The sequence below is a fragment of the Salmo salar genome, chromosome 23 (assembly GCF_965601325.2).
Source record: "Salmo salar chromosome 23, fSalSal1, whole genome shotgun sequence".
NCBI classification, from domain to species: domain Eukaryota; kingdom Metazoa; phylum Chordata; class Actinopteri; order Salmoniformes; family Salmonidae; genus Salmo; species Salmo salar.
In genome coordinates this window covers 45,747,552-45,891,730 of record NC_138313.1, presented here as the reverse complement: position 1 = coordinate 45,891,730, position 144,179 = coordinate 45,747,552, and the positions used below count along the sequence as shown (strand labels likewise).

The window sequence follows — 144,179 nt, the reverse complement described above, 5'->3', positions numbered from 1 at the left end:
AGAAAATACCTGAGCACTGAAGCAAGCTTCCAAAAAATTGGAATGGAAATGGCACTCCACCAAAATGGAAGTCTTCTGACTAGCTTGGAAAGACAGTACCGTGCAATGTCGAAGAGGCCTCACTGCTGCTCGATCAGCCTACTTTTCCAGCCTGATGGAGGAGGATAAAAACAATCCAACATTTATTTTTGATACTGTCGCAAAGCTAACTAAAAAGCAGCATTCCCCGAGAGAGAATAGCTTTCAATTCAACAGTGATGAATTCATGAACTTCTTCAACGGAAAGATCATGATCATTAGAAAGCAAATTATGGACTCCTCTTTGAATCTATATATTTCTCAAAAACTCAGTTGTCCTGAGTCTGCAGACACTCAAGTTTTTTAATCCTGAATCTCTCGACACATTCACGAAAATAGTCATGGCCTCTAAACCTTCCAGCTGCCTACTGAACCCTATTCCAACTAAAGTACTGAAAGAGCTACTTCTTTTGCTTGGCCCTCATATGTTGAACATAATAAATGGCTCCCTATCCTCTGGATGTGTACCAAACAGTAATAAAGCCTCTCCTGAAAAAGCCAAACCTTGACCCAGATCTTTCTTCAAACTATTGGCCTATATCGAATCTCCCATTCCTCACAAAATGTTTTGAAAAAGCTGTTGCACAGCAACTCACTGCCTTCCTGAAGAACTAATTAATACGAAATGCTCCAGTCTGGTTTTAGACCTCCTCATAGTACTGAGACCACACTCGTGAAGGTGGTAAATTACCTTTTAATGTCGTCAGACCAAGGATCTGGATCTGTCCTCGTGCTCCTAGACCTTAGTGCTGCTTTTGATACCATCGATCACCACATTCTTTTGGAGAGATTGGAAACCTTAATTGGTCTACACAGACAAGTTCTTGCCTGGTTTAGATCTTATCTGTCAGAAAGTTATCAGTTTGTCTCTGTGGATGGTTTGTCCTCTGACAAAGTTCCGTTTTAGGAACACTGTTGTCTTCACTATATATTCTACCTCTTGGTGATGTCATTCGGAAACACAATGTCAACTTTCACAGCTATTCGGACAACACACAGCTGTCCATTTTGATGAAACATGGTGATGCACCAAAATTGCCTCTCCTGGAAGCCTGTGTTTCAGACATAAGGAAGTGGATGGCGGCAAATGTTTTACTTTTAAACTCGGACAAAACAGAGATGCTAGTTCTAGGTCCCAAGAAACAAAGAGATCTGCTGTTTGATCTGACAATCTTGATGGTTATACAGTCGTTTCAAATAAAACTTTGAAGGACCTCAGCGTTACTCTGGAGCCTGATCTCTCTTTTGACAAACATATCAATAATATTTCAAGGGCAGTTTTTTTCCATTTTCGTAACATTGCAAAAACCTGAAACGTTTTGATGCAGAAAAGCTAATCAATGCTATTATCACTTCTAGATTAGACTACTGCAATGCTATACTCTCCGGGCTACCTGGATAAAGCACTAAATAAACTTCAGTTAGTGGTAAATACGGCTGCTAGAATCTTGACAAGAACCAAAAGTTGCGCCTCACTACACTGGCTACCAACATGTTTCAAGCAGACCACCATAGTCCCTGTGCCCAAGAACACTAAGGTAACCTGCCTAAATGACTACCAACCCGTATCACTCACATCTGTAGCCATGAAGTGCTTAGAAAGGCTGGTCATAGCTAACATCAACACCATTATCCCAGAAACCCTAGACCCACTCCAATTTGCATACCGCCCCAACAGATCTACAGATGATGCAATCTATATTGCACTCCACACTGCCCTTTCACACCTGGACAAAAGGAACACCTATGTGAGAATGCTATTCATTGACTACAGCTCAGCGTTCAACACCATAGTGCCCTCAAAGCTCATAACTAAGCTAAGGACCCTGGGACTAAACACCTCCCTCTGCAACTGAATCCAGGACTTCTTGAAGGGCCGCCCCCAGGTGGTAAGGGTAGGTAACACATCCGCCACGCTGATCCTCAACATGGGGGCCCCTCTGGGGGAGTGCCCCTCCTGTAGTCCCTGTTCACTCATGACTGCACGGCCAGGCAAGGCCAGACTCCAACACCATCATTAAGTTTGCCGATGACACAACAGTGGTAGGCCTGATCACCAACAACGATGAGACAGCATTAAATGAGGAGGTCAGAGACCTGGCCATGTGGTGCCAGGACAATCTCTCCCTCAACGTGATCAAGACTAAGGAGATGATTGTGGACTACAGGAAAAGGAGGACCGAGCACATCCCCATTCTCATCGACGGGGCTGTAGTGGAGCAGGTTGAGAGCTTCAAGTTCCTTGGTGTCCACATCACCAACAAACTAACATGGTCCAAGCACACAAAGACAGTCATGAAGAGGGCACAACAAAACCTATTCCTCCTCAGGAGACTGAAAAGATTTGGCCTCAGATCCTCAAAAGGTTCTACAGCTGCACCAAGGCACTACAGAGGGTAGTGCGAACGGCCCAGTACATCACTGGGGCCAAGCTTCCTGCCATCCCGGACCTCTATACCAGGCGGTGTCAGAGGAAGGCCCTAAAAATTGTCAAAGACTCCAGCTCCCTAGTCATAGACTGTTCTCTCTGCTACCGCACGGCAAGCTGTACCAGAGCGCCAAGTCTAGGTCCAAGAGGCTTCTAAACAGCTTCTACCCACAAGCCATAAGACTACTAAAAATCTAATCAAATGGCTACCCAGACTATTTGCACTGCCCCCCCCCCCTCCACGCTGCTGCTACTCTCTGTTATTATCTATGCAAAAGTGACTTTAATATCTCTACCTACATGTATATATTACCGCAATTACCTCGACTAACCGGTGCCCCCACACATTGACTCTGTACTGGTACCCCCTGTATATAGCCACGGCAAGGCGCTGGAGTGAGGAACCACCCTTGTTGTATCTGCCTGGCCAGCTCCTCTCTCTCCACTGGGATTCTCTGCCTGTGACCCTATTACGGGGGTTGAGTCACTGGCTTACTAGTGCTCTTCCATGCCGTCCCTAGGAGGGGTGCGTCACATCCTGCCAGGCTTTTTTCACTATACTCCACTTGAGTGGGTCGAGTTACTGACGTGATCTTCCTGTCTGGTTCTGCGCCCCCTCAGGTTCGTGCGGTGGAGGAGATCTTCGTGGGCTATACTCAGCCTTGTCTCAGGGTAGTAAGTTGATGGTTTGTTGATATCCCTCTAGTGGTGTGAGGGATGTGCTTGTCAAAGTGGGTGGGGTTATATCTTGCCTGGTTGGCCCTGTCCGGGGGGTAACGTCGGACAGGGCCACAGTTTCCCCCAACCCCCGTCTCAGGCTCCAGTATCTATGCTGCAATAATCTATGTGCTGAGGGGCTAGGGTCAGTCTGTCATATCTGGTGAAATGATCCTGTCTTCTCTGGTGTCCTGTGTGACTCCTGGCTGTCCCCAATCTACCTGGTCGTGCTGCTGATCCAGTTTCTGCTATTTTGCCTGTGGCTATCCTGACTGAACCCTGACCTGTTCCCTCCCTCTCTCTCTCTACCGCACCTGCTGTCTCGACCTCTGAATGCTTGGCTATGAAAAGCCAACTGACATTTACTCCTGAGGTGCTGACCTGTTGCATCCTCTACAACCACTGTGATTATTATTTGACCCTGCTGGTCATCTATGAAGTTTTGAGCATCTTGAAGAACGATCTGGCCTTAATGGCCATGTACTCTTATAATCTCCACCCGGCACAGCGAGAACAGGACTGGCCACTCCTCAGAGACTTGTTCCTCTCTAGGTTTCTTCCTAGGTTCCTGCCTTTCTAGAGAATTTTTCCAAGCCACCATGCTTCTACATCTGTATTGCTTTCTGTTTGGGGTTTTAGGCTGGGTTTCTGTATAATCACTTTGTGACATCTGCTGATGTAAAAAGGGCTTTATAAATTCACAAGATTTTTTGTGGATGTTTGCTAAAGTGGATCTGATTGTCTAGGTCCAGAAGGCTTCTTAACACCTTGAAGTTCCTTGGTGTCCACATCACCAACAAACTATCATGGTCCAAGCACATTATGACAGTCGTGAACAGGGCACGACAAAGCCTATTCCCCCTCAGGAGACTGAAAAGATTTGTCATAGGTCCTCAGATCCTCAAAAAAATTATACAGCTGCACCATCGAGAGCATCCTGACTGGTTGTATCACTGCCTGGTATGGCAACTGCTCGGCCTCCGACCGCAAGGCACTACAGAGAGTAGTGTGTACGGTCCAGTACATCACTGGGGCCAAGCTTCCTGCCATCCAGGACCTCTATACCAGGTGGTGTCAGAGGAAGGAGTCATAGAGTCATAGACTGTTCTCTCTGCTTCAGCACGGCAAATGGTACCAGAGCGCCAAGTCTAGGTCCAAAAGGCTTCTACCCCCAAGCCATAAGTCTGCTGAATAGCTAATTAAAGGGCTACCCAGACCCATATTTTACGCTGCTGCTACTCTCTGTTTATTATCTATGCATAGTCACTGTAACTCTACCTACATGTACATATTACCTCTGTACCATATTCATTCCACATCGCGGAAGTTCAGCTCTACGGCGTGATGGAAATGTAAAGGCAGTGTTCCCGCATTAGCGGAGACTGCATTCAAGGTAAACACTGCTTATGTCGGCGCGCAATCGGAAAATTATCTTTACCTTTCTATCATGGAATCTGTAATGCTTCAGCTTGAATAGGTGGCGGAAAGTAGCCTATTGGGGCGGCAAGTAGCCTAGTGGTTAGAGCGTTGGACTAGTAACCGAAAGGCTGCAAGATCGAATCCCCCGAGCTGACAAGGTAAAAATCTGTCATTCTGCCCCTGAACAAGGCAGTTAACCCACTGTTTCTAGGCAAATAAGAATGTGTTCTTTATTTAACTAGGCAAGTCATTTAAGGTAAAATAAATGTTAAAAATATATAGAGCCCTTCATCTGTGTCCGGGAAACCTGACCCAATACTTTCACAGCAAGAAATTGCAGTTGCTTTGATATTATGGAGTGATATTAGCAGAAACAGAAATGGAATTCATATTCAATAATTTAGAAGATGTAGAATCCTTTAGAATATGTATTGAGAAGCTCACCTTGCTCTACGTATTGAGAAGCTCACCTTGCTCTACGTATTGAGAAGCTCACCTTGCTCTACGTATTGAGAAGCTCACCTTGCTCTACGTATTGAGAAGCTCACCTTGCTCTCACAGTTCTGGAACATCTCCATGGCCTCCTCCACCTGAGCCTCTTCGTAGCCCAGCGCACACAGACGGTCACTGGCAACCAGGTAACTCAGGATCTGTGGGAAAAACAGGACCATAGAGGTGAATATGACAAAAGGGGTGAACAAGTACAATATAAAAACATGGTCTCCATAAATCTATTTAGATCTCTGGGTTAAGTGCCTTGCTGAAGGGCAATAGGTAGGTGGCACCGCCAAGATTTTTCCTGTCAGCCCTGGAATTCAACCATCTGATTACTTTCTGACCTCAAAACTGCCACTGGGGTTGTCATGTCACAGGATGGGTAAGTAAAACCTGCCTGTTGTGGGCTGCGGCGGCCAGTCTTCTGCAGCGCCAGGATGGCAGTGTGTAGAGGGTAGCCCTGCTCAGTGATGGCCTCCAGTAGCTCTCGCTCTTCCTGACTTAGGGCCGTCAGCAACTCTGCAGATGAGTCACAGCCAATGCCGTGTGAGCTACGTGGACGCAGAGCCTAAAAGGAAGAATAGTGACAGGCTAGAGTAAGGTTAAGTAGCCTGGGTTGGGTTTTAGTTTACTTCCTGAATTGACCAAAAAACACTCACACTTGTCTTTCCATAATAGCACTGACTTTGATGTTAACTACTATATTGAAGGAAAAAAGTACTTACTATAACTTGTGATATGTTACACGTATGTTGATAACCAACTAAGTTGATCTGGATAAGAACGTCTGCTAAAATGTCAAATGTAGCCCAAAGTGTAATTGAAATGGAATTGATCCACTAATACAACCGTATAAGGTGTCTGTGTCTGTCCAGTCTATCACAGAGCAGAGGAGTGTCATGTTTTGACATAACAACAACACTAGCCACACAGACCTGGGAACAGGCTATACTTACAGTCTGCCTGTTGTTCTTGATTTCAGGGCCAGCTGAAGAGGGTCGTTGTGGCTGCTGTGGGGTCACAGAGTTTTTCCTTCCCATTGACCACAAAGAGAGCTGCCTCTTTCTGCTATAGTGCCTCTGGCCACCATGGCACTGGGGACTCCTGGCCTGACCATGGCACTGGGGACTGCTGGCCTGACCATGGCACTGGGGACTGCTGGCCTGACCATGGCACTGGGGACTGCTGGCCTGACCATGACACTGAGGGCTACCGGCCCGCACAAAAGACTCTTCCAGGCCAGAGGACGATGACGCCTGCTGCTGGCTTCTGAAATCCTTCCTGCAGGGCCTCTGATCGCCATGGCACTGGGGACTGCTGGCCTGACCATGGCACTGGGGACTGCTGGCCTGACCATGGCAAAGTGGGCTGATGGTACGCCCCTGCTCCTGCTTGAGCCCAGTGAATGACCCTTGCCTCCTGCAGTCCAGGACTGAGGAAGAGTTGGCCCTCCTGTTGCGACCCTGGTAGCCTCGGCCTCCAGTGGAAGGCTGGTTAGAGTGGTGATGAACCGAGTTGGAGCCTGAAGATCCAAGATGGTGGTCTTTGACTCTGGATAGTGGGTGTTTTGGTGCAGAGCTTTGCGACCGTGGCCGTTCACCACCAGTGGAAGGCTGGTTAGAGTGGGGATGAGCCGAGGAAGAGCCTGAAGATCCAAGATGGTGGTCTTTGACTCTGGATAGTGGGTGTTTTGGTGCAGAGCTTTGCGACCGAGGCCGTTCACCTCCGTGATAGGCTCCACGGTGTGTCTTTGAGTCTGAGGCGTTATCTTCAGTGGAGGAGCCCTCGTCATCTTCTGAGTAGCCAGCTTCGTCTTCCGAGTCGGAGACCAGTAACTTGATTTTTCGGTGGCTGTGCTGGCAGCGGTGATGGGGGTGGGGTTGAGGGTGGTGGTTAAGGTGACGTGTGTCCACAGAGCTTAGGCTGTGGCTCCTTGGTCGGAGTGCTGAGCCCCGCTGATCACTGTTCCACCTTAAATCAAATCAAACTTGATTTAAAGTGCATTTAAAACTAGAACACACTTTACAGTAAAACGATACAGTAAAACGATTCAATTAAGACAGCACAAACAAATCTGGGACCCAGGCTAAATTCATGTGATTAACATACATTTCATTATTTTAGACAATAGAAGAGAGATAAAAAGAACATAAAAACACCTGCTAGCCGAGCGACTCTCCTGGGGACTGGAGAACATGAGCCAGTACGGAGGACAAGATGGGGACGGGGCATCCCTGGGTCGGTAGCGTCCTCCATGGAGCGCAGACATCACCCAGTTCTCTAAGGTGAACTCATACTGAAGAAGAACACTTTTTTTGCCCATTGTCAGTTTAAGTGTCTTGCTCAAAGGTACAACGGCAGGAGATTTTAAAATAGGCTACCTAGAATCCCATCAAATATTTTTTTGTTGGACTCGGCAATCGAACCTTGCGCTTCAGTTGCTGGCCCAACTATAATATTTTGTATTTATTTAACTAGGCAACTCAGGTAAGAACAAATTCTTATTTACAATGGACGGCCTACCCCGGCTAAACCCTAACCCGGACGACACTGGGCCAATTGTGAGGCGCCTTATGGGACTCCCAATTACGGCCGGTTGTGATACAGCCTGGAATCGAACCAGGGTCTGTAATGACGCCTCTAGCACTGAGATGCAACGCCACTCGGGAGCCCCGAGCCCCAATATCTAGGGTACCTGCCAGCATTATCACAAAACAATATCACATACAGTGAGGGAAAAAAAATATTTGATCCCATGCTGATTTTGTACGTTTGCCCACTGACAAAGAAATGATCAGTCTATAATTTCAATGGTAGGTTTATTTGAACAGTGGGAGACAGAATAACAACAAAAAAATCCAGAAAAATGCATGTCAAAAATGTTATAAATTGATTTGCATTTTAATGAGGGAAATAAGTATTTGACCCCTCTGCAAAACATGACTTAGTACTTGGTGGCAAAACCCTTGTTGGCAATCACAGAGGTCAGACGTTTCTTGTAGTTGGCCACCAGGTTTGCATACATCTCAGGAGGGATTTTGTCCCACTCCTCTTTGCAGATCTTCTCCAAGTCGTTAAGGTTTCGAGGCTGACGTTGGCAACTCGAACCTTCAGCTCCCTCCACAGATTTTCTATGGGATTAAGGTCTGGAGACTGGCTAGGCCACTCCAGGACCTTAACCTGTTAGGGCTAGGGGGCAGTATTTGCACGGCTGGATAAAAAAATGTACCCGATTTAATCTGGTTACTAATCCTACCCAGTAACTAGAATATGCATATACTTATTATATATGGATAGAAAACACCCTAAAGTTTCTAAAACTGTTTGAATGGTGTCTGTGAGTATAACAGAACTCATTTGGCAGGCAAAACCCTGAGACAGATTCTGACAGGAAGTGGATACCTGATGTGTTGTATTACCTTTAAACCTATGCCATTGAAAAACACAGGGGCTGAGGAATATTTTGGCACTTCCTATTGCTTCCACTAGATGTCACCAGCCTTTACAAAGTGTTTTGAGTCTTCTGGAGGGAGATCTGACCGAACAAGAGCCATGGAACGATGATGGCCCATTAGACACCTGGCACGCGAGTTCATGTTGGGTACCCTCGTTCCAATACGTTATAAAAGAGAATGCATTCGTCCACCTTGAATATTATTCATGTTCTGGTTAAAAAAGGCCCTAATGATTTATGCTATACAACGTTTGACATGTTTGAACGAACGTAAATATATTTTTTCCCCTCGTTCATGAAGTGAAGTCCGGCGGGCTTAGATCATGTGCTAACAAGACGGAGATTTTTGGACATAAATGATGAGCTTTTTTGAACAAAACTACATTCGTTATGGACCTGTGATACCTGGAAGTGACATCTGATGAAGAGAATCAAAGGTAATGGATTATTTACATAGTATTTTCGATTTTAGATCTCCCCAACATGGCGGCTAGTCTGTATCGCAACGCGTATTTTTCTGGGCGCAGTGCTCAGATTATTGCAAAGTGTGATTTCCCAGTAAGGTTATTTTTAAATCTGGCAAGTTGATTGCGTTCAAGAGATGTAAATCTATAATTCTTTAAATGACAATATAATATTTTACCAATGTTTTCTAATTTTAATTATTTTATTTGTGGTGCTGACTTGAATGCCGGTTATTGGAGGGAAACGATTTCCTGAACATCAACGCCACAGTAAAACGCTGTTTTTGGATATAAATATGAACTTGATAGAACTAAAAATGCATGCATTGTCTAACACATTGTCCTAGGAGTGTCATCTGTTGGAGATTGTAAAAGGTTAGTGCATAATTTTAGCTGATTTTATGGTTTTGGTGACGCCTGTCTTTGAATTGGCACAACATTACACACAACTCTTGTAAATGTACTGTCCTAACATACTCTAAATTTATGCTTTCGCCGTAAAACCTTTTTGAAATCGTAAAACGTGGTTAGATTAAGGAGATGTTTATCTTTCAAAGGGTGTAAAATAGTTGTATGTTTGAAAAATTTGAATTTTGACATTTATTTGGATTCAAATTTGCCGCTCTTGAAATGCACCTGCTGTTGATGGAGTGCACCACGGGTGGGACGCTTGCGTCCCACCTAGCCCATAGAGGTTAACCTGTTAGGGCTAGGGGGCAGTATTGACACGGCTGGATAAAAAACATACCCGATTTAATCTGGTTACCACTCCTACTCAGTAACTAGAATATGCATATACTTATTACATATGGATAGAAAACACCCTAAAGTTTCTAAAACTGTTTGAATGGTGTCTGTGAGTATAACAGAACTCAAATGGCAGGTCAAAACCTGAGAGATTCCTTTACAGGAAGTGGCCTGTCTGACCATTTCTTGAACTTCTTTTCCATCTCTATCTTTTACTAAGGATCTCTGCTCTAACGTGACACTTCCCACGTCGTCCATAGGCGCTCAGAGCCCGGGAAAAAACAGAATGTCGTCCTTCCAGCCCCAGGCTGAAACACATTATCGCCTTTCTCAAGTGGCCGATCAAGGGACTCTGGGCTTATGCGCGTGACCCGACCGCCCCCGCCTTTGTGATTTTTTCCTCTGTTTGCCGAAAAGGAGATTCCCTGTCGGAATATTATCGCTTTTCTGCGTAAAAATTGATTTTAAACAGCGGTTGACATGCTTCGAAGTACGGTAATGGAATATTTAGAATTTTATTGTCACGAATTGCGCCATGCGCGCGACACTTCTTTACCATTTCGGATAGTGTCTGGAACGCACGAACAAAACGCCGCTATTCGGATATAACGATGGATTATTTTGGACCAAACCAACATTTGTTATTGAAGTAGCAGTCCTGGGTGTGCATTCTGACGAAGACAACAAAAAGGTAATCAAACTTTTATAATAGTAAATATGATTATGGTGAGTGCTAAACTTGCCGGGTGTCTAAATAGCGAGCCCGTGATGCCTGGGCTATGTACTTAGAATATTGCAAAATGTCCTTTCACCAAAAAGCTATTTTAAAATCGGACATATCGAGTGCATAGAGGAGGTCTGTATCTATAATTCTTTAAATAATTGTTATGCTTTTTGTGAACGTTTATCGTGAGTAATTTAGTAAAATGTTAGCGAATTCCCCGGAAGTTTGCGGGGGGTATGCTAGTTCTGAACGTCACATGCTAATGTAAAAAGCTGTTTTTTGATATAAATATGAACTTGATTGAACAAAACATGCATGTATTGTATAACATAATGTCCTAGGGTTGTCATCTGATGAAGATCATCAAAGCTTAGTGCTGCATTTAGCTGTGGTTTGGGTTTATGTGACATTATATGCTAGCTTGAAAAATGGGTGTCTGATTATTTCTGGCTTGGTACTCTGCTGACATAATCTAATGTTTTGCTTTCGTTGTAAAGCCTTTTTGAAATCGGACAGTGTGGTTAGATTAACGAGAGTCTTGTCTTTAAAATGGTGTAAAATAGTCATATGTTTGAAAAATTGAAGTATTTGCATTTTTGAGGTTTTTGAATAACGCGCCACGGGATTACACTGGCTGTTACGTAGGTGGGACGATTTGGTGCCACCTACCCTAGAGAGGTTAATGTGCTTCTTCTTGAGCCACTCCTTTGTTGCCTTGGCCGTGTGTTTTGGGTCATTGTCATGCTGGAATACCCATCCACGACCCATTTACAATGCCCTGGCTGAGGGAAGGAGGTTCTCACCCAAGATTTGACGGTACATGGCCCCGTCCATCGTCCCTTTGATGCGGTGAAGTTGTCCTGTCCCCTTAGCAGAAAAACACCCCCAAAGCATAATGTTTCCACCTCCATGTTTGACAGTGGGAATGGTGTTCTTGGGGTCATAGGCAGTATTCCTCCTCCTCCAAACACGGCGAGTTGAGTTAATGCCAAAAAGCTCAATTTTGGTCTCATCTGACCACAACACTTTCACCCAGTTGTCCTCTGAATCATTCAGATGTTCATTGGCAAACTTCAGACGGGCATGTATATGTGCTTTCTTGAGCAGGGGGACCTTGCGGGCGCTGCAGGATTTCAGTCCTTCACGGCGTAGTGTGTTACCAATTGTTTTCTTGATGACTATGGTCCCAGCTGCCTTGAGATCATTGACAAGATCCTCCCGTGTAGTTCTGGGCTGATTCCTCACCGTTCTCATGATCATTGCAACTCCACGAGGTGAGATCTTGCATGGAGCCCCAGGCTAAGGGAGATTGACAGTTCTTTGTGTTTCTTCCATCACCAAACTGCTTGGCGATGGTCTTGTAGCCCATTCCAGCCTTGTGTAGGTCTACAATCTTGTCCCTGACATCCTTGGAGAGCTCTTTGGTCTTGGCAATGGTGGAGAGTTTGGAATCTGATTGATTGATTGCTTCTGTGGACAGGTGTCTTTTATACAGGTAACAAGCTGAGATTAGGAGCCCTCCCTTTAAGAGTGTGCTCCTAATCTCAGCTCGTTACCTGTATAAAAGACACCTGGGAGCCAGAAATCTTTCTGATTGAGAGGGGGTCAAATACTTATTTCCCTCATTAAAATGCAAATCAATTTCTAACATTTTTGACATGTGTTTTTCTGGATTTTTTTTGTTATTCTGTCTCTCACTGTTCAAATAAACCTACCATTAAAATTGTAGACTGATCATTTCTTTGTCAGTGGGCAAACGTACATAATCAGCAGGGGATCAAATACTTTTTTCCCACACTGTAGCCTGCCATAGCCATGTAACTAACCTCAGTGTCTTGTAGTATCTGGATGTGGTCTGGTATGGTGAACTCTGGGGCCGTAACCAGCTCTATCTCTCCTGCCAGGGGCCCCAGCTCCTGTAATGGCCCCAGTGGTAGTGGCCCCAGAGGGCTCTTAAAGGGAACCTCCTCTAGACTGGTCATCCTGTCTGTATACCCAGAACAAGAAAACCCACACCCACACACACACTTACACAGAAAACTCAGGGAACAACATGAAGGCACGCACGCACGTACATTTAAATAAACACACACACACACATTTAAATAAACAACACACACACAGTCACAGGCACGCACACACACATACACACACACAGCATAGGGCAAAGCTAGAGTAGTACTCTATTCCTTGGTGAAATTAATTGTCAGGTGAATGTTATAGCAAATAGCAAATTCTGTCAGGTGAATGTTATGACAGTGAAGGCAGCTGTGTCATATCTACAAACATGAACAGATCACAATCAATATTAATAGATGGCAGTTATCTTAATTTATTGATCACACAAACATTCTTTGCATTTTTCACAGGCAGTACTCACTCACCTCCCTTTTGAAAAATATCCTCTCGCCAGTCCACCGTGTGTGTGAAGTGTTGACAGGACAGGTGTACTCTGAATGACTTATATCTGGATAAATAGCCTAAGTATCAACACACAAGCTAATTCTCTTGATCACTTATAAGCCCCTGCCCTGTCTGACATCATCAGATGTGCTCTTGTTGACCGCACATTACTAATAACTACCCATGGATGGAGTGGAACCCATGAAGGGAAAGGGAAATGAGGATACCTAGTCAGTTGTACACCTGAATGTATTCAACTGAAATGTGTCTTCCGGGGGGGGGGGGGGGGGGGGGGTGAATGCCTTTAATGATGTACAGTGCATTCAGAAAGTATTAAGACTCCTTCCCTTTTTACACATTTTGTTACGTTACAGCCTTATACTGAATATTTTAATTTATAAAAAAATAAATATATCACATTTACATAAGTATTCAAACCCTTTTGGAGTGGAACCCAGGATGTATATCTATGGTGGTTTATTTTCCAGGGAGGGGTTATACAAGATCTCTTAGGTAACTATTCTTATTTAACCAGTCTGGTAACAGTATGTGTGCATTATGTGACATTTGATAGATTTTTCAACATTTACTGGAATTCAACAGTTTTCTAATTCCTTCTCAGGAGAAGACCATTTTCACACTATAGGCCGGTTTCCTGTAATCTCCATTTAACATGCTGTTTAGTAGAACTAAAAGGCAAGTCTGGGAAACCAACCCCATCGACTTACGCAACCTCCAGTTCTTGGCAATGTCTTCCTGGAAAGTAACAGGGAGTCCGAGGGAAGGAGAGGATTAGAGAAATGCTGATGTGTTGATAAACAGGAACGCGTTGTACAACACACTTTCAACACAGAGATTACACATGAGCTGCTTATGAGCTACATGGCCAGTTCTGCTCTCTAACATGGAGGTAAACAATGGTAGTCATGGTGCCATAGCGATGGTAGTCATGGTGCCCCTCAGCGGTGCCATAGCGATGGTAGTCATGGTACTACATGGCCAGTTCTGCTCTCTAACGTGGAGGTAAACGATGGTAGTCATGGTGCCATAGCGATGGTAGTCATGGTACTACATGGCCAGTTCTGCTCTCTAACGTGGAGGTAAACGATGGTAGTCATGTTGCCCCTCAGTGGTGCCATAGTGATGGTAGTCAAGGTGCTACATGGCCAGTTCTGCTCTCTAACGTGGAGGTAAACGATGGTAGTCATGGTGCCATAGCGATGGTAGTCATGGTGCCCCTCAGTGGTGCCACATGGCATTGCAAATGGAGTTTGAACAAAACAAAGAAGCTTTGACACAATCTACATTGAGAGTGTTAAAAACATGTAAGACAACAAATCATTCTGTACAGAGATATACATTTTATTTATAATATTTAAACAATCACATCAATAAATTGAGATTTTACATGTTATTATGATTGACCGTTGAGAAGAGAAGCATAAAGGAACTGAAAAGGAACACAAACAATTGTATTATTATGATGATGATTGTATTATAATAGCACATACCAGCATTACACGACATCGAACAGCCATGGTTCAGTGTGGATAGAAATAGTTAAAAGGCTTAATTGCAGAAGTGCCTAGTGATGGATTGAGGGACCATTTTAGTAACACGACGTACTGGAGCATTACTACATTGTGAGGTGGGTTTGTGAAGCTTGACCCAGCCAGAGCAAAGTAAAACATTCAGAAAGAATATCAGAGTAAGAATGCTGAATCTATGATCAGTTTATCCTTTTTAGAACATAATGAATACTAATATGAATAATAATGAATACGGATATGGACCGGGAGCACCTGATCCCAGGACAGCAACTCTGAAACCTTTTTGAATATCAAGCCCTTGCCTTGCTTGATATCGATCTAACAGTAGGTAACCCTGTGAGGTTAGAGAGAGCTGACAGATACATTCCCTAGAGAGCGGGTTTCTAGAGGGGGGGGTACAACACTACAGAAATTAACATTCTCAACATAAAAAAAAATAAAAATCATTACTACGATCAAACGGTCAGCATCTGAAAAAGCAGCATATTCCTTATATAGTACACTATTTTTAACCAGAGGTCCTGGTCAAATAGGGTGCCATTTTGGACGCATCTCCGCTCTGTTGAGTGTGCTGGAGTAGGGTGTAGTACGCTGTTATGATGTTTTCCCTAATGACAGGTGTGTTGCTGTGATACAAACGGATTCTAAACTCAGCACTGAAGCTTTAATACCAACATTTACAGCCCAGTTATGTTCATTATGAATACCGTTAAAATAGTAGACAGGAGGAAATATGGAGTTAAATTACTGCCAGTAAAGTTTTGGCACCAATTTAGCTCCATAGAAAAACAGCACAATAATGATGTGCTCATTATGGAATATCATACACCTAGAGACCTGGGTTCAAATACTACTTGAAATCATCTCAAATACTTTAGCTGGGCTCAATTGAACTTCACTGTTGCAATGGAACTAACAGCATATTACCAAAAGTACAAATCCCGCCCACCTGGCACTCTAAGCAGGCCAGAGAAAACACTCCAAAGTATGTATGTATGTATATATATATATATATATATATATATATATATATATATATACAATTTCAAATAGTATTTGAACCCCAAGGCATTAGTTGTATATTGTTATGTAACATTGAAGATTTTATACCTATTGTTCACTGAATACCTTTTTTGCACTATTGGTTAGAGCCTGTAAGTAAGCATTTCACTGTAAGGTCTATATACCTATTATATTCAGCGCACGTGACAAATAAACTTTGATTTGATAGTAAAACGGAACATTCCTAGCCCTGGTTAAGTCTTCAAGTGTACAATACGACCCCAGTAATGTTCTATTTGTTTCCATTGTCGTTTCAATCTGTCATCACCACAACACAAGAGGAGAGAAAACACAAAAATCACCTATTTAAATCCTTTTTTAAAGAATAGAAATGACACTACCTACCCCACAATTTTTAAATATATACACTATAGCAGGTCCATCTTCATTTTCTAACTTAAAGAATTAGCCTACTGTCCAATTCACAGGACCAAAATAAGGTACTTCTCGAGCTCAAATCCGTGTTGTTCATTATGAAAAGGGTTTTATGGTGTGGTTTTAGTAGTGGTCTACAGAGCCTGACGGAGGTCCGTTTAGATGGCTCAAGGGGCTGGAATTCCAGGAACCTACAGTTGGCTTCCAAATGTTCTAGAAGGTGTTCTAATGATTGTAGATGTAACAGTTGTTGAAATGAGTGACTGGACTGATCCGATCAGTTGTTAGCTGCTGCGTCCACCTGTCTGGGCCAGTTCTCCTCTTCAATACCAGAGTCATAGTCCTCCTCTGCTGCCTCCTTTGCTGGAGCCCTGGAAATATATTTACATCACATTTTAGTCATTTAGGAGACGCTCTTAGTTTTAGTTATGCAGAGAGAGAGACAGAGAGAACGAGGTAGGGTTAGTTATGCAGAGAGAGAGAGAGAGAGGGTCAGTATTAGTGGCATGGTCAGTTATTTGGTCCTGTGTGGCTCAGTTGGTAGAGCGTGGTGCTTGAAACGCCAGGGTTGTGGGTTTGATTCCCACGGGGGGACCAGTATGAAAATGTATGAACTCACTACTCTGGATAAGTGTTAGTTAGTGGTAGGGGAGCCGAGGTAGGGTTTGATGAGATGTGTTTTCACTTGGGCACATTACACGGGAACATCACGTCAGGGTTCTGTTTAGTATACCTCTGACATGATGAAACCAACAGGTAGGAACATAACACAGGAACATCACACGGGAACATCACACGGGAACTTCAGGTCAGGGTTCTGTTCTTAGTATACCTCTGACATGATGAAAACAACAGGTAGGACCTGCATGACTGATGGGGTTGATGTTTACCTCCTCTTTCACCAGGCGAGTCATTGAACAAGTCATTGTTATTTCCAATGACGGCCTGTTTTTTTCCCCTACGTTCTTTAGTGTAAAGTGTGTTTCTCTTCTTTTTCAGCCTAACTCAAAAAAAAACACTTGCCATTGTATAATATGATTTGAGAAGTGAGAATTAGAACCAAACAGGTGCTGACTGACCTGACGTATTGTGGTTCTGATTTGCCCAGGACGACGTCCTTGGTTAACTCCACAGCCATGATGTCTGAACATGGCACCTCAAACATGGGCTCCAGAAGAAGCTTTTCCTGTATTAAAAAAAAAGAGACATTTCACATAGCAAACTGAAACAGGACATGGACATGAAAGAATTAATTTAACCTTCATTACATCGTCACAGAAATCACTCACCATAATAGATATATCACTTATATTTCTCATCATCAATTGAAGCCATTGAGTGTATATTGTGACTGCTGATAAAAGACTCAAATACCCAACTTATAGGAATTGAGCACATTGTTATTGTGCATCATTTTCTGTACTGACTGACCATGATGGACCTCAGGCCACGGGCTCCAGTCTTCCTCTCCAGAGCCAGCCTGGCGATGGCCCTCAGAGCCTCTGTCGTTACATTCAGTTCACACTGAAACACAATGACAGCGACAGGAACACACTGGAGGTTAAAACAGGAACCGAGACACAAGCAGAATGTGATATGCACATCCAATGACCAAAAAAATATATATATATGTTTTATTGTCACATACACTGGATAGGTTCAGTGAAATGTGTTGTTTTACAGGGTCAGCCATAGTAGTACGGCGCCCCTGGAGCAAATTAGGGTTAAGTGCCTTGCTCAACGGTGCATTGGCTAATTTTTCACCTTGTCACCTTGGGTATTCGAACCAGCGACCTTTCAGTTACTGGTTCAATGCTCTAACCATTAGGATACCTGCCACACTAGACAAAACATGACATATAATTCTTAAAATAATTGTTATGTTTTTTGTGAACGTTTATCGTGAGTAATTTAGTAAATTCACCGGAGGTTTGCGCGGGGTATGCTAGTTCTGAACGTCACATGCTAATGGAAAAAGCTGTTTTTTGATATAAATATGAACTTGATTGAACAAAACATGCATGTATTGTATAACATAATGTCCTAGGTGTGTCATCTGATGAAGATCATCAAAGGTTAGTGCTGCATTTAGCCGTGGTTTTGTTTTTTGTGACATTATATGCTAGCTTGAAAAATGGGTGTCTGATTATTTCTGGCTGGGTACTCTGCTGACATAATCTAATGTTTTGCTTTCGTTGTAAAGCCTTTTTGAAATCGGACAGTGTGGTTAGATAAAGGAGAGTCTTGTCTTTAAAATGCTGTAAAATAGTCATATGTTTGAAAAATTGAAGTTTTTGTATTTTTGAGGAATTTGTAATTCGCGCCACGCCCATCATTGGATATTGGAGCAGGTGTTCTGCTAGCGGAACGTCTAGATGTAAGAGGTTAAGGAAATATGGCGCTGTACAACGTGACCGTTTCCACACTCCAATTGTAGGCTAACTAATACCCAAACGGAGATTCAGTGAAAATAACAATCTCATTGATTTAACACATATGATTAGTACATAATAAATTCAGTGACAATAAGATAATAATTGATCCGATTACGCTCATAAAATCACTGTCTCTATTCAATTATTATTTGTGTTTATTTCTCTGTGCATTAATTGGTGGGGAAAAACAGGTCTACGTAGCCTACTGTAGTCCACTACTTTTTTAAATGACAACATTCGTTCAGAACAATTAGCTTGATAGCAAGAGAACATGTAGCTCTCAAAAAGTATCAAGAAGAAAGGCGGATAATGAAAATCCAAGTTTCAGAGATGGACAGAGAGATATGCGTTCATCTCTCCATCTTTTCCCAATGCCAAGCCAGTGTGTCTTATTTGCAATGAAAATGTCGCTGTTTGCCAACAATTCCAATCTCAGACTAATTATGAATCTAAGCATAGAACTTTCAGTGGCCTTCCTGCCCCATATATAGGCCCGATGCAGAAACATTGAATTGGTAACTGCAAGCTGCACACACCGCTTTTTTTGCGGACATATTTCGTAACTTAAAACAGGTTAAATCTGCAGTTACAAGGAAGAGGGAAAACAGTCATGGACATGGTGGAAAGGCCTTTACTAGGAAGTTTGAGTTGTTGGATTTGGACTTGTTCTCTGGAAGGCGACTACACTTCAACACACTGAAGAAACGACAGGCTGCAGCACTGTCACAGAGGTGATGGAACATTTCATCAAGCAGCTGAGGGACAACTTCTCCAACAGATTTGAAGACTACAGCATGCCCAAGAATATCTTTGCATTTGTACGTGACCCTTTCACAGTCCGCCCAGGTGGAGAATTCTCCTCCCTTGCTAAGAAAAGGATACCCTCGCTGGATGAGTTTTTTAAACATGTAAATATACCCTTTATTTAACAAAATGCCTCCAGCTGTCCATCACTAATGTAAATAAAAACAGAATATCTAAGGGGCTTTTATATAACTATAATGCAGGGTTAACAATAATAATACTTTTTTCCCCCTTCCAAAAGAACACGGACACGGACAAATACTGATGCTCCAGATACTCAACTAGTCTAAAGAAGGCTAGTTTTAATGCTTCTTTAAAATCAGTACAACAGTTTTCAGCTGTGCTAACATAATTGCAACAAAAAAAAAGGGTTTTCTAATGATCAATTAGCCTTTTAAAAATGATAAACTTGGATTAGCTAACACAACGTGCCATTGAAACACAGGAGTGATGGTTGCTGATAATGGGCCTCTGTACGCCTATGTAGATATTAATTAGTTTTTTTTAAATCAGCTGTTTCCAGCTACAATAGTCATTTACAACATTAACAATGTCTACACTGTATTTCTGATCAATTTGATGTTATTTTATTGGACAAAGAAATGTGCTTTTCTTTCTAACAAGGACATTTCTAAGTGACCCCAAACTTTTGAACGGTAGTGTAGTTGTTCCCCTTGCTCTGCAAGGGCCGTGGCTTTTGTGGAGCGATAGGTAACGATGCTTCGGGGGTGACTGTTGTTGATGTGTGCAGAGGGTCCCTGGTTCGAGCCCAGGTAGGGGCGAGGAGAGGGATGGAAGCAAAGCTGTTACACAAGCCCAAACTATGAAAAACAGCCCCAGACCTCCACCAAACTTTACATTTTGCACTATGCATTCGGGCAGGTAGCGTTCTCTTGGCATCCGCCAAACCCAGATTTGGCCGTCGGACTGCCAGATGGTGAAACGTGATTCATCACTGCAGAGAACACATTTTCACTGCTCCAGAGTCCAATAGCGGTAAGCTTTACACCACTTTAGCCGACACTTGGCATTGCGCATGGTGATCTTAGGCCTGTGTGCGACTGCTCGGGCATTGAAAACCATTTCATGAAGCTCCCGACGAACAGTTCCTGTGCTGACGTTGCTTCCAGAGACAGTGTGGAACTAGGTACTGAGTGTTGCAACCGAGGACAGATGATTTTGGCGCGCTACGCGCTTCAGCACTCAGCAGTCCCTTTCTGTGAGCTTGTGTGGCATATCAATTCGCCGTTGAGCCGTTGTTGCTCCTAGACGTTTCCACTTCACAATGACAGCACTTACAGCTGACCAGGGCAGCTCTAGCAGGGCAGAAATTTGACAAACTGACTTGTTGGTGACGGTGCCACGTTGTGATAAAGGAATTTATATGTTAAATGTAATGACTAAAGAATTCCACCCTGAAACTGTATAACTGTGTGAAATGTATTAGAATTATAAGACTATAATCCAATAATGTGTGTATAAGACAAAAAACATTGTGTTACTATGTAGCAATGTGAGAAATGTATAGTTGAGACAACAAAGGACAACTGAACTACAGATGACCTAATTATAACGCTGTAACAGGAAAGAGGCCCCTTCAAAGGCCCCTCTAATCTAGGGAGGAGAGTAATGGCTAGAAACTGCCAGGCTGGTAGAAAAGTGATAAACTAGGAATGTGAACTGTGGGAAAAATACAGCCCGCCTAAAAGAAAGGTGGAGTTTCTATTGATAAGAATTCAGTTGTGTGTGTGTGTGTGTGTGTGTGTGTGTGTGTGTGTGTGTTAGTGTTATAAAAAGACTGCGTTCTCATTTTTTTACTTCAGAGCTCTCTGAATAAATAACTAACCTTTTGTAGAATCTGAGACTTTGCCTAATTCTTATTAACCTGAGCCTTACAACCTCGGAGAATTGATCAAAGCTTAAGTGATTGTTGAGTTATCATCATTGGGATTGAAAATTCTCGTGACACGTTGAAAGTCACTGAGCTCTTCAGTAAGGCCATTTTACTGCCAATGTCTATGGAGATTGCATGGCTGTGTGTGCTCGATTCTATAGACCTGAAATAGCCGAATCCACAAATTTGAAGGGGTGTCCAGATACATTTGTGTATATTATTTTAACGGTTATGACTACTTTTAGTTTCATGACGGTTATTTTAGTTTCATGACGGTCTTCATCCATAACCATGGGTTACACAGTTATACGGTAATTGTGCCAGCCCTAACTACTACTAATTACCTTGTCCATGTTGAACCGGGCCTAGTACAAGGGTATGACAGTGTTGGGTGGTTCTACTACTAATTACCTTGTCCATGTTGAACAGGGCCTGGTACTGGGGTATGACGGCGTTGCGTGGTTCTGTCAGGATACGGACCAGCGTCTCTTCATCCAGACTGTGTAGAGGCACCACGACAGGCAGACGCCCTACAAACTCCGGGATCATCCCAAACTCAATGAGGTCCCGGGCCTCCACGAGCTTCAGCAGACGGTCCTTCTCCTCCATCTCTGCCACCATGTCTGTCTGTTCACTACTGTTAGCCAGGTCGGCTGCTGCCGCCGCACGACGACCCTTACCCATGTTGGAGGGCGTGCCAAAGCCCAAGTACTAGAAGGAGAAGAAGATTAGTGGGTGTGTTGAAGTCCAGCTACTAGACAAAAGAACAGGGGGGGGTTAAGTAAGCTTGTAAAATACTGAAGAAATTAGACATCTGAGGAAGACCGCCAGGTCTAGACATTCATGTTACATTCCTGAAAATACATTAAAATGGACAAATAACTAAACTGCTCAGATAAGAGACACTCTCTGTTGACCAAGTATTTTAGAACAGTGATAAGAGAGGAACTAATCAGAGGACTACAGCCTTTTTATAGATCTGGGTAGATACACGGAGGACTACAGCCTTTTTATAGATCTGGGTAGATACACGGAGGACTACAGCCTTTTTATAGATCTGGGTAGATACACGGAGGACTACAGCCTTTTTACAGGTCTGGGTGGATACATAGAGGACTACAGCCTTTTTACAGGTCTGGGTGGATACATAGAGGACTACAGCCTTTTTACAGATCTGGGTGGATACATAGAGGGAAAATAATAACTATATTTCTTACTCACCTTCTCATTCTTCCGTCTGCTGACGATTCTGTCGAGTCCGTTGAAGGCCCCTGACGCTACGAACAGGATGTTAGTGGTGTCCACCTGCACCGTCTCTCCCCTCAACTTCCGGGAGTTCTTCTCTGGAACGTTCACTATCGTGCCCTCCAAGAGTTTGAGCAGACCCTACAAACAAAACAGTTGTCAAACACTAATGCCTCCCATACCATATAAAATGCCTTCAGAAAGTATTTCACACCTCTTGACTTTTTACACATTTTGTTATGTTACAAAGTGGGATTCAAATGGATTTGTAAAATTTGTCAACTATCAACACAAAATTATATAATAATTTTTTTGAATGAAAATAAAATAGATAAGTATTCACACCCTCGAGTCAATACATGTTAGTCACCTTTGACAGCGATTACAGCGGTGAGTCTTTCTGGGTAAGTCTTTTAGAGCTTTGCACATCTGGATTGTACAATATTTGCACATTATTATTTTTAAAATTCTTCAAGCTCTGTCAAGTTGGTTGTTGATCATTGCTAGACAGACATTTTCAAGTTTTGCCATAGATTTTCAAGACAAAGTCAAAACTGTAACTAGGCTATTCAGGAACATTCAATGTCGTCTTAGTAAGCAACTCCAGTGTATATTTGGCCTTGTGTTTTAGGTTATTGTCCTGCTGAAAAGTGAATTTGTCTCCCAGTGTCTATTAGAAAGCAGACCGAAGGTTTTCGTCCTCTAGGATTTTGCCTATGCTTAGCTCTATTCCGTGTCTTTTTATCCTAAAAATACTCCCTAGTTTTTGCCGATGACAAGCATACCCATAACATGATACAGCCACCTCCCTGCTTCAAAATATGAAGTGTGGTACTCAGTGATATGTTTGGGACAAATCCAACACATCACTTTGTATTCAGGACACAAAGTTAATTTCTTTACACATATTTTGCAGTATTCATTTAGTGCCATACTGCAAACAGGATGCATGTTTTGGAATATTTGTATTCTGTCATTTATGTTAGTATTGTGGAGTAACTACAATATTGTTGATCTATCCTCAGTTCTCCTATCCCAGCCATTAACCTCTAACTGTTTTAATGTCACCATTGGACTCATGGCGAAATCCCTGAACGGTTTCCTTCCTCTCAGGCAACTGAGTTAGGAAGGATGCCTGTATCTTTGTAGTGACTGTGCGCATTGATGCACCATTCAAAGTGTAATTAACAACTTCACCATGCTCAAAGGAATATTGAATGTCTGCTTTATTACCCATCTACCAATAGGTGCACTTCTTTGCAAGGCATCGGAAAACCTTCCTGGTCTGTGTGGTTGAATCTGTGTTTGAAATTCACTGCTCGACTGAGGGATCTTACAGATAACTGTATGTGTGGGGTACAGAGATGTAATTATTTAAAAATCATGTTGAACACTATTACTGCACACAGAGTGATTCCATGCAACTTATTGTGTGACTTGTTAAGCACACTTTTACTCCTGAACTTATTTAGGCTACATTGAATATTTATTGATTCAAAACATTTCAACTTTTTATTTTTAATTAATTTGTAAACATTTCTAAAAACGTAATTCCACTTTGACATTATGGGGTATTGAGAGACAGAGACACAACATCTCAATTTAATCCGCTTTTAAATTCAGGCTGTAACACAACAAAATGAGGAAAAGGTCAAGGAGTGTGAATACTTTCTGCAGGCACTGTAAATCACATAGGAGACTGAGAGCAGCAGGTATCACCTTATGATGTACAATCTATTCCCAGAGGATAGCACTTAAAAGTATTAATGAAAACAGAGAGAGCAAGAAAGAGATGCAGAGAGGGGGGGAGGCGGGAGAGAGAGAGAGGGAGAGAGGGGGTGGGGAGAGAAGGGAGGAAGACAGAGAGAGAGAGAGAGAGAGAGACAGGGAGAGAGGGGGCGGGGAGAGGAGGGAGGGAGGGAGGGAGAGGGAGGTAGGGAGAGGGGCGGGGAGAGAAGGGAGGGAGGGAGACAGAGAGAGGGAGGGAGAGAGACAGGGAGAGAGAGACAGGGAGCGACAGGGAGAGAGAGACAGGGAGCGACAGGGAGAGAGAGACAGGGAGCGACAGACAGGGAGCGACAGGGAGAGAGAGACAGGGAGAGGGAGGGAGAGAGAGACAGGGAGAGGGAGGGAGAGAGACAGGGAGAGGGAGGGAGGGAGAGAGAGAGACAGGGAGAGGGAGGTGGGGAGAAGAGGAAGGAGACAGAGAGAGAGCCCCATCCACCAAACTACCAGTTGTGAAACAGGGAAGGGACTCAGGGGGTATGCTAATTTCGTAAAGAGCAGACCTAACTCACTCCATTAAATTAATCAAAACAGGAACATTTTACATTTGGCTAGAAATTCAAAAGGAAATGATCTTACAGAGAAAAATGTCCTCCTGTGTGCTACCTACAGTGAGGGAAAAAAGTATTTGATCCCCTGCTGATTTTGTACGTTTGCCCACTGACAAAGAAATTATCAGTCTATTATTTTAATGGTAGGTTTATTTGAACAGTGAGAGACAAAATAACAACAACAAAAAATCCATAAAAACGCATGTCAAAAATGTTAGAAATTGATTTGCATTTTAATTATCGTACAACAGACCACGTATTCACCCTGCACACGCAAATTGACAAACAAACAAATCAAAACAAAGGCAAAGTCTTCTCATGCTTTGTTGATTTAAAAAAAGCCTTCGACTCAATTTGGCATGAGGGTCTGCTATACAAATTGATGGAAAGTGGTGTTGGGGGAAAAACATACAACATTATAAAATCCATGTATACAAACAAAAGTGTGCGGTTAAAATAGGCAAAACACACATCTCTTCCCATAGGGCCGTGGGGTGAGACAGGGATGCAGCTTAAGCCCCACCCTCTTCAACATATATATCAATGAATTGGCGAGGGCACTAGAAGTCTGCAGCACCCGGCCTCAGCCTACTAGAATCTGAAGTCAAATGTCTACTGTTTGCTGATGATCTGGTGCTTCTGTCACCAACCAAGGAGGGCCTACAACAGCACCTAGATCTTCTGCAGATTCTGCCAGACCTGGGCCCTGGCAGTAAATCTCAGTAAGACCAAAATAATAGTGTTCCAAAAAAGGTCCAGTCGCCAGGACCACAAATACAAATTCCATCTAGACACCGTTGCCCTAGAGCTCACAAAAAAACTATACATACCTTGGCCTAAACATCAGCGCCACAGGTAACTTCCACAGAGCCGTGAACCATCTGAGAGTCAAGGCAAGAAGGGCATTCAAAAGGAATATAAAATTCGACATACCAATTACAATCTGGCTAAAAATAGTTGACTCAGTTATAGAACCCATTGCCCTTTATGGTTGTGAGGTCTGGGGTCCGCTCACCAACCAAGATATCCCAAAATGGGACAAACACCAAATTGAGACTCTGCATGCAGAATTCTGCAAAAATATCCTCCGTGTACAACGTAAAACACCAAATAATGCATGCAGAGCAGAATTAGGCCAAAACCCGCTAATTATCAAAATACAGAAAAGAGCCGTTACATTCTACAACCACCTAAAAGGAAGTGATTACCAAACCTTCCATAACAAAGCCATCACCTACAGAGAAATGAACCTGGAGAAGAGTCCCCTAAGCAAGCTGGTCCTGGGGCTCTGTTCACAAACACACACAGACATCACAGACACCCAGGACAGCAACACAATTAGACCCAACCAAATCATGAGAAAACAAAAAGATTACTTGACACATTAGAAAGAATTAACAAAAAAACAGAGCCAACTAGAATGCTATTTGGCCCTAAACAGAGAGTACACAGTGGCAGAATACCTGACCACTGTGACTGACCCAAACTTAAGGAAAGCTTTGACTATGTACAGACTCAGTGAGCATAGCCTTGCTATTGAGAAAGGCCGCCGTAGGCAGACCTGGCTCTCAAGAGAAGACAGGCTATGTGCACATTGCCCACAAAATGAGGAGGAAACAGAGCTGCACTTCCTAACCTCCGGCCAATTGTATGACCATATTAGAGACACATATTTCCCTCAGATTACACAGATCCACAAAGCATTCGAAAACAAACCCGATTTTGATAAACTCCCAAATCTACTGGGTGAAATACCAGTGTGCCATCACAGCAGCAAGATTTGTGACCTGTTGCCACAAGGGCAGAAGAACAAACACCATTGTAAATACAACCCATTTTTATGTTTATTTATTTTCCCTTTTGTACTTTAACCATTTGCACAACACTGTATATATACATAATATGACATTCGTAATAGAGGTCGACCGATTAATCGGCATGGCCGATTAATTAGGGTCGATATCAAGTTTTCATTACAATCGGTAATGAGCATTTTTGGACGCCGATTATGGCTAATTACATTGCATTCCACGAGGAAACTGCGTTGAAGGCTGACTATCTGTTATGTGAGTGCAGCAAGGAGCCAAGGTAAGTTGCTAGGTACCATTAAACTTATCTTATAAAAAACAATCAATCTTCACATAATCACTAGTTAAACTAGTAATATCATCAACCATGTGTAGTTATCTAGCTTGTCCTGCGTTGCATATAATCAATGTGGTGCCTGTTAATTTATCATCGAATCACAGCCTCCATCGCCAAACGGGTGATGATTTAACAAAAGTACAATCGTTGCACAAATATACCTAACCATAAACATCAATGCCTTTCTTAAAATCAACACACAGAAGTATATATTTTTAAACCTGCATATTTAGTTGGCCTCCAACTGCTCTTAAATGCAAGTAAAACTAAATGCATGCTATTCAACCGATCGCTGCCCGCACCTGCCTGCCCGCCCGTCCAGCATCACTACTCTGGACAGTTCGGACTTAGAATATTTGGACAACTACAAATACCTAGGTGTCTGGTTAGACTGTAAACTCTCCTTCCAGACTCACATTAAGCATCTCCAATCCAAAATCAAATCTAGAATCGGCTTCCTATTTCACAACAAAGCATCCTTCACTCATGCTGCTAAACATACCCGCGTAAAACTGACCAATCTACCAATCCTCAACTTTGGTGATGTCATTTACAAAATAGCCTCCAACACGCTACTCAACAAATTGGATGCAGTCTATCACAGTGCCATCCGTTTTGTCACCAAAGCCCCATATACTTCCCACCACTGCGACCTGTATGCTCTCGTTGGCTTGCCCTCGCTTCATTGTCGTCGCCAAACCCACTGGCTCCAGGTCATCTACAAGTCTCTGCTAGGTAAAGCCCCACCTTATCTCAGCTCACTGGCCACCATAGCAGCACCCACCCGTAGCACGCGCTCCAGCAGGTATATCTCACTGGTCATCCCCAAAGCCAATTCTTCCTTTGGCCGCCTTTTCTTCCAGTTCTCTGCTGCCAATGACTGGAACGAACTGCAAAAATCACTGAAGCTTGAGACTCATATCTCCCTCACTAGCTTGAAGCACCAGCTGTCAGAGCAGCTCACAGATCACTGCACCTGTACATAGCCCATCTGTAAATAGCCCATCCCCATACTGTATTTAGTTATCTTGCTCCTTTGCACCCCAGTATCTCTACTTGAACATTCATCTTCTGCACATCTACCATTCCAGTGTTTAATTGCTATATTGTAATTACTTTGCCACCATGGCCTATTTATTGCCCTACCTCCCTTATCCTACCTCATTTGCACACACTGTATATAAACTTTTTCTACTGTATGTTTGTTTATTCCATGTGTAACTCTGTGTTGTTGTATGTGTCGAACTGCTTTGCTTTATCCTGGCCAGGTCGCAGTTGTAAATGAGAACTTGTTCTCAACTAGCCTACCTCGTTAAATAAAGGTGAAATAAAACAAATAGGTAAAAGAAATTCATGTTAGCAGGCAGCACAGAAGAAAAAAAAAATGTATGAAATGTATGCATTCACTACTGTAAGTCGCTCTGGATAAGAGCGTCTGCTAAATGACTAAAATGTTAAAAAAAGTAAAATGTAATATTAACTAGGGAAATTGTGTCACTTCTCTTGCGTTCATTGCACGCAGAGTCAGGGTATATGCAACAGTCTGGCCCGCCTGGCTCGTTGCGAACTAATTTGCCAGAATTTTACATAATTATGACATAATATTGAAGCTTGTGCAATGTAACAGCCATATTTAGATAAAATACGGAACGGTTCCGTATTTCACTGAAAGAATAAACGTTTTGTTTTTGAAATGATAGTTTCCGTATTTGACCATATTAATGACCTAAGGCTCGTATTTCTGTGTTTATTATATTATAATTAAGTTTATGATTTGATAGAGCAGTGGTAGGCAGCAGCAGGCTCGTAAGCATTCATTCAAACAGCACTTTCCTGCGTTTGCCAGCTGCTCTTCGCAATGCTTGAAGCACAGAGCTGTTTATGACTTCAAGCCTATCAACTCCCGAGATTAGGCTGGCAATACTATAGTGCCTATAAGAACATCCAATAGTCAAAGGTATACGAAATACAAATGGTATAGAGAGAAATAGTCGACGCGTCATAATTCCTATAATAACTTGCGGCTGAACTTGAAAGGGGTTCCTTCATTATTTTACTGTTCATGTCTTCCATAGAGAATGTCTTGATCTACTTCAAATAAGGTCTGTATTTCGTGCAGGCTTAAACCGCCACAGCGTTTTGATACACGTGTAAATCTCACTAGGATAAGGTAACGTTTGTCAACATATTTTCATAAATCCACTCAACAATTTAAAAAAAATTCTTTGCTTATATTTAGCCAATATTGATCAGAGTTACCTTGTCCTATTGATATCTACACAGTTATTAAATTGGCAAGGTGGTGTACGCCTACATGAAACACAGACCTTATTGGAAGTGAATCTAAAAACATCCTATGGAATAAATGAATGAAGGAACCGCTTTCAGATTTTGCTGGAAGCTGTCATGGGAATTATGACTCACACTTTGGTAGTCAATTCTTACCATGCCCATTATTAAAATAGGATTTCCTGCATATAGAAATTACAGTTTTTGTTTTCAACATTCATCACAGGTAACTTAAACTCTATTTTTATTATTCAAACAGTTGAGAGTATTTGTGTCTCCTAAGCACTCTTCAGTATCCTTGTCACTTCAGAGAGCTGTGTGTGTGGACGATTATATACATTTTACAGATGGCAGAGAAAAGCAGAGCACCAGTGTGGGACTATTACATTGAATTGGCACCAGGGAAAGCAAGGTGTCTTATTTGTGATAAAGATGTAAGCATGGGTTCAGCAATGGCTAAATCAAAAAATACCCCAAACCTGTGGAATCACCTTAAGAACATCCATCCAAAAGCCCATAAGGAAGCAATGATGAAAAAAAGCAAACGCAAATTCTTCACAAGGAAAAAGTGATAGACAGTTCACAGACATCGCAGGCTACAATCTTACAACTTTTTAATAAACAAGCAAAATGGCAGGACAAAGACCCGAGAAGATGGATGAAGCAATTATTGAGATGATTGCCACTGACAACCAACCATTCACAGTGGTGTCTGACGTTGGTTTTCAGCGGCTGATTACTCTTGCTGAACCCCGGTACAGGATCAAAGATTACTAATTATTTCGCACAGAAATGCTAGATAAAAACACATGAAAGAGTTGTGATGAAAGTGAAGAATCTGGTGGCACCAGTGAACGCTCCACACATGGCATTCACAACTGACTGCTGGTCAGGCACTACAGAGTCCCTGATGAGCCTTACTGGACATTTCATTGACAATGTCTGGACAAGAAAGCAGGTTGTGCTGAATGTCAAGACTATGACTGGATCACACACAGGAAACAACATCAGAGAGATGTTTTTGGCCGTGTTGGAATACTGGGAAATCCACACAGAACGTGTAGTGTTGGTCCTCAGGGATAGTGAGACAAACATGGTGAAAGGTATGAGACTGGCAGAGCTTCCAGACTTCAGCTGCAGTGCACACACCCTACAGCTTGTAATCAATGATGGCCTATCCAGTCAGAAAGCTGTGCTATTATTGTGACATTATTGCCATGTTGAAGAGCTGTGCAACTTACTTTGACCACTCTGTACTGGCCAAACAGAGGCTGAGGGCCATTCAGGAAGAGCTTGGCCTTCCCAAACACAGCATCATCCAAGCAGTTCAAACTCACTGGAACTCAACACTACACATGTTGCAGAAGATGTTTGAACAGAGGCGCGCACTGAATGTGTATGCAGGTGAATACGGACACATCAGCAGTTTGTCTGCTGCACAGTGGGACATTGTCTCTAACCTAATTGAGACTCTGGCACCTATGGAGGAGGTGACAGTGGAGATGAGCCACTCCAACTCTACAGCAGCATGCATCATCCCCAGTGTGTCGGTGCTGAAGCTGAAGCTGATGCTGCAGCAGGAGGGTTCTTCTACTCAAGGCATCAAAACTTTACGGAAGACCACGTTGGACAGTCTGACAAGGAGGTTCTCCAAGGCCGAGGAGACAAACTGCCTGGTGCTGGCAACTGTCCTGGATCCACGTTACAAGAGCTAAGCCTTCACCTCAGGGACAGCACTAGAGAAAGCAAAAGAGTGGCTGAAGGAGGAGTCTGACCTACTAAGGAAACCAAATACCAGAGCCACAGCAGATGGGACGAGTGAAGAGGAGGACACAGATCCAGGTGCAAAAAAAAGCAGAGTCTCCAGGTAGATCAGCCACCCAGTCTGGTGGACAGCCTCTACGCTAGAATCCTTGGAAGCCAAGAGGGCAGGGCTGAAGTCCAGTGCAGTTTTGAAACTGAGTTGAAGCATTACCTCACAGAGTCATTGACAGAAAAAGCGGCTTGCCTTTGGAGTGGTGGAAGCAGAATGAGGACAAATTTCAATCACTCGCTCCACTGGCAAAGAAGTTACCTCTGTCCTCACCTTCTTCGGTCCCAAGCAAGAGAGTGTTCAGTGAGGTGGGAATCATTTATGATAAGCTGAGGAGCAGACTGACAGGGGACCATGCAGACTAGCTCTGCTTTCTGCACTACAACCTTAAACTTCTTAACTGGGAATATTGAAGACCCACAAAAGCTGGTGGTTCCTTTTAACATATGTTCTCATGTTCTGAGCAAGGAACTTAAACGGTAGCTTATTTTACATGGCACATATTGCACTTTTACTTTCTTGTCCAACACTTTTTCCATTATTTAAACCAAATTGAACATGTTTCATTATTTATTTGAGACTAAATTGATTTTATTGATGTATTATATTAAGTGACAATAAAAGTGTTCATTCAGTATTGTTGTAATTGTCACTATTACAAATGTTGTTTTTTTTGATCCTCCAATAATCGGTATTAAAATCATTATCGGTCGACCTCTAATTTGTAATATCTTTATTATTTTGGAACATCTGTGAGTGTAATGTTTACTGTTCATTTTGAATAGTTTATTTAACTTTTGTATATTATCTACTTCACTTGCTTTGGCAATGTTAACATATGTTTCCCGTGCCAATAAAGCCCCTTGAATTGAATTTTGAGAGGGAGAGGGGGAGATAGAGACAGAGAGGGAGACAGGGAGGGAAAGAGACACGGAGAGGGGGGTGGGGAGTGAATCCTTTCTGAAGTCACTGTATAACATTAGGTCTATAACAAGGTAACAGGACCTACAAACATACATTGACATCAAGGACCCTGGCTGTGAGGTTAAAAGTCAACAACACCCAGCCAGAACATTGAACTGCAGTAGCTGTTAATATAGGCCATTTAGCAGACATTTTTATCAAACGGCATTATTACAATAGGACTATCGTTACAATAGGACTAATATGACTATCACTACAATAGGACTAATATGACTATCATTAAAATAGGACTACCGTTACAATAGGACTAATATGACTATTGTTACAACAGGACTATCGTTTCAATAGGACTATCGTTTCAATAGGACTAATATGAGTATCATTAAAATAGGACTACCGTTACAATAGGACTAATATGACTATTGTTACAACAGGACTATTGTTACTAATACAGTTGAAGTCGGAAGTTTACATACACTTATGTTGGAGTCATTAAAACTCGTTTCCCAACCACTCCACAAATTTCTTGTTAACAAACTATAGTTTTGGCAAGTCGGTTAGGACATCTACTTTGTGCATCACACTTGTAATTTTTCCAACAATTGTTTACAGACAGATTATTTCACTCATAATTCACTGTATCACAATTCCAGTGGGTCAGAAGTTTACATACACTAAGTTGACTGTGCCTTTAAACAGCTTGGAAAATTCCAGAAAATGATGTCATGGCTTTAAGAAGCTTCTGATAGGCTAATTGACATCATTTGAGTCAATTGGAGGTGTACTTGTGGATGAATTTCAAGGCCTACCTTCAAACTCAGTGCCTCTTTGCTTGACATCATGGGAAAATCAAAAGAAATCAGCCAAGACCTCAGAAAAAAAATCGCAGGCCTCCACAAGTCTGGTTCATCCTTAGGAGCAATTTCCAAACGCCTGAAGGTACCACGTTCATCTTTACAAACAATAGTATGTAAGTATAAACACCATGGGACCACGCAGCCATCATACCGCTCAGGAAGGAGATGCGTTGTCTCCTAGAGATGAATGTACTTTGGTGCAAAAAGTGCAAATCAATTCCAGAACAACAGCAAAGTACCTTGTGAAGATGCTGGAGGAAACAGATACAAAAGTATCTATACCCACAGCAAAACGAGTCCTATATCAACATAACCTGAAAGGCCGCTCAGCAAGGAAGAAGCCACTGCTCCAAAACCACCATTAAAAAGCCAGACTATGGTTTGCAACTGCACATGGGGACAAAGATCGTATTTTTTTGAGAAATGTCCTGTAGTCTGATGAAACAAAAATATAACTGTTTGGCCATAATGACCATCGTTATGTTTGGAGGAAAAAGGGGGAGTCTTGCAAGCCAAAGAACACCATCCCAACCGTAAAGCACGGGGGTGGCAGCATCATGTTGTGGAGGTGCTTTGCTGCAGGAGGGACTGGTGCACTTCACAAAATAGATGGCATCATGAGGAAGGAAAATTATGTGGATATATTGAAGCAACATCTTAAGACATCAGTCAGGAAGTTAAAGCTTGGTCGCAAATGGGTCTTCCAAATGGACAATGACCCCAAGCATACTTCCAAAGTTGTGGCAAAATGGCTTAAGCACAACAATGTCAAGGTATTGGAGTGGCCATCACAAAGTCCTAACCTCAATCCTATAGATCATTTGTGGGCAGAACTGAAAAAGTGTGTGCGAGCGAGGCGGCCTACAAACCTGACTCAGTTACACCAGCTGTCTGGAGGAATGGGCCAAAATTCACCCAACTTATTGTGGGAAGCTTGTGGAAGGCTACCCGAAACGTTTGACCCAAGTTAAACAATTTAAAGGCAATGCTACCAAATACTAATTGAGTGTATGTAAACTTCTGACCCACTGGGAATATGATGAAAGAAATAAAAGCTGAAACAAATCATTCTCTCTACTATTATTCTGACATTTCACCTTCTTAAAATAAAGTGGTAATCCTAACTGACCTAAAACAGGGAATTTTTACTAGGATTAAATGTCAGGAATTGTGAAAAACTGAGTTTAAATGTATTTGGCTAAGGTGTATGTAAACTTCCAACTTCAACTGTAGGACTATTACAATATGACTATAATTACAATAGGACTAGCATTACAGCAGGACTAATAGGACTATTATTACAATAGGACTACCATGACAATAGGACTATTATTACAAAGGACTATTATTACAATAGGACTAATAGGACTAGTACCACAATAGGACTAACAGGACTATCATTACATCAGGACAAATAGGACTACCATTACAATAGGACTAATAGGACTATTGCTACAATAGGACTATTGCTACAATAGGACTATCATTACAATAGGACTAATATGACTATCATTACAATAGGACTATCACAGTAGGACTATCATCACAATATGACTAATAGGACTATTATTATAATAGGACTATATATGACTATTACAGTAGGACTATATATGTAATGCTGTACAAGGCGCTGTACGTCAGATATGTAAATATCTGTATGCTGGCACGTTGCATGACACAGAAAGACTTTCCTAATGGATACAAGTAAAGTAGCATTATTAGAGGTATGTAGAGGACGGCAGGTGTTTTAACATTAACTAAAGTATCATTTTTAATTTGACCTTTATTTAACTAGGCAAGTCAGTTAAGAACAAATTCTTATTTTCAATGACGGCCTAGGAACAGTGGATTAACTGCCTTGTTCAGGGGCAGAATTACAGATTTTTACCTTGTCAGCTCGGGGATTCGATCTTGCAACTTTTCGGTTCCAAGTCCAACGCTCTAACCACTAGACTACCTGCCGCCCCAAAATCATTCGACGGTGTATAAGACGGCAGGTGTTTGAGCATTAAATAAAGTATCATTCAGGGATGCAAAATGGTGAGGGCCTAAAATCTTTTTTGTTGCATCGAAACATGCAAAAAAAATCCCTGTTGGGGAAATGCAGGTTTTAACTAATTAAAGAACAAAGAATATGATCTACATGATCAGTCTCTGTGTGTAAAATGAAGTGGTTCATGTGAAACTGACTCACAGCAACAACAAAAAATGAAAGAAAGCAATCCAATGTTATTTGTTGCCTAGACTTTATTTACTTTACTCAAACTTTACTTTACTCAAACAATACACTAATATTGTAGTTAGCCATGACAGCCTTTTTAATAGAAGGCTTGCGGCCACACACATCTAAATATTGCACTTGGGGGGGGGCAAACATCTTAACCTGTTGGGGATAGGGGGCAGTATTTGCACGGCCGGATAAAAAAACGTACCCGATTTAATCTGGTTACTACTCCTGCCCAGTAACTACAATATGCATATAATTAGTAGATTTGGATAGAAAACACTCTAAAGTTTCTAAAACTGTTTGAATGGTGTCTGTGAGTGTAACAGAACTCATATGGCAGTCAAAACCCTGAGACAAATCCTAACAGGAAGTGGAAATCTGATGTGTGGAATCACTTTCAAGCTTTGCCATTGAAACACACAGGGACTTATTAATCATTTAGCACTTCATAAGGCTTCCACTAGATGTCAACAGTCTTTACAAAGTGGTTTGAGTCTTCTATGGTAGAAACTGACCCAAAGAGAGCCTTGGGAAGTTGGTCACAGGGGGAGGGCCATTACTACTATGACGCGGGCGCCCATGGGAACCCTTTTGTTCCGAAACGTTTAGTAAGACAATGCAATCGTCCGCCTTGAATATTATTGAAGCTCTGGTTGAAAAAGGCCCTAAAGATTTATGTTATACAACGTTTGAACGAACGTAAATATATATTTTTTGGCACATTCGTGACGACAAGTCCCGCGCGCTTCAGTACATTATGAGTAGCCTTCGGAACGCGCTAACAAGAAGGAACTATTGGGACATAAATTATAAATTCTTTCGAACAAAACTACATTTGTTGTGGACCTGGGATTCCTGGAAGTGCCTTCTGATGAAGATAATCAAAGGTAAGGGAATATTTACAATAGTATATTTGATTTTAGATGGTTCCAAGATGGCGCTAACATGTATCGCCTAGCCTATTTTTCTGAGCATACAACGTCGTTTATTGCAAAGTGTGATTTCCCAGTAAAGTTATTTTGAAATCTGGCAATGCGGTTGCATTCACGAGATGTTAATCTATAATTCTTTGAATGACATTATTACATATTAACAATGTCTTCGAATAGTAATTTTGTAAATTGTAGCACTGATTCACCGGAAGCATTTGAGGGAAAATATTTTCTGAACGTCACGCTGTAAAATGCTGTTTTTATATATAAATATGAACTTTATCGAACAAAAAATGCATGTATTGTGTAACATGATGTCCTAGGAGTGTCATCTGATGAAGATTGTCAAAGGTTAGTGCTGCATTTAGCTGTTTTGGGTATTTGTGATGCATGCTAGTTGCTTGGAAAATGGCTGTGTGATTTTTTTTGGCAGGGTACTCTCCTAACATAATCTAATGTTTTGCTTTTGCTGTAAAGCCTTTTTTGAAATCGGACAACGTGGTTCGATTCAGGAGAGGTGTATCTATAAAATGGTGTAAAATAGTCATATGTTTGAGAAATTGAAGTTATAGCATATAGAGGTATTTGTATTTCGCGCAACGCGATCCCACTGGCTGTTGACTAGGCAAGCGTCCCACGTTCCCAGACAGGTTAAAGTAGTAAAAATGTAATAACCCCCCCTCACTCACACACAAGTGTTACTGTCAAGTTCAACACAACAAAAGCAATATCTTTGGGCTACACTTCAGGTTATTACATTGTACACTTTCTGCCTGTGGACATCTGTTCTACAATGTGCCAGCAGAGCATGATACCCTTTGTTGGCATAATTTATCTATTTCAGGCAGAGAGTACACCTGGCATACCCCTTTTTATCCACTGTATTGAAGAAGTGAGAAAGAGGGAAAGTGTGTTGTGTTCCTTTCACCTCTATAGTGGCATCCAGCTTAAGCCAGGCCCAGCTCCAGCTACACTTGATCCATGAATCCTCTTGTTTAACAAGCAACGCCTCATTTTCACCTAATTCTCTCATTCTAAAAATTAACCACATGCTGTAGAGGGAAAACATTAGTTCACAGATAGTTAGTTAGTTCGTTAGCTATTTAACTAGTCAACATTTCACAGATTGCCAGGGTCCAGTAAGCAACTAACGCGTTATAACTTGAGGAACGGCAAGGAGTCGTATACCAGTTAATAATATAGCGAATTGGTTAGGTTACTAATGTTAGCTTATCTGATGTTGTAACGTTAGCTAGCCAGTTAATTTTCACACCATAAACTAAATTATTTGATCAGGTAAGTTGGCTAATGTTGCTCAACATTTCTCTGGCTAGCTAACGGAGAATTCGATCCAGCTAGCAATATAACGTTACTTAAAAATGCTAACAATACTTGTTCCACCACACTTTCTCCCTCACCTCAAACTTTCCAAATGCCAGTTGTTTTTCGGTTACAGCTCATGAAGTACGCTTCATCACCTTCTCACCCCCATCTCCGTGGTCAGGCTTCTCACCTACCTCTTCGTTATCGTCCAGGGGAAGCACTGCTGTAACTGTCAAACTGCCTTTCTACTCTCTGCTGTCTTCCCAGAGTGCACGCTGATGCTGTAACTAGCAAATTGGTTCTCTTCTCTCTTCAGTAGGGTGCTGCATTCTGTTGTTATGTAAACGATTGGCTGAAACTTGGATACAGACAGTATAGCGGCAAACGCGCATCACTTGTTCGCTTACAGCCAGTAGTGATCCAAAGCACCCCCGCCCAAACCTTTTCCCCCCCATCGGATCTACACGAATCAGGTAGGTCACCTATTTTGGAATAAAAACGGCAATTTTCTCCTAAAGGTTTGCATCCCTGATCATTATTAGAGGTACGTAGATGACGGCAGGGCGAGTGTTTGAACATTAACTAAAGTATCATTATTAGAGGTATGTAGTGTTAAGGATAGTGTTGAATACCTCCCTCTACACACCAGATGTATCTACTAGACTTGTGGACAGTGTAAAACAGTACTGACCTGTTGCACACCCTCTCCTCCTACGTCTCTGAGCTGGTGGATCCCAGGAACACTGCCGATCTTGTCCACCTCATCAAGAAACACTATGCCTATTGTACAGGAAAACCACGGAATAAAATATAACTTTATCGTCCAATGGGAATCAGAAATGGGTATTTTTGCTGTCCTAGGTTATTCCCAACCCCTCTCTATACATCACACACAAACACACAGAGACAGACACACAGTACAAGAGGCAGGAAACAGCACAGGGTCAGCTGTGGAACAACACAGCAGGTTAGCTCAGTTAAAAAAAGTAGTTGTGGTGTTCGGTTGAAAGAGCTCTTTGCATACTGTTCAAAAGAGCAAAATGAGCGGCACGTAACCTAGCGGTTAGAAAGACGAGCCAGCAACGGGCGGGTTGCCAGTCCGAATCCCGGGTCTGACAGGCAAAAATCTGTCGGGAAGTGAGCTGGCAACTGGTATCAACTCATAGATGCCATTGCCTGCCATTGTGCCCATTGAGCAAGGCACTTAACCCACCACAATAACTGCTCCACGGGCACCCAGTAACTCTCCAACCTGTATGTGTGTCTTTCGGAGGGGTAAGGACAAAACCATATATTGTTCAAAGGGGCTTATGTAACTAGGAAGTTGCATAATAACATTGCAGAACACAGTCCAAATGTGGTTCCTGTTTCATCATACTAGGGCTTGTAAAACAGAGGGCTATTAAAGAGATGATCCGGTACTTTTGTATACTTTTTCACCAGTAGATCTGGAAGTAGCACTCACGAGCCAAAATTGCATACTACGTCACATATATGCACCACGTCATTGCTCTCTCTCTCTCTCTCTGCTGTGTCCAGTGAGCCGTTGGGCCCGCCGTGCAACCTCATTGGATAACGTTGGGCAGGCCTCTTGCTAGCTGTCACTCAAATGGGAGGGGCCGAAGCTCATTGGCTAGAACTCAAATTGCTAGGGGGCTGGCCCACGTGGGGGGGAAATGTAGGGAAAATGGCACGGCACATCTTCAAGAATACAGTTACTTTTAAACTAGGGATTTGGTGGCTAATTGAGGTAAAACAGTAATTCTCCTCATAGATTATCCATGAACTACACATTGACACATCCAGCCCCAAAAGGGAGATATTTTCTTAGTCGCCATAGTACCGGAGCATGTCTTTAAACAGTCCTAAAGAACCCAGAAAACAGATTTTGTGATTCACCCACCTTGCTGTGCTTTATCCACAGAGTAGTTGGCATCCTGCAGCAACTTGGCAATAACAGACTCAATATCCTCCCCCACATAGCCAGCCTGCGTCAGGGTGGTACAGTCACAGATGGCAAAGGGTACATCTAGACACTTGGCCAGGGTCTGGGCCAACAATGTCTTGCCTGGGAAAGTATAGTAAAGAATGTGTAAGGACAGTAAGGATGTTTTTCACTGCAGTTTACATGTTTGTTTGTAAATCACGGGTCTGACACAATGCATGTATTCTGCTTCTTATTTTCCTTAATCCATGTCAATAAAGGTTTTAATATTCTAACATGTTATAATTAATAACATCGAATGGAACACTCATTACTGAAACATTTCCAGCCAAACATAATTACTTTTCCCCTACAGAAGGGCTTTATTACAGCCAGAAATACTCTGGATTATGTTGGCAAAGGAGAAATGCTCACTAACAGGGATGTAAACAAATTTGAGATTTTTTTGTTGTTGAGAAATACGTTTTTGTGCGTATGGAACATTTCTGGGATCTTTTATTTCAGCTCATGAAACCAACACTTTACATGTTGCACTTATATTTTTGTGATAGATAGATAGATAGATAGATAGATAGATAGATAGATAGATAGATAGATAGATAGATAGATAGATAGATAGATAGATAGATAGATAGATAGATAGATAACCACAAGGGTGTACTAATGAGCTATGGGAGAGAAAGAAAAAAAAGAATCATAATAGAGGACTAGTGAAATAATATTATTTCAGTGTAGATAAGGGAAGGGCAGGTTCAAACAAGAACATGACAGCCAGACAAGCCAGTATGAATCAAATGGATTTGCATATGAATGGAGTGGAAATTAGCTGCCTTTGTATCTGTAAGGTAAGTAACTGTAATGTTTCAAGCAGATTACACATCTTCTCGCAAACGTCCTGCCTGGTTGGCCCGGTCCGGGGGTATCTTCGGACGCGGCCACTGTGGCCCCTGACTCCCCCTGTCTCAGCCTCCAGTATCTATGCTGCAATAGCCTATGTGCCGGGGGGGGGGGCTAGGGTCAGACCGATACATCTGGTGAAATTCTCCTGTCTTATCTGGTGTCCTATGTGAATTTAAGTATGCTCCCTCTAATTCTCTCTCTCCCTAGGACCATGTCTCAGGACTACCTGGCCTGACGACGCATGGCTGTCCCCAGTCCACCTGGTCGTGCTGCTGATCCAGTTTCAACTGTCCTGCCTTTGGCTGTGACAGACCCCCCCCTACCAAATCTCGCTTAAGGCCCTCAAAATGCTGAACACTACCCAAATCAAATCAAATTTTATTGGTCACATACACATGGTTAGCAGATGTTAATGCGAGTGTAGCGAAATGCTTGTGCTTCTAGTTCCGACCATGAAGTAATATCTAACAATTAATCTATCAATTTCACAACAACTACCTTATACACACAAGTGTAAAGGAATGAATAAGAATATGTACATATAAATGTATGGATGAGCGATGGCCGAACGGCATAGGCAAGATGCAGTAGATGGTATAGAGTATAGTATATACATAAGAGATTCGTAATATAATAATGTACCCTGTCGGTAACTAAAATAAATGGTATCAAAAATGAATTAGAAGTGCCTTGGCTTTTTGTCCCAGGATATTGAAGGTACGAGCCACAACGGATTTAGTTCTTCTCACACTGATGCCAGAACTGGTTTGATGACGTCACGAGTGATGCCAGAACTGGTTTGATGACATCACTAGTAGTCTACTAACCTGATCCGGTGGGGCCTAGCAGCACGATGTTGCTCTTCTCCAGTTTGATGTCGGTGTGTGTGGAGTCTAACACGTCCCCGCCTCTCCTCTCCTGAGGAGCCTGCTGAGTGGCCTGTTGCTGCATGGAGGCTCCTAGAGCGTTGCCATGGGGACTGATCCCTGCTATTTGAAGGAGTTCTATAATGACAAATGTAAAGAAACAGTCGTATTGTATAATTGGGTTCAGATTTAGCAGCAGGACAGTGGTGAATTCTAACCTGGTCCCAGTTCTGTTTGTTCTCTTGCCAAATGTCAACTCCACTGCCATCCTTGTCAAGCTTCTTCGGCATGACTGATTCCATAAGGAGTTGGCGAGAGGACAGAAAAAGACTGGCACCCAGGCTAGGGGAATCCATTTTGGGTCAATGTTTCCCCATCTCTCATGGCAATGACCAGGCGCTAAAATGTAACTTTTCCAAACAGGCTATGCAATGTTGGCCTACTCTCTGAGATCTGGCAACTTGAGTTGTATTAAAAGTTTGTAATGTATTAATGAATTGTGATATACATTTATAACAAGTTTGTGTCTTGTTCTTTTCTCCAGGCATGATATTGCATAATCTAGGCTCTCTAGTTGTAATGTGAAGTAGCAGTATCTGTGGTGCTGCCTGCTGCATCACAGCAATAGGTCCAAGTTCAATCTAAAAATACATGCACCCTGCACTGCTCAACTGAACTGGGAGCCAGTGTGGAGTTACCGAAATGAAGAAAAGCAAACCTGGGTTCAAATAGTATTCAAAATCATTTCAAATACTTTATATGTGCTTGATTGAGCTTGCCTGGTGCAATGGAACCAATAGAATAGTCGTAAAACTGCAAACCCCTCCCATCTGGCACTCCAGGTAGGCTAAAGCAAACGCTCAAAGTATTTGAAAGATTTTGAATAATATTTGAACCCTGGTGTGAATGAGGAGAGCAGGGCCGAAGGCTGGTATAGATAGCAAGACTACAAATGTATTGTCTGGGTCATTGGGACACCTTATCTGTCCAGCACGGCGACTAGCTACACCGAGTTCACAACGTGCACACAGATTATTTATTACTAGGGCTGGGAATAGCCAGGGACCTCACAACACTATACTATCACCATAGTGAGGGACCTCACAACACTATACTATCACCATAGTGAGGGACCTCACCATACCATATTACCACCATAGTGAGGGACCTCACAACACTATATTATCACCATAGTGAGGGACCTCACCATACCATATTACCACCATAGTGAGGGACCTCACAACACTATATTATCACCACACTGAGGGACCTCACAACACTATATTATCACCACACGGAGGGACCTCACCATACCATATTACCACCATAGTGAGGGACCTCACAACACTATACTATCACCATAGTGAGGGACCTCACCATACCATATTACCACCATAGTGAAGGACCTCACAACACTATACTATCACCACACTGAGGGACCTCACAACACTATACTATCACCATAGTGAGGGACCTCACCATACCATATTATCACCATAGTGAGGGACCTCACAACACTATATTATCACCATAGTGAGGGACATCGCCATAGCATATTATCACCACACTGAGGGACCTCACCATATTATCACCATACTGAGAGACCTCACCATAGCATATTATCACCATACTGAGGGACCTCACCATACCATATTATCACCACAATGAGGGACCTCCCCATACCATATTATCACCACACTGAGGGACATCACCATACCATATTATCACCATACTGAGAGACCTCACCATACCATATTATCACCACACTGAGGGACCTCACCATACCATATTATCACCACACTGAGGGACCTCACCATATTATCACCATACTGAGAGACCTCACCATATTATCACCATACTGAGGGACCTCACCATACCATATTATCACCATACTGAGGGACCTCACCATATTATCACCATACTGAGGGACCTCCCCATACCATATTATCACCATACTGAGGGACCTCCCCATACCATATTATCACCATACTGAGGGACCTCACCATACCATATCACCACACTGAGGGACCTCACCATATTATCACCATACTGAGAGACCTCACCATATTATCACCATACTGAGGGACCTCACCATACCATATTATCACCATACTGAGAGACCTCACCATACCATATTATCACCATACTGAGGGACCTCACCATATTATCACCATACTGAGAGACCTCCCCATATTATCACCATACTGAGGGACCTCCCCATACCATATTATCACCATACTGAGGGACCTCACCATACCATATTATCACCATACTGAGAGACCTCACCATACCATATTATCACCACACTGAGGGACCTCACCATATTATCACCATACTGAGAGACCTCACCATATTATCACCATACTGAGGGACCTCACCATATTATCACCATACTGAGGGACCTCCCCATACCATATTATCACCATACTGAGGGACCTCACCATACCAAATTATCACCACACTGAGAGACCTCACCATACCATATTATCACCACACTGAGGGACCTCACCATACCATATTATCACCATACTGAGGGACCTCACCATATTATCACCACACTGAGGGACATCACCATATTATCACCACACTGAGGGACATCACCATACCATATTATCACCACACTGAGGGACCTCACCATATTATCACCACAGAGGGACATCACCATAGCATATTATCACCACACTGAGGGACATCACCATACCATATTATCACCACACTGAGAGACCTCACCATACCATATTACCACCATACTGAGGGACCTCACCATACCATATCATCACCACACCATTCTCACGATTCTATATGTATTGCGATTCGACACTGTGATTTTATTGTGATTCGATGTTCCAAACATATTGGTAATCATATTATGTCTGCTGCAGAGGGACAAGACAGAGTCATGAGAAGGCGAGTTTTGATCAGTCATGGAAATAAACGTGCTGAAATCTAATTGACTCCCTATTTCAGAAGATGGAGAACAAGCTATGACGTTTTGGTGCAGGTACAGCCAACTAGCGCAAAAATAATATTGCGAAATACAAAAAAAAACGATAAGATATAGTATATCATTAAAATAATATCCCGAAATGTAACTATCGATTTTTACCACCACCACTATTTATTACCTTAAAATCATACATGACAAATCATTCATAAAATAATTCATCTAACACACCCGCAAAACGACAAGTCATTGACAACAAGATACTATAAGTTTGTCTGTAGACTTCGGCATTTGAGCAATTCTTAAAAAAATCTAAAAGTGACATGTTTAAAATAGCCAATGACACGGAGAAAGCTATGTAAGGAGGACCAATCAAATCACTTACTTGTGAATCTGTACTCATCCTCCCGTCTTCTCGTCTCTAGCTCTACAGAGAGGATGACATCATCATTATTATTATCACTACAGGCCTGTAAGAGAGTATCAGATTCCACTGTTGATTCCTGTCGTTATCAACTTGTTAAATCCATTATCATCGTACATTTAAGATGTTGAGCATGGTGTAAAAGTAAATCATTGAACAAATGCCAAATTATACAGACGAGAGCACCTTGGGAGGTGACTGTGACATCTGAACAGGAGTTTCAGCACATTCTAGAAAACAGTGGTTGGTTCTTTGTTCATAATAATGAAAGTATAACACTGTTGCCGAATGAAATTCTACTATTCTGAAGTAAGCAAACTTAAAAATTTGACCGGTCTACGTTTTCTGGAAACTCTGGAGGGGGGGATGGGTGATTTACTATTTTACAACGTGTTCAACCAAATTACTGTAACTGTACTGACCTCATGGTGTGAACGAGGCCTGTTTCTAACCAACAGTAGACTGTAACTGTACTGACCTCGCGGTGTGAACGAGGCCTGTTTCTAACTAGCAGTAGACTGTACTACTGACCTCATGGTGTGAACGAGGCCTGTTTCTAACCAACAGTAGACTGAACTACTGACCTCGCGGTGTGAACGAGGCCTGTTTCTAACTAACAGTAGACTGTAACTGTACTGACCTCATGGTGTGAACGAGGCCTGTTTCTAACTAACAGTAGACTGTACTCCTGACCTCGTGGTGTGAACGAGGCCTGTTTCTAACTAACAGTAAACTGTAACTGTACTGACCTCATGGTGTGAACGAGGCCTGTTTCTAACTAACAGTAAACTGTAACTGTACTGACCTCATGGTGTGAACGAGGCCTGTTTCTAACCAACAGTAGACTGTAACTGTACTGACCTCGTGGTGTGAACGAGGCCTGTTTCTAACTAACAGTAGACTGTAACTGTACTGACCTCGTGGTGTGAACAAGGCCTGTTTCTAACTAACAGTAGACTGTAACTGTACTGACCTCGTGGTGTGAACGAGGCCTGTTTCTAACTAGCAGTAGACTGTACTACTGACCTCGTGGTGTGAACAAGGCCTGTTTCTAACTAACAGTAGACTGTAACTGTACTGACCTCATGGTGTGAACGAGGCCTGTTTCTAACTAACAGTAGACTGTAACTGTACTGACCTCGTGGTGTGAACAAGGCCTGTTTCTAACTAACAGTAGACTGTAACTGTACTGACCTCTTGGTGTGAACGAGGCCTGTTTCTAACTAGCAGTAGACTGTAACTGTACTGACCTCGTGGTGTGAACGTGGCCTGTTTCTAACTAACAGTAGACTGTAACTGTACTGACCTCGTGGTGTGAACGAGGCCTGTTTCTAACTAACAGTAGACTGTACTACTGACCTCATGGTGTGAACGAGGCCTGTTTCTAACCAACAGTAGACTGTAACTGTACTGACCTCGCGGTGTGAACGAGGCCTGTTTCTAACTAGCAGTAGACTGTAACTGTACTGACCTCGTGGTGTGAACGAGGCATGTTTCTAACTAGCAGTAGACTGTAACTGTACTGACCTCATGGTGTGAACGAGGCCTGTATCTAACTAACAGTAGACTGTACTACTGACCTCATGATGTGAACGAGGCCTGTTTCTAACCAATAGTAGACTAACTACTGACCTCGCGGTGTGAACAAGGCCTGTTTCTAACTAACAGTAGACTGTAACTGTACTGACCTCGTGGTGTGAACGAGGCCTGTTTCTAACTAACAGTAGACTGTAACTTTACTGACCTCGCGGTGTGAACGAGGCCTGTTTCTAACTAACAGTAGACTGTAACTGTACTGACCTCGTGGTGTGAACGAGGCCTGTTTCTAACCAACAGTAGACTGTAACTGTACTGACCTCGTGGTGTGAACGAGGCCTGTTTCTAACCAATAGTAGACTGTAACTGTACTGACCTCGTGGTGTGAACGAGGCCTGTTTCTAACTAGCAGTAGACTGTACTACTGACCTCATGGTGTGAACGAGGCCTGTTTCTAACCAACAGTAGACTGTAACTGTACTGACCTCGTGGTGTGAACGAGGCCTGTTTCTAACTAGCAGTAGACTGTACTACTGACCTCGTGGTGTGAACAAGGCCTGTTTCTAACTAGCAGTAGACTGTAACTGTACTGACCTCGTGGTGTGAACGAGGCCTGTTTCTAACTAGCAGTAGACTGTACTACTGACCTCACGGTGTGAACGAGGCCTGTTTCTAACCAACAGTAGACTGTAACTGTACTGACCTCAAGGTGTGAACGAGGCCTGTTTCTAACTAGCAGTAGACTGTAACTGTACTGACCTCGTGGTGTGAACGAGGCCTGTTTCTAACCAACAGTAGACTGTAACTGTACTGACCTCACGGTGTGAACGAGGCCTGTTTCTAACTAACAGTAGACTGTAACTGTACTGACCTCGTGGTGTGAACGAGGCCTGATTCTAACTAGCAGTAGACTGTAACTGTACTGACCTCGTGGTGTGAACGAGGCCTGTTTCTAACTAACAGTAGACTGTACTACTGACCTCATGGTGTGAACGAGGCCTGTTTCTAACTAACAGTAGACTGTAACTGTACTGACCTCGTGGTGTGAACGAGGCCTGTTTCTAACTAACAGTAGACTGTAACTGTACTGACCTCGTGGTGTGAACGAGGCCTGTTTCTAACTAACAGTAGAGTGTAACTGTACTGACCTCGTGGTGTGAACGAGGCCTGTTTCTAACCAGCAGTAGACTGTAACTGTACTGACCTCGTGGTGTGAACGAGGCCTGTTTCTAACTAACAGTAGACTGTAACTGTACTGACCTCGTGGTGTGAACGAGGCCTGTTTCTAACCAACAGTAGACTGTAACTGTACTGACCTCATGGTGTGAACGAGGCCTGTTTCTAACCAACAGTAGACTGTAACTGTACTGACCTCGCGGTGTGAACGAGGCCTGTTTCTAACTAGCAGTACACTGTAACTGTACTGACCTCATGGTGTGAACGAGGCCTGTTTCTAACTAGCAGTACACTGTAACTGTACTGACCTCGTGGTGTGAACGAGGCCTGTTTCTAACTAGCAGTAGACTGTAACTGTACTGACCTCACGGTGTGAACGAGGCCTGTTTCTAACTAACAGTAGACTGTACTACTGACCTCATGGTGTGAACGAGGCCTGTTTCTAACCAACAGTAGACTGTAACTGTACTGACCTCGCGGTGTGAACGAGGCCTGTTTCTAACTAGCAGTAGACTGTAACTGTACTGACCTCATGGTGTGAACGAGGCCTGTATCTAACTAACAGTAGACTGTACTACTGACCTCATGATGTGAACGAGGCCTGTTTCTAACCAATAGTAGACTAACTACTGACCTCGCGGTGTGAACGAGGCCTGTTTCTAACTAACAGTAGACTGTAACTGTACTGACCTCGTGGTGTGAACGAGGCCTGTTTCTAACCAACAGTAGACTGTAACTGTACTGACCTCGTGGTGTGAACGAGGCCTGTTTCTAACCAATAGTAGACTGTAACTGTACTGACCTCGTGGTGTGAACGAGGCCTGTTTCTAACTAGCAGTAGACTGTACTACTGACCTCATGGTGTGAACGAGGCCTGTTTCTAACCAACAGTAGACTGTAACTGTACTGACCTCGTGGTGTGAACGAGGCCTGTTTCTAACTAGCAGTAGACTGTACTACTGACCTCGTGGTGTGAACAAGGCCTGTTTCTAACTAACAGTAGACTGTAACTGTACTGACCTCGTGGTGTGAACGAGGCCTGTTTCTAACTAACAGTAGACTGTACTACTGACCTCGTGGTGTGAACGAGGCCTGTTTCTAACTAGCAGTAGACTGTAACTGTACTGACCTCGTGGTGTGAACGAGGCCTGTTTCTAACCAACAGTAGACTGCAACTGTACTGACCTCACGGTGTGAACGAGGCCTGTTTCTAACTAACAGTAGACTGTAACTGTACTGACCTCGTGGTGTGAACGAGGCCTGATTCTAACTAGCAGTAGACTGTAACTGTACTGACCTCGTGGTGTGAACGAGGCCTGTTTCTAACTAACAGTAGACTGTACTACTGACCTCATGGTGTGAACGAGGCCTGTTTCTAACTAACAGTAGACTGTAACTGTACTGACCTCATGGTGTGAACGAGGCCTGTTTCTAACTAACAGTAGACTGTACTACTGACCTCGTGGTGTGAACGAGGCCTGTTTCGAACTAACAGTAGACTGTAACTGTACTGACCTCATGGTGTGAACGAGGCCTGTTTCTAACTAACAGTAGACTGTACTACTGACCTCGCGGTGTGAACGAGGCCTGTTTCTAACTAACAGTAGACTGAACTACTGACCTCGCGGTGTGAACGAGGCCTGTTTCTAACAAGCAGTAGACTGTAACTGTACTGACCTCGTGGTGTGAACGAGGCCTGTTTCTAACTAACAGTAGACTGTAACTGTACTGACCTCGTGGTGTGAACGAGGCCTGATTCTAACTAGCAGTAGACTGTAACTGTACTGACCTCGTGGTGTGAACGAGGCCTGTTTCTAACTAACAGTAGACTGTAACTGTACTGACCTCGTGGTGTGAACGAGGCCTGATTCTAACTAGCAGTAGACTAACTGTACTGACCTCGTGGTGTGAACGAGGCCTGTTTCTAACTAACAGTAGACTGTACTACTGACCTCATGGTGTGAACGAGGCCTGTTTCTAACTAACAGTAGACTGTAACTGTACTGACCTCGTGGTGTGAACGAGGCCTGTTTCTAACTAACAGTAGACTGTAACTGTACTGACCTCGTGGTGTGAACGAGGCCTGTTTCTAACTAACAGTAGACTGTAACTGTACTGACCTCGTGGTGTGAACGAGGCCTGTTTCTAACCAGCAGTAGACTGTAACTGTACTGACCTCGTGGTGTGAACGAGGCCTGTTTCTAACTAACAGTAGACTGTAACTGTACTGACCTCGTGGTGTGAACAAGGCCTGTTTCTAACTAGCAGTAGACTGTAACTGTACTGACCTCGCGGTGTGAACGAGGCCTGTTTCTAACTAGCAGTAGACTGTAACTGTACTGACCTCATGGTGTGAACGAGGCCTGTTTCTAACTAGCAGTAGACTGTAACTGTACTGACCTCGTGGTGTGAACGAGGCCTGTTTCTAACTAACAGTAGACTGTAACTGTACTGACCTCATGGTGTGAACGAGGCCTGTTTCTAACCAACAGTAGACTGTACTACTGACCTCATGGTGTGAACGAGGCCTGTTTCTAACCAATAGTAGACTGTAACTGTACTGACCTCATGGTGTGAACGAGGCCTGTTTCTAACTAACAGTAGACTGAACTACTGACCTTGCGGTGTGAACAAGGCCTGTTTCTAACCAACAGTAGACTGAACTACTGACCTCGTGGTGTGAACGAGGCCTGTTTCTAACTAACAGTAGACTGTACTACTGACCTCATGGTGTGAACGAGGCCTGTTTCTAACTAGCAGTAGACTGTAACTGTACTGACCTCGTGGTGTGAACGAGGCCTGTTTCTAACTAGCAGTAGACTGTAACTGTACTGACCTTTTGGTGTGAACGAGGCCTGTTTCTAACTAGCAGTAGACTGTAACTGTACTGACCTCGTGGTGTGAACGAGGCCTGTTTCTAACTAACAGTAGACTGTAACTGTACTGACCTCGTGGTGTGAACGAGGCCTGTTTCTAACCAACAGTAGACTGTAACTGTACTGACCTCGTGGTGTGAACGAGGCATGTTTCTAACTAGCAGTAGACTGTAACTGTACTGACCTCGTGGTGTGAACGAGGCCTGTTTCTAACCAACAGTAGACTGAACTACTGACCTCGTGGTGTGAACGAGGCCTGTTTCTAACTAGCAGTAGACTGTAACTGCACTGACCTCGCGGTGTGAACGAGGCCTGTTTCTAACTAACAGTAGACTGTACTACTGACCTCATGGTGTGAACGAGGCCTGTTTCTAACTAGCAGTAGACTGTAACTGTACTGACCTTGTGGTGTGAACGAGGCCTGTTTCTAACTAACAGTAGACTGTAACTGTACTGACCTCATGGTGTGAACGAGGCCTGTTTCTAACCAACAGTAGACTAACTGTACTGACCTCGTAGTGTGAACGTGGCCTGTTTCTAACCAACAGTAGACTGAACTACTGACCTCGTGGTGTGAACGAGGCCTGTTTCTAACTAGCAGTAGACTGTAACTGTACTGACCTCTTGGTGTGAACGAGGCCTGTTTCTAACTAGCAGTAGACTGTAACTGTACTGACCTCGTGGTGTGAACGAGGCCTGTTTCTAACTAGCAGTAGACTGTAACTGTACTGACTTCGTGGTGTGAACGTGGCCTGTTTCTAACTAGCAGTAGACTGCAACTGTACTGACCTCGTGGTGTGAACGAGGCCTGTTTCTAACTAGCAGTAGACTGTAACTGTACTGACCTCAAGGTGTGAACGAGGCCTGTTTCTAACTAGCAGTAGACTGTAACTGTACTGACCTCGTGGTGTGAACGAGGCCTGTTTCTAACCAACAGTAGACTGCAACTGTACTGACCTCACGGTGTGAACGAGGCCTGTTTCTAACTAACAGTAGACTGTAACTGTACTGACCTCGTGGTGTGAACGAGGCCTGATTCTAACTAGCAGTAGACTGTAACTGTACTGACCTCGTGGTGTGAACGAGGCCTGTTTCTAACTAACAGTAGACTGTACTACTGACCTCATGGTGTGAACGAGGCCTGTTTCTAACTAACAGTAGACTGTAACTGTACTGACCTCATGGTGTGAACGAGGCCTGTTTCTAACTAACAGTAGACTGTACTACTGACCTCGTGGTGTGAACGAGGCCTGTTTCGAACTAACAGTAGACTGTAACTGTACTGACCTCATGGTGTGAACGAGGCCTGTTTCTAACTAACAGTAGACTGTACTACTGACCTCGCGGTGTGAACGAGGCCTGTTTCTAACTAACAGTAGACTGAACTACTGACCTCGCGGTGTGAACGAGGCCTGTTTCTAACAAGCAGTAGACTGTAACTGTACTGACCTCGTGGTGTGAACGAGGCCTGTTTCTAACTAACAGTAGACTGTAACTGTACTGACCTCGTGGTGTGAACGAGGCCTGATTCTAACTAGCAGTAGACTGTAACTGTACTGACCTCGTGGTGTGAACGAGGCCTGTTTCTAACTAACAGTAGACTGTAACTGTACTGACCTCGTGGTGTGAACGAGGCCTGTTTCTAACTAGCAGTAGACTGTAACTGTACTGACCTCATGGTGTGAACGAGGCCTGTTTCTAACTAACAGTAGACTGTAACTGTACTGACCTCATGGTGTGAACGAGGCCTGTTTCTAACTAACAGTAGACTGTACTACTGACCTCGTGGTGTGAACGAGGCCTGTTTCTAACTAGCAGTAGACTGTAACTGTACTGACCTAGCGGTGTGAACGAGACCTGTTTCTAACTAACAGTAGACTGTACTACTGACCTCATGGTGTGAACGAGGCCTGTTTCTAACTAGCAGTAGACTGTAACTGTACTGACCTTGTGGTGTGAACGAGGCCTGTTTCTAACTAACAGTAGACTGAACTACTGACCTCGTGGTGTGAACGAGGCCTGTTTCAAACTAGCAGTAGACTGTAACTGTACTGACCTCGTGGTGTGAACGTGGCCTGTTTCTAACCAACAGTAGACTGAACTACTGACCTCGTGGTGTGAACGAGGCCTGTTTCAAACTAGCAGTAGACTGTAACTGTACTGACCTCTTGGTGTGAACGAGGCCTGTTTCTAACTAGCAGTAGACTGTAACTGTACTGACCTCGTGGTGTGAACGAGGCCTGTTTCGAACCAACAGTAGACTGTAACTGTACTGACCTCGTGGTGTGAACGAGGCCTGTTTCTAACTAGCAGTAGACTGTAACTGTACTGACCTCGTGGTGTGAACGAGGCCTGTTTCTAACTAGCAGTAGACTGTAACTGTACTGACCTCGTGGTGTGAACGAGGCCTGTTTCTAACTAACAGTAGACTGTACTACTGACCTCATGGTGTGAACGAGGCCTGTTTCTAACTAACAGTAGACTGTACTACTGACCTCGCGGTGTGAACGAGGCCTGTTTCTAATTAACAGTAGACTGTAACTGTACTGACCTCGCGGTGTGAACGAGGCCTGTTTCTAACTAGCAGTAGACTGTAACTGTACTGACCTCATGGTGTGAACGAGGCCTGTTTCTAACTAGCAGTAGACTGTAACTGTACTGACCTCGTGGTGTGAACGAGGCCTGTTTCTAACTAACAGTAGACTGTAACTGTACTGACCTCGTGGTGTGAACGAGGCCTGTTTCTAACTAACAGTAGACTGTAACTGTACTGACCTCGCGGTGTGAACGAGGCCTGTTTCTAACTAGCAGTAGACTGTAACTGTACTGACCTCGTGGTGTGAACGAGGCCTGTTTCTAACTAACAGTAGACTGTAACTGTACTGACCTCATGGTGTGAACGAGGCCTGTTTCTAACCAACAGTAGACTGTACTACTGACCTCATGGTGTGAACGAGGCCTGTTTCTAACCAATAGTAGACTGAACTACTGACCTCGTGGTGTGAACGAGGCCTGTTTCTAACCAACAGTAGACTGAACTACTGACCTCGTGGTGTGAACGAGGCCTGTTTCTAACTAACAGTAGACTGTACTACTGACCTCATGGTGTGAACGAGGCCTGTTTCTAACTAGCAGTAGACTGTAACTGTACTGACCTCGTGGTGTGAACGAGGCCTGTTTCTAACCAACAGTAGACTGTAACTGTACTGACCTCGTGGTGTGAACGAGGCATGTTTCTAACTAGCAGTAGACTGTAACTGTACTGACCTCGTGGTGTGAACGAGGTCTGTTTCTAACCAACAGTAGACAACTACTGACCTCGTGGTGTGAGCGAGGCCTGTTTCTAACTAGCAGTAGACTGTAACTGTACTGACCTCGTGGTGTGAACGAGGCCTGATTCTAACTAGCAGTAGACTGTAACTGTACTGACCTCACGGTGTGAACGAGGCCTGTTTCTAACTAACAGTAGACTGTACTCCTGACCTCGTGGTGTGAACGAGGCATGTTTCTAACTAACAGTAGACTGTAACTGTACTGACCTCGTGGTGTGAACGAGGCCTGTTTCTAACTAACAGTAGACTGTAACTGTACTGACCTCATGGTGTGAACGAGGCCTGTTTCTAACTAACAGTAGACTGTACTACTGACCTCGTGGTGTGAACGAGGCCTGTTTCTAACTAGCAGTAGACTGTAACTGTACTGACCTCGCGGTGTGAACGAGGCCTGTTTCTAACTAACAGTAGACTGTACTACTGACCTCATGGTGTGAACGAGGCCTGTTTCTAACCAACAGTAGACTAACTGTACTGACCTCGTGGTGTGAACGTGGCCTGTTTCTAACCAACAGTAGACTGAACTACTGACCTCGTGGTGTGAACGAGGCCTGTTTCTAACTAGCAGTAGACTGTAACTGTACTGACCTCTTGGTGTGAACGAGGCCTGTTTCTAACTAGCAGTACACTGTAACTGTACTGACCTCGTGGTGTGAACGAGGCCTGTTTCTAACTAGCAGTACACTGTAACTGTACTGACCTCGTGGTGTGAACGAGGCCTGTTTCTAACTAGCAGTAGACTGTAACTGTACTGACCTCGTGGTGTGAACGAGGCCTGTTTCTAACAAGCAGTAGACTGTAACTGTACTGACCTCTTGGTGTGAACGAGGCCTGATTCTAACTAGCAGTAGACTGTAACTGTACTGACCTCGTGGTGTGAACGAGGCCTGTTTCTAACTAACAGTAGACTGTAACTGTACTGACCTCGTGGTGTGAACGAGGCCTGATTCTAACTAGCAGTAGACTGTAACTGTACTGACCTCATGGTGTGAACGAGGCCTGTTTCTAACTAACAGTAGACTGTACTACTGACCTCGTGGTGTGAACGAGGCCTGTTTCTAACTAGCAGTAGACTGTAACTGTACTGACCTCGCGGTGTGAACGAGGCCTGTTTCTAACTAACAGTAGACTGAACTACTGACCTCGTGGTGTGAACGAGGCCTGTTTCTAACTAACAGTAGACTGTAACTGTACTGACCTCATGGTGTGAACGTGGCCTGTTTCTAACTAACAGTAGACTGTAACTGTACTGACCTCGTGGTGTGAACGAGGCCTGTTTCTAACTAACAGTAGACTGTAACTGTACTGACCTCGTGGTGTGAACGAGGCCTGTTTCTAACTAACAGTAGACTGTAACTGTACTGACCTCATGGTGTGAACGAGGCCTGTTTCTAACTAGCAGTAGACTGTAACTGTACTGACCTCGTGGTGTGAACGAGGCCTGTTTCTAACTAGCAGTAGACTGTAACTGTACTGACCTCGTGGTGTGAACGAGGCCTGTTTCTAACTAGCAGTAGACTGTAACTGTACTGACCTCGTGGTGTGAACGAGGCCTGTTTCTAACTAGCAGTAGACTGTAACTGTACTGACCTCGTGGTGTGAACGAGGCCTGTTTCTAACTAGCAGTAGACTGTAACTGTACTGACCTTGTGGTGTGAACGAGGCCTGTTTCTAACTAACAGTAGACTGTAACTGTACTGACCTCGTGGTGTGAACGAGGCCTGTTTCTAACCAACAGTAGACTGTAACTGTACTGACCTCATGGTGTGAACGAGGCCTGTTTCTAACCAACAGTAGACTGTAACTGTACTGACCTCGTGGTGTGAACGAGGCCTGTTTCTAACCAACAGTAGACTGAACTACTGACCTCGTGGTGTGAACGAGGCCTGTTTCTAACTAGCAGTAGACTGTAACTGTACTGACCTCGTGGTGTGAACGAGGCCTGTTTCTAACTAGCAGTAGACTGTAACTGTACTGACCTCGTGGTGTGAACGAGGCCTGTTTCTAACTAACAGTAGACTGTAACTGTACTGACCTCGTGGTGTGAACGAGGCCTGTTTCTAACTAGCAGTAGACTAACTGTACTGACCTCGTGGTGTGAACGAGGCCTGTTTCTAACTAGCAGTAGACTGTAACTGTACTGACCTCGTGGTGTGAACGAGGCCTGTTTCTAACTAGCAGTAGACTGTAACTGTACTGACCTCGTGGTGTGAACGAGGCCTGTTTCGAACCAACAGTAGACTGTACTACTGACCTCACGGTGTGAACGAGGCCTGTCTCTAACTAGCAGTAGACTGTAACTGTACTGACCTCGTGGTGTGAACGAGGCATGTTTCTAACCAACAGTAGACTGTAACTGTACTGACCTCATGGTGTGAACGAGGCCTGTTTCTAACTAGCAGTAGACTGTAACTGTACTGACCTCGTGGTGTGAACGAGGCCTGTTTCTAACTAGCAGTAGACTGTAACTGTACTGACCTCGCGGTGTGAACGAGGCCTGTTTCTAACTAGCAGTAGACTGTAACTGTACTGACCTTGTGGTGTGAACGAGGCCTGTTTCTAACTAGCAGTAGACTGTACTACTGACCTCATGGTGTGAACGAGGCCTGTTTCTAACCAATAGTAGACTGTAACTGACTGACCTCGCGGTGTGAACGAGGCCTGTTTCTAACTAACAGTAGACTGTACTACTGACCTCATGGTGTGAACGAGGCCTGTTTCTAACTAACAGTAGACTGTACTACTGACCTCGTGGTGTGAACGAGGCCTGTTTCTAACTAACAGTAGACTGTAACTGTACTGACCTCGTGGTGTGAACGAGGCCTGTTTCTAACCAGCAGTAGACTGTAACTGTACTGACCTCGTGGTGTGAACGAGGCCTGTTTCTAACTAACAGTAGACTGAACTACTGACCTCGCGGTGTGAACGAGGCCTGTTTCTAACCAACAGTAGACTGTAACTGTACTGACCTCGCGGTGTGAACGAGGCCTGTTTCTAACTAACAGTAGACTGTAACTGTACTGACCTCGTGGTGTGAACGAGGCCTGTTTCTAACTAGCAGTAGACTGTAACTGTACTGACCTCGTGGTGTGAACGAGGCCTGTTTCTAACTAGCAGTAGACTGTAACTGTACTGACCTCATGGTGTGAACGAGGCCTGTTTCTAACTAACAGTAGACTGAACTACTGACCTCGCGGTGTGAACGAGGCCTGTTTCTAACCAACAGTAGACTGTAACTGTACTGACCTCGCGGTGTGAACGAGGCCTGTTTCTAACTAACAGTAGACTGTAACTGTACTGACCTCGTGGTGTGAACGAGGCCTGTTTCTAACTAGCAGTAGACTGTAACTGTACTGACCTCGTGGTGTGAACGAGGCCTGTTTCTAACTAACAGTAGACTGTACTACTGACCTCGTGGAGTGAGCGAGGCCTGTTTCTCCACCTCCACCTGTCTGCTCCCAGCAGGGATGTTGTTGTAGATTCTCTTGTAGTGATTATACACAGCTACCGCCAGCACCTTCTTAGCATAGGACTGACCCACTACGTACTTGTCCAGGTAGGCATAGATCTGAAAGGCAGGTTCATCGACTATAAGACAATATTACGTGGTTATACTTGCTCTTCATGACAAGTCTAACAATACATTAACTGTATCATAATGCATTAGAAACTGGGTGGTTCGAGCCCTGAATGCTGATTGGCTGGCAGCTGTGGTATATCAGACCGTATACCACGGGTATGACAAAACATTTATTTGAACTGCTCTAATTATGTTGGTAACCAGTTTATAATAGCAATAAGACTAGAGGTCGACTGATTAATCGGAATGGCCGATTAATTAGGGCCGATTTCAAGTTTTCATAACAATCGGTAATCGCTATTTTTGGTCACCGATTTGCCGATTCTTTTTTTATTTTTATATATAATATTTTTTAACTAGGCAAGTCAGTTAAGAACACATTCTTATTTTCAATGACGGCCTAGGAACGGTGGGTTAACTGCCTTGTTCAGGGGAAGAACGACAGATTTTGACCTTGTCAGCTTGGGGATTCAATCTTGCAACCTTACGTTTAACTAGTCCAACGCTCTAACCACCTGCTTTACATTGCACTCCACGAGGAGCCTGCCTGTTACGCGAATGCAGTAAGAAGCCAAGGTAAGTTGCTAGCTAGCATTAAACCTTATAAAAAAAACAATCAATCAATCATAATCACTAGTTAAACTAGTAATATCATCAACCATGTGTAGTTATCTAGCCTGTCCTGCGTTGCATATAATCGATGCGGTGCGCATTCGCGAAAAAGGACTGTCGTTGCTCCAACGTGTACCTATCCATAAACATCAATGTCTTTCTTAAAATCAATACACAAGTATATATTTTTAAACCTGCATATTTAGTTAATATTGCCTGCTAACATGAATTTCTTTTAACTAAGGAAAATGTGTCACCTCTGCAACAGAGTCAGGGTATATGCAACAGTTTGGGCTGCCTGGCTCGTTGCGAACTGTGTGAATACTATTTCTTCCTAACAAAGACAGCCAACTTAGCCAAACGGGGGATGATTTAACAAAAGCGCATTTGTGAAAAAAGCACAATCGTTGCACGACTGTACCTAACCATAAACATCAATGCCTTTCTTAAAATCAATACACAGAAGTATATATTTTTAAACCTGCATATTTAGCTAAAAGAAATCCAGGTTAGCAGGCAATATTAACCAGGTGAAATTGTCTCAGTTCTCTTGCGTTCATTGCACGCAAAGTCAGGGTATATGCAACATTTTGGGCTGCCTGGCTCGTTGTGAACTAATTTGCCTGAATTTTACGTAATTATGACATAACATTGAAGGTTGTGCAATGTAACAGGAATATTTAGACGGAACGGTTCCGTATTTCACTGAAAAAATAAAAGTTTTGTTTGAGATGATAGTTTCCGGATTCGACCAGATAAATGACCTAAGGCTCGTATTTCTGTGTGTTTATTATATTATAATTAAGTCTATGATTTGATATTTGATAGAGCAGTCTGACTGAGCGGTGGTAGGCACCAGCAGGCTCGTAAGCATTCATTGAAACAGCACTTTCGTGCGTTTTGCCAGCAGCCCTTCGCAATTCTTCAAGCATTGCGCTGTTTATGACTTCAAGCCTATCAACTCCCAAGATTAGGCTGGTGTAACCGATGTGAAATGGCTAGCTAGTTAGCCGGGTGTGCGCTAATAGTGATTCAATCGTCACTCGCTCTGAGACTTGGAGTAGTTGTTCCCCTTGCTCTGCATGGGTAACGCTGCTTCGAGGGTGGCTGTTGTCGATGTTTTTTATTTATTTTTATTCTATTTTACCTTTATTTAACCAGGCAAGTCAGTTAATTAAGAACAAATTCTTATTTTCAATGACGGCCTACGAACACCGGGTTAACTGCCTTGTTCAGGGGCAGAACGACAGATTTGTACCTTGTCAGCTCGGGGATTCGAACTTGCAACCTTTCGCTCTAACCACTAGGCTACCCTGCAGCCCCTGCCAATGTGTTCCTGGTTTGAGCCCAGGTAGGAGCGAGAAGAGGGACGGAAGCTATACTGTTACACTGGCAATACTAAAGTGCCTATAAGAACATCCAATAGTCAAAGGTATATGAAAAACAAATCGTATAGAGAGAAATAGTCCTATAATTCCTATAACTACAACCTAAAACTTCTTACCTGGGAATATTGAAGACTCATGTTAAAAGGAACCACCAGCTTTCATATATTCTCATGTTCTGAGCAAGGAACTTAAACGTTAGCTTTTTTTTCTCCAACACTTTGTTTTTGCATTATTTAAACCAAATTGAACATGTTTCATTATTTGAGGCTAAATTGATAGTATTTATGTATTATATTAAGTTAAAATAAGTGTTCATTCAGTATTCTTGTAATTGTAATTATTACAATAAATAAAGGCAAGAAAATCGGCCGATTAATCGGTAGCGGCTTTTTTCGGCCCTCCAATAATCGGCATCGGTGTTGAAAAATCATAATCGGTCAACCTCTAAACAAGACACCTTAGGGGTTTGTGGTATATGGCCAATGTCCTCCACGTTGCGTAGTCGTGCCTAAGAACAGCCCTTAGCCGTGGTATATTGGCCATATACCACACCTCCTCGGGCCTTATTGCTTAATGATAACACCAGGTATACCTGCAGCATTACCATAGTAATTCCTGTTTAAAGATAATCATTACATCATAGAAACTAGAACCAGTTGTTGTTTGTCGTCGTTGGTGCTCCTACCTTTTTGGGTGGTGGGGGAGGTTTCTGCGCGGTGGGGGAGGTTTCTGTGCGGCGGGGGAGGTTTCTGTGCGGCGGGGGAGGTTTCTGTGTTTGTACTTTTTTGGGTGGCGTGGGAGGTTTTTGGGTGGCGGGGGAGGTTTCTGTGCTCGTACCTTTTTGGGTGGCGGGGGAGGTTTCTGTGCGGCGGGGGAGGTTTCTGGGTGGCAGGGAGGTTTCTGGGTGGCGGGGGTGGTTTCTGGGTGGCGTGGGAGGCTTCTGGGTGGCGTGGGACGTTTCTGTGCTTGTACCTTTTTGGGTGGCGGGGGAGGTTTCTGGGTGGCAGGGAGGTTTCTGGGTGGCGGGGGTGGTTTCTGGGTGGCGTGGGAGGCTTCTGGGTGGCGTGGGACGTTTCTGTGCTTGTACCTTTTTGGGTGGCGGGGGAGGTTTCTGGGCGGCGGGGGAGGTTTCTGTGCTCGTACCTTTTTGGGTGGCGGGGGAGGTTTCTGGGCGAAGGCCATTTTGACAGCCTCAGCGGGCGACTCTGCTTCTTTATTCAGACCCTTCTTAGAGTCCGTCTCAGAGAGCACCACGAAGAAGTGATGGCATTTCTCACACTTTACAAAACGTGTTGACGCTGAAGAGAAACAAACTAAAGTTAGAATATTGAAATGTTTATCGGTTTCTGATTTAATAAAAACAGTAGTGACTGTGTGGACAAGTCAATCATTTATACGGCTGCTTTTTCTGCAACTGGAGTCTTTAGAAAACACAGCCTATGTGAATGGAGTATCTTTAAGGTCCTCACATACAAAGGTCTCCACATGTGTACACGGGTCTCCACATTTGGGACAGTGCAGTTGGTTACCCCCCTTCCCTGATCCACCAGAAGAGCCCGACAATCTCTTTCCTTCACTGATGCTCTTCTGCATATGATGGACACAAAAGAAAGAGAGAGAGATTGTATCATGAACGCAACACAGCAGAAAAACATAATGTAGACACAGAGGAAGCTTGTTTCTATGTACAGTAGCTATCACTTATTGAAACCACTGGGGTTATAGCATGTATTACACTGACTATGCACACTCCACACTGACTCTCTGACACACCGACACACTGACTCTCCGACACACCCATACACTACACTGACACTCTTCACACACGCTGCTGCTACTCTTTATTATCTATCCTGACTGGTTAGTCATTTTTACCCGTACATATTACCTCAATCACTTCGTGCCCCTGGCCATTGACTCGGTACTGGTACTCCTTGTATATTGCCTTGTTATTGTTATTTTATTGTGTTCCTATTTCCTTTTTTATTTTGCACATTTTCTTACTTTTAAACTCTGCATTGTTGGGACAAGGCTCTTCAGTACGCATTTCACGGTAAAGTCTATCTACACTTGTATTCGGCACATTTCATTTATTAGAAAGTCTATTCTTGTGTCTTGTCAGGGTTTAGGGTTTAATTCCATTTCAGTTCAGTCATTAAATTATGGCTGTCATCACTTAGCTTGTTCCCAGATCTGTTTATGCTGTCCTTCCACGTTGTTATGCCATGTTTGGCAATGACCATAGCCATTTGAAAGACAGCACAAACTGATCTGGGTCCAAGCTAGTCACCAGTGTGTGATTCATTCTTAAAGAAAGAAGAAAAAAAAAAGTTTACCTTTCCACCGTCGCTGGAACCATCCTTCGTCGTTCCATCTTTAGAGGCAAAACATACTGCACTTTCATGGAAGGATCTCACTCGGACTATGCGAGGTAGAGGAGCTTCACGAAAACCCCAACCAGGTCTGCTCAAAGCATAGAGCTGAACACGAGAACCAGACAGCCCTGTACAACAGAAACACCACGCAACCAAATGTTTAGGCCGGTGTTATAATCCATCAACTTTGACATTTCAAAAACAAACTCGCCCAATGTCAACATCAACAATTGGTATTATGGAAATATAGCTAGCTGCCACCTCATGAATGCCGCATTTGTGACGTTGCACTAAATTCTCTCACACCACATGTATCATAAATGGATGCAACAGGTGACCTGTTCTCAAAACTTGTGCTGCGTCCACGTGCTAGTCGGAACTAGGAAAGTCTGACATTTCAAACTTGCTAACTGGTTGTAGTTATACAACATGCCGCGTTTAACCAGTTGCCAAGTCGGAGAATTCAGTTCCCTAGTTCCGACTATCACATGAACACGGCATGGTTCACGAGGTCAACATCACATAACTTTAGCTTATCCACTGAAGTAGAGCTAGCTACAGTGCCTTCACACCATAACTTTTTCCACATTGTTGTTACAGCATGAATTTAAAATCGATTACATTGATATTTTGTGTCACTGATATACACTCAATACCCCACAATGTCAGGGTGGAATTACGTTTAGACATTTTTATACATTAATAAAAAATGAAAAGCTGAAATGTCTTGAGTCAATAAGTATTCAACCCCTTTCTTATGGCAAGCCTAAATAAGTTCAGGAGTAAAAATATGCTTAACAAGTCACATAATAAGTTGCATGGGCCCACTCTGTGTGCAATAATAGCGTTTAACAAGATTTTTAAATGACATCCCCATCTCTATACCCCACACATATAATTATCTGTACGAGTTTAAGGCTGTGATATGAGATAACTGAGGATGTAACAATAACACTGTAGTTACTCCACAATACTAACATAAATGACAGAGTGAAAAGAAAGAATGCATTCTGTTTGCAAAAAGGCACTAAGGTAAAACTGCAAAAAAATGTAGCAAAGAAATTAACTTTATGTCCTGAATACAAAGCATTATGTTTGGGGCAAAACCAACACAACACATCCACTCCTCCTATTTTCAAGCCTGGTGGTAGCTGCATCATGTTATGGGTATGCTTGTCATCGGCAAGGACTTGGGAGTTTTGTTTAGGATAAAAAATAAACGGAATAGAGCTAAGCACAGGCAAACAGACACTGGGACACAAATTCAACTTTCAGCAGGACAATAATCTAAAACACAAGGCCAAATATACACTGGAGTTGCTTACCAACATAACATTGAATGTTCCTGAGTGGCCTAGTTACAGTTTAGACTTAGATTGTCTTGAAAATCTATGGCAAGACTTGAAAATGGCTGTCTAGCAATAATCAACAACCCACTTGACTGAGCTTAAATAATTTTTTTAAGAATAATGGACAAATATTGCACAATCCAGGTGTGCAAAGCTCTTGGAGACTTACCCAGAAAGACACACAGCTGTAATCGCTGTCAAAGGTGATTCTAACACGTATTGACTATGGTGGTGTGAATACTTTGCAAAGGCACTGTAATTTGCAGTTTAGCAAGTTAGCTAGCTAGCAGAAGCGTTTAAGATGTAATGCCAATAAGTAACTGTAGTTATTACAAATTTTCAAGATTGCAATCTGTTCTTACCTCTCTGTGCTGAATTCAAGAATATCCTCGCGGCCGATGTGCATGGGCAAGACATACTTTAGTCAAGGTCTAGCAAATAAAAACAATGAAGCAGGATTAGCTAGCATGGATCATCTCTCCGACAGCTGCTAGTTTCACAGGCCACAGCTACAGTACCTAGCAAAGTTAAACAAATCTGACAAACTAAACTCCTTACTTACAATACAGTTAGCTAGCCATTTAAGTTCACCTGTCAACAGGTAACTGGCGTAGCTAACTAGCTATTTATTAAACAAAATGAACACCCCCTAGAGCTGGTAGGCCTGGCAATGCCAGATTTGGATTGGAGTGGGGCAGCTAGCTAGCTAGCAAACGGGGCTAGCGACAGAAAAACAAGTGAGCATTCCAGAAGAGAGGCATAGTTAGCTAACGTTAGTTAGCAGGTCAACGATAACTAAACCGTTCAAACTGGCTAACTATGTGACATGTTTAAGACGCAAAATGTGTTTTGACAAATACAATATGGTTTGCTAACCAGCTAACGTTACCTGTCGACTCGTAAAAGAGCACGATGGAACCAAAACAAGTCTTGACAGTTTCTTCCGGAGAACAATTCCGTTGACTCTGTAACTCTGTATGGTCGCAGGTCAACGGTGTCATACCAATGTCACTGTGAAGATAGCATGTGTAACCCGCTTCAACTCGGACCGATATTACCCCCGATGCAGCTTGGACGACTGGACCCCTGTGTGATATAACGTTTGATGTTAGTAGGTCAGGCAAATTGCAAGACCGAGGCCAACAATTCCCCCCTGTGTTATTACGTATTCCAGAACAGTGTTGTTGTCTGTCTGCGTCAGATATATCCAAATCAAGGGGAAGTGTAAAATGATTATTCCCTTGGGATTGGTTTGAGGTCATTTCGTCACATAGGGTCGGTCATCTGCTGCCATCTACGGTGAAGGTGATTATTCATTTACTAAACCAGTTTCAGGACGGGACCGTCACAAATTCTAGGCCTACTCTCTTCTATAATGTAGTGTGTTCTATTCTGAATTGTAGAGGAAATAAATGTGGCAGATCACTGTACTGTTGTGGTGCACACACTATCAGCTGAGCCTAAAGGGATTGTGGTACTCTGTCTGCATGAAACATGCTTATGGTGACATTTCTCAGTTGTCATCATGCATTATGTCATTCTTGACTTGATACGGATTTAGTATTGCATTGTCAAAACTTGAAAGGTAATGAGGGGTGGATTTACAGCTGTACAAATTAGACGATTACAGTAAAAGATTAAAAATACAAAAAACATGTTTATTGGTAATTGTACAACATGAATGAGAAAACATATCACATTGGATGCTACATATTGTACAAAAATATATATTTCATGACAAATAAACAGATCACTTCATTAATAAGCTCAAGGCATAGGCAGAATGTTTTATATTTTTCTACCACAGCCATTAAACAATTTGGGTAGTTTCTTTAATACCATTAGGTTTATGACTATACGTTTTGTTTTATGATAATATGACAAAATACCCATAATACCATTCATTGGCTGGTCTGAGTTCCAAATTTACAGCGTCTTCAGAAAGTATTCACACGCCTTGACATTTTCCACATGTTGTTGTGTTACAGCCTGAATTTAAAATGGATTAAATTGAGATTTGGTGTCACTGGTCTACACACAATACCCCATAATGTCAAAGTGGAATTATGTTTTTTGAGATTTTTACAAATTAATAAAAAATGAAAAGCTGAAATGTCTTGAGTCAATAAGTATTCAACCCTTTTGTTATGGCAAGGCTAAATAACTTCAGGAGTAACAAAGTCACATAATAAGTTGCACTCTGTGTGCAATAATAGTGTATAACATGATTTTTGAATGACTATCTCATCTCTGTACCCCACACATAAAATGATCTGTAAGTCGAGAAGTGAATTTCGAACACAGATTCAACCACAAAGACCAGGGAGGTTTTCTGATGCCTCGCAAAGAAGGGCACCTATTGGTAAATGGGTAAAACATTTTTATCCATTTGACCATGGTGAAGTTATTAGTAACACTTTGGATGGTGTATAAATACACCCAGTCACTACAAAGATACAGACGTCCTTCCTCACAGTTGCCAGAGAGGAAGGAAACCGCTCAGAGATTTCACCATGAGGCCAATGGTGACTTTAAAACAGTTACTGTAAATTCCGGACTATAAGCCGCAACTTTTTTCCCACGCTTTGAACCTCGCGGCTTAAACAATGACGCGGCTAATATATGGATTTTTCCCGCTTTCACATTTTTTTTCTCAAAAAAAACACATTTTGTGACGTGCTCAGTTTTTTGCCGGCAAGTAGCTTTCATTAGACCAATGAAATTGCCGAACGGGTTAAGGTCAAACAGTGACGAGAGCAACAATGAAAACGATCCAATATCGGATGAAGCAATTCTGAGGCTATTCAACTCCGACACCGAAGGAGAGGACTTCAGTGGTTTCAGTGCACAGGAGGAGGAAGATAGTGACCAATGACTTTCTTGGTAGGCTACTGTTTACTGCAAATTTTTAATTTTTTGTTACAAGCCGTGTTTCGTTAAAGCCTATTTATTTTTGTTACAAGCTGTGCTTCGTTAAAGCCTATTTATTTTTGTTACAAGCCGTGTTTTGTTAAAGCCTGTGTAAAGTTCATTTGTTTCAATGTACCGGTAGGCACCTGCGGCCTATAGACATGTGCGGCTTATTTATGTTCAAAATAATGCTTTTTTTTTTATTCAGTGGGTGCGGCTTATATTCTGGTGCGCTCAATAGTCCGGAAATTACGGTACATAGTTTAATGGCTTGGATAGGAGAACACTGAGGATGGATCAACAACATTGTAGTTACTCCACAATATTAACTGTTATGTATGGTACGACGTGCTGTTGGTCGTACTGTACGTTGTTATGGTTTACGACAGTGTGCTGCTTTACGGATGAATGGGTTGTCAGAATGAGTGTCAAATGTCATTTAACGACAGTGTGATGTACAATGTGAATCTGTGCAGACGTGCCTTCTTTGACAGCTAAGCTAGATATAACATTGGCGACGAAGATGGCTGAATTCAGCTTACCACCAGCACCATTCCTCGCCGTGTCTGGCGAACCTCCAGTCCCCGTGGAATAACTGGCTTGAAAGTTTTAACACTTATCTCGAAACTATGGACTTTTCTAGAATCTCCGACAAGCGGAGGACAGCGCTGCTCCATCACTGCCTCGGTACAGAGGATTTTCAGAGTGCTTGGATTGGTCCTACATTCACCGCTGCAGTCAGCCTTCTACGGAACCACTTTGCTGGGAAAGAGCGAGTGCTCCTCCTACGCTGACGGTTACGGAAAAGACACCAATGCCCGGGTGAGTCCATTCAAAGCTACATGGCTAATCTGAGAGATTTGGCTAGCTCTTATAACTGTGGGACACTTCAGGACGAGATCAGCTGATAGAGGGAACGTTATGTGAAAAGACAAGGGAGAAATGCATTTTAGAATTGGTTAATTTACAACTTGATGGAGCTATTAAAATAGCACTGCAGGTTGAACCGGCTTTGGAATGCTCTAATATGCTAACAGACAGCTCTGCAGCATACACTCGGCCCCCAGCCATTCTCACATAGCAGCTTCAGCCAGGGCAGGCGCACTACAAAGATCACACGCTGAGCATGCCCTCCCACGTGGATAGCTGCATGGACACAGACACCGGCTTTCCCATGCAGCAGGCACACTGACAAACAAACAGAAGTAGCTGTGGAAACTGTGGGGCTAGCTCTCACGGTTCAAGGGCTTCAAACTGCCCAGCCCATGGGAAAATATGCAAGAACTGTTTAAAATACAATCACTTTGCTAAAGTGTGTCTTTCTGCCCCAGCTACTAGATCCACCCAGAACAGGCCCTTATTTTCATCTCGCTCTCAACATGAACACACTGAATTCTGATCCATCTCCACTAACCATGTGTCATTCAAGACATGCACTGTGCAGCTGGGCGAGGTGGGTTTGCCTTTGCTACTGGATATTGGCGCTGCGGTGTTGTTGCTCAACCTTGCCAGTTACTACAAGTTTTTCAGTCACCTACCACTCCAACAGCCCTCCATTGCCCTGTGTGGGTACGGTAGATCCAAGATAGACATTGCAGGCACCCTCCAAGTCCCAGTGCACTATGGCGCCAAGCATCTGCCATCATTCACATTTCACGTTGCAAAGCGGGATGCCAACCTCCTGGAACTGGCCAACTCTGATGGACTGGGCTGTCTCACAGTTTTTACTCACAGGCCCCTAGTGAACCCAGATGTGACCGCAGTCATGCAGGCCCTGCGGCGCATTCCCTTTACACTGCGTGATAATGTGCCTTTGTCACACATGCTGGTGTGTTCAGATACACACGCATACCTTTTGGACTTAGCTCCGCCCCCAGCTGCTTCCAGAAGGCGATGAGCACCATCCTTGCTGGAATACCCGGGGTGGCAGTCTATCTGGACGACATCGTTGTCCACGGCCCTGACCTCCACATCCATCACCATCGACTCCACAGAGTATTAAGTGCTCTACTGCGGAACAACCTGACCCTGAATGGTGGAAAGTGCACCTTTGCAGCTCCAGCTGTCGAGTTTGTGGGGTTCCGCCTGTCGGCCAAAGGCATTGCCCCACTCATGTCAAACATTGAAGCCGTCCTCCACATCCCGGAACCGACCTCAGCCTCTCAGGTGCCTCATTCTTGGGCATGATAGCCTACTACCTCCGGTTTCTTCCCCACTACTTTCAGACCACAGCGCCCCTTCGCCAGCTCCTCAAGAAGGATGAGCCATGCCCTGGACGGCAGCCTGCTCCGATGTGGTCAACTCACTGAAGAGCCAGCTCACCCCAGCCCCAGTCTTGGCTCACTTTGACCCCATCTGCCCCACCATTGTCACCTGTGACACCTCAGCTGGAGCACTAGGAGCTGTCCTCTCACAGCTGCAGAATGGCATTGAGAGGCCCGTCGCCTTCGCCTCAAGGGCCCTGAGCCCCACTGAACAACGGTACTATGTGGGCGAACGAGAAGCACTGGGCTGTGTCTGGGCGTGCGAAAGGTGGCACCTTTACCTATACGGCCGGCTGTTCACCACCAGTCCCTCAACACTTCTGTCGGCATCAGGAACTGGCCACAAGCCACTTCGGCTGCACAGATGGGCCGACTGCCTCTAACAGTCTGACTATCAGCTGAAGTTAACCCCTCTAGGGTAGGGGGCAGTATTTTCACATCCGGATAAAAAACGTACCCGATTTAATCTGGTTATTACTCCTGCCCAGAAACTAGAATATGCATATAATTGTTTGATTTGGATAGAAAACACCCTAAAGTTTCTAAAACTGTTTGAATGGTGTCTGTGAGTATAACAGAACTCATATGGCAGGCCCAAACCTGAGAAGATTCTATACAGGAAGTGCCCTCTCTGACCATTTCTTGGCCTTCTATAGCCTCTTTATCGAAAACAGAGGATCTCTGCTGTAACGTGACATTTTCTAAGGCTCCCATAGGCTCTGATGACTCTGCAGTCCCTGGCTGAAAAACAGTAGTGCATTTGGATAGTGGTCGATCTGAGAACAATGAAACGGGGGCGCGCGTGCACGTGAAGAGTCCATTTTCTTCTTTGAGTCTTTGAACAAAAATAACGTCTCCCGGTCGGAATATTATCGCTATTTTACGAGAAAAATCGCATAAAAATTGATTTTAAACAGCGTTTGACGTGCTTCGAAGTATGGTAATGGATTATTTCGAATTTTCTTGTCACGACATGTGTCCGCGCGTCACCGTTCGGATAGGGACCTGAACGCACGGACAAAACAGAGGATATTTGAACATAACTATGGATTATTTTGAACCAAAACAACATTTGTGGATGAAGTAGAAGTCCTGGGAGTGCATTCTGACGAAGAACAGCAAAGGTAATCCAATTTTTCTTATAGTAATTCTGAGTTTAGTGAACGCCAAACTTGGTGGGTGTCAAATTAGCTAGCCCGTGATGGCGAGCTATCTACTCAGAATATTGCAAAATGTGCTTTTGCCGAAAAGCTATTTTAAAATCTGACACCGCGATTGCATAAAGGAGTTCTGTATCTATAATTCTTAAAATAATTGTTATGTTTTTTGTGAACGTTTATCGTGAGTAATTTAGTAAATTCACCGGAAGTTTTCGGTATGTTTGCTAGTTCTGAACGTCACATGCTAATGTAAAAAGCTGTTTTTTGATATAAATATGAACTTGATTGAACAAAACATGCATGTATTGTATAACATAATGTCCTAGGAGTGTCATCTGATGAAGATCATCAAAGGTTAGTGCTGCATTTAGCTGTGGTTTTGGTTTTTGTGACATTATATGCTTGCTTGAAAAATGGGTGTGTGATTATTTCTGGCTGGGTACTCTCCTGACATAATCTAATGTTTTGCTTTCGTTGTAAAGCCTTTTTGAAATCGGACAATGTGGTTAGATTAACGAGAGTCTTGTCTTTAAAATGGTGTAAAATAGTCATATGTTTGAGAAATTGAAGTTATAGCATTTATAAGGTTTTTGAATATCGCGCCACTCGATTCCACTGGCTGTTGACTAGGTGGGACAATTTCGTCCCACATACCCGAGAGAGGTTAACTCCGGGGAAGGATAACATGGTGGCAGACCTCCTCTCACGCTCCTTTGACGCTCCTACTCTGACCATCTTGCCAGACGACAACGAAACAGCTCGTACAAATGCTCTACGCTCCCCTTCAGTCAGCCGTCTCACTGGAGGAGCTGAAGCAAGCATCGTAACAGGATCCCACACTGTCTACCCTGCGCACCTACATACGCACTGGATGGCCAGCATGTGTGCCGGAAGAGCTGGCGACTCTCGCCAGGGTGAAGCACAAACTTTCTTGCTGGGAAGAAGTCTGTGTCTCTCGAGTATTTTGCACTGTGGTCCCGAGTGGCCTGCGTGCTCGTGTTCTATCAAATGGTGCACGAGGGTCACTTGGGCATAGTGAAGGTCAAGCAGCGATGAAGAGACCTTGTGTGGTGGCCAGGCATCGACCATGACATTGAAGCCCTGCTCAGGGATTGTGCTGCATGCCTCTTCAGTGGGAAAACAGGAAAGTCCGCCCCAGGTCCCCTGCAGCCTTTCACGTGGCCGTCCCGCCCCTGGGAGCACATCCAGCTGGACATCTGTTTGTGAGATCCATTGGCACGCAATCCCTCACCATCAGCACTTCCTGGTGGTGGCATATGACCTCCACTCTAAGTGACCAGAAGTGTTCTGTCGGAACTGTCACAACACAGGCCATCGTGGACATCCTAGACAGCCTGTTCACAAGGTGGGTCCTATCCGTCACCCTCACCACGGACAATGGGCCCCAGCTAACCTCTGTCAAGTTCTCCTCCTATCTCAGCAACAAGGGAATCAAACACATCCGCACGGCCTACTACAACCCACAAGCTAATGGAGGGGTGGAACGCTTCAACCAAACACTGAAGAATGGCATCAGAGCACACCTGGTCCAGGGGTGCACGTTCCAAACTGCTTTGAACCGAATGCTAATGCACTACAGAGCAAGCAAACTCACAACAACACAGGTCTCCCCGGCATCTCTCTTGCTAGGTCGTGAGATGGAACTTGCCCCACTCAACAGAGAGTAGCAGAACCGGGGGCTAGGCGCACCCAAGAAAAGCAGGCAGTGACCAGGCACCAAAGAGCAATGAAACAGCGTTTTGTCAAGGCACACAGGGTGAAGAAATCGATCATCCAAGTGTAAGACTGGGTCCGAGCCCGACGGCCTCAGCGGTGCAACAAAATGGCCTCATTCTGGTCGGACCCCTTGCCGGTCAGTCGACAACTGGGGCCCGCCACCTTCAGGCTGAGCAATGGATCACGCTGGCATGCCATCCACCTCAGAAAAGTCCCTGCCTCTCAAGGAATACAAATTCCCACAAAACTGACATACAGGCCAGAGACACCACCTGATGGACGTCCTCCACTACTACCACCTGAGCCCCAGCCTCTGTGGCCTCCCCAAGGTCCAGAGCCACAAGCAGGGGCGGCTGAACAACGGCCTATGAGAGCACGAACTCGCCCTGCTCATCTGGGGGACTACTTAACCTCCTTTCATTCTTAGGCTCTGTTAGGTGTCTTAGTCAACCTCCAGGTTAATGGAATGAACTGGCTAGTTCAGAGAGTCGTTATTTACCTCTTTCGTTTAAGGGTTTATTTTATTTTTTTATTTCACCTTTATTTAACCAAGTAGGCTAGTTGAGAACAAGTTCTCATTTGCAACTGCGACCTGGCCAAGATAAAGCAAAGCAGTTCAACGAACACAACAACACAGAGTTACACATGGAATAAACAAACATACAATCAATAATACAGTACAAAAATCTATATACAGCATGTGCAAATGAGGTAGAATAAGAGAGGTAAGGCATTAAATAGGCCATGGTGGCAAAGTAATTACAATATAGCAATTACACACTGGAATGGTAGGATGTGCAGAAGATGAATGTGCAAGTTGAGATACTGGGGTGCAAAGGAGCAAGATAAATAAATAAATACAGTATGGGGATGAGGAAGATTGGATGGGCTATTTACAGATGAGCTATGTACAGGTGCAGTGATCTGTGAGCTGCTCTGAAAGCTGGTGCTTAAAGCTAGTGAGGGAGGTAAGAGTCTCCAGCTTCAGAGATTTTTGCAGTCCGTTCCAGTCATTGGCAGCAGAGAACTGGAAGGAGAGGCAGCCAAAGGAAGAATTGGCTTTGGGGGTGACCAGTGAGATATACCTGCTGGAGCGCGTGCTACGGGTGGGTGCTGCTATGGTGACCAGTGAGCTGAGATAAGGCGGGGCTTTACCTAGCAGAGACTTGTAGATGACCTGGAGCCAGTGGGTTTGGCGACGAGTATGAAGCGAGGGCCAGCCAACGAGATCATACAGGTCGCAGTGGTGGGTAGTATATGGGGCTTTGGTGACAAAACAGATTGCACTGTGATAGACTGTATCCAATTTGTTGAGTAGAGTGTTGGAGGCTATTTTGTAAATGACATTGCCGAAGTCGAGGATAGGTAGGATGGTCAGTTTTACGCGGGTATGTTTGGCAGCATGAGTGAAGGATGCTTTGTTGCGAAATAGGAAGCCAATTCTAGATTTAATTTTGGATTGGAGATGCTTAAAACCTGTTGAGGACAGACGTTCCGCTAGCGGAACGCCTAGCCGATATCCAATGGAACAGCGTGGCGCGAAATACAAAACCTCAAAAATCCAATAATTTCAATTTCTCAAACATACGACTATTTTACACCATTTTAAAGATACACTTCTCCTTAATCCAACCACATTGTCCGATTTCAAAAAGTCTTTACAGCGAAAGCAAAACATTACATTATGTTAGGAGAGTACATAGACCAAAATAACCACACAGACATTTTCCAAGCAAGCATATATGTCACAAAAACCCAAAACACAGCTAAATGCAGCACTAACCTTTGACGATCTTCATCAGATGACACTCCTAGGACATTACGTTACACAATACATGTATATTTTGTTCAATCAAGTTCATATTTATATCCAAAAACAGCATTTTACATTGGCGCGTGATGTTCAGAAAATGTATTCCCACCAAAAACTTCCGGTGAATTTACAAAAATACTCATCATAAACGTTGACAAAATACATTTATTTTGAGAATTGTTTTAAGAATTATAGATACAGAACTCCTTTATGCAACCGCTGTGTCAGATTTTAAAATAGCTTTACGGAGAAAGCACATTTTTCAATATTCTGAGTACATAGCTCGCCATCACGGCGAGCTATTCAGACACCCGCCAAGTTCTGGGCAACCTAAACTCAGAATTAGTTTTAGAAATATGCCCTTCCTTTTGCTGATCTTCGTCAGAATGCACTCCCAGGACTGCTACTTCCACAAGAAATGTTGTTTTTGTTCGAAATAATCCATAGTTATGTCCATAGTCCATATAATCCATAGTTATGCACCCATGACCAGCTCTGAAACCAGATTGCATAGCGGAGAAGGTACGGTGAGATTTGAAATGGTCGGTAATCTGTTAGTTGACTTGGCTTTCAAAGACCTTAGAAAGGCAGGGTAGAATAGATATAGGTCTGTAGCAGTTTGGATCTAGAGTGTCTCCCCCTTTGAAGAGGGGGATGACCGCGGCAGCTTTCCAATCCATGGGAATCTCAGACGATACGAAAGAGAGGTTGAACAGGCTAGTAATAGGGGTTGCAATTATTTCGGCAGATAATTTTAGGAAGAGAGGGTCTAGATTGTCTAGCCCGGCTGATTTGTAGGGGTCCAGATTTTGCAGCTCTTTCAGAACATCAGCTATCTGGATTTGGGTGAAGGAGAAATGGTGGGGAGGTTTGGGCGAGTTTCTGTGGGGAGCGCAGGGCCGTTGACCGAGGTAGGGATAGCCAGGTGGGAAGCATGGCCAGTCGTAGTAAAATGCTTATTGAAATTCTCAAATATTGTGGATTTATCGGTAGTGACAGTGTTTCCTAGCCTCAGTGCAGTGGGCAGCTGGGAGGAGGTGCTCTTATTCTCCGTGGACTTTACAGTGTCCCAGAACTTTTTTGAGTTTGTACTACAGGATGCAAATTTCTGTTTGAAAAAGCTAGCCTTAGCTTTCCTAACTGCCTGTGTATATTGGGTCCTAACTTCCCTAAAAAGTTGCATATCACGGGGGCTATTCGATGCTAAAGCAGAACGCCACAGGATGTTTTTGTGCTGGTCAAGGGCAGACAGGTCTGGAGTGAACCAAGGGCTACATCTATTCCAAGTTCTTAATTTTTTGAATGGAGCATGCTTATTTAAGATGGTGAGGAAGGCACTTTAAAAAAATAACCAGGCATCCTCTACTGATGGAATGAGGTCAATGTCATTCCAGGATACCTCGGCCAGGTCAATTAGAAAGGCCTGTTTTAGGGAGCGTTTAACAGTGATGAGGGGTGGTCGTTTGACCGCAGACCCATTACGGATGCAGGCAATGAGGCAGTGATCGCTGAGATCTTGGTTGAAAACAGCAGAGGTGTATTTGGAGGGCGAGTTAGTTAGGATGATATCTATGAGGGTGCCCGTGTTTACGGATTTGGGGTTGTACCTGGTAGGTTCATTGATAATTTGTGTGAGATTGAGGGCATCAAGCTTAGATTGTAGGATCGCTGGGGTGTTAAGCATGTCCCAGTTTAGGTCACCTTGCAGCACGAGCTCAGAAGATAGATGGGGGCAATCAATTCACATATGGTGTCCAGGGCACAGCTGGGGGCAGAGGGTGGTCTATAGCAAGCGGCAATGGTGAGAGACTTGTTTCTGGAAAGGTGCATTTTTAGAAGTAGAAGCTCGAATTGTTTTGGTACAGACCTGGATAGTAAGATAGAACTCTGCTGGCTATCTCTGCAGTAGATTGCAACACCGCCCCTTTGGCAGTTCTATCTTGGCGGAAAATGTTATAGTTAGGGATGGAAATTTCAGGGTTTTTGGTGGTTTTCCTAAGCCAGGATTCAGACACTACTAAGACATCTGGGTTGGCAGCATGTGCTAAAGCAGTGAATAAAGCAAACTTAGGGAGTAGGCTTCTAATGTTAACATGCATGAAACCAAGGCTTTTAGGGTTACAGAAGTCAACAAATGAGAGCACCTGGGGAGTAGGAGTGGAGCTAGGCACTGCAGGTCCTGGATTAACCTCTACATCACCAGAGGAACAGAGAAGTAGGATAAGGGTACGGCTAAAGGCTATAAGAACTGGCCGTCTAGCACTTTCGGAACAGAGAGTAAAAGGAGCAGGTTTCTGGGCACGATAGCATAGATTCAAGGCATAATGTACAGACAAAGGTATGGTAGGAAGAGAGTACATTGAAGGTAAACCTAGGCATTGAGTACTGAAGAGAGAGATATAGTCTCTAGAGATGTTTAAACCAGGTGATGTCATCGCATATGTGGGAGGTAGAACAACATGGTTGGTTAAGGCATATTGAGCAGGGCTATAGGCTCTACAGTGAAATAAGACAGTAATCACTACCCAGGACAGTAATGCACAAGGCATATTGATATTAGGGAGAAGCATGCGTAGCCAAGTGATCGTATGGGTCCCGTGAGTGGTTGGGCTGGCTGGGGACACGGCGATTCAGACAGTTAGCAGGCCGGTGCTAGCAAGCTAGCATAAGGGCCTTAGAGGGACGTCGCGATGGGGGAAAAGTCTGTTTTTGCCTCCTCGTGCGGTGACGTCGATAGACCAGTTGTGGAATTAGTAGGGTTCCAGAGGGGTCCAAGTCCAATTGGCAAAATGGGTATAGTGGTCCAAGAAACTGGCCGGTGGATCAGCTAACAGTCCAATATGCTATAGATAGCTAGCAAGCCGAGGTTAGCAGAATGGGCCTTCAGAAGACGTCGAGCCTGAGGGGCCTGTTGGGATCCTCGGGCAGATTATGTCTGTAGTAGAAGGGGTCCGGATATTGTATACGAGGAGTGGGCTTCAGGAGTAGCCCAGAAGCCCTAGCCGGGAGATGGGTCTAGCATGGGCTAGCCCCAGGAAAGTTGGTGCTTGGTCCGGGATGGGAACGTTAGCCAGGAGTAGTCAACCCGGGTTACGGTTAGCTAGTTGCCATGATCCAGATGAAAGGGTTCAGAGATTGCGGTAGGAATCCGGAGATATGGAGAGAAAAATAGGTCTGGTATGCTCTGGTTTGAAATGCGTTGTACGAACTGGCGAGAGCTTTCCGAGCTAAAGGTTAGCCGACTGATAGCTGGTAACAAGTTAGCTTCAGCTGAAGTAATCCAGTTCGGAGGTAAATAGAAATACTTTAGAAAAAAAACAGATCCACGCCACATTAGGTGAGGCGGGTTGCAGGAGAGTATTTAGAGGTTTAGTTAAAATATTAAAAAGAATGCGAAGAAAAATATATAAAAAGATATTTACATGGTACGAGACAAGACAAAGACGTCTGACTGCTACGCCATCTTGGATTTAATGTTCCTTTCTTACAGGTATCACTCTAGGTTCTTGCCCTATGGACATTTTTATATATGGTATCAGTCCCTGGTTTTGGAAAGAGGGGGGGGATGTTATGTATGGTACGACGTACTGTTCGTCGTACTGTACGTTGTTATGGTTTACGACAGTGTGCTGCTTTACGGATGAATGAGTTGTCTGAATGAGTGGCACATGTCATTCAACAACAGAGGTATGTACAATGTGAAACTGTGTAGATGTACGTTCTTTGATAGCTAAGCTAGATATAACACTAACCTAATTGACAGAGTGAAAAGAAGGAAGCCTGCACAAAATAAAAAATATTCCAAAACATGCATCCTGTTTGCAATAACGCACTAAAGTAATACTGCAAAACAGTTAACTTTTTATCCTGAATACAAAGTGTTATGTTTGTGGCAAATCCAACACAACACATCCACTCTTCATATTTCCAAGCCTGGTTGTGGCTGCATCATGTTATTGGTATGCTTGTAATTGTTAAGGTCTGGGGATTTTCTCAGGATAAAAAAGAATGGAGCTAAGCACAGGCAAATTCCTAGAGAAAAACCTGATTCAGTCTGCTTTCCAGCAGACACTGAGAGAATTCACCTTGCAGCAGGACAATAACCGAAAACACAAGGCCAAATCTACTGTACACTTGAGTTGCTTACCAAGAAGACAGTGGCCGATTTACAGTTTTCACTTAAATCTACTTGAAAATCTATGGCAAGACCTGAAAATGGTTGTCTAGCAATGATCAACAACACATTTGACAGAGCTTGAAATGTTGCACAATCCAGGTGTGGAAAGCTCTTAGAAACTTACCCAGAAAGACTCACAGCTGTAATTTCTGCTAAAGGTGATTCTAACATATACTGACTCAGGGGTGTGAATACTTATGGGAATTAGATATATATATATATATATATATATATATATATATATATATATATATATATATATATATATATATATATATATATATATAAAATGTAAGTATTAAAAAATATAATAAAAAAGAGATTTAAAAAAAAAAGTACAAAAAATACTAAACTTTATAAAACGTTTTTTTAAAAGACACAGCTGTAATCGCTGCCAAAGGTGCTACTAAATATTGACTCAAGGGTGTGAATGTAAATTGCAGTGGTTAATTTGAGCCACATCTTGCCAGAACAGGATCCGGTACCTCTCAGTTTTGGACTGTTTTGTTCCGGAACCTATTTACCAGGGTCCAGTACGTCTCGTGGCATGACAGTTAATTTCCACTGTTTTCAATGTAAAACTTTGAATAAAAGTGATCAGAGTTCATTTGAGTTGCCTCCTCTGTAATTCTCCTGCCACCTAAAAAAAAAGTAGCCTATGCCTGATATTCTAAGAATTGATTTGGGTTTGGCCAGTCCGTGTTTATGATTTTCTCAACATGGTAGCCTATAGAGACCAACTCGTAGCAGTTGCTGTGACGCGAGAGAGAGAGAAGCGTGCCTGTATCTCTCACAGAACCAGAATGAGATTCACTTTCTATGATCTCTTTCACTCTCTCTGCTCTGATAGACATGAGCCTGCAACTTTTACATTTACATTTACATCATTTAGCAGACGCTCTTATCCAGAGCGACTTACAAATTGGTGCATTCACCTTATGATATCCAGTGGAAGAACCACTTTACAATAGTATATCTATATCTTTTTTTTGGGGGGGGGGGGGGGGGGTAGAAGGATTACTTTATCCTATCACAGGTATTCCTTAAAGAGGTGTGGTTTCAGGTGTCTCCGGAAGGTGGTGATTGACTCCGCTGTCCTGGCGTCGTGGGGGAGCTTGTTCCACCATTGGGGTGCCAGAGCAGCGAACAGTTTTGACTGGGCTGAGCGGGAACTGTGCTTCCGAAGAGGTAGGGAGGCGAGCAGGCCAGAGGTGGATGAACGCAACTCTCATCTCTCCAGAGTTGTAGTTCATCATTTATTTCCTGAAAGAGTCATAGCCATGGGAAGGGTAGTGGTAGTGCAGCAGCAACCCTGATAAATTGAAATAAATTTGCCAAAGTTATAGAATTACTGCCGTCTGTTCAGAAATAAAATGAAATAATTCAGAAGACTACACCAGGAGTAGGCCTATAATTTAGCCACAGAGGATCAGTAGCTTTTTTTTTTTTTTAAATAGCCTAGCTGTGGATTGTGTGTAACCTAATCACAAGGCATTGCCTATAGTCGGGAACGCTTGGCAAATCTGTCAGTCAACTGCATGCAGCCAAAACAGGCCTTTTGCAATATTTCTAATACAATCTTGGGATAGCACAGGTTGGAAAGCAAATGGCTCCAGCTGAAATTAAAAATACTTATCTGTCTGTAGGCTATGAAAATATTTTATAAACTTCCAAATAGGCCTGTTGAGCGAACCAGAGAAATAGGCTTTTGGCACGATCGCATCGGCCATCATTGGGTGAGTCATTGGAACTTTAAAGCTTTTCCTCATATCGTACAATATGTGTGTCTTCTCCAGACACCTAGGCCTAGGTTATTGATGGATTCAAGACGAGGTCCCAGCTTTTAGTATAACATAGGACGTGTTAATAACAAACACAGATCATCTGTTATGGTCTAACTTGGCAACCATAATGGTTTCATCGATATCCGAAGACATTTTGACCCACACTACATTCTCGTCTGCGGCACACTTGAAATATATCTTGGAGTTATTGAAAGAGATGGGTCAGATTGTGGTAAAGAGCATTCTCAATGGCCAGTGTCTGTAAGATCTTAGTTTTGAACTTACATCTGCCAAAGAAACTGAATACAATATAGGTCTAGTTATAACAACTTATAATAACAAGTTATAATGCATTATACCTGTAAGCTTTAAGTAAAGTGTTACCCATATCTTATGTCAACATTGACATATCTAAAAAGAAGCACTTACATTTCACAACTTTGGAGTTCCTTGCATTGTGGTAATACATTGATCCATATTGTAAACGGTATGTCCACAGCCCTGGTAGAACTTCCTGTCAATTGTCTTGCTGCTCGGTAAGGATGTAATGCTCTTGTACTCTTGGACAACCCAACCTGAAGCACAAATGCAAATGGATATATGGCACTAAATAACACATTTATATCACTATATTCCCCCCCAAAAAAATCTAAATTAAGATTTGCCAAAGGTACCTGAAAAGTGTTCAGCCATCCAAATATGGTAATCATTCACCTGGACTGCATCTTGCATCCAAACACCCAAATGTAGTTTCCATTTTAGTTACATTTCTAGAGCATGTTATGTTTTTGGTAATGCATTCTATGGGTATGAAATTAAAATATGGATAGAATAGAACTACAATTTAAATGCAATGTTTGAAATGGCATGAAACACCTTTAAATATACACTTCAATATTTTCTGCTGGGGGGGGGGCGCTCGTGAGAAAAAGTTTCAAGGTAAACACAAACTATTGCATGCTGTGGTTCCATTGAAGGGAAGAGAGAAGAAGTCACGGACTTCTGTTGAAAATAAACACAAAAGGCAACCAATTATGAGGACATTTTCACTACTTTCCACATCCCAAAAATCCCCCTTATAGATGTGAATAGTTTCATACTGTCACACCTGCTTACTGCTCAAGGGCGCCAGGCTGCCCTTCAATACGCACACCTGTCTATGACTGTCTGCTAATTAAATGTTCACTCCCTGTACTTGCTTCTCGTCTCGATCCTTACAGAATGCTGACACCACTAAAAGAAGCATCAGTGAGTCTTGGTTGGTGATGTCGGGTCCGGGTGCCGTCGCCTCAGCTAGCTTGTCGAGTTTCCATGCCTTAGCTGACTCGCCAGGCTCCCAAGCCTGTGCCAGTTTGTTGGGCTGCTACGCCCCAACCGGCTTGTCCAGCGCCCATGCCTCTGCCGGCCCGTCAGGCTCGCCCAGGTGGGACGCCGAGTGGCGCCCCTAGGGGGGAAAGGGGGGGGGGGGGTACTGTCATGCCTGCAAGGGCGCCAGGCTGCCCTTCATTACACACACCTGTCACACACACACACCTTTTTGCCTGAGAAATATGGATTGGTAAAGAGTTACATTCAGCTATGGCTCTATATAAAACTGTAGATTTGAGGCGATTTGTCCTTGGCTTGGGTTGTCTTAGCTGCCCTGAATATGCCTGTCTGGTTTGGTGGTTATGTATGTTGCTAGTATGTACTAACTGGCCTGAAAAATACTGTGGTTATTTGAAAAATATAATATTCCTAAAGAAAATCAGAAGACTGGATAGTAATTTGTTTTTAATGTGAAGCCATGAGATATTCTGATGCATTTTGATAATATTCATACGAATAGATCAATGAAGAGCTAATCTGGCAGCCCTGTTTTGAGCCATTTGGAGCTTTTTTATATCTTTCTTTGCTGCAGATGATCATATAATTGGACAGTACTCTAAGTGTGATAGGACCAGGGATTGAATCACCTGATTCAGTGTGCTAGATGTTACATACAGTACTCTGAACATTTTCTTGTAACAGCAATTCCCTTTACCCATCTTAATAACAATATTATCTATGTGTTCTGACCATGATAAAGCTGTTTCCAATATGACGCCTAGTAGTTTGTTTTTTTCACTTGCTCTACATGTGTTCTATTCATCGACAAATTCAACTGGGGATCATCAACAAGCATATATCTAGAACCAAATACAATACATTTAGTTTTAGAAATGTTCAACAGCAATTTGTTCATATCAACCCACTCAGACACCATTCTTAGTTCACTGCTCAGTACATCTGTTAGCTCATTACATTCTGATGTTGCGCTATACATTGTAGAGTCATCAGCATACATGAACACTCTTGATTTGTTCATTACTGAAGGTAAATCATGAGTAAAGATAGATTAGAGAAGTGGGCCTAGGCAACTTCCTTAAGGAACACCACAGTGTATATCTTTACTGTTTGAAAAGCTACCATTAAATAACACTTTTTGCCTTCTCCTGGATAGATAGCTTTCCATCCAGGATAGAGCTGCAGACTTAAAGACATAACATTTGAGTTTACCTAGTAACAGTTCATGATAAAAAGCAGCACTGAAATCTAGCAACACTGCACCAACTAACTTCCTGTCATCCATAATCTTTAACCAATCATCTGTCATTTGTGCTAAGGCCGTACTCATAGAATGCCCTTCTTTGTATGCTGGAATCCCGTTATCAGACCATTACATGAGAAATAATCCTTGATTTGTACAGATACAATTTTTTCCAATAATTTACTTAACACAGACAGCAAGCTTATAGGATGACTATTAGGACCAGTGAATGCAGATGTTTTATCCTTAGGTAGTGGAATAACCTTTGACTCTTTCCAGACTTCTGGTTAGCTGTAACTGTAAGCAATTTGGCCTCAAGATTATCTGTACCAGGTGACTTGTCATCCGAAAGAGACAACAGCATCCGTTCTACCTCTTACCTTTCTACTTGATGAAATTCAAACATGCATTGCCTCTCCTTCATGATACAATCTTTTATCAAACTACCTAGTTAGATAATAAAAGTTTACAATATTTTTCCTATTCATATCTGGATCCTGGGACGCAGTTAGCGTTAACACTGGGACCGCTGATATATGTCCCGGGATCCGTGCTCAAACAAGGTGGCACTACATTGGCAAAGCAGCTAGCCTAGCTGCTAGCTATCAAGCGAGGCAAACTGGTCTACTATTGCCGGATACCAAGCATGCTAAGCGGTTAGCCCTTTGTGGCTAGGGCCGCACTTCTATTTGTCTCGATTTTAGGACTACCGATTTCCAGAGTTTTCTACTGCCATTTCATGGAATGAATAGCGGGCTCGTCCTACTATTAGTACTGTCATTCCTACGAAAAAAGACGAGGATCACATCTCTGCTGGGCAGGTACGTGAACTCTTGGAGAAGCAGAATGTTTTCTATAAGGAAATGATACTTCAGCAGGAAAATAACTTTAAAAGCTTCATACAAATGATCATGGAGTCTACCAACAAACGGCTGGACGACCTGACTAAAGATGTACATGACATTAAAACAAGCCTTCAGTTCACAGAAGGATGGGGATGTATTGAAGACCACACAGGATACACTCCCCAGAATCTGTTCCTCTATGCGGAATAAAATCACCACAGTCAGGGAGGGCCTCCAGAACATGTCTGGGAAGGCTGATTACCTGGATGGAGAATCCAGGATAAATAATTTTGTAATAGATGGTATCCAGGAGAGCCAAAGTGAGACATGGGCTGAATCAGAGGACAAAGTTCGAAAACTGTTTTCTGAGGAGCTACAATTGGATCGACAGGTTGAGCTGGAACATGCTCACCGGTCTGGGAAACCAGGGGACACTGGCAGTGCCAATGGTGGTGCCAATGGAACTAGACCCAGGCCAATTGTAGTGAAATTCCTCAGGTTCAAGGATAAGCTTGCAGTCCTTGAAAAAGCCAAACGCCTTAAAAGGGTCCTTCATCTTCATCAATGAGGATTTCTCAGATGCAGTCCGTCAAAGAAGAAAGGAACTAATACCAGCTATGAAGGCTGCAAGAGAACGAGGTGACATAGCATATCTGAGGTATGAAAAACTGATTGTTCACTTTCCCTCCCAAGGAGTTAGGAGGAGTGACAGACACAAGTCAGTGACAGACACACACACACACACACACACACACACACACACACACACACACACACACTTGGACTTTTCTTTTGAGGATGCTGAGATCTCTATACATGGATACAATTTGTTCAGGAGGGACAGAAATAGATATGGTGGTGGAGTTGCAGTTTACATCCAGTCCTATTCCAGGAAAACAATGTCAGGACTTAATGTTGAATGGATTAGAGGCACTATGGGTATAGGTGGATTGACCACATTTGAAACAGGACCCAATTCCTTTTGTTCTGTTACATACCATAGATCCAACAGGATCCAATTAATTTTGTTCTGTTACATACTATAGATCCAACAGGATCCAATTAATTTTGTTCTGTTACATACTATAGATCCAACAGGATCCAATTAATTTTGTTCTGTTACATACCGTAGATCCAACAGGATCCAATTAATTTTGTTCTGTTACATACTGTAGATCCAACAGGATCCAATTCCTTTTGTCCTGTTCCATACTGTAGATCCAACAGGACCCAATTCCTTTTGTCCTGTTCCATACTGTAGATCCAACAGGACCTTGATCTAAAAGACAGAAAGAAAAGAGGAAAAGCAGGATCAAATTATAATAACAACTTAACCATTAGCTCCAGTTCACTTTCTACGGGTAATCAGTTCCCACTGGGCAAAAACTGGTTGAATCAACGTGGTTTCCACGTCATTTCAACCCCAAAAATCTATGTGATGACGTTGAATCAATGTGGAAAACTGATTGGATTTGCAAAAAGTAATCAACGTAAGGGCATTTCGTCTTTCTTTCACTGAGCTTTTAATCTAAATCCCATGAGATGGTGACATTTTATGTTGATTTCACAAACAGTGTTTATTTTCCTTTGACTTTCTGTTCACGTTCAGTGGTTTGACTTTAATTTCCTGAGTCACTCAGAATTAAAAAAAATGTTTTTCTCCAGCCAAGTAGGTCGCTCTGTAGTTGAGCCAAGGCCCAGGGGATAGTATGGCAGAGAGAACCAAGTCACTGAATGAGTCCCAAATGACACCCTACTCCCTATACAGGGCACTACTTTTGACCAGAGCCCTATGGACTCTGGTCAAAAGTAGTGCACTATTTATGAAATATGGTGACATTGAGCACCACTGCACATAGTTTCCCCATGACATACAGTTCAGAAAAACACTCTGGCTGTGAATGGAACCCTATTTCCTATAATGCAATTTGGATTGAGATTATTCTTGGCATAGGCCGGACATTTTTATAGGCTGGACAACTCTATAATAACTTGAAGTTCGGTAATTTGTTTGAAATTTCCTGATCTCCTATCCTTTTCATTTGCGTTCACAGTTGGACATAGATGATCTACACGCATAACAAAATCCTATACTCAGTCCATGACCCCCCCCCCTCCACCAAGTCGACACCGCGATGGCTCTCAAGGAACAACACTGGACTATGTGGAAACTGGAAATCGCATATCCCGAGGCAGTATTTATTGTAGCTGGGGACTTTAATAAAGGAAATCTGAGGAAAATGCTCCCAAAATTCTATCAACACATCTCCTGTACTACTCGTGCATCATGGACTCTGGATCATTGCTACTCTTCCTTCCAGGACGGCTACAAGGACCTACCCCGCCCTTCCTTTGACAAATCAGATCACGCCTCTATTCTGCTCCTCTCCACCTATAGGCTGAAACTTAAGCAGGAAGCACCCGTGGTAAGGACTGTTCAATGTTGGTCTGACCAATTGGAATCTATGCTTCCAGATTGTTTTGATCACGACTGGGAAATATTCCGGGTCCCTCTGAGAATAGTATCGACGCAAACACTGACTCGGTGACTGGGTTCATCAGGAAGTGCATAGAATATGTTGTTCCCACTGTGTGATGATTAGAACTTATCCAAACCAAAAACCAGCCACATTTGTGCAAAACTGAAAGCACGAACCACCACATTTAACCACGGCAAGGTGACTGGGAATATGGACATGTACAAACAGACCAGTTATGACCTCCTTAAGGCAATCAAAGAGGCAAAATGAAAGTACAGGGACAAAGTAAAGTTGCAATTCAATGGCTCAGACACGCGACGTATGTGGCAGGGACTCCAGACAATCACACATTCTAAACGGAAAGCCAGCCACGTCGCTGGCAATGACACCGCGCTCCCGGACAAGCTAAACAGCTTCATCCTCTTCGAGGAAAACAACATTGAGCTGCCGGGTCTCCCGCCGCTCACGGGGACTGTGTACTTTTGTTCTCCGTGGCCGACGTGAGTAAGTCATTTAAGCGTGTTAACCCTCGCAAGGCTGCCTGCCCAGACGGCATCCCAAGCCACATCATCAGAGCATGCGCAGACCAACTGGCTGGACTGTTTACGGACATATTCAATCTCTCCATATCTCAGTCTGTTGTCCCCAGAAAGCAAAGGTAACTGAATTAAATGACTATCGCCCCATAGCACTCACTTCTGTCATCATGAAGTGCTTTGAGACGCTAGTTAAAGTCCATATAACCCCCACCTTACCCGACACCCTAGACCCACTACAATTCACATACCACCCCAACATATCCACGGACAACGCAATCGCCATTGCACTGCACACTGCCCTTTCCAACCTGGACAAAATACATACCTATGTAAGAATGCTGTTCATCGGCTACAGTTCAGCCTTGAACCCCATAATGCCCTCCGAGCTTATCAATAAGCTCACAGACCTGTTCAACTTCAAGAGGCTTAAAAATTCCCGCCTGGTATGGCAATTGCACCATCCGCAAACGCAGGGCTCTCCAGAGGGTGGTACGGTCAGCCCAACACATCACCAGGAGCACACTGCCTGCCCTCCAGGACATCTACAGCACCCGGTTTTACAGGAAGGCCAAGAAGATCATCAAGAACCTCAGCCACCCGAGCCACAGCCTTTTCACCCCGTTACCATCTAGAAGGCGGAGACAGTACAGGTGCTTTAAAGCTAGGACCGAGAGACTGATAAACAGCTTCTATCTCCAGGCCATCAGACTGTTTAACAGTCACCGCTAGCTGGCATCCGCCCAGTACGCTGCCCTGAACCTTAGTTACTGTTACTGACCAGCTACCACCTGGTACTCAACCCTGCACCTTAGTTACTGTTACTAGCCTGTTATCACCCAGTACCCTGCTCTGAACCTTAGTTACTGTTACTAGCCTGCTATCACCCAGTACCCTGCCCTGAACCTTAGTTACTGTTACTAGACGACTACAAGACGGCTACCACCTGATTGAGTGTAGTCTGGCCCAGGAGTGTGAAGGTGAACGGAAAGGCACTGGAGCAACGAACCGTCCTTGCTGTCTCTGCCTGGCCGGTCTCCTCTCTCTCCACTGGGATTCTCTGCCTCTAACCCTATTACAGGGGCTGAGTCACTGGCTTGCTGGTGCTCTTCCATGCTGTCCCTAGGAGGGGTGCGTCACTTGAGTGGGTTGAGTCACTGCCGTGGTCTTCCTGTCTGGGTTGACGCCCCCCCTTGGGTTGTTCCGTGGCGGAGATCTTTGTGGGCTATACTCGGCCTTGTCTCAGGATGGTAAGTTGGTGGCTGATGATATCCCTCTAGTGGTGTGGGGGCTGTGCTTTGGCAAAGTGGGTGGGGTTATATCCTGCCTGTTTGCCCCTGTCCGGGGGTATCATGGGATGGGGCCACTGTGTCTCCTGACCTCTCCTGTCTCAGCCTCCAGTATTTATGCTGCAGTAGTTTATGTGTCGGGGGGCTAGGGTCAGTCTGTTTTATCTGGAGTATTTCTCCTGTCTTATCCGGTGTCCTGTGTGAATTTAAGTATACTCTCTCTAATTCTCTTTCTTTCTTTCTTTCTCTCTCTCTTTCTTTCTTTCTTTCTTTCTTTCTCTCTCTCGGAGGACCTGAGCCCTAGGACCATGCCTCAGGACTACCTGGCATGATGACTCCTTGCTGTCCCCAGTCCACCTGGCTGTGCTGCTACTCCAGTTTCAACTGCTCTGCCTGCGGCTATGGAACCCTGACCTGTTCACCGGACGTGCTACCTGTCCCAGACCTGCTGTTTTCAACTCTCTAGAGACAGCAGGAGTTGTAGAGATACTCTCAATGATCGGCTATGAAAAGCCAACTGACATTTACTCCTGAGGTGCTGACCTGTTGCACCCTCGACAACTACTGTGATTATTATTATTTGACCATGCTGGTCATTTATGAACATTTAAACATCTTGGCCATGTTCTGTTATAATCTCCACCCGGCACAGCCAGAAGAGGACTGGCCACTCCTCATAGCCTGGTTCATCTCTAGGTTTCTTCCTAGGTTTTGGCATTTCTAGGGAGTTTTTCCTAGCCACCGTGCTTCTACACCTGCATTGCTTGCTGTTTGGGGTTTTAGGCTGGGTTTCTGTACAGCACTTTCAGATATCAGCTTATCTAAGAAGGTCTATATAAATACATTTGATTTGATTTGGTACTCAACCCTGCACCTTAGTTACTGTTACTAGCCTGCTATCACCCAGTACCCTGCCCTGAACCTTAGTCACTGTTACTAGCAGGCTACCACACGGTACTCTACCCTGCACCTTAGAGATTGCTGCCCTATGTACATAGTCATTGAACACTAGTCACTTTAATAATGTTTACATACTGGTTTACCCACTTCATATGTACTGTATTCTAGTCAAGGCTCATCCTATATAAATACTTCTGTATACACCTTTTCTGTTCATATACTGTCCATACACACCATTATATATATACAGTGCATTCAGGAAGTATTCAGACCCCTTGACTTTTTCCACATTTTGTTATGCTACAGCTTTATTCTCATCAATCTACACACAATACCCCATAATAACAAAGCAAAAACTGGTTTTTAGAATTTTTCGGGGGAGAAGGGCCTTTGTCAGGGAGGTAACCAAGAACCCACTGGTAACTCTGACAGAGCTTCAGGGTTCCTCTGTGGAGATGGGAGAACCTTCCAGAAGGACAACCATGTCTGTAGCACTCCACCAATCAGGCCTTTATGGTAGAGTGGCCAGACGGAAGCCACTCCTCAGTAAAAGCACATGACAGCGCTCTTAGAGTTTCAGACCATGAGAAACAAGATTCTCTGATCTGATGAAACCAAGACTGAGCAAAGTACAGAGAGATATTTGATGAAAACCTGCTCCAGAGTGCTCAGGACCTCAGACCGGGGTGAAGATTCGCCTTCCAACAGGACAATTAATTTAAGCACACAGCCAAGACAACGCAGGAGTGGCTTCGGGACAAGTCTCTAAATGTCCATGAGTGGCCCTGCCAGAGTCTGGACTTGAATCCGATCGATAATCTCTGGAGAGACCTGAAAATAGCTGTGCAGCAACACTCCCCATCCAGCCTGACAGAGCTTGAGAAGATCTGCAGAGAAGAATGGGAGAAACTCCCCAAATACAGGTGTGCCAAGCTTGTAGCGTCATACCTAAGAAGACTTCAGGCTGTAATCGCTGCCAAAGGTGCTTCAACAAAGTACTGAGTAAAGGGTCTGAATACTTATGTAAATGTGATATTTCCAGGGTTTTTTGGTAATAAATCAGCAAAAATGTAAAAAATTCTGTTTTTGCTATGTCACTATAGAGTATTGTGTGTAGATTGATGAGGGAAAAAAAACGATTTAATCAATTTTAGGAAAAGGCTGTAACCTAAAAACATTTGGAAAACCTCAAGGGGTCTTGAATACTTTCTGAAGATACTGTATATACAGTACCAGTCAAACGTTTGGACAGATCTACTCATTCAAGGGTTTTTCTTAATTGTTACTATGTTCTACATTGTAGAATAATAGTAAAGACATCAAAACTGTGAAATAACACACATGGAATCATGTAGTAACCAAAAATATATATTTCTATTTTAGATTCTTGAAAGCAGCCACCCTTTGCCTTGATGACAGCTTTGCACACTCATTGCGTTCTCTCAACCAACTTTACCTGGAATACTTTTCCAACAGTCTTGAAGGAGTTCCCAAATATGCTGAGCACTTGTTGGCAGATTTTCCTTCACTCTGTGGTCCAACTCATCCCAAACCATCTCAATTGGGTTGAGGTCGGGTGATTTTAGAGGCCAAGTCATCTGATGCAGCACTTCAACACTCTCCTTCTTGGTCAAATAGCCCTTACACATCCTGGAGGTGTGTTGGGTCATTGTCCTGTTGAAAAACAAATAATAGTCCCACTAAGCGCAAACCAGATGGGATGGCGTATTGCCGGAGAATGCTGTGGTAGCCATGCTGGTTAAGTGTGCTTTGAATTCTAAATAAATCACAGACAGTGTCACCAGCAAAGCACACACCGGTCTAATGGCCATTGCTCGTGTTTCTTGGCCGAAGCAAGTCTCTTCTTATTATTGGTGTCCTTTAGTAATGGTTTCTTTGCAGCAATTCGACCATGAAGGCCTGATTCACACAGTCTCCTCTGAACAGTTGATGTTGAGATGTGTCTGTTACTTGAACTCTGTGAAGCATTTATTTGGGCTGCAATTTCTGAGGCTGGTAACGTATCTTCTGCAGCAGAGGTAACTCTGGGTCTTCCTTTCCTGTGGCGGTTCTCATAAGAGCCAATTTCATCATAGCACTTGATGGTTTTTGCAACTGCACTTGAAGAAACATTGAAAGTTCTTGAAATGTTCTGTATTGACTGACCTTCATGTCTTAAAGTAATGATCGACTGTTGTATCTCTTTGCTTATTTGAGCTGTTCTTGCCATAATATGGACTTGGTCTTTTACCAAATAGGGCTGTCTTCTGTATACCATCCCTACCTGGTCACAACTGATTTACTCAAACGCATCAAGAAGGGAAGGAATTCCACTATTTAATTTTTAACAAGGCACACCTGTTAATATAAATGCATTCCAGGTGACTACCTCATGAAGCTGGTTGAGAGAATGCCAAGAGTGTGCAAAGCTGTCATCAAGGCTGTAGCTTCTTTGAAGAATCTCAAATATAAAATATATTATGATTTCTTTAACACTTTTCTGGGTTACTACATGATTCCTTATGTGTTATTTCATAGTTTTGATGTCTTCACTATTATTCTACAATGTAGAAAATATTATAGAATAAAGAAAACACCTTGAATGAGTAGGTGTGTCCCAACTTTTGATTGGTACTGTATATATATATATCTGTAGATATAACTCTGGTGTCGAAAGCGTTCCATAGGAATACTGTTCCATGTTGACTCCAATGCTTCCCCACAGTTGTGTCAAATTATCTGGATGTCCTTTGGGTGGTTGACCATTCTTGATACACACAGGAAACTGTTGACTGTGAAAAAACAGTGCACCTGGCACCTACTACCATACCCCGTTCAAAAGCACTTACATCTTTTGTCTTGTCTATTCACCCTCTGAATGCCCCCCACCACAATCCATGTCTCAACTTTCTCAAGGCTTAAAAATCCTTCTTTAACCTGTCTCCTCCCCTTCATCTACACTGATTGAAGTGGATTTAACAAGTGACATCAATATGGGATCATGGCCCGGTTGCATAAAACAACTTAAGTTAATTTTCCTCTTATCTTTTCCCTTAAAGTTTCCTTAACTTTAAGTCAGTTGCACAAAGCATTTTTATGTGAATTTCCCTCTTAAATTAAGTGAAAAGGTTAAGGGTGCCAATGAGGTCCCTTAACTTCTTCATTCAGTATGGATATCAATGTAAACAGCATTTGTGGAGGTGAATGTTGCTTTCATCTACTCTGGTTACCAAAGGAAAACATCAACCAGCTAGCTACTTAGCTAAACAATGCAAGGTGCACAATCCACGGCTACAAAGCTAGCTGGCTAGTTAGCTATAGCTACTCTGTAAGTTAGCTTGACATACTAGAAAGTAATAGAAACAAGTTGTGAAAAAATACTATCTTCTGAAGCAATTTGGTTATCCTGTCTGGATTGTAAAAGTTCTATTTTGCTATATCACAAAATATGATATGTGATATGATCAATTCAGCCTCAGATTATATTAAATACGATAATATCAGCACTCCTACCTTTGAGACGCTTTGGGAATACGGGCCAAGAATTATAGGAACATTCTTAAGTGTATTCTCTCAAGAAGCCCTCTCCCTTTCTAAGTTGATGCCTAGTCTCTATGGCAACCAGGAAGATGCCAAATACCTTTTCCCTCTCCACCATTGTGCCATGTCTGGCCATGACACAAAAGCCTCCAGCATCATTAAGACCATGTCTTAATCAGTGACAGAATCAGGCATTCAGAGGGAGTGAACTGGAATGACCCTGCAGGTTAGACTACATGGATCTCTCTCTGTCTCTCTCACTCTCTGTTTAACTGTGTTTTACTTTCAATTGACTGTCTCTGTGCCCTGCTGTATATAGCTTGTATATCACCGCTGAGTAACTATCAACATATGAGGGCGGCAGGTAGCCTAGTGGTTAGAGCACTGGGCCTGTAACTGAAAGGTTGCTGGATCAAATCCCTGAGCTGACAAGGTAAAAATCTGTAGTTCTGCCAATGAGCAAGGCAGTTAATCCACTGTTCTCTGGGTGCTGAAAGACAGCCCCTGGCACCTTTCTGACCCACAGGTTTTGGGTTAAATGCGCAAGATGCATTCAGTTGTACAACTGACAAGGTCTTTCCCTTCTCCAACTTATTGACAGACAGGGGCAAATGTATTCTTAACATTTCTTCTGTTGTAAGTTTGCTGGATAAAAGCCCTATTCTTATCCTCAAATTAGCTGGGTCAGTCTGACCTGTTTAATTTATTTCTTTCTTCAGATGATGAATTATACGGTGGTTTGCTTTCTGTTGAAGGTTAAGTGAGCCTGTTTCAATCAAAATGAAAGACCTACGGTCATACTTGAGAGACCAGGTCTACTCTATAATCTCCAACATTAAGTCTTTTTTTGTTCCTTTTGGGGTATACTTTTCCAGTTAAAAGGTAGCCAGGCCCTTCACTATAGCTCTATTGTTTTGCTTTGGCAGTGTTTTGGTGAGAGGGCCTTGAGGGCCTAAATTGGTAGTGTAACCAAGCAACCGGTAAGTTGATATTCAAAAGCTTGGATGCCTGGGATTTATCAGATAAAAGAACGCTGATCATCTTTAAAACCAACCAGGAGAAGAAACAGAGGCACAGCAGTGGCTACACAGGAGACGGACACAAACTGTAGCCAGGCTAGAGGCAGACTACTCTGGGGCAGTCCAGGATGAGAGCGGTGAGTATTATCCTTTTCCTACATAATGACAATTCTATAAATAGGGGGAACTTTTTGTCTGTATGTCTAATTAACTGGAGGGAATTGTTTTCTCTCTGTGGAAGAAGAAGTGTCAAGAGGGATATTCTTGAAAAGAGGCCTATAACAGAATAAGAAATATAATTGAAATTTGTACAATTTTAAACATAAAAAATAATTAAAATCTGTATTATACAATGTTACAGCAAAAAAAACTTCTAGAGGGGATGATGACGAGAACAAAGCTGACCAAGTTTCTTCAATATATAAAGAAACAACAGCATTAGTACATTCTGATAAAATGACAAACACCTCAGCCTTCCCTCTGGTTTCAGAAGGTTCTAATACAATATCGTTGATGTCTAATTTAATAACTCTAGCCTTGGTAAGACATCTGGAACTGTTCATGCAATAGTACAACTGGTCAACTTGAAAAGCTTTCCGTGGGTGTGTTATGGTGACCTTGTTACCGTGTTCACATGTTGTACCAACCCCATAGGGCAAGGACAGGAGAAATATTAAAAAGGGGATGAAAAGAGAGCAAGGGTTGTCACGGAGTTTAATGCTTCCCTATTTTGTTTTGACAATTTGAATCCCCCTGTCTACGTCCCAAATGGCACCCTATTCCCTATTTAGTGCACTACTTTTAACCAGGACCTATAGGGCTCTGGTATTAAAAAAAAGTGTACACTACATAGGGAATAGGGTGTAATTTGGTTCTGGAAATTCAGGGTGATTCAATACATATACAGTAGTCTCTTAGAAGCCTTTTTTCTTCGGCTGTCCCAATAGATAAGCGACACCTACTTCGGTGAGGTGCAAACCAGTGGGACATGATTTACTTTTAAAATATTTAACCAGGTAGTCTCCTTGAAGTAAGTCAGAAGACCTTTTCCCTGGGGAGATAATACTTGGAAGGAGAATAATTAATAGCAGAGTGCTCCAGCTGTCATCATAACACAGCAGCCTCCAGACCTCCTCACTGTAATGGCTACCAGTATAGTGGACGACACTAGCATGTCTGAAGCCCTGCTGCTGCTGCTGCTGCTCTCTCTCCTGCTCATCACGACCTGGTGCCTCACTAATACCTCACACATACCAGGTAAGACCAATGATGTATGAATGATGTGTGAATGTGTCTACGGGGAAAACACAGCCACTCTCTCTCCGTCTAACAACTATCACTACCGTGTAATATGAAATGTCATAATGTCTTTTTGTTTGATCATTTGAAGATTAAACCTTTTGAGGTTTAATACATTTTGGAATTGTATCTCTAATATCTCATAAAAGTTGATAGCCAATAGTTAACTAGAAAGACATTGGCTATTCATCTAATATAACGGTTATTACTGTAAGAAGGTGGCAAGTAGCAATCCTGTACTAACCTGCGTCTCTACTGTACGTACCTCTATGGCAGGTCCTTTCTTCTGGGCTGGTCTGGGTCCAATCCTGTCCTACTCTAGGTTCATCTGGAGCGGGATAGGAACAGCCTGTAATTACTACAACAAGAGATATGGGAGTATGGTTCGGGTCTGGATCAACGGAGAAGAGACTCTCATTCTTAGCAAGTAATTTCTGGATCAACGGGAAGAGATTCTAAGATCAGCTACCTCCCATGTCCATTTATTATAATTGAAAAGTAAAAACTGATCCAAGATCAGCACTACTCCTTTGAGACTCTCTACTTATTATACTCTTGGTCTCTCACTCTTGCTGCAGGTCCTCTGCTGTCTACCATGTCCTGAAGAGTGCCCACTACACAGCCCGGTTCGCCAGTAAACAGGGACTGCAGTGTATCGGGATGGATGGGAGAGGTATCATCTTCAACAGCGACATCCCACTCTGGAAAAAAGTGAGGACATATTTTGTGAAAGGTATACGACAGAGACTTTATGTTTATTTAACATGATTATCTAACTCACTAACACTAACTCACTCTTACTAGATATCAAATTAGTTTATGTTCTGGTCTGGTGCAGGGTTGGGATCAATTCCATTTCAAATCAAACTTTATTAGTCACATGCACCGAATACAAGAGGTGTAGACCTTACCGTGAAATGCTTACTTATAAGCCCTTAACCAACAATGCAGTTAAAGAAAGAGTTACAAAATGTTTTACCAAATAAACTAAAGTAAAAAATAATACAAAGTAACACAATAAAATAACAATAATGAGGCTATATACAGGGGGTACCGGTACAGAGTCAATGTGTGGGGGTACAGGTTAGTCGAGGTAATTTGTACATGCACTGTATACAGTTGAAGTCGGAAGTTTACATACACCTTAGCCAAATACATTTAAACTCAGTTTTTCGCAATTCCTGACATTTAATCCTAGTAAAAATTCCCTGTCTTAGGTCAGTTAGGATCACCACTTTATTTTGAGAATGTGAAATGTCAGAGTAATATTAGAGAGAATGATTTATTTCAGATTTTATTTCTTTCATCACATTCCTAGTGGGTCAGAAGTTTACATACACTCGATTAGTATTTGGTAGCATTGCCTTTAAATTGTTTAGCTTGGGTCAAAAGTTTCGGGTAGCCTTCCACAAGCTTCCCACAATAAGTTGGATGAATTTTGGCCCATTCCTCTTGACAGAGCTGGTGTAACTGAGTAAGGTTTGTAGACCTCCTTGCGCACACGCTTTTTCAGTTCTGCCCACAAATGTTCTATGGGATTGAGGTCAGGGCTTTGTGATGGCCATTTGAATACCTTGACTTTGTTGTCCTTAAGCCATTTTGCCACAACTTTGGAAGTATGCTTGGGGTTATTGTTCATTTGGAAGACCCATTTGCGACCAAGCTTGAACCTCAGTAGGGGGTTTGGGATGCTAGCGTCCAGTGAAATTGCAGAGCGACAAATTCAAAAACAGAAATACTCATTATAAAAATTCATGAAACATACAAGTGTTATACATGGGTTTAAAGATAAACTTCTTGTTAATCCAACCACGGTGTCAGATTTCAAAAAGGCTTTACGACGAAAGCAAACCATGCGATTATCTGAGAACAGCGCCCAGCAGACAAATCATTACAAACAGTAACAAGCCAAGTAGAGGAGTAACACAAATCAGAAATAGTGATAAAATGCATCACTTACCTTTGATGAGCTTCATATGTTTGCACTCACAAGACTCCCATTTACTCAATAAATGTTTGTTTTGTTCGATAAAGTCCATGTTTATATCCAAAAACCTCCGTTTTGTTAGCACGTTTTGTTCAATAATCCACTGTCTCAAACAACATCCGGTGAAATTGCAGAACGTGAAACTCAACAAAACAGAAATTCTCATAATAAACATACATAAAAGATACAAATGTTATACACCAGCTTAAAGATAAACGTTTTGTTAATCCAACCGCTGTGTCAGATTTCAAAAAGGCTTTACAGCAAAAGCAAACCATGCGATTATCTGAGAACAGCGCCCAGAAGACAAATCATTACAAACAGTTAGCAGCCAAGAAGAGGAGTAACAAAAGTCAGAAATAGCGATAAAATGTATCACTTACCTTTGATGATCTTCATATGGTTGCACTCCGAAGACTCCATGTTACACAATAAATGTTCGTTTTGTTCGATAAGTCCCTCTTTATGTCCAAAAACCTCTGTTTTATTGGTGCGTTTTGTTCAACAATTCATTGGAACAAAGCGCGGTCACAACAGACAGACAAAAAATCTAAAAAGTACAATAAAAGTTTGTAGAAACATGTCAAACGATGTTTAAAATCAATCCTCAGGTTGTTTTTGTCATAAATAATCAATAATATTTCAACCGGACAAAAGCTTCGTCAATAGAAAAGGAGAAACAAGAAAGGCGCACTCCCAATCACGCGCTGGAGTCATGTCTGGAAATTTCCACTGTCCACTCATTGAAAGTGCTGTATCTCCCTCATTTTCAGAGTAAAAGCCTGAAACAATGCCTAAAGACTGACCACATGTAGAAGAAGCCATAAAGATTGTGAACTGGGTCCTAAGTCTTTGTATGGTGGATAGGCTTTCGATGGAAAAACAGCCTTTCAAAATAATAGTACTTTCTGGATGGATTTTTCTCAGGTTTTCGCCTGCCATATTGTCACAGGAATTTTCAAATCCCAATGATAATAATTAACAATCAATAAGCCTTGACTAATCCCCAAGGTTTGTAAGACACTGGGTAAAGAATAATTAGGCAAGGACTCAGCTTTCTGCAAAAGGTCTGTACAGTTTATTCAGAGAACGTTCTGAAGTACATTACACAAAGAAGTTCATTTTATGCTCCCTCCCCGCTTACGCACATACCTCCACACAAACAGTAGATATCCTACGCACATCCATACACACGAACAGTAGGTGAATAGTATCCCTCCCCGGACTTCTCACCACTGTTAATCACTATCCAGCGCTGCCTGTTCCTTTCCCCCGAGATTAGGGGGACCTTGAAGGTTACTGTCTGTTTCTTCCAAGCCTCTTCAGGTCGGGTCACACACACATGTCTACAGTTCCCTTAGGCCCACTAACACACACACATTTCTCTTCTACTAGACCTTATGGGACTTACGTTCAGTACTTTAACCTGTTGGGGACAGGGGGCAGTATTTGCACGGCCGGATAAAAAACGTACCCGATTTAATCTGGTTACTACTCCTGCCCAGTAACTAGAATATGCATATAATTGCTTGATTTGGATAGAAAACACTCTAAAGTTTCTAAAACTGTTTGAATGGTGTCTGTGAGTATAACAGAACTCATTTGGCAGGCCAAAACCTGAGAAGATTCCAACAGGAAGCGCTCTCTCCAAGCCCATAGAGGTTAATTATTCATCACACACGCTACATATCTACTAATTACTAATCCGTTACGTTTCAGGGAGGGATTCTTTATTAATTTACCTTTATTATATAATTTCCTTATCATTCCACCCTTAAATGACAAAATAATTCACATTGATTATCAAATGCTATATGGAAACATAATTGTGATACAAGGATTAACCAAACCAATACATGTATATACATCCGTTACTCATCAATGACTGTCCTGGGCCTATCTCCAATTATGACACTTCGTTTCAGGATTTTCATCATAATTATCATGAAAGGAACAGTCCATCTAAACATTGAAAATGGTCTCATTAAACATTGGCTCCTCGTGGTTAAAAGAAACGGAGCCATCTCCCAGGTCTGGAGGCCTGTATTCGTCCTCCCACTGGTCGGAGCTCGGAATCGGTCCATATCTCACCATCTGCTGCATCATCGATCTCTCTGGAGTTCTGGTGATTAAACCTCTCCCACATGGGACAAGACAACATCCACACAGTACTAACACACTCATACAGGTGAAAGCAGCCCATAATACAGTGATTACAACATTCTTTCATTTCCCAAAGGTACTATCGAACCACCCCGTGAGTGCAGTGTCCACCCCAGAGTTTTCTGCTAACTCTTGAGCCAAATTGTTTAGACCTGCCAGGGCCTTAGTCACTAATCTATCTAAAGCTGTGTTATCAGGAATGTACATGCAGCAATGAAACCCAATCATTCTACCTACCCTGCCCTTTTCTGCCAATAACATATCGAGAGTTAGTCTATTTTACCAGGTCATGAGGGGGGTGGCGGATAATTGGTCAGAGAACCCCTTTACTGCATCTCCGGTTTCATTCATGAATCTCTGTTGATTATAATAGATGTCATTAATCCAATCCACATTTTTATTTATTGTCAACCACCAAAATAGTGGTAAAGCCTTCACCTATTTGATTCATAGCTTTGTATTCATCTGGAACTTCTCTGAGGATGCCAATAGCATCCATCTAGACAAAGCAACTCCCATCCTGGTCAAAACTCCTCCTGTGCCTACTTTAGCCTCCTATAGCTGGCCTCTGATGACTAACTCGAACTGGTTGGTCCAATAACCCCAGGGCGCAAGTTCCTAACCACCCTTTTTGGTAGTTTCTGTCGTATGCGTCCTTTGCTGGTACTAGCCCACCCTACATCAGTTATAGGTGCTGTGAGGTTAAGAATTTTGTCCTGTACTTCTAAACCTAAGTCAGTCACATTAACGATTACCTTTCAGCCCTTAAAATCATCTAAGTTCTCGGTGCCATTCTTGTATCTATAACACTGGTACTCATCAGCAGTTAAAATGAACCGAGGTGGTTTGGCCGAGTACTTCAATCTGGCCAACCCAATCCCTGTAAAGTTATTTGCTTTCCTAGGGAATTGTTTAATGTTTACCTTAAATCCTACATCTTGATCTTCTTTGACTCCTTATTCTATAATTCACATGTTGGACACAAAATCTTGGACATACGGTTTTGGTTAACAAACAGTCTTCTCGTGTGTCTGTTAGTATATATTCAACTTCTATGTCTACCTGTTCTTGTCTCTCTAACTCTGGCATTCTATTTGTTCTACCTGATTAGCTGAATGTAATTCATCATTTAAAGAGATAGATCCTAGTAAACCACTCTAGGGATAATATCTTGACCTCATATTTTAGCTACCATAATTGTGTCCACTAAGTAAGTTGGTTACGCTTCTACCCATTTGCTATACTTATCTATTATTGTTAAACACCACTTCTTCCCCTCAATTCGGAATAGTTCAATAAGGTCCATTTCCAAATGTTGGAATGGATATTCTACACATTTTTTTTAAGTAATTATCCTCTAGGCCACTAAGTCTTTCCTAACCTGCAGTGTTTCCTTACCTGCTCTACCATCCTTCCTCCCTGTTGACACCTGGCTCCGCCCATGTGTCAATATTGCCGCATATCTAAACAGTGTCTTTGGCAAGATTAGTAAATTATCCTGTCAGACCTTCTCTTGTAGGATTGCCCTTTTCATTTTCCACATGTCCAATTCTCACTGGGGCATTCTTTCTTGGCTATCCTGTAACAATTCTCTGTCAAGTGTCTTATCTTCTTTAAGATTTATCTGTGCTGCTTTGTATGGTTTTAAATGCCTATGTGCTTGTCTGTGTAAATAGTAACTTTTCTCTCCTTTCTTATTACGCCAGCTCTAGTTAATGCTAGTATTTTGGTCTGCTCTGCCGAATAATTTCTGGGCAATGGTTCAGTGTCTAACACCTTAGGTCCTGAAACCAACTAAGCTTTCATTCCCCTTTTAACCTCCCTGGGCAAGGTGGGACGTTTGCGTCCCACCTAGTCAAGAGCCAGTGGAATCGCGTGGCGCGAAATACAAATACCTCAAAAATGCTATAACTTCAATTTCTCAAACATATGACTATTTTACACCATTTTAAAGACAAGACTCTCATTAATCTAACCACATTGTCCGATTTCAAAAAGGCTTTACAGCGAAAGCAAAACATTAGATTATGTCAGGAGAGTACCCTGCCAAAAATAATCACACAGCCATTTTCAAAGCAAGCATATATGTCACAAAAACCAAAACCACAGCTAAATGCAGCACTAACCTTTGATGATCTTCATCAGATGACACTCCTAGGACATTATGTTATACAATACATGCATGTTTTGTTCAATCAAGTTCATATTTATATCAAAAACCAGCTTTTTACATTAGCATGTGATGTTCAGAACTAGCATACCCACCGCAAACTTCCAGTGAATTTACTAAATTACTCACGATTAACGTTCACAAAATACATAACAATTATTTTAAGAATTATAGATACAGAACTCCTTTATGCAATCGCGGTGTCAGATTTTAAAATAGCTTTTCGGTGAAAGCACATTTTGTAATATTCTGAGTACATAGCCCGGCCATCACGGCTAGCTAATTTGACACCCACCAAGTTTGGCCCTCACCAAACTCAGATTTACTATAAGAACAATTGGATTACCTTTGCTGTTCTTCGTCAGAATGCACTCCCAGGACTTCTACTTCAACAACAAATGGTTTTGGTTCCAAATAATCCATAGTTATATTCAAATAGCTTCGTTTTGTTCGTGCGTTCAGGTCAGTATCCGAAGGGTGACGCGCGAGCACATTTCGTGAGACAAAATTCAAAATATTCCATTACCGTACTTCGAAGCATGTCAAACGCTGTTTAACCTGTTAGGGCTAGGGGGCAGCATTTGCACGTCTGGATAAAAAAAATGTACCCGATTTAATCTGGTTACTAATCCTACCCAGTAACTAGAATATGCATATACTTATTATATATGGATAGAAAACACTCTAAAGTTTCTAAAACTGTTTGAATGGTGTCTGTGAGTATAACAGAACTCATTTGGCAGGCAAAACCCTGAGACATTTTCTGACAGGAAGTGGATACCTGATGTGTTGTATTGACTTTAAACCTATCCCATTGAAAAACACAGGGGTTTAGGAATATTTTGGCACTTCCTATTGCTTCCACTAGATGTCACCAGCCTTTACAAAGTGTTTTGAGTCTTCTGGAGGGAGATCTGACCGAACAAGAGCCATGGAACGATGATGTCCCATTAGACACCTGGCGCGCGAGTTCATGTTGGGTACCCTCGTTCCAATACGCTATAAAAGAGTATGCATTCGTCCACCTTGAATATTATTCATGTTCTGGTTAAAAAAGGCCCTAATGATTTATGCTATACAACGTTTGACATGTTTGAACGAACGGAAATATATTTTTTCCCCTCGTTCATGACGAGAAGTCCGGCTGGCTTAGATCATGTGCGAACAAGACGGAGATTTTTGGACATAAATGATGAGCTTTTTTGAACAAAACTACATTCGTTATGGACCTGTGATACCTGGAAGTGACATCTGATGAAGAGAATCAAAGGTAATGGATTATTTACATAGTATTTTCGATTTTAGATCTCCCCAACATGACGTCTAGTCTGTATCGCAACGCGTATTTTTCTGGGCGCAGTGCTCAGATTATTGCAAAGTGTGATTTCCCAGTAAGGTTATTTTTAAATCTGGCAAGTTGATTGCGTTCAAGAGATGTAAATCTATAATTCTTTAAATGACAATATAATATTTTACCAATGTTTTCTAATTTTAATTATTTAATTTGTGACGCTGACTTGACTGCCGGTTATTGGAGGGAAACGATTTCCTCAACATCAATGCCATAGTAAAACGCTGTTTTTGGATATAAATATGAACTTGATAGAACTAAAAATGCATGCATTGTCTAACATAATGTCCTAGGAGTGTCATCTGATGGAGATTGTAAAAGGTTAGTGCATCATTTTAGCTGGTTTTATGGTTTTGGTGACCCTGTCTTTGACTTGACAAAACATTACACACAACTCTTGTAAATGTACTGTCCTAACATACTCTAAATTTATGCTTTCGCCGTAAAACCTTTTTGAAATCGTAAAACGTGGTTAGATTAAGATGTTTATCTTTCAAATGGTGTAAAATAGTTGTATTTTTGAAAAATGTGAATTTTGACATTTATTTGGATTCAAATTTGCCGCTCTTGAAATGCACCTGCTGTTGATGGAGTGCACCACGGGTGGCACGCTAGCGTCCCACCTAGCCCATAGAGGTTAAAATCTATTTTTATGCGATTTTTCTCTTAAAATAGCGATAATATTCCAACCGGGCGACATTGCATTCATTCAAAGGCTGAAAGAAAAAAATTGAGAATCCTCATGAAAGCGCATCTCCAGTGTCACTGTTCCCAGCCTGACCACTCACAAACAGAGCTGCTGTACTTAGCCCAGAGACTGCAGACACCCCATTACACTTTCTGGCGCCTTTAGAGAGCCAATGGAAGCCTTAGAAAGTGTCACGTTACAGCACAGATGCTGTAATGTCAATAGAGATGCAACAGAAGGACAACAAAGTGTCAGACAGGGCACTTCCTGTATGGAATCTTCTCAGGTTTTGGCCTGCCATATGAGTTCTGTTATACTCACAGACACCATTCAAACAGTTTTAGAAACTTTAGAATGTTTTCTATCCAAATCTACTAATTATATGCATATTCTCGTTTCTGGGCAAGAGTAGTAACCAGTTTAAATCGGGTACGTTTTTTTATCCAGCTGTGCAAATACTGCCCCCTAGCCCCAACAGGTTAACAGTTAAAATCCTCCCTCACATTTATCTTGACCAATGCTTTATAGGAATTTAATCCAGTCCATTCTAAGTCCATTTTTAGTAAGTTTAGAATTTAACCCCAAACTAATGAATAAAGATTACTGACCTTGCAGCTGAGAATTCAAAATGCAAATCATTTTATAAAATTTTTGACGTGCGTTTTTCTGGATTTTTTTGTTGTTATTCTGTCTCTCACTGTTCAAATAAACCTACCATTAAAATTATAGACTGATCATTTCTTTGTTAGTGGGCAAACGTACAAAATCAGCAGGGGATCAAATACTTTTTTCCCTCACTGTACTCACAGACATTATTTTAACAGTTTTGGAAACTTGAGTGTTTTCTATCCAAATCGACCAATTATATGCATATCCTAGCTTCTAGGCCTGAGTAGCAGGCAGTTTACTATGGGCACGCTTTTCATCGAAAATTCCGAATGCTGCCCCCTACCCTAGTGAAGTTAACTTCCTGACTGATGTTGAGATATTGCTTCCATATATCCACAAAATGTCCCTCCCTCATGATGCCATCTATTTTGTGAAGTGCACCAGTCCCTCCTGCAGCAAAGCACCCCCACAACATGATGCTGCCACCCCCGTGCTTCACGGTTGGGATGGTGTTCTTTGGCTGGCAATCCTCCCCCTTTCTCCTCCAAACATAACGAGGGTCATTATGCCCAAACAGTTCTATTATTGTTTCATCAGACCATTGGACATTTCTCCAAAAATAACGATCTTTGTCCCCATGTGCAGTTGCAAACCATAGTCTGGCTTTTTTATGGCAGTTTTGGAGCAGTGGCTTCTTCTGCGTGGCCTTTCAGGTTATGTCGATATATGACTCGTTTTACTGTGGATATAGATATTTTTGTACCAATTTCCTCCAGCATCTTCACAAGGTATTTTGCTGTTGTTCTGGGATTGATTTGTACTTTTCTCACCAAAGTACGTTCATCTCTCGTAGACACAACGCACCTCCTTCCTGAGTGGTATGATAGCTACGTGGTCCCATGGTGTTTATACTTGTGTACTATTGTTTGTACAGGTGAACGTGGTACCTTCAGGCATTTGGAAATTGCTGCCACGGATGAACCAGACTTGAGGAGGTCTACAATTGTTTTCTGATGTCTTGGCTGATTTCTTTTGATTTTTCCATGATGTCAAGCAAAGAAGCACTGAGTTTGAAGTTAGACCTTGAAGTACATCCACAGGTACACCTCCAATTGACTCAGATGATGTCAAATAGCTAATCAGAATCTTCTAAAGCCATGACATCATTTTCTGGAATTTTCCAAGCTGTTTAAAGAAATGTGTGGAGTGGTTGAAAAACTAGTTTTAATGACTCCAACCTAAGTGTAGGTAAACTTCCGACTTCAACTGTGTGTATATATATATATATATATATATATACACACTACCGTTCAAAAGTTTGGGGTCACTTAGAAATGTCCTTGTTTTTGAAAGAAAAGCACATTTTTTGTCCATTAAAATAACATCAAATTGATCAGAAATACAGTGTAGACATTGTTAATGTTGTAAATGACTAATGTAGCTGGAAACGGCTGATTTTTATGGAATATCTACATAGGCGTACAGAAGCCCATTATCAGCAACCATCACTCCTGTGTTCCAATGGCACGTTGTGTTAGCTAATCCAAGTTTATCATTTTAAAAAGCTAATTGATCATTTAAAAAAACCTTTTGCAATTATGTTAGCACAGCTGAAAACTATTTTACAGATTAAAGAAGCAATGAAACTGGCCTTCTTTAGACTAGTTGAGTATCTGGAGCATCAGCATTTGTGGGTTTGATTACAGGCTCAAAATGTCCAGAAACAAAGAACTTTCTTCTGAAACTCATGAGTCAATTCTTGTTCTGAGAAATGAAGGCTATTCCATGCGAGAAATTGCCAAGAAACTGAAGATCTCGTACAGCACTGTATACTAATCCTTTCACAGAACAGCGCAAACTGGCTCTAACCAGAATAGAAAGAGGAGTGGGAGGCCCCGGTGCACAACTGAGCGTGAGGACAAGTACATTAGAGTGTCTAGTTTGAGAAACAGACGCCTCACAAGTCCTCAACTGGCAGCTTCATTAAATAGTACCCGTAAAATATCAGCCTCAACGTCAACAGTGAAGAGGCGACTCTGGGATGCTGTCCTTCTAGGCAGAGTTCCTCTGTCCAGTGTCTGTGTTCTTTTGCCCATTTTAATCTTTTATTTTTATTGGCCAGTCTGAGATATGGCTTTTTCTTTGCAACTCTGCCTAGAAGGCCAGCATCCCGGAGACGCCTCTTCACTGTTGACATTCAGACTGGTGTTTTGCAGTTACTATTTAATGTAAATAGTCCGGTGGCCATTTTATTAATTGTTCAGGGTGATTTCAATTCAGTCAATGGAATTCTTCCTGAATTGTCTGAATTGAAATGGAATTGAGCCCATCCTTGGTGTGGTGTGTGTCAGCTCTGACAGGGCCTGGTCTGCAGAGGACAGTGGGGATCTGTGTGAGTGCTACAGACAGGCACCTGGAGCGTCTGCAGGAGATGACTGACCCCTCTGGACACGTAGATGTTCTCAACCTGCTGAGATGCATCGTAGTGGACATTTCTAACAAACTGTTCCTCAGGGTGCCTCTCAATGGTCAGTGGCTGGGTGTGTGTGCGGGGGGAGGGGTTTGTCTGTGTGGATGTGCCTATATGCATGTGGGGACGTCTCTTCTCTGTCCTGGCACCCCAATGGTGGAACCAGCTTCCCCCTGAAGCTAGGACAGCAGAGTCCCTTCCCATCTTCCGGAAACATCTGAAACCCTACCCCTTCACAGAGTATCTTAAATAATACCACACCACCCCCCCCACCCCACCCCACCCCCTTCTCACATCAATCCCCCCCACCCCTTTACTAGCTCTGAATTTGCTGATAGCTACTTTATTGAGGAAAAGTGTACATACTATGACTGTGATATGTGGTTGTCCCACCTGGCTATCTTAAGATGAATACATTAACTGTAAGTGGCTCTGGATAAGAGAGTCTGCTAAATAACTCACTACTGTAAGTGGCTCTGGATAAGAGCGTCTGCTAAATGACTCACTACTGTAAGTGGCTCTGGATAAGAGAGTCTGCTAAATGACTCACTACTGTAATTGGCTCTGGATAAGAGCGTCTGCTAAATGACTCACTACTTTCAATGTATTGTAAATGGACATCCTTAACACATTGAATTATGCCAAGCTTTGACTGTGTGCCTTGTACTTTATGTAACTCAGAGAAAGAGCTGCTATTGAAGATTCAACACTACTTTGACACCTGGCAAACGGTTCTGATCAAGCCTGATATCTTCTTCAAATGTGGATGGATGTACAAGAGGCACCAACAAGCAGCGTAAGTTCACACATGCACTTAAAGTCTCCAATGTCTCTAATGTTTACATTGGTGGTGGTCACTCTTCGGGGGGTTTGCGTAAATGAAGGTGTATAGTTTTAATCAAGTGTTTCTAGCAAGGATCTACAGGACGTGATGGAAAGCCTTATTGAAACCAAAAGAAGAATTATCAGTGAATCTGAAAAACTGGATGATGATATTGACTTCACCTCAGAACTCATCTTTGCCCAGGTCTGTTCTGCTGATCATACATCAATCATATCATTGTATAGGGTGTCACTAAGAGAAACCTGTCGATCTTATACTCTCTCTGTGTGTGTGTGTGTGTGTGTGTGTGTGTGTGTGTGTGTGGTGTGCGTGCGTGCGTGCGTGCGTGTGTGTTGACCAGAACCATGGAGAGCTGTCGGCGGACGACGTGAGACAGTGTGTGTTGGAGATGGTGATAGCAGCCCCAGACACTCTGTCCATCAGTCTGTTCTTCATGCTCATGCTGCTGAAGCAGAACCCTGAGGTGGAGATGAGGATTGTAGAGGAGATCAGCACTCTCATAGGTGACTATGATCACACCTTTCAAATAAAGGGGGTTTCAACAATTAGGTGGAATTTCTAATAATATATGATATATGCCACATAGCAGACGATTTTATCCAAAGCGACAGCAACTTACAGTACCGTGAGTGCATCTGTTTTTAGTATGTGTTAATGATCTCTGCGGGACTTGAACCCACAATCTTGCTGGCACCATACTCTTACTCACTGAGCCACCCTTGACTAATAACTGAGACAAATATCTCACAGATGACAAATTATATATTTTAGGCACAACATGCTGACAATCTCCTGTTCACTTCTATCCACAGGAGAGAAGGATGTAATGACAGTTGACTTCCAGAACTTCAGAGTGCTGCAGAGTTTTATCAATGAGTCCATGAGGTTCCATCCTGTGGTAGACTTCACCATGAGGAAGGCGCTGGAAGATGACATCATTGATGGGACTAAGGTTTCCAAGGGAACCAACATCATCCTCAACATAGGGCTCATGCACAAAACTGAGTTCTTCCCCAAACCCAACGAATTCAGCTTGGAAAACTTTGATAAAACTGTAAGTGGGAGTTGGGGTGGTCCTAATTGCTTAAAAGCATTGTATTGCAAACTGATGTGTTGTCATAATTGATGGACAAGTCTGTGAAATTATTCAGAAGTAGCGTGTGGTTTACCTGGTTCCAGATCTGTTTGTGTCGTCTTGCCAACTCATTTGATTCATGCCGAACATTATAACGACCGTAGGAGTTGACAAGACAGCACAAACCAATCTGGTACCAGGCTATGTTTGACCTCTCCTCTTTCCATCAGGTGCCCAGTCGTTTTTTCCAGCCGTTCGGCTGTGGCCCCCGCTCCTGTGTGGGTAAACACATCGCCATGATGATGATGAAGGCTGTCCTGGTGACGCTGTTGTCGCGGTACACGGTGTGTCCTCGTCATGGCAACACACTGAGCAGCATCAGGCAGACAAACAACCTGTCACAGCAACCCGTGGAGGATGAACACAGTCTGGCAATGAGGTTCATACCAAGACAGATGACCACAACATAACCACAACCACTACTGACCACAACCACTACTGACCACAATCACTACTGACCACAACCACTACTGACCACAACCACTACTGACCACAATCACTACTGACCACAATCACTACTGACCACAACCACTACTGACAACAACCACCACTGACAACAACCACCACTGACCACAATCACTACTGACCACAATCACTACTGACCACAATCACTACTGACAACAACCACTACTGACCACCACCACAATCACTACTGACCCCTACAACAAATATAACCTGTCACAGCAACCTGTTGAGAATAAACATGAACACAGCCTGACCATGAGGCTCACACCCAGAATGACAAGCAGCCTCTACTGACCACAACCTGCCGCCACTGACCACAACCAGCCACCACTGACCACAACCAGCCTCCAATGACCACAACCAGCCTCCACTGACCACAACCAGCCACCAGCCACCACTGACCACAACCAGCCACCAGCCTCCACTGACCACAACCACTCTCCACTGACCACAACCAACCACCAGCCTCCACTGACCACAACCAGCCACCAGCCTCCACTGACCACAACCAGCCACCACTGACCACAACCAGCCACCAGCCTCCACTGACCACAACCATCCTCCACTGACCACAACCAGCCTCCACTGACCACAACTAGCCACCACTGACCACAACCAGGCACCACTGACCACAACCAGCCTCTACTGACCCCAACCAGCCACCACTAACCACAACCGGTCACCAGCCACCACTGACCACAACCAGACTCCACTGACCACAACCAGCCACCAGCCTCCATTGACCACAACCTGCCTCCACTGACCACAACCAGCCTCCACTGACCACAACCGATCACCAGCCACCACTGACCACAACCAGCCTCCACTGACCACAACCAGCCACCAGCCTCCACTGACCACAACCAGCCACCAGCCTCCACTGACCACAACCAGCCTTCACTGACCACAACCAGCCTTCACTGACCACAACCAGCCTCCACTGACCACAACCAGCCACCACTGACCACAACCAGCCACCAGCCTCCACTGACCACAACCAGCCACCACTGACCACAACCAGCCACTAGCCTCCACTGACCACAACCAGCCACCAGCCTCCACTGACCACAACCAGGCACCACTGACCACAACCAGCCTCTACTGACCCCAACCAGCCACCACTAACCACAACCGGTCACCAGCCACCACTGACCACAACCAGACTCCACTGACCACAACCAGCCACCAGCCTCCATTGACCACAACTTGCCTCCACTGACCACAACCAGCCTCCACTGACCACAACCGATCACCAGCCACCACTGACCACAACCAGCCTCCACTGACCACAACCAGCCTCCACTAACCACAACCAGCCACCAGCCTCCACTGACTACAACCAGCCTCCACTGACCACAACCAGCCACCACTGACCACAACCAGCCACCACTGATCACAACCAACCACCACTGACCACAACCAGCCACTAGCCTCCACTGACCACAAGCAGCCACCAGCCTCCACTGACCACAACCAGGCACCACTGACTACAACCAGCCTCCACTGACCACAACCAGCCTCCACTGACCACAACCAGCCACCACTGACCACAACCAGCCACCAGCCTCCACTGACCACAACCAGCCACCAGCCTCCACTGACCACAACCAGCCACCACTGACCACAACCAGCCACTAGCCTCCACTGACCACAACCAGCCACCAGCCTCCACTGACCACAACCAGCCTCCACTGACCACAACCAGCCACCACTGACCACAACCAGCCACCACTGACCACAACCAGCCACTAGCCTCCACTGACCACAACCAGCCACCAGCCTCCACTGACCACAACCAGCCACCACTGACCATATCCACTGACCTGGTCGGTGGAGGAGAATGACCACAACCAACACTGACTTTTAACTCTGACCATAACCAGTGGCTGGTTGCTGGTTCAATAACCTGACCACAACCAACACTGACCAAACTGACCTGACCACAACCAACACCAACCACACTGACCTAACTGGTGGAGGACGAACACAGCCTGACCATGCCCAACCGATGAGACACACCTAGCACTGACCATATAAATGTAAATACATGAGTTACCAAGACAGTACAAACAGATATGGGACCAGGTACTACTACTGCTAGAATAGTCGATACTTTTTCTGTTTAAAGGCTACTATCCCACAACTGTAATACAGTACTGCTACACTAGACTACATTTTTGAACACTAGTCTGTGCATTTTTTTACTTATTTTCTTGTTGTAAAACTACAATTTCTAGTTGTTTTTAAAACCATGTCATTAAAATGTATAAACAATTGTTTGTATCATGTGCATAACTACTGTAAACATTTACTCAATAAAATTACAATTGTGTAATAAATATCTTTATAAAACAATTGTTATCCTCATGTCTTGAATCTTAAACTTCTTTTGATATGGTTAATTGATATGGTTTGATATGGTTAATGGTGGTAGCAGAAATGGGAGATACTGTCTGTGTCCGAATACCTATACTAGGGCACTACATACAGTACCAGTCAAAAGTTTGTACACACCTACTCATTCAAGGGTTTTTCTTTATTTTGACTATTTTCTACATTGTAGGATAATAGTGAAGATATCAAAACTATGAAATAACACATATGGAATCATGTAGGAACCCCAAAAAAAGTGTTAAACAACTCAAAATATATTTTAAATTTCAGATTTTACAAAGTAGCCACCCTTTGTCTCATACTGGGTCTCATGCCTCAATGAACTTATCCTATGCAGTAGAGGTAACTTCTGGGTCTTCCTTTCCTGTGGTGGTCCTCATGAGATCCAGTTTCATCATAGCGCTTGATGATTTTGCGACAGCACTTGAAGAAACTTTCAAAGTTCTTGAAATGTTCCGTATTGACTGACCTTCATGTCTTAAAGTAATGATGGACTGTTGTTTCTCTTTGCTTATTTGAGCTGTTCTTGCCATAATATGGACTTGGTAGTTTACCAAATAGGGCTACCTTTTGTATACAAACTGATTGGCTCAACACAACTGATTGGCTGAAACGCATTAAGAAGGAAAGAAATTCCACAAATAAACTTTTAACAAGGCACATCTGCTAATTGAAATGCATTCCAGGTGACTACCTCATGAAGCTGGTTGAGAGAATTCAAAGAGTGTGCAAAGCTGTCATCAAGGCAAAGGGTGGCTACTTTGAAGAATCTTAAATATAAAATATATTTTGATTTGCTTAACACATGATTCCATATGTGTTATTTCATAGTTTTGATGTCTTCACTATTTTCTATAATACAGAAAAACCCTTGAATGTGTAGGTGTGTCCAAACTTTTGACTAGTACTGTATTTAAATATGATATTTCAGTTTCATATTTTATACATTTGCAAAAATGTATAAAAACATGTTTTTGCTTTGTCATTATGGGGTATTGTGTGTAGATTGATGAGGAAAAATTTGAATTTAATAAATTATAGAAAGGGAAAGGGAAGGTAAGGCTGTAAGGTAACAAAATGTGGAACAAGTCAAGGGGTCTGAATACACTGTAATATTTCTGTATTTCATTTTCTATAAATTAGCAAACATTTCTAAAAACATGTTTTCAATATCTCATTATGGGGTATTGTTTGTAGATGGGTGAGAAAAAAATATATATGAATACATTTTGAATTCAGGCTGTAACAGAACAGAATGTGGAATAAGTCAAGGGGTATGAATACTTTCTGAAGGCACAGTATTATACAGTCAATGAACTAAGCAGACCAGAGCCAGCTGCTATAGCATTGGTGCCTATCAGCAGGAAGGCGGGGCTAGTTACCCCTTTATGGTTATGAATGTGTCTCTACCAGTTATTTAGACAATGACTAGCCCAGTTAGCGCTAGTTTATGCTAACTTACTAGCTAGCAACTTCACTAGCAGTAAATACTAGCCATCTAGCTAGTTAGCATAAGCTCCTAGGAGTGCTAACTATCAAACTTACTAACATATTGTCTGATGTAAATTACATCAAAAAAGATAACGTAACTAAATTGCAGATGTACATGTTTCCACTAGTGACTGATAGCTTTACAGTTAATGTTACTTTATAGCCTTTTAGATATTTTACGTCATATAGCTAGATCGCTAGCAACATTTTTAAGAGAGAGCTTTTTAATTGGCATCTCTCCCCCTGTTTTCAGTCATAGGTGGGGACACGGATTACGTGTGAGCAGTGAAGGAGGTGGGCTCATAAGTTGTGCTCCAATTTGACTGGGGATAGCTTTATTTGTGAGCTATGTACATATTAGAATCGTGCAATAACAGAGCATAAGAGAATTGCCACATCAATGTTACACTGAATTAATGACTTGAGTTATTGTTATTAAATATTCAATTCCAATGTTAATGTTATTTTCCATTAAATATTATAATTCTATTAATATATTTTCTTAATGAATTAAAAACAACTATTGAAAACCTTTTGCTCCTGAATGTCATTTTAAATTCTGCTGGGATTTAAAATCTTGCAATATTCAAATCATATTTAGTACAATTGTACATAATGGATTGTAAGGAAAAGGAACAGCAAAGAAAAAACAAAGAACATTAATGAGCAGGTGAGTTAGAAAGAGGGACTTTGCATCAAATTTCCTCATAGTGTGGATATTAATGCTGACATGTGCAACAATGTCCACCCCATAAGACAACTAGACTTAGCTTTTAAGTATTACTTACTAAATCATTTCTAAATAAAACTGATTACATTCATTTGAACACATTTGTGTGAAACCCTATGTCCCATAGTCTTCTATCGGGGTAACTGGCACCCCTGGGGGGGGGGGGGGGGGGGGGAGTTACCCCGGTAAAAAAAACAGCCCTTTTCTAAATACAACATTTCACGAAATAACAAAAAAAGTGTAAATTGTAGCCATTTATTTCACTTTATAGCTTATTCACCTAAGCATGACCTTCATCGACGTACCAATTTGTTTTCCAAACATTTATTTTGTGTGTCAGCAATTTTAGTTACCCCCTAGTACCCTACCTGCGCTTTTATGAGCGCTTTATTAAGCTGTGAGAAGCATATCTCTCCAAATCCTGAGGTCATTGAGTTAGCGAAGTTGGGTTATTTCTGTAGCAAATGAAAATAGACATTTTTATATCAGAAAATGTAGACTATCATACCCATATGTTAAGAACAGACAATGAATATTTTGTGAAATGTTGTTGAAGTTCTGGTTCTGTAAGGATGAGACTGTTTCACTATATCCTTCACCACCTGTTGCCTAGCTAAACTGTCTTGGCTAGAAGCATTCTTCTGAGAAAGCGTAAGGTGTTTATTTTCTTTCAGAAGGCTGTGTATCTTGTCTTACCGTTTATAATCTAAATGCTAAATTGCAGATTTTGCAGAATATATTGTTGTAATCTCCAAAGCGTCCCACCGGTGTATTGGTTTGCTCTTTTTTCAAACTATATTATGGTTTTACATTTTTTTTATATATTTTCTTGTTGGATTCATAGTCTCTCCCCTTTAACTGTTCTAATTGCCAAATGTTTTATAACCTCCGATGATCAGGTATAGTCTGTTAGAGAGGATCAGCTTCGGGCAAAGTGAGGCGTAGAATCACTAATCTACAAATAGCATTCCCTGCTAAATAATAGGTTTAGTGCGATTACGTTTTGTATGCTGCGCCTCCCCTGGTTTAAGAGACCCCCCCACCAAAACACTCACATACACCCAGACATTGGATGACTGATTGGAGACAGCTTGTGTCAATTAAAGAGCATTTCCTAGGATTTTCTGCCTGCAGCAAGCCCAGTGGATAATGCTTGAAATACCATAAAAGAAAACCCCCACAAAAAAAAGACGCCCTACCAACGATGTACATGAACTAAGGCTGTCAAACAATTACATTTTTTTCAATAGAGTTAACTAGCAGGATTTGCTGCAATTAATTGCAAATTCCTAATTTGCTCAAAGTGAGCTGTAATTTAAGATTTTTCATACCAAAAGCTTTTTTCTAAAGTAACAGTTAGCAAAATTAGGTCAACTGAGAAAGCAAACTTTATTTAACCTCAACTTATTTTTACATGGCATTATAGATTTTAGTTGTATACATGATGTCTTTTGGATGTTTTCAGTGTATTCAACTCTTTCAGACAATGCGATTAATCGCGATTAAAAAAAAATGTATGCACTAAAATTAAAAAAGTTAACTGAAGTTAACTGATTAACTCTGACAGCCCTAATATAAACCCTGGATTGTTGCTTTGGATCCCCCATTAGTTCCTGCCAAGGCAGCAGCTACTCTTCCTGGGGTTTATTATGGATTCCCATTAATTCCTGCCAAGGCAGCAGCTACTCTTCCTGGGGTCCAAAAAATGATTAAAACAATTACGTCACAACAAAATACAGCATCTGACACAAACGTCTGGGGAAACTATCTCTGTTCACAGGTAGTTAATATGCGATGGATTAAATCCCGTCCAGAGTCAGGAAGGGATTTATTTATGGAGATATGCATCTAGCCACAGATCCCCTGACTTCTTCAGTGACCTGGAGAAGAACAGAGGTGGATAACAAACAAGGTAAATCACAGGAAACTGAGAGCAGCAGGTATCACCTTATGATGTACAATCTATTCCCAGAGGATAGCGCTTACAAGTATTCATTAAAACATATTTATGTTTTATTTTTAAACTGAGTAGCTATTTGTCTGCAACTATTTCATACCCCTGGATAAGTAGTGGTATATGTGATGTTACCACTTACCTGACAACATCAATGATGGCTTTCTGCAAAGTCTTGACCTGATAGGGAATTCCATGTTTCTCACACAAAGTACGCACCAGAGGAGCCACCAGGTGGTAGTTATGACGGGGCATGGTAGGAAACAGACTGGGAGACAGAGGGGGAGACAGAGAAAGAGAGAGAGTTGGGGGGAGAGAAAGAAAGCAGCAGAAAGAGGGGGGGAGAGAGAGGAGGGAGGGAAGAGGGAGAGAAGAGAAGAGGAGAGAGAGAGCAAAGGGTATCAGAGTTTCTCAGAGAAACCTCAGTTTCTGAGTAGGATTGTATCAATGTTGTATCTCAACACTATTCATAATTCATTAGTACAAGTAATTAGTGCAGTAATTAGTACAAACAACTTAAGTTATATTTAAGATCAAATAAAGCTGAATACTGCCTAAACTATAACATACTTTAGTATCTGAATGACTTTATAAATGACCATATAAATACAGTATATACTGTTTGACAGGTGGGATATTTGTTCCACTTACTGGTGTTCAATCTGAAAGTTGAGGTGTCCACTGAACCAGTCGTTGAAGGTTGACTGTTCAATGTTGCAAGTACCACTCAACTAAGACCACAGAAAGAGACACGTTATAGCACCCTCTACTGGAGAACTATAGATGTGGCATGAGGGAACACACTAAATGTATTGGGTAAAGTGTTATGAAATGTAATGTCATGTAATATTTTAAACTGTACATAACTGTAATAATGTTGCTGGACCCCAGGAAGAGTAGCTGCTGCCTTGGCAGGAACTAATGGGGATCCATAATAAACCCCAGGAAGAGTATCTGCTGCCTTGGCAGGAACTAATGGGGATCCATAATAAACCCCAGGAAGAGTAGCTGCTTCCTTGGCAGGAACTAATGGGGATTCATAATAAACCCCAGGAAGAGTAGCTGCTGCCTTGGCAACAGGAACTAATGGGGATCCATAATAAACCCCAGGAAGAGTATCTGCTGCCTTGGCAGGAACTAATGGGGAGACATAATAAACCCCAGGAAGAGTAGCTGCTGCCTTGGCAGGAACTAATGGGGATCCATAATAAACCCCAGGAAGAGTAGCTGCTTCCTTGGCAGGAACTAAATGGGGAGCCATAATAAACCCCAGGAAGAGTAGCTGCTGCCTTGGCAGGAACTAAATGGGGAGCCATAATAAACCCCAGGAAGAGTAGCTGCTGCCTTGGCAGGAACTAATGGGGATCCATAATAAACCCCAGGAAGAGTAGCTGCTTCCTTGGCAGGAACTAATGGGGATCCATAATAAACCCCAGGAAGAGTAGCTGCTGCCTTGGCAGGAACTAATGGGGATCCATAATAAACCCCAGGAAGAGTAGCTGCTGCCTTGGCAGGAACTAATGGGGATCCATAATAAACCCCAGGAAGAGTAGCTGCTTCCTTGGCAGGAACTAATGGGGATCCATAATAAATACAAATGCAGATTGCACAACCCCAGAAAACACTCCAGGGCCTGTATTCACTAAGCTTCAGTGTAGGAGTGCTGTTACAGGATCAGTTTAGCATTTTAAGATGATAATGAATAGGAATGTAAGGACAGGGGGGACCTGATCCTAGATCAGCACTCCTACTCCAAGACACTGTGTATATGGACCCAGTTGTCTAGTAATGACATGTTACCTGCATGGTGAGCCAATCCTGGTGTCTCTCATGATCTATCTCCATAGGAAGGTGATTCATCTGGGTCACCCATACAAACCAGTGGCTTTCCAAAAACCTATATACAGTACAATATTCACAATACAATTATTCAGCCACAATATTATGTTACATTATTACATCAAGCACAGCATTGAGCTGTTTTCTAATACTGTAGATAGTTTGAATACAGTGAATGAATGAGTTAATCTTTGAGCTCCCTCTCAGTTCATACTTTACCTGACGAAGGTGATCAATGCTACTGAGCCAAAGAAACCAAAGAAGGGATAGTAAGAGCAGAAGAAGCGAAGGTAGAAAGTCATCGACCACGCCAGATCCTTCACAGGAGACAAAGATTGGTATTATGGCCAGACATTATCACATCCGGGGTTCCTAGCAAAGCAACAATTATCACTGTTGATTAGGAAGTTGGTAATTTCTGATAGTAGTCAGTGTGTTGTTGGTGGTGCAATATTATTTCTTGCTAGCTTTAGTGAGCAACAAACAAGGATTTAGTGCCCCCAGGTGTTAGCATAGTCATATAATTACAGGTGTGTCTCTCTCTCTCTCTCATGGAAGCCTTATGTTCCACATAGGAAGGAAGAGGATTAAGTCTAAATTTAATTGGTATGATATCTCACCACCCAGTTCCGTTGTGAAAACATGGTCTGGAATATCTGGATGGTGAAAAACACTGGAATAAGTAGTGGAGGTCCAACTGAAAGACAGAAGGAAAATATTGGTATTACATACATACATCAGTTGTCTGTCTTTTACTTGTATGTGTTCAATGGAAGTTGATGTGATTTATATACAGAAATCCATGAAACTTGTTCAGAGACTTACTGAGGAAGAAGTACTGGTGTTGGTGATGGTAGGGCATGTACTTCAACTTCTTTATACCATACTGCAATAGACAGAGACAAGGAGTCAGATGGATCTTACACAGAAACACTAATACCGTTTTAACACTACTGAGCCAAACTGTTACATGGATATCATTACATGGTTATTTCATGAATATTACATTAATCTAATGAACTATTACATGGATATTTGAATATTACATTGATATTATTACATGGTTATTTCATGAATATTACATTAAATTAATGAACTATTACATGGATATTTGAATATTACATTGATATTATTACATGGTTATTTCATGAATATTACATTAAATTAATGAACTATTACATGGATATTTGAATATTATATTGATATTATTACATGGTTATTTCATGAATATTACATTAAATTAATGAACTATTACATGGATATTTGAATATTACATGAATATCATTACATTAATATTTAGATTATTATTCAAATATGACATGGAGTCAGATGGGTCATAAAGCACTAAGGTTGTTGTTTCAATTCCAGCAAGGATCACATACACAAATATAATATAGTGATAACTACCTCTACAGGCTGCTTGTCTCCCAGGACGAAAACATGCAGCATATTAACATCAGGATCTTTACTCAACACGTTGGGTTTAGCGTGGTGCTGGAAGTGACGATGGTTCCACCAGTTAGCAGAGGCACCCTGGAAACACACAGCTAATGTTACTTATTAATGGTACACACAATTACACTTACTGTAACTTACAATTGTTGGACACTACACGAAATAAGGCTAATGTATAGCAGTGAACTTGAAAATGTAACACTGCTCTGGTGAATGTAGGAAAGTGAAAGGGACAGTTTCCTGAACAAAGATTTAACATAGTCCTGGAGTAAAATGTCATTTCAAAGGAGATCATCCATTGAGAATGGTTTTCAGTCCAGGACTGGGTTTAAACTGTGTCCGGTTAACTTATCCAAAGAGTAGCAGAAGATCAGCCTAAAGAAACAGTAATGTCAAATGTCCAACCATTGTCCAGTAGCCTACCTTTAGGTGTCCAATGACAAACTTGTGCAGTACGTGATTCCAGCTGGATTTCTTGCAGACTGACAGGTGGCCGTAGTCATGCTGCAGCCAGCCAGCCTGGGACTGAGAGGGAAAAAGAAAGGCAGATTTTGAACGGTGTCTGAAAGGTGGTTCGGTAACCCTATGGCTAACCTAAACCCTCACCGTAACCTAACCTCACCACCCCTAAACTTAATCCTAACCCGAACCTAATCCTCTAATTCTAACCTTAATCCTAAACCTAACCCTAACCTTAGATCCCTATGCCTGTCAAATATCTTCTTGTACTCCCTAATAATACTGTAATGGTACCTGAGACGTGGCCAGCATGAGGGAACAGAGCAGTGTGAGGCTCCAGCTGGTCCCCCAGACCCAGAGCAGGCCCAAAGCCAGGGCCTCTAGTAGCAGGATGTGGCCCAGGTAGAGGCTGAAGAACAGGGGGCGGGCACGGAGCAAACCCTCCCTCTCCACACGGTTGCGCAAGGCCTGGAAATCCTGCACCAGTACTGCCTGTATGGGTTAGAGGTCATCAATAATCAATACAGACGTATGAAGTCTATCTCAATGAATCTGTCCTTGATTTCAGGAGGCGAGGAGATAGCAGAAAGACAAACTGTGATAGAGCCAGTAGATGAACCAAGAGGATGGATGATGATGAAAGAAAGATGAGAATTGAGGGAGTGGAGGAGGAGGACAGGAGGGGGATGAGGACAGTGTAAATTGAGAAGAGAAACCTGAAGAAGAAGAAGAGATGATGGGTAAGGAAATAAGAGTAACAGAAAGATGTAAGACTCCTGAATAGGTAAACAGACCGAGCGGGCAGCAGGGCATCTGGGCACATAGACAGGCTGGTATAATGTGCCCTAGTTATAGGGGCATCTGGGCACATAGACAGGCTGGTATAATGTGCCCTAGTTATAGTAGATGACACACTACTTTTCTAGGAGGTAAATCTCGTCTTGAAATATCTCCATCCACATCACACCTGCTCTTACCACACTCTGACACATTATAGAAAGTAACATTCTGCACAGCATTCTGTCTGAGAAGCATGGAATTCCCTATCAGCCAGAGAAAGACAGGCCTCACATTGGTCCCTGGGTCCCTACCTAAACCTACAGTATGTTAGAGTGGGCGTGGGGCTATGTCAGAGGGAGAGACGCTCTAGGCTTCACATTCTATGTTTCATTATGTAGCCTACAACGATGTATGTTATGTAGAGGGAGAGAGAGAGAGAAAGATGGGGATCCTCACATTTTTCCCATGGTCCTGGCTGGGCTCTGTCGGTGCCAGCTCTCCAATCAGCAACGGCTTCAGAAACTTCCTGACAAAATTAGGATTGGGATGGAATGCGACAAATGCGTCCTACAAATCAGAGATATAGATTAATCTATGTTGCATAATATAAATACATACAAATGTCCTTCTTATGTCTCTCAGTTAATAAAACAAATATTTAAAACAATCACCGTGAGATTAGTTAAGAGGTGATCATGATATTAGGATTCAGCAATGTACAATCCCCTAACAACAAATGTAATATGTCATACAGTCACAATGTACAATCTACTAACAGGGGTTTACCGGGGCTGAAGCCCCTGTGCCCAGGCCGGACGTGGGGGACCCAAGAGGAAGCAAAATAAATAAATAAGGAAATATATATATAAGGAAATATATATATAAGGAAATATTTCCTTATATTATATTATATTATATTATATATATATATATATATATATATATATATATATATATATATATATATATATACAGTGTATATTATATATGTAGTCTTCTCTTGACTGCAACCGCTAACCACAGGAGGATTTGAGTGTAGACAGCATGCTGCTGCCTGGTGCTACTCTGTTAATCGTCAGATGGTGGAAGGACAGAAGGTAGAGGGCCCACGTGAGTAACTTGTGAGGCCCTGCCTTAATTGGGTAACTGATTAATAAAAAATACAAATAAAACAGCATAATAAATGTGGCTGGTCAATTGTATGAGTCAGGGGCCCAAGCCCATAGGGAATCCAAGAGGCAAAAAAAACTTTATATAATTTTTTATCCAATCAATCTCTCAAATTTAGAAATACACCAGAGAGCATAATTTAGCCATTGGGGATCAACAGTTTATTAAAAATAACTGGATTAAGTTTTATCACAAGCACATAAAGGTAACTGCCAAATAAAGGAAACACCAACATAAAGACTCTTAAAGTGAGTTGGACCACCACGAGCTGCCAGAACAGTTTCAATGCGCCTTGGCATAGATTCTACAAGTGGACCTAAATCATGCCAGGAAAATGCACCCCACACCATATTTTTACATTTTACATTTTTAGTAATTTAGCAGACGCTCTTATCCAGAGCGACTTACAGTAGTGAATGCATACATTTCATTTCATACATTTTTTTTTTTTCCTGTGCTGGCCCCCCGTGGGAATCGAACCCACAACCCTGGCGTTGCAAACACCATGCTCTACCAACTGAGCTTGCATCCCTCGTTAACGCAAGTGTTTCCTTTATTTTGGCAGTTACCGGTATGCCTACAGTCTGGTTTGGCCACAGTATGGGCAGCATGTGCACCAAATATACAGCTTGTTGTGTTGTGGCCATAGACATATAATTCATAGAAGTGGTCTTGGAACCTCTTACCCTGGCAATTTGACTTTTAAACTCATGGATACACTAGCAATGGATGCCAGTCCTGACTTGACTGGAAACTGCCACCTATGGATTATATTTCTATGGTTGGTTGCAGCTGTCAGTTTGCGTTTTGCCAATTTCAAAATACAATCGCGGGAAAAATGTACAGTTTGGAAAGCAAATGGCTACTACTGAAAACAGAAGACTAGACAGTCTGTAGAACCAATAAAAACAATGTTTTTTTTTTGTTAACATTAACACTGTTTTTCATAGCTCATCTTGAGATAGGCTACTGCGACAACGAGCGCATCGGCCATCACCGTGAGTAACCTATGGCTTCATCTTCATCATTAGGTGAATCAGTGTGCCACTGGACATTTTATTTGGTTGCCTACTGTAGCTTATGATAGATATATATATATATATATATATGTACAGTTGAAGTCGGAAGTTTACCTACACTTAGGTTGGAGTCACTAAAACTCGTTTTTCAACCACTCCACAAATTTCTTGTAAAGAAACTATAGTTTTGGCAAGTCGGTTAGGACATCTACTTTGTGCATGACACAAGTCATTTTTCCAACAATTGTTTACAGAGAGATTATTTCACTTATAATTCACTGTATCACAATTCCAGTGGGTCAGAAGTTTACATACACTAAGTTGACTGTGCCTTTAAACAGCTTGGAAAATTCCAGAAAATGATGTCATGGCTTTAGAATCTTCTGTTAGGCTAATTGACATCATTTGAGTCAATTGGAGGTGTACCTGTGGATGTATTTCAAGGCCTACCTTCAAACTCAGTGCCTCTTTGCTTGACATCATGGGAAAATCAAAAGAAATCAGCCAAGACCTCAGAAAAACAATTGTAGATCTCCACAAGTCTGGTTCATCCTTGGTAGCAATTTCCAAACTCCTGAAGGTACCACGTTCATCTGTACAAACAATAGTACGCAAGTATAAACACCATGGGACCACGCAGCTATCATACCACTCAGGAAGGAGATGCGCTCTCCTGGAGATGAATGTACTTTGGTGCGAAAAGTGCAAAGCAATCCCAGAACAACAGCAAAGGACCTTGTGAAGATGTTGGAGGAAACAGGCACAAAAGTATCTATATCCACAGTAAAACGAATCCTATATCGACATAACCTGAAAGGCCGCTCAGCAAAGAAGAAGCCCGTGCTCCAAAACCGCTATTAAAAAGCCAGACTACGGTTTGTAACTGCTCATGGGGACAAAGATTATACTTTTTGGAGAAATGTCCTCTGGTCTGATGAAACAAAAATAGAACTGTTTGGCCATAATGACCGTCATTATGTTTGGAGGAAAAAGGGGGAGGATTGCAAGCCGAAGAACACCATCCCAACCGTGAAGCACGGGGGTGGCAGCATCATGTTGTGGGGGTGCTTTGCTGCAGGAGGGACTGGTGCACTTCACAAAATAGATGGCATCATGAGGAACGGAAATTATGTGGATATATTGAAGCAACATCTCAAGACATCAGTCAGGAAGTTAAAGCTTGTTCGCAAATGGGTCTTCCAAATGGACAATGACCCCAAGCATACTTCCAAAGTTGTGGCAAAATGGCTTAAGGACAATAAAGTCAAGGTATTGGAGTGGCCAACACAAAGCTCTGACCTCAATCCTATAGAACATTTGTGGGCAGAACTGAAAAAGCGTGTGCGAGCAAGGAGGCCTACAAACCTACTCAGTTACACCAGCTCTGTCAGGAGGAATGGGCCAAAATTCACCCAACTTATTGTTGGAAGCTTGTGGAAGGCTACCTGAAACGTTTGACCCAAGTTAAACAATTTAAAGGCAATGCTACCAAATACTAATTGAGTGTATGTACAGTGGGGCAAAAAAGTATTTAGTCAGCCACCAATTGTGCAAGTTCTCCCACTTAAAAATATGAGAGAGGCCTGTAATTTTCATCATAGGTACACGTCAACTATGACAGACAAAATGAGAAAAAAAATCCAGAAAATCACATTGTAGGATTTTTTATGAATTTATTTGCAAATTATGGTGGAAAATAAGTATTTGGTCACCTACAAACAAGCAAGATTTCTGGCTCTCACAGACCTGTAACTTCTTCTTTAAGAGGCTCCTCTGTCCTCCACTCGTTACCTGTATTAATGGCACCTGTTTGAACTTGTTATCAGTATAAAAGACACCTGTCCACAACCTCAAACAGACACACTCCAAACTCCACTATGGCCATGACCAAAGAGCTGTCAAAGGACACCAGAAACAAAATTGTAGACCTGCACCAGGCTGGAAGACTGAATCTGCAATAGGTAAGCAGCTTGGTTTGAAGAAATCAACTGTGGGAGCAATTATTAGGAAATGGAAGACATACAAGACCACTGATAATCTCCCTCGATCTGGGGCTGCACGCAAGATCTCACCCCGTGGGGTCAAAATGATCACAAGAACGGTGAGCAAAAATCCCAGAACCACACGGGGGGACCTAGTGAATGACCTGCAGAGAGCTGGGACCAAAGTAACAAAGCCTACCATCAGTAACACACTACGCCGCCAGGGACTCAAATCCTGCAGTGCCAGACGTGTTCCCCTGCTTAAGCCAGTACATGTCCAGGCCCATCTGAAGTTTGCTAGAGAGCATTTGGATGATCCAGAAGAGGATTGGGAGAATGTCATATGAAACCAAAATATAACTTTTTGGTAAAAACTCAACTCGTTGTGTTTGGAGGACAAAGCATGCTGAGTTGCATCCAAAGAACACCATACCTACTGTGAAGAATGGGGGTGGAAACATCATGCTTTGGGGCTGTTTTTCTGCAAAGGGACCAGGACGACTGATCCGTGTAAAGGAAAGAATGAATGGGGCCATGTATCGTGAGATTTTGAGTGAAAACCTCCTTCCATCAGCAAGGGCATTGAAGATGAAACGTGGCTGGGTCTTTCAGCATGACAATGATCCCAAACACACCGCCCGGGCAACGAAGGAGTGGCTTCGCAAGAAGCATTTCAAGGTCCTGGAGTGGCCTAGCCAGTCTCCAGATCTCAACCCCATAGAAAATCTTTGGAGGGAGTTGAAAGTCCGTGTTGCCCAGCGACAGCCCCAAAACATCACTGCTCTAGAGGAGATCTGCATGGAGGAATGGGCCAAAATACCAGCAACAGTGTGTGAAAACCTTGTGAAGACTTACAGAAAACGTTTGACCTGTGTCATTGCCAACAAAGGGTATTTAACAAAGTATTGAGATAAACTTTTGTTATTGACCAAATACTTATTTTCCACCATAATTTGCTAATAAATTCATAAAAAATCCTACAATGTGATTTTCTGGATTTTTTTTCTCTCATTTTGTCTGTCACAGTTGAAGTGTACATATGATGAAAATTACAGGCCTCTCTCATCTTTTTAAGTGGGAGAACTTGCACAATTGGTGGCTGACTAAATACTTTTTTGCCCCACTGTAAACTTCTGACCCACTGGGAATGTGATGAAAGAAATAAAAGCTGAAATAAAATCATTCTCTCTACTATTATTCTGACATTTCACATTCTTAAAATAAAGTGGTGATCCTAACTGACCTAAGACAGGGAATTTGTAATCGGATTAAATGTCAGGAATTGTGAAAAAATGTGTTTAAATGTATTTGGCTAAGGTGTATGCAAACTTCCGACTTCAACTGTGTGTATATATATATATAAAAAACACACACACACAAATGTCCTCCTAATATTGTACAATCTGTGTGTCTCTTCATTGGCCTGGGCTATTGTTTGTTTTCATTCAAGACCAGATTGATCTCAGTTTGTCAGTCAGAGCTATGATTTCTTAATCCAGCCCTGGACATGTCATACAATGATAGGCTACTAAACGTGTCTAAACTTACAACATTACAAACATGTGCATAGGCCTGGATGAAGATCAACAGTCATACTGGAATAGCTTGAGAATATTTCACCAACAACTTCCATAGTTAGGCTACTGACCGTGGCATCTTCTCCAGCAAAGTGACTGATGACCCTGATGCCCCCCGGGTGTCTCTTTGCCCACTGGGTAATATTATAGACCTTCCTGTCGATGACCAACCACTGGTCGCCTCTGTGGGAGTGCCTCTGGACCTCTTCCCAGGTGTAGACTGCACTGCCACCTAGCCCTCCACCGGGCCCACCCCTGTCACCCTTGGCCGGCTCTCCTGAATCATTCTGCTGGCCTCCGCCCCCCATCCTCGGTTCTCTCTGCTCCACTCACACCGTCGCTGTGTCAGCTACGCTCTGTCCAGTCTGTCCAACTGAAGCACACTGAGGACCAGTCAAATGCAACGTACAGAGAGGAAGTCAGGGAATGGAATCAGAATCAGATGATGCTGTCTGAGCCAAGTCACACCTACGTGATGAAATGGTGTGACTCTTCTGCAGGTTGATGTTTATTGGGATGAGTCTCGTCCTGGAGGCAGAACTGGGAGATTTCTGCTAGATGGGCCAGCTGCAAAGTAAGTGAAAATTGGCTATATTGTAAAAATACATGAAAATAAAAATTCACTTTTTGGTCTTAATTTAAGGTTAGGATTCTCAATGTGGTTAAGGTTAGGGCTATATTTGATGACTTTGTGCTGTGCCAGCTAGCGACCATCCTGCAGAGCTGCCTCCAGAACAAGATTCATGACAAAAGAAATCGCTAACCTCCGATTCTTCTGCCAGAGGGAAGATGTTTTCTCAATTAAATTTGGTTAAAATATCGAATGACTAATATCTGAGCATTCTGTGTAGAGTTTCTATTCTAATATGTTGAGCATCGATGCAATTTACCACTTTGTTTATTTGTAACACTATATTAGAATAGAGACAAAGAGCATTGAAATGTTCTCATTAATAAATTACAAAGAAAACAGAGATGCGCCATTGTTTAGGCATGGACTCCTCTTCCGTTCCGCATATGTTTACCGAGTTTTATATGACACACAGTGCAAACCTTTATGAGTGTTTCATTTGAATGTCTGTATATAATGATAGACATGTAGACTATCAAATTATAAAATCGAGTAGTCCATTGGTGTGTCAGCCCTAAAAGAAATACCTAGGCTACATTACATTACATTAAATAAGGCTATATTACTATCAACAATATAACGCAATTATACAATGATGATTCGAATACAGAATGACTAGAATAGATGCACTCACCAATATTCCCAGATGTCCAATCCTCGCGTTCTTTACTTCTCGCTCCTTCTCTTATTCATAAAAATACATGAACTTCATTCTGATCACCAGTCTCGTCATTTATCCAATCAAATCATCAGTCGGCTACTAAAGGTAGGCCTATCTCTCGTTCCATGACGCCCTATAGCTCAATCAGTCATTCACCCGCTCGTTCACTATACAATACCAAGCAGATCATTCGAGGGTCTCTAGTCCAATGGGGTTATTTCAATAGACCCCTGGCATATCTGCAATTGGTTCAAAAAAGCCCTTCAGGTCTGTCAATCATCCACATATTTCAACCAATCAGAACGCTTGGACGCACTCCAGGGCCCCGCCCCTGACACATCAGCTTAGTGCGTGTCTACACGTTGTCTCAAGAAGAAGAAAATGACAGCCCCTTGATGCTTTAGTATGTAGTATTTTATTAGGGGTCTTCCTGGGGTTTGTACAAAACATAAAACATGACATAATACATATTTTGACCTTTATTTAACTAGGCAAGTCAGTTAAGAACAAATTCTTATTTACAATGATGTCCTACCAAAAGGCCTCCTGTGGGTATGAGGGTTAGGATTAAAAATAAATAATAAAATAAAAATATAGGACAAATCATAAATCACGAAAAGAGAGACACCACAACACTACATAAAGACAACAACATAGCATGGCAGCAACACATGAAAACACAGTATGGTAGCGACACAACATGACATCAGCACAACATGGCAGCAACACATGAAAACACAGTATGGTAGCGACACAACATGACATCAGCACAACATGGCAGCAACACATGAAAACACAGTATGGTAGCGACACAACATGACATCAGCACAACATGGCAGCAACACATGAAAACACAGTATGGTAGCGACACAACATGACATCAGCACAACATGGCAGCAACACATGAAAACACAGTATGGTAGCGACACAACATGACATCAGCACAACATGGCAGCAACACATGAAAACACAGTATGGTAGCGACACAACATGACATCAGCACAACATGGCAGCAACACATGAAAACACAGTATGGTAGCGACACAACATGACATCAGCACAACATGGCAGCAACACATGAAAACACAGTATGGTAGCGACACAACATGACATCAGCACAACATGGCAGCAACACAACATGGTAGAAACACAACATGGTAGAAACACAACATGGTAGAAACACAACATGGTAGAACACAACATGGTAGAAACACAACATGGCAGGAGCACAACATGGTAGCAACACAACATGGCAGGAGCACAACATGGTAGAAACACAACATGACATCAGCACAACATGGCAGCAACACATGAAAACACAGTATGGTAGCGACACAACATGACATCAGCACAACATGGCAGCAACACATGAAAACACAGTATGGTAGCGACACAACATGACATCAGCACAACATGGCAGCAACACAACATGGTAGTAACACAACATGGCAGCAGCACAACATGGTAGAAACACAACATGGCAGCAGCACAACATGGTAGAAACACAACATGGTAGAAACACAACATGGCAGCAACACAACATGGTAGCAACACAACATGGCAGCAACACAACATGGCAGGAGCACAACATGGTAGAAACACAACATGGCAGGACCACAACATGGTAGAAACACAACATGGCAGGACCACAACATGGTAGAAACACAACATGGTAGAAGCACAACATGGCAGCAACACAACATGGCAGCAGCACAACATGGCAGCAGCACAACATGGTAGCAACACAACATGGCAGAAACACAACATGGTAGAAACACAACATGGCAACAACAACATGGCAGCATAGCAGCACAAAACATGGTACAAACATTATTGGGCACAGACAAAAGCACAAAGGGCAAGAAGGTAGAGACAACAATACATCACACGAAGCAGACACAACTGTCAGTAAGAGTGTCCATGATTGAGTCTTTGAATGAAGAGATGGAGATAACACGGTCCAGTTTGAAGGACAGAACTACATCAAATGACAATACAGAACATATAGAAAGGCACAGAACTACATAAATTCGTTTTTTTTTAGGACAATCATTAATAGACAGGTACAAATCTACATATATTTAAAATAAGAATAGACAATTTTCATATTCTTATGCCTTAGCAATCCATGCAATGTGTACTCTTAATAACATCTACATCTGCAGGTTCTGATGCTAATCTCTCACAACCAGTTGTTCTGTTTACACTGGTGAGAATCTCACAACATTAGGAACTACCCGTGTCCTTGGTTCTCCCGTTTGACGTCAATACTGTTCATAATAATAGTAATGTGATTCATAGACGCTATTGAATGTAGCAAGTGTAACAAAAATGACAATGGAAATGCAACAATTCCTCCACGCTAAGGCTTCAAGCACAGTTTTCACCCTAGCACCCGTGCCATGCAGGTAGAGTTTCCTCCCCGCTAAGGCTTCAATTTAATCCTTCACCTCAGCAACCGTGTTGAAGTTTTCTCCCGTTCAAGTTTTAATGTAAATCCTTCACTGTAACTACATAAGTGGACTTTTTTTAAATTCAAGTTTCAACTTTATTGTCTCAGGTTTTGCAGCAAAGGAGCATCAAAAAAACAACAACATTGAACATATTTAAAATCCACATGGCTCACAATGAGACACAGTTACAGTAAATACAAGGATCTAGCTAATACACCCAAGTCATAGGGCTGACAGACATCAATACTACTAGATACAGTACACCTACCAGTGATTGACATTAGCAGCAGCACTAAAGTACAGCAAGCTATAGTTGCCTAATAATTCAGGTGCTCTGTGTATTCTTACATCATCTCGTAAACAACATATCATAAATGTGCAGACAAAAAAACAAAGAAACATAATCAACGTCATGATCGTCAACAACAACATATTACCATCATCATCATCATCATCATCATCATCATCATCCTCAACATCACCCCTAGCCTACCTCCTTCTCTTCCCTGTATTTAAAAGGGCAATGGCCACAGGGGTGAAGGAGTGCGTGTGCCTGTTAGTCTTAACAGTGGGGAATCTAAACCGGGAGCCAGAAGGTAGGACCTGGAACTCATGGTGTAGGCCCCCCCCCGCCAAAAAAAGAAAAACTTAGTCGCTTCTCAACTTACTGTTGCGAGTTTTAGATAAGTAGAATACACAATGTGCAATTTCGACCCACAAGCAACTACGGCCCCTCATGATGAGGTGACCCCCACTATCAAAGTTGCCCATCCCTGGTATAGAGGGTGGGCACAATCAGACAGGATGGATTCTACCTTCCTTATCACTTGTCTGTTGTACAGGTCAGACAGGATGTATTTTACCTTCCTTACCACTTGTCTGTTGTACAGGTCAGACAGGATGGATTCTACTTTTCCTCACCACTTGTCTGTTGTACAGGTCAGACAGGATGGATTCTACTTTTCCTCACCACTTGTCTGTTGTACAGGTCAGACAGGATGGATTCTACTTTTCCTCACCACTTGTCTGTTGTACAGGTCAGACAGGATGGATTCTACTTTTCCTTACCACTTGTCTGTTGTACAGGTCAGACAGGATGGATTCTACTTTTCCTCACCACTTGTCTGTTGTACAGGTCAGACAGACTACTCTGCTGGACTCCCGTGATCTTTACTGACGACGTTCACTGTTCTAGCTAGTACATTTTTAGCTTCGACACCAAGGTTGCCATACCAACAAATCAAAGAGACTGTTAAGACAGACTCTATGTACGACATGTAAAACAGAGTCATCAAGGTCCTGTCTACCTGGAATTTTGCCAGTTTTGTGAGACAAGAAAAAAAGGGCGTTGCTGGTAACTTCTTACACAATATGCCAGTGTTACACTCAAAGTTCAATTTATTATCAGTCGTTGTGCCAAGATACGTGCGAGTTGTCGACAGTGTCTACCACCTGGACCTTAATGATAGTGGTGATTTTTTTTTTAGATTAGATTAGATGAGTTTAGTAGTCACATGCACAGGGTCATAGATGAAATTGCAGGTTACAGTGATATTCTTATGCTCCGAGCTCCAACAGCGCAGTTAATTAGATAATAATACAAAATAATAATATATACACATTTACAACTGTAGCCATGATAAATGTCCATTGTGGGGGGGTGGGGCAGGGTAAGTATCCGTGTGGGGGGGGCACCCAATGGCGCGTTCGGCTGAGCGTACCACCCTCTGTACAGCCTTGCAGTCCTCGGCGGTGGATTTGCCGTACCAGGCCCGTGATGCAGCCCGACAGTATGCTCTTAATGGTGCTCCTGTAAAACACTGTGAGGGCAGTCGGGGACAGGACAAATTTCTTCAGCTTCCTGAGGTTGAAGAATCGCTGCTGTGCCTTCTTCACCACGGTGTCTGTATGGTTTGACCATTTCAGCTCATCAGAGATATGTACGCGCGGAATGACGTTTTGAAACCAACTCCACAGCGGCCCCGTTGATGAGTATAGGTGCGTGCCCAACTTGTTTTTTTCTGAAGTCCACAATCATCTTCTTTGTTTTGCTGACGTTGAGGGCGAGGTTGTTCACCTGCCTACCTCCTCACTGTAGGCCGTCTTGTTATTGTTGGTAATCAGGCCCACTACTGTCGTGTCACCGATGAACTTGATGATTGCGTTGGAACTGTATGAGGCCACGCAGTCGTGGGTATACAGGGAGTACAGGAGGGAAACTGGTTCCACCATTGGGGTGCTTGGTCTTGGCTAAGTGGGAGCTGTCCTCCCATAGGGGTGGGAGGGCCAAGAGACCAGAGGTGGCAGAACGGAGTACTCGGGTTGGGGTGTATGGTTTGAGCAGAGCCTGAAGGTAGAGAAGGGCAGTTCCTCTTGCCTCTCTGTAGGCAAGTACCATGGTTTTGCAGTAGATGTGAGCTTCGACTGGAAGCCAGTGGAGTGTGTGGAGGAGAATTTGGGATGGTTGAACATTCTGGATAAGTTGCAGGGGTTTAATGGCACAAGCAGGGAGCCCAGCCGAGTCCAGCAGAGAGTAGCAGTAGTGCCTGGATTAGGATCTGCGCCGCTTCCTGTGTGAGGTAGGGTCATCCTCTACGGATGTTGTAGAAAATGAACCTGCAGGAGTGAGTCACTGCTTTGATGTTTGCGAGAACAACAGGGTGTTATCCAGGGTCCCGCCAAGGTCCTTTGCATTCTGGGAGAGGTACACTGTGAAGTTGTCAACCATGGAGAGTCTTGGAGCAGGCAGGCCTTCCAGGGAGGAAGAGCAGCTTTGTCTTGTCGAAATTTAGTTTGCGGTGGCCCGACAGCCAAGCTGAGATATCTGCCAGGCACGCAGCGATGCGTGTCGCCACCTGGGTGTCAGAAGGGGGGAAGGAGAAAAGTAGTTGAGTGTCATCTGCATAGCAATGATAGGAGAGACCATGTGAGGATATGAATGAGCCAAGTGACTTGGTGTATAGGAGAGGGCCTAGAATGGAGCCCCGGGGGACACCAGTAGTGAGAGATATGTGGTGCAGACACAGATCCTCTCCACGTCACCTGGTGTGCAGAGCCTGAGATGTCTAGCCCTGAGAGTGTGGAGAGGAGGATCTGATGGTTAATGGGGTCAAAGGCTAGATCTAGGATGAGGACAGAGGAGAGAGAGTCAGCTTTGGCAGTGTGGAGAGCCTCCGTGACACAGAGAAGAGAAGTCTCGGGTTGAGTGTCCCATCTTGAAGCCTGACTGGTTAAGGTCAAGAAGATTGTTCTAAGAGAGATAGCAAGAGACAGCACGTTCAAGTGTTTTGGAAAGAAAAGAAAGAAGGGATACCGGCCTGTCGTCAGAGGGGTTGAGTGCTGGTTCTTTGATGGGGGCGGGGCGACTCGGGCCCAGTGGATTCAATAGGAGCAGCCTTCTTTTCAAAGTGGTTGACAAAGTCGTCCTCAGAGAGGGAGGAGGTGGAGGATTAAGGAGGGAGATTAGAAGGTGGAGGCAGAAGCTTGAAATTTTAAGTGAAAAAAAGTGGGCTTTAGCAGCGGATACAGAGGAAGAGAAGGTAGAGAGGAGGGAGTGAAAGGATGATAAGTCCTCTGGAAATGTAGTTGTCCTCCATTTTCGCTCAGCTGCCCACAGCCCTGTTCTGTAAGCTCACAATGAGTCACTCAGCCACGTGGTAGGAGGGGAGGGCCGAGCCGGCCAGAAGGTAAGGCGACATTAGGAATCATAGAATGCGTAAAGGGAGGATAGTAGTGTCGAAAAGGCAGAATCAGGGCACAGGAGGGAGAAGGATTTAGCAAAGGGAGAGATAGAATAGAAGAGAAGAGAGAGCAAATATTGCAATGACGAATGACCATCTGGGTAGGGGCTGAGTGGCTAGGGTTGGAGGAAAGGGAGACAGAAAAGGAAACAACGTAGTGATCAGAGACCTGGAGCGGGTTTGCCGTGAGATTAGTAGTCGAACAATCTCTAGGAAAGATGAGGTCAAGCGTATTGCCTGCCTTTTGAGTGAAAGGGGACTGGGAAAGGGTAAGGTCAAAAGAGGCAAGGAGGGGAAAGAAAGAGTTGGAAAGAAATTAATCGAAGGCAGATGACGGGAGGTTGAAGTCGCCCAGTACGAAGAGCGGTGTGCCATCGTCAGGAAATTAGCTTATGAAGGTGTCAAGCTTATTGAGGAACTCTCTAATGGCACCTGGTGGGCGATAGATGACAACAATGTTAATGTGACAGCATGGATTTCATATGAGGAGATGGACAGGTGAGTTACGAAGAAAAGAGAAATGAGCAGCCTTGTGCTAGCCCACCGCGACGACCAGATGCTCTCGGAGAGAAAATGCAGTCAGATGAAAAGAGAGAGCAGCTGGAGGATTAGTGTTCTCTGATCCATGTCTCCATTAGGGCCAAAAAGTCTAGGGACTGAACTCGGGATACTTGACTGCAGATCGGCAAATTCCAAACACTGCCGGAGACCAGGAATTCCACATGGGTTGTGCACACAAGGTACACTACATTAGAAGGGTTGCATCCAATGGGTGGGGAGCATCTGTAAAGCCTACTAGGTGAGGAGCGAACTGGGATAGAAAACACACATTTAGTTGCCAAAGCTACAAAAGAGCAAAATGAGATAATCTGAAAATAACTAGCTAAAATACTCAAGTGAGTAGCCATGAAGCCATGAAGTGCTTTGAAAGGCTGGTTATGGGTCACATCAACCCCATCATACCGAAAACTCTAGACCCACTCCAATTCGCATACCACCCCAACAGATCCACAGATGACGCAATCTCAATCGCACTCCACACTGCCCTTTCCCACCTGGACAAAAGGAACACCTATGTGAGAATGCTGTTCATTGACTACAGCTCAGCGTTCAACACCATAGTGCCCACGAAGCTCATCACTAAGCTAAGGAGCCTGGGACTAAACACCTCCCTCTGCAACTGGATCCTGGACTTCCTGACGGGCCGCCCCCAGGTGGTAAGGGTAGTTAACAACACATGGGTCCCTCAGGGGTGTGTGCTCAGTCCCCTCCTGTACTCCCTGTTATGTTTTTTATTTAACTAGGCAAGTCAGTTAAGAACAAATTCTTATTTACAATGATGGCCTACACAGGCAAAACACAGACGATGCTGGGCCAATTGTGCACCACCCTATGGGACTCCCAATCACGACCGATTGTGATACAGCCTGGAGTCGAACCAGGGTGTCTGTAGTGACACCTCTAGTACTGAGATTAAGTGTCTTAGACCGCTGTGCCACTCGAGAGATATCAGGAGTCCTGTAGCTATAGTTTGAAGCACATTGAGATGGAGCCTGATAAGATGCTTATATACTCACAACCTTGTCTGGGATAACTATATCTTCACAATAGGAAACCCAGGAGCTAACAACATCAGTGACATCATCAATATGAGACCCAGGAGCTAACAACATCAGTGACATCATCAATATGAGCGCATTACTCTCTAAATTGACTGTTCAAATCAGTACAGTCAATACACCCCTGTAGGGTCAGAGAGGAAGAGTCTGTCCAGTTCTTAATCCGCTTCATAACTACTTTACCCCGCCGCAGGGCTGTGAGATACACAGGTATAAGATGGGTCAGCTGTAGCCGGTAGTGGGAGGGATTTATACGCTCCCTTTAACAGAACCATAATACAGGTTCAGGATCTTGTTATGTCTGGAATGGCATAAGGTATAGTGCGTGGACTACAGTTCCCTTGATATGGAGTTTCCTCCGGTTCTGTTATGGAGTTATTGTTTTGTACTGATGGAAGTGTTTGGCAACGTAAAGTCCCCAAGGATGATATAATTTCTGCGTCTCCTGGAGTATTAACTGTGTGGCATTATGCTTATTTGCCTTCGAGTGGATGTAAACACAGTGACAAATACTTGAGGAAATTTCCAAGGTAGATAGTGGGGGCACAATGACACAGATAGCAGTTCAACATCATATGTGCAAAGTCTTTCCCTAACCGGTACAGTTTTACACCAGTACTCATTCACATAGACACATACTCCACCAGTAACCTAGGCATCTCAGTCGAAGCGTATAGGTGCCTCAAAACCGTCAATCATAAGCTCAGCATCCAAGTCCCTACTCTTAAACCATGTCTCCTGGAGAGCCAAAAATACAGCCATCTCTGAATTCATGTTGGAAATGAACATGGGCTTGCACTTTATCAGTTTTTGTTACGAAGAGACTGGGAATGATAGAGGGCAGGAAAATGCTGAAGCATCTTCCCAGACTCCACCCCTCTTTAAATCTTACTAGGCAAGTCAGTTAAGAGCAAATTTTTATTTACAATGACAGCCTATCGGGGAACAGTGGGTAAACCACCTTATTCAGGGGTAGAACAACAGATTTGTACCTTGTCAGCTCAAGGATTCAATCCAGCAACCTTTCAGTTAGAGGCCCAACACTCTAACCAGTAGGCTACCTCTTCCTATACTTTCTCATTTTACAGTGTAGCCCGCTCATATCATCCTTTAAAATTCAATATCATCAAGCACATCGAGGTAGATTAGATCTGAGGGAGGATTGGCATTTGGGAGATTATTCCATTGGGGAAGAAACTCCCTACTGTACTGGATCCATGTTGATTGTGTATGGGGATGATCTTGAAAACGGTGTGCCTGGTGAAACACCATCCACAATAACAACAAGGCTGCTAACTCCATGTTCCTGAAAACAAGGGGGACGAGTTCAACACTGCCCTTTCTGCTAGATCATTGCATTCAGTGATCTCAAATACAAAATAACAAACACACACAGATGGAGAAACACCTTGCTGCTGGTCACTGCAAGGGCATGCGAACGGGCCCAGTGTTAGATTTTAGGCCAAACATACATAAATTGGACAGAGTCATCATTATCATCAGATGGGCTTCACTTACATCCTTTGTCCTGTCTACTGTATAGAAATGAACTAAACCAAACATTTGCTGTGTTACGGTATACCATCCATAAAGAGTTAGCTAGTGTAACGGTTTACAGTCTATTCCCTGTAAAGGGTTAGCTAAGGTATAGTGTAACGGTTTAGCTAAGGTATAGTGTAACGGGTTAGCTAAGGTATAGTGTAACGGTTTAGCTAAGGTATAGTGTAAAGGGTTAGCTAAGGTATAGTGTAAAGGGTTAGCTAAGGTATAGTGTAACGGTTTAGCTAAGGTATAGTGTAACGGTTTAGCTAAGGTATAGTGTAACGGTTTAGCTAAGGTATAGTGTAACAGTTTACAGTCTACCATCCATAGCTAAGAAATAGTGTAATGGTTTACAGTCTACTGCCCGTAAAGGATTAGCTGAGGTATAGTGTAATGGTTTATAGTACACCATCCATAAAGGGGTGGCAGCGTAGCCTAGTGGTTAGAGCATTGGCCTAGTAACCGAAAGGTTGCAAGATCAAATCCCCGAGCTGACAAGGTACAAGTCTGTCGTTCTGCCCCTGAACAAGGCAGTTAACCCACTGTTTCTAGGCCGTCATTGAAAATAAGAATTTGTTCTAAACTGACTTGCCTAGTTAAATAAAGAGTTAACTAAGGTATAGTGTAACAGTTTGCAATCTACCATCCCTAAAGAGTTAGCTAGTGTAACATTTCAGTCTACTGCCTGTAAAGGATTAGCTAAGGTATAGTGTAACAGTTTAAACCTGTTGGGGCTCGGGGGCAGTATTGAGAAATTTTGAAAAGAAATATGTGCCCATTTTTAACTGCCTCCTACACCAACTCAGAAGCTAGGATATGCATATTATTAACACATTCGGATAGAAAACACTCTGAATTTTCTAAAACAGTTTGAATGGTGTCTGTAAGTATAACAAAACTCATATTGCAGGCAAAAACCTGTGAAAAATAGATTTAAAAAAATGTGAATTTTGTGACTGTACTATTTAGTGTCATTGTTTTATAGATACCATAGTGAGAAAGGATTCATTTCGCAACACCTACGGCTTCCACTAGATGTCAACGATCTTTATAAAGTTGTTTGAAGCGTCTATGATAAACAGAGAGCAAATTAGAATGCAAGGAAGTTGACATGTCATCACTTCATTTTTTTGCGCCTGCGCATAAATCTGAGAAGCGTGAGTTTGTCATTAATTGTTTATCAAGACATAGGATAGGTTGTGTGAAAATATTACTGATGTTTAACGTTAAAAATGGACCAAAAGATTAATGCTAAACAAGGTTTGACATGTTTGAACGAACGTAAATAGATTATTTACTAGGTTTTTTTAGCTTTTCGGCGTGATTTTACAACCCCCCCCACCACGTTTTGTGGGAGCATAATGAACGCTAACTACTTGGTGTTATTTGGACATAAATTATGAACTTTGTCAAAAGAAACCACATTTGTTCCGGACCTGGGATTCCTGGCAGTGCCTTCTGATGGAGATAATCAAAGGTAAGGGGATATTTACAATGTTATTATCGATATTAGATGATGCTAACTGTATAGCATAGCTTATTGTTCTTAGCATAGCACCCCGTTTATTGCAAAATGTGATTTCCCAGTAAAGTTATTTTGAGATCTGGCCATTCGGTAGCAATTACGAGATGATAATATATTATTCTTTGAATGACAATATTATAATTTACCAATGTTTTCGAATAGTAATTTTGTTATGTTCACCGGAAGCATTTCAGAGAAGAAAAAAATCTGAATTTCACGCTACTGTAAAATGCTGTTTTTGGATATAAATATGAACTTGATGGAACAAAAAATGCATGTATTGTATAACATAATGTCCTAGGAGTGTCATCTGATGGAGATTGACAAAGGTTAGTGCATAATTCTAGCTGGTTTCTGCTTTTGGTGACGCCTGACCTTGAATTGAAAATGGATGTTTGTACTTTTGTGGCTATGTACTGTCCTAACATAATCTAACTTTATGCTTTTGCCGTAAAGCCTCTTTGAAAATCGAACAATGTGATTAGATTAAGGAGATGTTTATCTTTTAAATTGTGTAAAATAGTTGATTGTTTGAGAAATTGAAATTATTAGATTTTTGATGTTTTGAATTTCCAGCCTTGTTAGCAATCCCGACTCGGGGTTCATTGCTAACCTGTAACCCCAACAGGTTAAAGTCTACTTTAGCTATGGTGAAGTTTAATGGTTTAGCTAAGGTATAGGCATTGCCTTTGGACTTATTCAAAACATGAAAAAAGTCCCCTTGATATGGAATTTCCTCCGGTTCTCTTATGGAGTTGTTTTGCATTTCCATGTTTATTTCCCACACCACACTCTCCAGCAGCATCCACCAGTCACACACAAACATACACTTCAAGAAAAGTTTGCTCTACTGACTAGCGTAAGTTGACCAGACTACCATATCATATGGAGCAGTATGTCCTCACTCTACTTACGAATGCTTTCTCTGAGCAGGCCCCTGATATCCTGTTGCCAAGGGCACATCTTATCTTGAACTTTAACCCAAACACCTGATGTGAGGGAGGGAGGGAGATGCTACAGCTATTTAGGTCAGAGGCATTGTGCTGTGATGTGCTGTTTTATTAGCTTTTTGAAGCTAATGTTGCTGCTTGCTTGAGTGATTTGAGATGGGAGGGAGTTCCATGCTATCATGGCTCTATATACAGTATTACTGTGCATTGACATTGTTTTTCTTACATAATTAGGTATATTTGTTGGACATTTCATGCCTGAGTTTGCACACTTTGTCAATAAAGTCATTGTTGAAATAATTGGCCCCATCAAAGGGTTTGGTGATGAATGAGTCATCTGATTCAATAAATGATGGTGTTGAATTAGTCTATATGCCCATAATTTCATTTGAAATTCTCCAAAGCTTTTTTCTGTCATATTTTATATCATTTATCTTAGTTTCATAATACAGCGTTTCTTCTTCTTTTTGTTCAGTTTAGCCACATAATTTCTCGGTTTGCCAATCAGATGTGCAGACAGATTTATTAGCCACTCCTTTTGCGTCATCTCTCTCAACCACACAGTTTTTCAGTTCCTCATCAATCCACGGCACCTTGGCAGATCTAACAGTTCGTTTCTTAATAGGGTCATGTCTATCAATAACTGGAAGGAGAAATTTCATAAATATTTGTAGATCTTTAGTTGTTGTGGAGCTTTTGTCCCGAACTCATTACGGTGTTTTAGGTGCCAAGCTTATTATCATGTCGCAGCTGTGTGTAGGAGGGAAATTCCTAGATGTGAGAAGTGTGCATTAGGGCATGAGACAAAGAAATGTGTAGTGTTGGTGGAAATAAATGTTGTGTGTTAACTGTAGGGCACCTTAGTGGCACCTAGTGGCACCTGTAGTGGCACCTTCATTGGGGAGAACAGGCTCGTGGTAATGGCTGGAGCAGAATCAGTGGAATGGTATCAAATACATGGAAACCATGTGTTTGATGCCATTCCATTTGCTCCGTTCAAAACATTATTATGAGCCGTCCTCACCTCAGCAGTGTCCACTGTTGTAGGCACTGTTGTAGGGGTACCCATGGTGCTGGAGTTCAGAAGTGTTGGTTATGAACTATACCGCAGAAATGAAACGTGAATCACAGAAAATAGATGTGGTGGCAGCTGCATAGAAGGACTTGGGTCTATGGGATTTTACTGCATTAGAGTTACAAGGTGTGTTCAACAATAGTGTTCCGTTCTCCCAGTCTTCCAGCTTGGAGTAGAATCAGATAGGACCAAGTAGTGGAATAGTGGTGAGGTTTTAATGGGTGTAGGGTTAGTTGGTATAGTGGTGAAGTTTTAATGGGTGTAGGGTTAGTTGGTATAGTGGTGAGGTTTTAATGGGTGTAGGGTTAGTTGGTATAGTGGTGAAGTTTTAATGGGTGTAGGGTTAGTTGGTATAGTGGTGAGGTTTTAATGGGTGTAGAGTTAGTTGGTATAGTGGTGAAGTTTTAATGGGTGTAGGGTTAGTTGGTATAGTGGTGAGGTTTTAATGGGTGTAGGGTTAGTTGTTAAAGTGGTGAGGTTTTAATGGGTGTAGGGTTAGTTGGTATAGTGTTGAGGTTTTAATGGGTGTAGGGTTAGTTGGTATAGTGGTGAAGTTTTAATGGGTGTAGGGTTAGTTGGTATAGTGGTGAGGTTTTAATGGGTGTAGGGTTAGTTGGTATAGTGGTGAGGTTTTAATGGGTGTAGGGTTAGTTGGTATAGTGGTGAGGTTTTAATGGGTGTAGGGTTAGTTGGTATAGTGGTGAAGTTTTAATGGGTGTAGGGTTAGTCAGTAGGGACATTTGTCTTCCCTTTTCCCTTTTTGTGTCACAAAGTGCAATGAATTCACACTCCAGAACAGTAGGTGGCGGTGTACGCATCCCTTCAGTTGGTTGCGATCCAACAATACATATTTGAAGAAGAAGAAGAAAGTTGTGCTGACAGACTGTTCACATGCTGTTTCCTAACCCAAGTGTTGGAACTGTTACTGGGAATAAGATTGGGTGCCAAATCAGTGTGGGCTAGTTACTTTACCGTGTAATGTGACTGTGTAAGATTGGTTTGTTAGCTACGCTTTTACACAGCTGTTTGCCAGCTTCCTGCTAATTCCAGCATTGTTTGTTTGTGTGTGTCCGTGCATGCTATCTCGTTTTAGTATGGTTATCATTGCTACAAGTGTGTTCGTTGAGCGCAACAACCCTACTTACTAGTGTGTTATTAGCAATGTTTGTATTACTTGCGTGATACCGCTGCAATATGTATAGCCCATATGTTACTGCTATAGTAGCTTGATCCACTATACAAATTCTTGAAGATCCCAGAATGTTCTAGTCCTTTCTGTGCACTGGCGCAGGCTCTGTAGCCCTGTGATAAAGATCTCAGTCAGGCCATAGATTGACCCTTAAAGCTCCACGGTCTTAGATTTCTCTCTCTTTGGCCATGAATATTCTTACTGATGTCTAGGACATTTCTTATTTGATTTAACTAGGAAAGTCAGTTAAGTACAAATTTGTATTTACAATGACAGCCTACCCTGGCCAAACACTAACCCGGATGACGCTGGGCCAATTGCGCACCGCCCTATGGGACTCCCAATCACGGCCAGTTGTGATACAGCCTGGAAAACGAACCAGGGTCTGTAGTGACGCCTCTAGCACTGAGATGCAGTGCCTCAGACCGCCGCGCCACTCGGGAGCCCTCACCTGATTATCTTTAATCTTCAGACAAGTCTATGAAAACAAACACTATTCAGATCCTTTGTAAGTTGGTATTGCTGTGAATAACTACTGAACCGGCAAAACACAAAAGCAGAACATTAACAGGTTACGATGCAGGATGCAAAGAATAGGTTTAATTCAAAAGTACGGTGGTGTGTGAATTATCATGAGTACAACATAGACTAGTCTTATTTTACTGACTTTGACATACGTGAAAATTGATACTTAAAATGTACAACTGGTTTGGCATGTACAGTATGCGTTTAAATGTATGCCATTAAATAATTTCCTTAAAAATAATGTCTTCTTCAATGAAAAGGCTTTCTAAATATTTTATTGCGTCACAACATCCATCCAAGACGAAATCCAAGACGAGATGTGAAAATAAAATGGGACGGGACAAACATGGGGAGGCAATGGCACTGTTTGGTCAACTCTGGATTAGAGCTTTTAATAAAGCATCCATTTGTTGTCACATTATATCCCCGAGTGCCGCTTCAGTGGCCCATCTGAAGATCTATAAAGACACATACAAAACATTTAATTAAACACTTGACGTGTTATGTAGCTGCAGAAGCACAGTGTAAAGAATGGCCAGATGTCTTTACACGCATCCTGGATACAGATTGAAAAAGTGGCATATTTGGTCACTGATAAGCGGCTAAATTGGCCTAAATTCCTGTCTCCGATCCAATAAAACAAACAGACTTTAAAAATATATTTAACGAAAAGAAGATGCACCCGTCCCTCCCGCTTAATCGGGCTACTTTTGCAAATATTTGGTTGATTGAGATAAATCCTGTAAATCAAGATGAGTCGATGTGTTCTGAAAAGATGAGATGTTGAGTATTATAATACATATTTGACGTCCTAGAAGCAAAGACAACAGTTCGACCTTTATAGTCAAACATTTGTTTTAGTCTTGTTGCACCTACCCCAAATTTACTGTGAATATTCTTATGTTACTGAATGTATCCAGAGTCTTTTCGGATTTTGTTTTTGACAAATGCTGCAATAAGTAAAGTAAATGTAGAATGCACATCAAATCAACAGTGTGATGTTTTGAATTCAGTCTTGTATCTGGTGAACTGTTGTGTCCTCACCTTTGGTCTGATCATTTCCCCATATTCTCCTAAGTGTTCCCTTACAATTGCCACCATTTTTATACAAATGTTTCTCATATACCTTCTGCTAGAACTTTTCTATTTAACCCTATCAATATAGGCCAATTTCCACAAGTGTAAACAGATAATGGGATTCTTTCAGAGTCCTCATGACGTTGACATTGCTCAGAGCCATATCTCTGGAATCAGCAGCTGTATTTTTTTAACTAGGCAAGTCAGTTAAGAACAAATTCTTATTTTACAATGACGGCCTACCCCGGCCAAACCCAGACGACGCTGGGCCAGTTGTGTGCCACCCTATGGTACTCCCAATTACGGCCGGATGTGAGAGAGGGAGAGAGAGATGGAGAGAGATGGAGAAAGAGAGGGAGAGCTAGAAAAGGGCAACCAGTGAAGAACACCATTGTAAATACAACCTATATTTATGTTTATTTATTTTCCCTTTTGTACTTTAACTATTTGCACATCGTTACAACACTGTATACTTATATAATGACATTTGTAATATATTTATTATTTTGGAACTTCTGTGAGTGTAATGTTTACTGTTCATTTTTATTGTTAATTTCGCTTTTATATACACTGCTCAAAAAAATAAAGGGAACACTTAAACAACACAATGTAACTCCAAGTCAATCACACTTATGTGAAATCAAACTGTCCACTTAGGAAGCAACACTGATTGACAATAAATTTCACATGCTGTTGTGCAAATGGAATAGACAACAGGTGGAAATTATAGGCAATTAGCAAGACACCCCCAATAAAGGAGTGGTTCTGCACGTGGGGACCACAGACAACTTCTCAGTTCCTATGCTTCCTGGCTGATGTTTTGGTCACTTTTGAATGCTGGCGGTGCTTTCACTCTAGTGGTAGCATGAGACGGAGTCTACAACCCACACAAGTGGCTCAGGTAGTGCAGCTCATCCAGGATGGCACATCAATGCGAGCTGTGGCAAGAACGGTTTGCTGTGTCTGTCAGCGTAGTGTCCAGAGCATGGAGGCGCTACCAGGAGACAGGCCAGTACATGAGGAGACGTGGAGGAGGCCGTAGGAGGGCAACAACCCAGCAACAGGACAGCTACCTCCGCCTTTATGTAGGAGTAGGAGAAGCACTGCCAGACCCCTGCAAAATGACCTCCAGCAGGCCACAAATGTGCATGTGTCTGCTCAAACGGTCAGAAACAGACTCCATGAGGGTGGTATGAGGGCCCAACGTCCACAGGTGGGGGTTGTGCTTACAGCGAAACACTGTGCAGGACGTTTGGCATTTGCCAGAGAACACCAAGATTGGCAAATTCGCCACTGGCGTCCTGTGCTCTTCACAGATGAAAGCAGGTTCACACTGAGCATGTGACAGACGTGACAGAGTCTGGAGACGCCGTGGAGAACGTTCTGCTGCCTGCAACATCCTCCAGCATGACCGGTTTGGCGGTGGGTCAGTCATGGTGTGGGGTGGCATTTCTTTGGGGGGCCGCACAGCCCTCCATGTGCTCGCCAGAGGTAGCCTGACTGCCATTAGGTACCGAGATGAGATCCTCAGACCCCTTGTGAGACCATATGCTGGTGCGGTTGGCCCTGGGTTCCTCCTAATGCAAGACAATGCTAGACCTCATGTGGCTGGAGTGTGTCAGCAGTTCCTGCAAGAGGAAGGCATTGATGCTATGGACTGGCCTGCCCGTTCCCCAGACCTGAATCCAATTGAGCACATCTGGGACATCATGTCTCGCTCCATCCACCAACGCCACGTTGCACCACAGACTGTCCAGGAGTTGGCGGATGCTTTAGTCCAGGTCTGGGAGGAGATCCCTCAGGAGACCATCCGCCACCTCATCAGGAGCATGCCCAGGCGTTGTAGGGAGGTCATACAGGCACGTGGAGGCCACACACACTACTGAGCCTCATTTTGACTTGTTTTAAGGACATTACATCAAAGTTGGATCAGCCTGTAGTGTGGTTTTCCACTTTAATTTTGAGTGTGACTCCAAATCCAGACCTCCATGGGTTGATAAATTGGATTTCCATTGATTATTTTTGTGTGATTTTTGTTGTCAGCACATTCAACTATGTAAAGAAAAAAGTATTTAATAAGATTATTTCTTTCATTCAGATCTAGGATGTGTTGTTTAAGTGTTCCCTTTATTTTTTTGAGCAGTATATTAATCTACTTCACTTGCTTTGGCAATGTTAACATATGTTTCCCATGCAAATAAAGCCCCTTGAATTGAATTGAGAGAGATGGAGAAAGTGAGGGAGAGAGGTGGAGAAAGAGGGAGAAAGACATGGAGAGAGGGAGAGAGAGAGATGGAAAAGAGATGGAGAAAGAGAGGAAGAGAGAGAGATGGAGAAAGAAAGAGTTAAACTTCTAGAAAAGGAAGAGAAAAGGGGTATGTCCAAGGGGGCCGGGGTGGATCTAATGGGTTCCTGGGGTGGGTCACCCCATCCCCCCAGAATTGCAGGGGCTTCAGCCATGAGTAGTGACTAAGACATGGACAGCATCCCTGAAGTCACATCATTGGCCATAGACCTGGAGAGCATCCCTGAGGGCACATCATTGGCCGTAGACCTGGACAGCATCCCTAAGGTCATGTCATTGGCCGTAAACCTGGCAGCTTGGATTAGTGAGTTCCAGGTGAAGCACAACACTGTGGACAAGTTACTGAAACTGCTGCAAAGCCATGGCTATCCACTCTCTTGAAAACGGAGAGTATCTCCACTACCTGCTGAAGAAGTTAGTCGAAACCCTGGATCGTTACCCAGTTCAACAGGTGACTGACCTCGATACTCTGGAGCTGTCCTTTAATGTTGACGGACTGCCTCTTTTTGAGAGCTTTTGGAAAATCCATATGGCCTGTACTCTGTGCGGTCATGTTGACCATTTTTCCAACAGGCACTGGCCTGTTTACTGAAGAGGTCGATTGAGTCTGTGTTGCTGGAGGTGAACACAAATGGAGCACGGTCCCTGCCAATCACAAAACAAACACAGTTACATATGATCAGTAATCTAATGCTAAGACTCACCAACTCCTGTTCTGGAGAGTTGCCCTGTATAGAGGCTTCTAATGCCTAAAGTGATTAACTTCAGGTTTACTCAATACATGATCAGACATCACCATTAATACAATGGCAATATTCATGTCATCCATCAACAATGTTACCATTTCCCAGTCTATCTATTCTATATAGACGACACTACACTTCCGTGCATATTCAATGCAAATTGTCACTGCGAACGCGCATATTAACTAGCTAGCTGTATCAGGTCCAGCGTAGCGCCATTTGTCAGTTACTAGCTGCACCTCTTCAACGTCTTCACCTCAGCTTCGGACTGCCTTTTTAGTCATTTACAACCAGCTTTAGTTTTTCTAATTTAGCATAGTCAATTAGCATAGTTTGTTTTTGTTAAGTAAGTAGTTGTTAGTGTTGTTAGGTTATGGTTCGGTTAAGTTAGCTAATGTTAGCTGTTAGCTAGCTACCTGATGTTAGTCTGTTTAGTTTTTTGTCAAGTGTATATATATTAGGATTTGTAGTATATATATATATATATATTGTGTTTAACATAGTAGCTATAAGAGTTATCTAGCTAGTTTTAAGCTGATTTAAGCTAGTTTAATTTAATTGTGTATGATACGCTAACTTAACGTTAGCTTACGTCATACTTGTGTAGGCTATTGTTAGGCTAACGTTAGTTAACTTACTTAAGTAGA

General features: G+C 42.7%; 3 protein-coding genes and 1 non-coding gene across 7 annotated transcripts; 2 read left to right on the top strand and 2 right to left on the bottom strand.

The window, feature by feature from the left end:
• Positions 1 to 14,270: 14,270 nt before the first annotated feature.
• On the bottom strand, positions 14,271 to 63,696 carry LOC106584747 (ATP-dependent clpX-like chaperone, mitochondrial). Of its 2 annotated transcripts, none has more exons than XM_014170287.3 (15): positions 63,320 to 63,696; positions 62,806 to 62,874; positions 61,056 to 61,222; positions 60,189 to 60,306; positions 59,863 to 60,017; positions 56,551 to 56,707; positions 44,181 to 44,222; positions 40,813 to 40,989; positions 39,044 to 39,208; positions 37,832 to 37,920; positions 22,271 to 22,435; positions 21,461 to 21,760; positions 17,348 to 17,440; positions 16,996 to 17,102; positions 14,271 to 16,287 (listed from the first exon to the last, which is right to left on the bottom strand). In XM_014170287.3, the coding sequence occupies exons 2-15, from the start codon at positions 62,858 to 62,860 to the stop codon at positions 16,194 to 16,196; spliced, it is 1,884 nt and encodes a 627-aa protein (XP_014025762.1). In that variant the 5' UTR covers positions 62,861 to 62,874; positions 63,320 to 63,696; the 3' UTR covers positions 14,271 to 16,193. The 2 variants fall into 2 exon arrangements, with proteins under 2 accessions (XP_014025762.1, XP_014025763.1); XM_014170288.3 differs by having other exon boundaries at positions 63,333 to 63,695.
• trnas-uga (transfer RNA serine (anticodon UGA)) lies at positions 16,437 to 16,513 on the top strand. The gene has a single exon. It is a non-coding gene; the product is annotated as a tRNA-Ser (tRNA).
• Positions 63,697 to 91,355: 27,659 nt separating the features above from the next.
• On the top strand, positions 91,356 to 106,642 carry cyp19a1b (cytochrome P450, family 19, subfamily A, polypeptide 1b). The gene is made up of 9 exons (XM_045706310.2): positions 91,356 to 92,723; positions 93,042 to 93,192; positions 93,344 to 93,498; positions 104,085 to 104,261; positions 104,885 to 104,999; positions 105,116 to 105,230; positions 105,388 to 105,550; positions 105,860 to 106,101; positions 106,353 to 106,642. Exons 1-9 carry the CDS (start codon positions 92,609 to 92,611, stop codon positions 106,590 to 106,592), a joined length of 1,473 nt encoding a protein of 490 aa, XP_045562266.1. The 5' UTR covers positions 91,356 to 92,608; the 3' UTR covers positions 106,593 to 106,642.
• A 4,197-nt stretch (positions 106,643 to 110,839) lies between these two features.
• fadsd6 (delta-6 fatty acyl desaturase) lies at positions 110,840 to 125,019 on the bottom strand. Of its 3 annotated transcripts, XM_014170212.3 has the most exons (14): positions 124,763 to 125,003; positions 123,970 to 124,064; positions 123,569 to 123,880; positions 118,206 to 118,316; positions 117,264 to 117,461; positions 116,934 to 117,035; positions 116,463 to 116,588; positions 115,881 to 115,941; positions 115,676 to 115,752; positions 115,275 to 115,372; positions 115,017 to 115,113; positions 113,868 to 113,947; positions 113,359 to 113,484; positions 110,840 to 113,142 (listed from the first exon to the last, which is right to left on the bottom strand). In XM_014170212.3, the coding sequence occupies exons 3-14, from the start codon at positions 123,803 to 123,805 to the stop codon at positions 113,091 to 113,093; spliced, it is 1,365 nt and encodes a 454-aa protein (XP_014025687.1). In that variant the 5' UTR covers positions 123,806 to 123,880; positions 123,970 to 124,064; positions 124,763 to 125,003; the 3' UTR covers positions 110,840 to 113,090. The 3 variants fall into 3 exon arrangements, with proteins under 3 accessions (XP_014025687.1, XP_014025688.1, NP_001117047.1); XM_014170213.3 differs by lacking the exon at positions 123,970 to 124,064 and having other exon boundaries at positions 124,763 to 125,019; NM_001123575.2 differs by having other exon boundaries at positions 112,633 to 113,142; positions 123,569 to 124,064; positions 124,763 to 124,787.
• Positions 125,020 to 144,179: the final 19,160 nt, after the last annotated feature.

Bases quoted from the DNA above. Each gene is read 5' to 3' on its own strand.
- fadsd6 (XM_014170213.3), bottom strand. From the start codon at position 123,805: ATGGGGGGCGGAGGCCAGCAGAATGATTCAGGAGAGCCGGCCAAGGGT. The intron at 118,317-123,568 runs GTCAGTAGCCTA...TCTGATTTGTAG, and splicing joins TTGCTGGAGAAGATGCCACG to GACGCATTTGTCGCATTCCA. The intron at 115,942-116,462 runs GTAGTTATCACT...TGTCTATTGCAG, and splicing joins GAGACAAGCAGCCTGTAGAG to TATGGTATAAAGAAGTTGAA.
- cyp19a1b (XM_045706310.2), top strand. From the start codon at position 92,609: ATGGCTACCAGTATAGTGGACGACACTAGCATGTCTGAAGCCCTGCTG. The intron at 104,262-104,884 runs GTCAGTGGCTGG...TATGTAACTCAG, and splicing joins CCTCAGGGTGCCTCTCAATG to AGAAAGAGCTGCTATTGAAG. The intron at 105,551-105,859 runs GTGACTATGATC...TTCTATCCACAG, and splicing joins GGAGATCAGCACTCTCATAG to GAGAGAAGGATGTAATGACA.
- LOC106584747 (XM_014170287.3), bottom strand. From the start codon at position 62,860: ATGTCTTGCCCATGCACATCGGCCGCGAGGATATTCTTGAATTCAGCA. The intron at 56,708-59,862 runs GTACGAGCACAG...CCTGCCTTTCAG, and splicing joins CTCCCCCGCCACCCAAAAAG to ATCTATGCCTACCTGGACAA. The intron at 39,209-40,812 runs GTTAGTAGACTA...ATACTTTCCCAG, and splicing joins GCTAGGCCCCACCGGATCAG to GCAAGACATTGTTGGCCCAG.